Source organism: Alligator mississippiensis, chromosome 14 (assembly GCF_030867095.1).
Source record: "Alligator mississippiensis isolate rAllMis1 chromosome 14, rAllMis1, whole genome shotgun sequence".
Lineage (NCBI taxonomy): Eukaryota > Metazoa > Chordata > Crocodylia > Alligatoridae > Alligator > Alligator mississippiensis.
The window spans coordinates 34,264,765-34,404,012 of NC_081837.1; the positions used below are offsets into that span (position 1 = coordinate 34,264,765).

General features: G+C 50.4%; 5 protein-coding genes and 1 long non-coding RNA gene across 12 annotated transcripts; 5 read left to right on the forward strand and 1 right to left on the reverse strand.

Moving 5' to 3' along the window:
* The first annotated feature begins 20,913 nt into the window (after window positions 1-20,913).
* GPR61 (G protein-coupled receptor 61) lies at window positions 20,914-24,698 on the forward strand. The gene has a single exon (XM_019492466.2). The coding sequence runs from the start codon at window positions 21,323-21,325 to the stop codon at window positions 22,700-22,702; it is 1,380 nt and encodes a 459-aa protein (XP_019348011.1). The 5' UTR covers window positions 20,914-21,322; the 3' UTR covers window positions 22,703-24,698.
* Window positions 24,699-32,602: 7,904 nt separating this feature from the next.
* On the forward strand, window positions 32,603-66,525 carry GNAI3 (G protein subunit alpha i3). The gene is made up of 9 exons (XM_006260052.4): window positions 32,603-32,808; window positions 51,560-51,602; window positions 51,719-51,860; window positions 54,521-54,678; window positions 59,293-59,421; window positions 62,316-62,445; window positions 63,115-63,268; window positions 65,004-65,218; window positions 65,324-66,525. The coding sequence occupies exons 1-8, from the start codon at window positions 32,691-32,693 to the stop codon at window positions 65,192-65,194; spliced, it is 1,065 nt and encodes a 354-aa protein (XP_006260114.1). The 5' UTR covers window positions 32,603-32,690; the 3' UTR covers window positions 65,195-65,218; window positions 65,324-66,525.
* A 1,205-nt stretch (window positions 66,526-67,730) lies between these two features.
* GNAT2 (G protein subunit alpha transducin 2) lies at window positions 67,731-84,389 on the reverse strand. The gene is made up of 9 exons (XM_019492490.2): window positions 83,988-84,389; window positions 79,698-79,740; window positions 78,233-78,374; window positions 77,051-77,208; window positions 75,617-75,745; window positions 75,002-75,131; window positions 71,612-71,765; window positions 70,869-71,073; window positions 67,731-68,849 (listed from the first exon to the last, which is right to left on the reverse strand). The coding sequence occupies exons 1-8, from the start codon at window positions 84,103-84,105 to the stop codon at window positions 70,883-70,885; spliced, it is 1,065 nt and encodes a 354-aa protein (XP_019348035.1). The 5' UTR covers window positions 84,106-84,389; the 3' UTR covers window positions 67,731-68,849; window positions 70,869-70,882.
* Window positions 84,390-86,607: 2,218 nt separating this feature from the next.
* On the forward strand, window positions 86,608-91,833 carry LOC109284344 (uncharacterized). Its single transcript, XR_002091764.2, has 4 exons — window positions 86,608-86,726; window positions 88,663-88,741; window positions 88,944-89,057; window positions 91,542-91,833. It is a non-coding gene; the product is annotated as an uncharacterized LOC109284344 (long non-coding RNA).
* A 4,708-nt stretch (window positions 91,834-96,541) lies between these two features.
* AMPD2 (adenosine monophosphate deaminase 2) lies at window positions 96,542-125,140 on the forward strand. 7 transcript variants are annotated; one of them, XM_014605460.3, is made up of 18 exons: window positions 96,542-96,638; window positions 109,150-109,280; window positions 110,606-110,736; window positions 111,393-111,461; window positions 112,643-112,754; window positions 113,357-113,543; window positions 114,340-114,481; window positions 114,823-114,912; window positions 115,312-115,441; window positions 115,785-115,979; window positions 116,500-116,631; window positions 117,071-117,234; window positions 118,434-118,560; window positions 118,910-119,073; window positions 119,396-119,516; window positions 119,913-120,086; window positions 121,330-121,440; window positions 122,080-125,140. In XM_014605460.3, the coding sequence occupies exons 1-18, from the start codon at window positions 96,629-96,631 to the stop codon at window positions 122,293-122,295; spliced, it is 2,406 nt and encodes an 801-aa protein (XP_014460946.1). In that variant the 5' UTR covers window positions 96,542-96,628; the 3' UTR covers window positions 122,296-125,140. The 7 variants fall into 7 exon arrangements, with proteins under 7 accessions (XP_014460946.1, XP_059573617.1, XP_006260116.1 ...); XM_006260054.4 differs by lacking the exon at window positions 96,542-96,638 and adding an exon at window positions 97,001-97,193; XM_059717635.1 differs by lacking the exon at window positions 96,542-96,638 and adding an exon at window positions 97,589-97,771.
* A 4,686-nt stretch (window positions 125,141-129,826) lies between these two features.
* On the forward strand, window positions 129,827-138,571 carry LOC102558755 (glutathione S-transferase Mu 1). The gene is made up of 8 exons (XM_006260055.4): window positions 129,827-129,937; window positions 130,515-130,590; window positions 135,947-136,011; window positions 136,127-136,208; window positions 136,306-136,406; window positions 137,343-137,438; window positions 137,556-137,666; window positions 138,281-138,571. Exons 1-8 carry the CDS (start codon window positions 129,902-129,904, stop codon window positions 138,374-138,376), a joined length of 663 nt encoding a protein of 220 aa, XP_006260117.1. The 5' UTR covers window positions 129,827-129,901; the 3' UTR covers window positions 138,377-138,571.
* Window positions 138,572-139,248: the final 677 nt, after the last annotated feature.

Consider the following 139,248-nt stretch of genomic DNA (forward strand, 5'->3'; position numbering starts at 1 on the left):
GGGCTTGTTTTTGCTGCCCTCTGTGCCGCTTGTCACAGTCAAACCAGACGGGACCATGGGGGTCATCTTCTAAGGAGGGAGGCTGGGAAATGGCAACATAAATTGCATCTCTCCATACAGCTGTTTGCCCACAGGGTCTGCTTTTGACAATGTGCTCATGGATCCCCCCTTTCTTGACTGCTTTGACCAGCAGTGGATCAGTTAAGTCATCATCCTTAAGCTTCAGAGTTAATAAGTACGTGTGAAATTTTGTCTGTCCGTCATCTCTCTTGCAGCTTTTGATTCAAACTGTTTGCAGACATAAGGCTGTGGTGCTTGCTGAAGCTGACCATATGCTTGTCTTGCTTCAGGGTAGGATCCTGCGTGGCAGTTTTGCCTTGTTGGACTTCTTTTGCTTACCACAACTGGCTATCAATAACAATGCTCCACCCTTTAAAGCCAAGGGCAAAACCTGTGGATCTGTATTACTATCCCTGTTTTACAGCTGGGAAAGTGACTTGCTCCAGGTTGCCCAGCAGGAAATGACTTTAGCTAGAGCAGGTGGGGGGACACCAACCTGTGGCACAGGCAGCCTCTGTGTGTGGCACGCGGCAGACCAAGGAGGGAACACGCAACACACAGGAAGATAGGGCAGGGAGCAGAAAGCGGAGCAGCAGATCAGGTAGGGAGTGAAGCAACTCCCATGTACAGCAGAGGAGTCTAGCCCAGCAATCCCCAAACGATGGGCTGAGCCCCATGGAGCCAGAACCACCCCTCCTGGCCCTCATCTACTGTGAGTGCCAGGAGGGAACAGGGCCTTACCACACCCGTGCTGCTTCACAGCAATTGCCCCTGTGCCAGCCATGACCCATAGTGAGATATAAACCTAGGGCAATCTAGGTTGCTCCTATTTGGGGGCAAATTGCCCCATTCCAACCCTCACTGTGGGGGAAGGACAGGCAAAGTTATCACAGAAGTGCTGACGTGGGGTATGTCCATACTCCCTCTAACTGGAGGCACAAGAACGAAGGTCACTGAGCCCCCGGGGCTGCATGTCATGACCTGATGAGTTGGGGTTGGGCCTAGGAGAGAGTTGGGAGCTGCTGGGCAAGCCCTTTGTTCACTACTTTGCTGCTGTCCTTCCCCCATGCAAAAAGCCCCATCCTGCCTTTCCTGAATGGGGAGAGGGTGCCCGTGCTGCTCAGGGGTGTCATGGCTTCAAGGACTGCAGTGGGAGCGCTGGGGGGGCCGTTGTCCCTCCTGGCTGCTGTAGCTGCTACAAAACTTGGTGCAAAGCTGTGACAGTGGATGTCAGTGCAGCTTGTTTTAATTAATGACTGCATGCCTGGTGCCAGCGGGCTCTGCAGGGAAGAGGATGGGAGCTATGGAAACAGGAGAGGGATGGGCACAGAGGAGCAGAGAAGGGGGCTACATGTAGAACCAGGCTGAGGAGGGCAGGGTGAGGCGGCAGAGGCAGAGTGGATGCTAGGGCCAAACAGACGTGAGGAAATTGCATGGGTCTGGGACCTGGGGACGTGGGGAGGTGGACTGGGGCACAGAGAATTGAGGGTAAGCCCAGCCCAGCGGATGGGATGCCGGAGGGCCCGGTTCTGCCTATGCTGCTGCAGGCAGCCATGCAGCACAGTGCCCAGAGGGCTGGGGTTTCTGGACAGCCATCAGGGCACTGGCCCCTGCTCTTCAGGCCCAAGCCCATGCCCATTTAGGGGCTCTCCAGGTGGGCAGGCAGAGGGGCAGAGCTGGTTCAGGGGACAAACTGCAGAAGGTAGCTCAGGTGGGGCTACTCATGGATGGGGGGCGCTGAGTGTCAATGAGGTGGGACCTCTCTATAAGCAAACACTGGCATCTTCCATCTGGTAGCACCAGGCCCAGGCGCTTCCAGGTCACACTTCAATGATCATGGCATCACCTTCAATAGCCAGGGGGTGGGGCGGGGGATGAGTCCCAAAGTGTAGCTGTCACCTGCCAAGGGTCACATGCTGGGGCTGGGATCCTGACATGCTGAGTTACAGCAGCCCTCCCACTCTAACCACTAGGTCCCATATCCTCCATCAGCTGGATCTGTCTCCCAGCCTTGCTGCTCTAACCCATTAGATTGGCGCCTCCACAAGTGCAGGTCCTTCCCTTTGCCCCAAGCAGCCCATATGAATGAGTTAATATGCGGGCGCCGTGGTTCCCTGCTGCCTGCCAGAACTGCCTAAGTCCACGTTCACTAATGCTCCTCTCCCAAGGCTCTGATGGGAGAAGGCAGGCAGCTGGGCTCGGTAACAGGAATAGTAATTAGCACAGCATCTCTGCAGGGATACAAGGGATGGGCCTGGGAAATCATGGCCCAAAGCTCAAGTGGACATCTGTGGGCAGTGGCAAAGAACAGGCCCACTACCTATCACTGGTTGGGGGAGCCCAGCTCTTCTGGGAGATCGTGGAGTCTGCGAGGCAGGACTTGCAGCTCTCTTCCTACTTCAGGGAAAGGCTGACCAGCAAGGGCTTGCCCTGCCGAAGCGCCATCCCTGGGGTTAGCTATTATCTGCTTATGGGGCTTCCCTGTATCCCTGCCTGGCTCTGGCAGCTCCTGGGAGGGTCACTTGTTATGCCCACCCTATCCACAGAAGGGCTGGGATGAGACTTTCAGGTGTCTGCTCTCCTAGTGCTGAAGGGCTCAGGCTCTTTCTCCCACCTAGCTGCTCAGAGTGGGTCCCAGTTCTCAGTACCCACCTATGGGCTAAGCTGTCCCCTGGCATAGTCCATCCAGTGCTAGCCAACCACGGGAGCCTGCACACTGCTGGCACTCCAGAAAGCACATGGGCACAAGAGAAGGAGACAGGGAAGCACAGGGAGAAGGAGGGAGAGATGGTCCCAGGGTCAAGGACTGGGGTAATGGGGCTTCCTGGCTGACATTCAGCCAGTTCATGGTGTGCTTGGCCCAGGGGTCAGAGCTGCTGGAGCTAAGCCTGTTTGCAGATTGCTGTGCCATCTGCATGTGGCCTGTGCACCGAGCAATGCCGGGCAGTGGTTTAGTTAGCTGGAAGGGACCTGAGCTCTGGTACAAATCCTACCCCAAGCTGCGGCATGGGGCCTTTGACAACCTGCTCCTGGTCTTTTTGGGAAAACCTACCATATCGTTCCCCAGCAGGACCCACAGTCCAGCTGCAATGCTGGGGCTGGGGCTGGCTCATCTGTGTGGGAGACCTGCCATGTCATATGGCTGTGCTCTGCAGGTGTTGCTGCATAGCTGTAAACACTGACCTTAGCAGCCTATGCTGCAGCTACAGCCCCTGAGAAGAGGGGTGGTGTGGCCCAGTGAGCAAGCCCCAAACTGCAAGTCAGGAGGTCTGCAGTGCTTTTCCAGCTCTATCACAGGCTCAGTAGGTGGCCATGAGCATGTCACTTCATCTCCCTGCATCAGCTTCCCCAGTGGTAAAGCGTGGGTAAGGCTGCTGCCCTCCTCTGTAAAGAGCTGTGGGGTCTTCAGCTCTCACATCGTGTTCTCATGATTTGTTTAACTTCCCAGTTTTCTTGCTAATGAGAGTGACCAGGAGAAAGGCAGTGGGTGGCTGATGGCAGGAGAGATGGAGAGATGGATGGAAAAGAGTGATAGAGAGGGAGAGAATGAGTGAGAGAAGGACTGACAAGTAAAGGAGGGGTCGAGGATAGAACAGTTGCTGGCAGGAGAGGGAGAGAAAGGTATCAGGGGTAAGAGGCAGGGACAGAGCAAAGGGAGACTGCGAGGGACTGAAAGAGGAGGGCGAGATAAAGGAGTGAAGGAGGAGAAGGGAAAGACGGGGGGAGCGCGTGTGGTAGAGAGAGAAGAACCAGATGGTGGATGATGAGCTCCGGGAGCAGGGGCAGGGCCTGTGGGACTCTTCCCCAATTCCTGTAATTGAGGTCCCCCTGCTCCCCCCGCCCTACTCCCCTATTCCCTGAGTCACTGCCTCAGCAGACGCCAGGTTGGCTTGAAGCCCTTCAACACACAGAGCTCTTCCTGGGGCATATTTGACCAGGTATTAACCCGTTGGTGGCCTGCTGGCAACAGCTGCACTCAGTTCCTAGGGCAGTGCATATGACCTCTGTAAGCCAAGAGGCCGGGGAGCCCAGTGAGGCCAGCCATCCTGGTTGGACTGCAGGGACAGACGCTGAGCTCCCTGACTTAAAGCCTTTGCACAGCAAGATGCTTCAATCACGGAGAGGGCAGGGTGTGAGGCCAGGACCTTTGGGCTCTATTCTCAGCTCAGGGCATAAGCTGGGCCCTCTTGGATTCACGAGGGCTTGGAGGACAAGAGTCAGAACTGGGGTTTCTGCTTTGCCACTGACTCCCTCGGTGCCTAGGGCTATGCAGTAATGCTACTGTCCCGCCCCGAGGCTGAATCTGTTCATGTGCATGGCAGCTCCATAGCGCTGCAGGCAGTAGAGTGATCGCAGCGTGGCCTGGCACGTGGCAGTGTGGGTGAGGGGGAGGCTTTCATCTAGTACCAGCAGCAGCGAAGCCTTGGCAGCAGGTACCTTGGAGCAGCTGGGTGCCCATGCATCTGTCCAGAGATCCCTTGTGTGGCCCTTGTAGACCTGTCCCCCCGCTTTCTGGACCTCGCTGCAGCTGTTCCCTGAGTTGGCCACATCAGAGCTGGCTCTGGAGTGTCCCCTCATCCTGCCATTGCACCCTGTGGCCGGGTGGACAGAGCCCAAGAGATCTGAGTGCTGTTCACAGAGTGGGGAGCAAGGTAGGGAGCAGCTAGGGGCAGGAAGTTGAGCAGAGGGACATGAGGGTCTAGAGCTGTTTTCTCAGTATAGGATATAGCTGTCCTTGGTCTCACCCGCACTTCTCTCAACCACGGATCCTGGAGAAAGACTCGTCATTCCTTAACTCTTGGATGGTGCTGGGGATGGGAGACACAGGGAGCAAGTGTGGCTGAGGCTCCTGTTCTTGTCTACAAGCTGTATTTTTGACTGAGCTCATGCAGCAGGGTGGGGACTTGCTGGAAGGCAGCAGTGGTGCCTAGGGACAGACCACAAGGCTGGTGTGAGGTGGAGCAGACACTGCAGAGGGAATGGCTGTGCAAAGCTGGGGCAGAGTGGGTGCCCACCTACCCCACTGACCAGCTTCTCTAGCTGAGTGTTAATCAAACGCCAGCTGTTTGCTGCAAACCAGCTCCACTAGGCAAGTAGCAAGGGCAGCTGGAAGCATGAGCTGGTGCTGCTTCAGATTAGCCCCATAGATGGAGGCAGAAGAGGGCTTAGGGGCAGAAGCCTGCAGCAAGGTTGCAGGTTCTGGCCAAAGCAGTGCCCGTGGGCTGGCTCCCGCAGGAACACCAGGGCATGGTCTCCATCCTGGCCTCCATGGTGCTGCTTGGCCTGGGCTCAGGGTCTCTTAAGCCCTAGGGTGATGGTCGGGGTTAATATGGTACCTCTGCTTCTTGGGCCTGGCAGTGCTGTGCTAGCAAGGGGAATGCCTGTCCCTGGGGGAGAGCCTTCCCACAGCCGGGGGGTTCTCCCTGGTCAAAGGCCGTCCCAGACCTCAGCACCTTCCATGCCAAGAGCAGCACACGTTTCTCTGACCTTCCTGCTCGGAAGAAAGCAGAAGCTGATGAGGGTGGGTATGAAATGAGCAAAATCCCAACCAAACCATGCCCTACACCTTCCTCTCTGGAGGAAGCAGTTAACCCATCACACCATGCACGGTGGAGAGGTGATCAAGTCCATCTGGGCTGGAGGCAGGAGAGTGGTTACAGATGGGAGTCCCGTTGTAACCAGAGCATTGGGGGGCAGCACAGATCCTGACTGCTGCCTTTACCCCTGTGCTGGCCAGAGACTCTGGGAAGCCAAGTGGCCAGTGTGGAGCTGGGAGGGCAAGTGAGCAGCACTGGGAGCTGGGACAGCCATTCCAGTTTCCTGACTAGTGTCCTCCACAGGTGCAGTCTCTGCTTGTCTTTTCCCCAGGCCTATTTCTCCCCCTTTATTTCAGGCTGAGATCTGGCCACCATCATCCATGCTGTTGCAACCCGGGGGGGCAGATTCCTGCAAGGCGCTGTCTGTGGGGCTGCCCTTGAGGACTCTGGAAGCTGCAGCTGGTGCAGAACGTGGCAGCCTGCCTTGCGTTGGAGTTTGGTCACCAGGAGCAAAGAGCCCCAGTACTGGCTCCCAGGAGATTTATAGGCCCAATTCAGGTGCTGGTTTTGATTGATAAAGCCCTAGTACCTGAAGGACCACCTCCTCCCTTACGCTTTATCACAAACCCTTGGGTCAGCCAAGAACAATCTCCTACAAGTATCACCCATGAGCCAAGTGGCTTGGTCATAACACATGAGAGGTCATTCTTGGCTGTTGCCCTCAGCTCTGAAGCTCCCTCCCCTTCGAGGCCCGCCAGGGCCTGAGCCCAGACATCTTTGGGCAGTGATATAAGACCTTTTGGTCCAGGCAGGAGTTTAGCAGTAAGGTTCAGCTTGGGGAGTTTGGCGGGGAATTATGTGACTCATTGTTTTACTATTTTCTCCCTGTTTCTGCCTTTTCCTTGTCAGCCACCCTGAGCCTTTTCTGGAGAGGGCGGCATAAAATTCCAGTCAATGAATACAGAACAAATAAGTCCCCAGGTGCATGAGAGGCAGGACGCCCATATGTGCTGCCCTCCGGGCTGCTGGTGGACATCCCTGGTACAGCCCCATCTCCACCCATACAGCAGCCTGTATTGGTGACCCAGGCCACTGAGAAGAGCAAGGTGGCACCTGGCTGCCTTAGGGGGCTGGCTCCACCATCCAATAGCCATGGGGAAGTGCAGTCTAGTTCCTGAAAGCCAGGACCCTACAGAGCTAATGCTAGCCCCATGAGGAGCTTTATGGTCTACCTTGGGGCCTACGGGTCCTGAACACTATGCTCTCTTCTTGCTCCAAAAGGGAGCTCCCCTTGCAGGGCTGAGGCAGAGGGTGGGACATAGGGGTGCCTGTATTTGTGCCAACCCCCTCGGAGCTGTGAATCAGTCATTTTCTCACCCCGAGCACACGCAGCTCGTAGTCATTCTGCCTGATCAGATTTCTTAGCCTGGGTGGACACGTCATCACGACTGCTTGAGAGCTGTGCAGGCCAGCAGGTCACACCTGCAGTTGGGACTGATGAGGACACTCATAGGGGTGTCAGGGAGTGGAACGACTCTGTATTGGTGGTTCTGGGGTTTCCATGGCATGTCGGGGGTACAGAGCCCTGACCCACAACCTGTCCGGGGACAGTGAGTCTTCCCAGGGACTCTTCTCTTGTGGATTCTGCCACACGGGATATGCAGAGTTCATGGGCTGAGCCTGTTCCTCTTTACACTTCACCGGAGGAAACAGGCCAGGATCCTGTCCCTGGCTTTGCTGCCAGAGATGCTTGGACATAGCTCATGGTGTCCATCATGGCCACTCCTTCCCTTGCCTAGTGCTGGAGGGGCCAGAAGAGGGGGAGCCTGCCCAGGGCCCAGTGACCATCCAGATGTTGCTGTGTGTAGCAGCGGAGGCCCTGCCCCTACATATAGAGACGTAGGGCAAGTGGGAATGAAGCTCCCCATTGCCTCCCTCCCTAGGTCACCCCCCCAGCAAGCTCCCTGCAAGAAGGGACTTAAGCTGGTCTGCAGTGTGTCTCCCTCCCACCTGGTTCTGGATCTATATCCATCCAGCCCTTTGCATTACAAACGGACACTGCACATGGGAAGGGGAAGCAGGGAGCTGGATCCCTGAGGCTTCAAAAGACCCCTTTGGTTCGGAAATCCAGCCCTGCTCCCAGAGCCTCCTCCCCAGGCTCTGCTTATGGCAAGGGTCTGGTTGCAACACAGTGTGCACTCGGGGCACTGACGCTGCAGTAATGCTGCCCTCTCGTGTCTCAGAGCTGTGTGTGCCGCCAGCTGAAGTCTGGCCTCTATATTTTAGGGCAGTGGTTCTCAACCTTTTCTAGACTCCAGGTACCATCCCTTGGACAATGCCAGCTCTTAGTTTTCACTTGATTTTTGACCACAGAAAAAATATTAGAGCTGCAAAGAACTTAGGCCACAGCAGGGCAGAATGCGTCTAACACTGTGGATTCCTATTTGTCATCTCTGGGTTTATTTTGTGAATCATGTTTGCACACCTGACAGTGCCCACATTATCTGGCACCTTGCAGCACTGCTAAAAGGATCTCAAGGCACCCTAGAGTACCACGGCACTGTGGTTGAGAATCACTGGTTTATAGAGAGGTAGTTACCTGTGTTAGCCTGAAGTCAGCCAGAAAGCAGGGTAGATTTGCACCTTACAGACTAACTCACAGAGATACAGCATACACCTTTGCAAGCAGAAGGCCTCCTTTGTCAGCCAGCATCTAATGAAGTAAGCCCTCTGCTCGTGAAAGTTTATGCTATACATTTCTGAGTTAGTCGATGAGGTGCAGATCTACCCTGCTCTCTGCCTAAAGTTAAGAAACACCAGTCATGACTAGTCTCGTGTTCCTCTGAAAGCCCCATCCCTGGCGCGATCCTATCCTGAACTTGGGGGGTCACAGTATGGACTTTTTGAAGCAGGTTAATTTGGCTTTAGAGCATACGAACAAAGTTTACGCAAAACCAGTATAGTCGTTTCAAAGTAGGTAATAGGGTGAAGGGCAGGCAGGTGAGTGGTGTTGATGCCTCACTTGTATTTCCTTCAGCAAGACTGTACAAAGCATCTGCTTGTAAGAGAAGATTTCATTTTCAGGTTACTAGTGGAACAGAGGAAGAAGGGACAAGTGGTGGCAGCACAGACCCAAGGGTAGGGGCTGTCTCAGTGGATGGGATCCTGATCTCTGCTGTGGACTGTGAGTGCTACTTAATACAAGAAATAACACAGAAACAAGGCAGCAGGAGGCACAGGCCACTTCGTGCGAGCCCCCCAGCACCGGTGGCTCTTGGCTTTGTGCCTGGCAGAGTCGTTTCCCACATGTATGATGCTCCCAGGTCTGGATTCTCCCCACGCTTCTGCTGCTGGGTTTTACACTGACTTTGCAGACTGCAAGGTCATAGTTTATTTCTGAGCCAATGCTTGATTTGCAAAATTCATGCCATTCTTGGACCTGTCCAAGTGCGCTGCATTGAGCACCTCACACTGGTATAAATTACAGCAATGGAGAAGCATGGGCCAAATCCTCAGCTGGTGTAAATCAGTATAGCTGTATGATAGTCAGTGGAGCTACCCCAAATTACATCAGCTAAACACCAGTCACAGAGAAGGCCTCTTCCCTAGACTCAGACCAGGTCTGTGAACAAAGCAAAATCTACTCTATATACTAAATAGTAACAAAGTTGACTCTTCCTGATCAGCCTTTCCTCTAGTAGCATCCTTCTCTTCTGGAGAATGCAGAAGGGGTCGGAGAGCCCAGTCACTTGCCAAGGGAGATGGGGCCAGGAGATTAAATTCTGCCCTCGGTCATGCTCTGGCCACCTCCTGAAGTCCCTGAGGATCTTGATATGTTCATTAAACTGCCTGCATCATGGCTTCCATTTCTGCTTCCTTGGAGGGAACCTGTTCATATCTCTGGACTTGGGACAGTAAATTAATCAGCCTCAACCCAGCAACAAGAGACAAATTGGGAGTGTGACCTAACTAGTTAGCTCTCTGCTACAACCGTATGTAGATGGTGGTTTGAATGCACATATCATCCTAGGTCCAGCTTCACAGCAGGAAGAGTGAGGAGGCTTCCACTAATGTAAGTAGATCAGTGCTGATTTACAGCAGAGGACCTGGCCACTACAAGCTCAGCTCCAGTTAGTCCCGAGCGACTGTATCTCTCTATGAAAGTCTGAGAGGCTCACTCGAATGGCTGGTTTTTACTGCCTTTGTCACCTCTGAGCTGCGTTCTCACAAAGCCCCTGAGTGATGCCCTTGGCTCTTGCCTTTGGTTCAAGGGCTATTTCTGCGCCAGTTTGTGGCACTTATTTCAGACATGACCATTTAAAGACACAGCTTGTCCTTGAGAGCAGGAATCTGTGCCCTTAGATGTCTGCTTTTCTTCAGCTGTGGTGAAGGAGCTTCATGATGGTAAAGCCAGAAAATGGTGGCCTTGTTTCAGGGTCCATGCTGGACTCATGTGGTCCTCTCTGACTTTCCATTAGGTTTGGTATCCCTAGGGTTGGCGGTGATGTTTGGTGATCAGATCCATCAGCAGAAGATCTGGCTGCTGATGTTCTTTCCAGCCCTGGGCCTTTAGACGTCCATCTCTGCTCCTGCCAGTACTGGCTCATGTGGAATCACTGAAGAGTCTTCCTCTGCGTTTCTGCTAGCCTGCTCCACTCCAGCCTGCCAGGATGTCTCCTGGGAGGAGCTGCTCTGATGGTTGGCAGAGCTCTTTTGAAAGCCTGGGATTTGCTCAACCATCTGCAGCATTCCTGCATCCGTTGCATTTGGCAGGTGCCTAGATAGGGTATAAGCCACTCTCCAGGCTTTGCCAGGCTTACAATCTGCCTGGCCATCATCACTTGTCCTGCACCCACCGTCTTTGATACTGCACCGTGACCCTGTCCCAGGTCTTACTGTTTTCAGGGGACACTGGAGGCCTGTGGCCAGTCAGAAGTGTGAAAGTATCTCACTCCTCCACACAGTTTGCTAATGGTTTTCATGCCCAGGCTAAAGCAAGATGCTGCCCCTAGATGCAGATATAAGGCTCAGGATTACTGATTGCCTTGTTGCTTCTCCATAGCACAGGGGTCTTTGGAAGAAATCGTTTTTGGTCTCTGCTTCTGGTATCTGAGCCTGCAGGAGGTGACTTCCCAGCATCACAGAGGGCACATCTACACGATATGCTTATTGTGCGGTAGTCTGAGAACACTGCGCAGTAACGTGCTGGTCAAAAAACATGCAAATAAGCTACTGTGTAGTGTTATTAGGCTCCTGGGCAGTAGCTCTCAGAAAATAACCTTGCACTAGCACTACTGCGCAGTAACTATAGTTACTGCACATTTAGTTAGAACTTCATTAAGCAAGTACTAAACTAAATGTGCAGTAACTACTGCTCATTAATGAATGTGTAGATGTGCCCAGAGAGTAGGTACCAGAGCTGTCTTACTCTGACCAGCGTCTGGTTTCGCCTTGTCTTCCAGCTTGATGTACAGCTCCCCAGGAGAACATGCTGATGGTGCAAAGTCCCTAGCAGCCTGCCTGGCTGGACCACAGCCTAGGAGTCTTCTCGGCTTTGGACTGGATTTGGGTTCTGGTTCCTGGGAGGGAGCATCATCCGTGTCCCTCCCACTTGGGACAGCAAATTCTTCATCACATTTTGGTTCTGAGGTCTTATTTCTTACAGAGAAAGCTTGGTGTGTCTCAGCATTTCCCCCCTCCAGAATCAGCTCATGTGCTGCTTATTTCTTTGGTGCCCAAAGCTCCAAGATATGTTGATGCAATTTGTGCTTTCCATATTGATTGCTTCTGCATTCGCCTACACTGATTTTTCTCGGGGGGGGGCTAAGGCCCAAAAACCTTCTTCTGATTTACCCAAGGATGAATGAAAGAAGAATCAGCCCCATTGGGTTAGTCTGTATTTATACTGAGGTGAGAGAAGCTGTGGAGTGATTTACACCACAGTGCATGATGGAAAATCAATTCCCACTGAGTCACTCCTGATTTATAGCAGGCTGGGGAGGAAATGGCCCTATGTTATTTCAGTCATAGCCAGGTTCTGTAGCATTCCAGCTAACTTGGTGAAAGCCCAGTGTAGACAGGCTGTCCCGTCTCACCACTGATGGGCTGGGCAAGGGACCCAGGAATGAACAGGAGTTATCATGCCTGCATGTCTCTCATGCCACCAGATGGCAGCCAGTGGCCTGCATTTGAGGGCCTAAGTCCTTTGACACTCAGATATGAGGCCATATCCTCAGCTGGACACATTGGAATAGCAGCCTTGACAGCAATGGAGAGAAGAGGATTGCTCCTAGAGGATGACTGGCTCCAGCAGAGCTGTGCTGATTTACACCTGCCAGCAGCCTGGTCCCCCTGGAGCAATGCTGTTTCACACTGGCTGGGGGTCTGGTGCTGCATGCCATTGCCTATCCCTGACACCTCAAGTGCTTCCATTTGCTGAGTCCTCGCGGTATGCAGGATGGGCTCCCAGGCTGCAGGACATTGGTGCTTGAGGCAGCTTGGACCATAGGATCATATGAAAGTAGGGTGGAAGGGATCTCACAGGGTCAGCCCCCTGCTCAAGGCAGGGCCATCCCTAACTAAACCATCCCAGCCAAGTGTCTGTCCTACCTGCTCTTGAAAACTTCCAGGGATGGAGAGTCCACAACTTCTCCAGGTAGCCTGTTCCACTGCTTGACCACCCTCAAAATCAGAAAGTTCCTCCTAATCTCAAAGCTACATTTCCTCTGCTGCAGCTTGAGGCCATTGCTCCTAGTCCTGTCCTGTATGGTCACAGAGAGAAGTCCATCTCTACCCTGTCTATAATCGCCTGTCAGGTAACTGAAGGCTAGTATCAAATGCCCCCTCAGTCTGCTTTTCTCCAGACTAAATAACCCTACTTCTTTCAGCCTTTCCTCATAAGTTATGCCTCCCAAATCATTTTTGTCACTCTGTGCTGGCCTCTCTCCAATCTGTCCACATCCTTCTTAAAGCGCAAGTCCCAGAAGTAGACACTGTACTCCAGGTGAGGCTTTGCCAATGCTGAACACAGCGGAAGAATTGCTTCTCTTGCTTTGCAAGTCACACTCCTAGTGATGCAGAAGGCTCCTGATTCAGCAGGGCTGCTGTTCCTGCTGGGCTGACCCATTCTGGCAGGGCAGGGGATCATTCTTCAGATCAGGCCATGCCCAATTTTGAGAGCTGTGAAGTCAAGGAAGGGAGTGAGTGGTGCCCCTGGGTTGCAGATGCAGCCATAGCCAAGCCCAGTCTGAGAAGCACAGAGTGGCTGTGTGTGAGCAGCAGGGATGGCAAGGTGTGCAGGGGACCCCTCCTTCCCATCAGGGATCTTCCCTGTGTCTCCCCCTTAAAAACTCCTCATTAATATCCCTGCTATTATCAGCACTCTCTCCCCTACTACGGCTCTGCCAGCACAGTTCATCTAAGGTTCCTCTGTTTCTAATCTAGTTTGGAAGGATTTATTTTTGGGTCCTTGTAACCTAGCAATAGGTGCACGTGACCAGCAGAGGCTGGCAGCATGAATATGCATCACCTTCTCCCAGCTGATACTCAGCAAGCAGCCTGGGGAGCCAGAGCAGAGACCTGGCGACTACAAAGGAGCAGAGAAATTGGGTCTGGCTTCTTTTTCTTACCTTGGCTGATAAAGGCCAAGCTTGTTGCAAAGGGTGGACCTAGAAGGGAAAGTGCAGTTTGGGGGTCTTGGCCAGGCTGCTGACACTGCTTGGAGGAAGCTCACAGCCATGAGGTCCTGGCTGGCACTGCTGAATCCCTGCTCTGAGGTAGTTCGGACAGAAGGAGTCTCCCCAGGCTGAGCAAGGTGCAGGTGGAAAGCCACAGTGTGGGGGAAAAGCAACACTACCCCAAATGTGAGCGACTCAAATGCCCGGGTGAAATGCCAGGTGTGTTTGCACTAGGACACTGTGACTGGGGCACTAGCTGCTGACTGGGAGATGCTGCAAAGCAGCCCACAACTCACCAGAAGGATGCAGATGCTCAAAAATTCATCCTGGTGCCATTTAGGGGGAACATGGAGCCAGTTCTGTGCCTATCATGAAAAACCTCTAGCAGAGCCTTCCCATAGGGCCTCTGCCCCTCTGCACAGCAACCTCTGACCTGGGTGTCAGGGGACAGGTCTGAAGAACCTGGCAGTTTATTCTCTGAGGGCTTAATCTGTGCCATGTCTCAATTGCTATGTGCTGTCCCTAGAGATGATGCTATGCAGAGCCGTGCATTGGCTCCATTCTACAGATAGGGAAGCTGAGGCACAGCCAGCACCTTGTCCCAGGCACTCAGTGAAACAGTTGTTGAGCTGAAAGTAGAGGAAGGGTCTTGTGGCTAGGGACTGAGACAGCTCAATGTCTGGGTCTGCTGCAGACTGCCTGTGTGACTTGGGCAAGTGTCTCCTTCTTTCTGTGCCTATCTCTACAATGGAGAGGCTAATTCTACTTCCCTTCCCTTGACCTATTCACAATAGAAGATCTTCGAGCAAGCACTGGCTTTTAGTGCCCATACTATGCCCAGCATGGGGTTGGTTGTGGCATACTGCTATCAGCAGCTTGGGAGTCCTGGCTCCCAGCCCTGTGCTGCATCTACTAGGCAAAGCCCAAAGAAGCCAGGTGCTCTCTGGGTGGAGTTTTGGTTCTCTGGACCTTTATAAATAGAGCCACTTGTGTTCTCTTATCCTCAAACTTTATCCTGCCAAGACCCAGCACCCCCCTGCCCAGCCAGTCTCAGGGTCCTCTTTACTTTTTGTCCACCTCCAATAGAGCACTGGACCACAGCAAAGCTCCAGTCCTCACGCCCTCCTCCTCATGTCTCTCTTGCTCTCCCATGTCTCCCTTCCTTCTGTGGTCACCCCCTGGCCTCCCTTACTCATTCAGGAGGAAGCTGTCTATCGATTTACCCAACATCTTCTCCCTGCTTCTTTGGGTGGTTCACTTACCCTGGGCCCCACCATTGCTTTTGTGCTGCTCCTTGCACAGCAGACAGCCTCCTGGCTGATGTGCCTCCTTCTCCCTTTAAGACCTCTCTTATTCAAGCTGCTTCCTGTCTAAGCTCCATACCTTCTTGCTGGGCTCTTGGGACCCTGCCATCCCTTTGGGGCATCACCTGCTGTTCTGCATTACATGGAGGATAAGTAATAACAGCCTGTTTTCTCTAGCTGTCCTGGCATCTGCATCAAGAAGCCTTTTAAATAGCAGGAATCTTTGCTTCCTTGTTATACATGGGGAAACTGAGGCACCGAGAAAGGGAAGTGATTGCCCCAGGCCATGCAGGGAGCAGTGGCAGAGCCAAAGATGAAACCCAGGGGTCCTGACTTCCCAGCTCAATGTCACGTGTGCTGGACTGTGGGCTCCCATCTGGAGATCTGTGGGGTAATAAGCATCCTTTGAACACTGCTCTACAGCCCGGTCACCCCCATCTCATTCTCAGCCAAGAGTGATGGGAGGGGAAGGGACATTTGGTTTTGTTGCTTTTCTGGCTGTAATGACCAGATTGCTTCCTGCCACAGAGGCAGATTCCAGATGGACTGAGCCAGTGGTGCGCCCATTCAGCCTTTACCCTTCAAGGGAGACTAAGGCCTTGCTAAAGGTCTACAAACAGAGGGAAGCAGCTGGGAGGCTGCTTTGGGATGGTCTGAGATCTTGATTTTCAGAACCTGACCATGCTTCCCCTTCCCACACCCGAGGCTGGTTGCAGAGTAAACTGTGTGACTGCATCCCTCCCCTTTCCCAGGACATGCGCTGGAGGTGACTGTGCTACCAGGCTGAAGGCTCACCCAGGTAGACACTGCCCGCGGACACTTCATGCTGGTACCGTGACATAGTGATATGGGGCCTGAGCTTCCTGGTCTGGCTGTGCTCCAGCACCCAGCGTGATGCTAGGACACTGCTGTTGGAGCGCTGTTCTCCACAGCTTGGACATGTCATCTATGCCCACACCACAGGAGGAACAGACTGGTGGAGGGACAGCTTAGCCTGGGCATGCTCCCATCCCTGATACCCCAGTCCAGGGTGAGATGTGCTTTCGCTTTTGCAGGGATGGGGGTTACAAGCCGGCCCTGGATAGATCTATCAATGAAAGCTGTTCGGGCTTGTGGGGGTGTTGTCGGGTCTGTCATGACTTTAAATGGAGGCTGACTGCTTTCCAGGCACCGCATTAACCCACTCTCTTTATACCCAGCCCACTTGCTGTGATAGGCTGTGCATGGGGAAAGAGCCCAGTGTGCCAACCTGCAAAACAGAGGCTTTTAGGACCCAGAAGCTTTTATGGTCTCCAAGCTGCTGGCTGCCTCTCATCCTTCACTGCAGTGGCTCTGTGCATCAGCTACAGTGGAGGAGCATCAGCTGAGTGGTACCTGGTACTCTGGAAACCTGCACAGGAAAGGTATGAGCTGATGCCTGGACTGGGGAGAGGGCCAGGCTGGAGACCTCTAGGCTAGGTGGTTGCCAGCATTTCTCTCTGCACCCCCAGGCATTTGGCATGCCTCGCTTGCTGGGTGAAACGCACAGAACCAAGTCCGCTCTCCTGATGGAAACTGCAAGAAGCCAGGATGGACCTGGAGACAGGCAATGGGGGTCCAGATGCCTGGGACTCGAGAATCCATTTTAACGGAGAGGCAAGGACCAGAGCTGGGTGGGGGCAGCCCTTCTGGAAGTCAGCTCAGCAGCACCAGCGCGAAGGAATGAGCAGGGCCAGCCTGGATTTCTCTTGGCTTTCCTAATCCTGCTCTCTTCCCTTCCACCTCTGGGCAGGGCCTGCTGGGCAGATGCTGCAGCCCACTGCATGGGCGGGCAGCGCAGGGTAAGAGAGAGGGTGTGGGCACTGCCTGGACCTGGAGATGTACATTGATATTGCACGGGGAGGGGGGCATTCGTAGAATTGATGGGAGGCTGCAAAGTCCCAGGGTGAGGGGAGCAGGGTGGAGACCCGCCTTGAGCAAGTACTGGGGGAACAGATCTGATAAGGGCAGGCTTTCAACATGGCACTCTGTGGGTGCCCACTCCAATGGGAGGCAGTCCAGCGTTAGGGGCTTAAGAAAGCAGAGCATCTCGTGTTCACAGGCCAGCTGGGGCCTTGCCATCAAGGATCTGAGCAGCAGGAAGGACCTGGAGCTCAAGAGCTGCTCCTTCAGCCGCTGCTGTGGAGCTGTTCAAACTGTGGAGAGAGCAGGGAGTTGGGGTGGGGGCTGGTGCCAGCCAGGCAGGTATCCTGCATGCCTCAGTGCCCACGGCCAGATGTTTCACAGGAAGGGTTAAATGGCCCTGTTCAGTGCACCTGTCAGGCTGCACTGTCCCCTGGAAGCACAGAGGAGCTGATGCTCTGAAGCATGAAAATGGATAAGCATCTGATTCCAGTCGGTGCCTCTGTGGGGACTGGGCCCAGTTGGTCCCTGGTGCCAGTGGGTGTGACTCCAGTGAGTTGAACGTAGACGCAGTGGCCTGCTGGAAGGCTGGGTCTGAGCTGCTGCTCTTACACAGATGCCTTTGCCTTTCTCGAACCTCAGCCCTTTGCCTCAAGCAGTGTCGCAGTGTTGGGGAGGCAGGGCAGGGGTATCTGCTGAATACATACGGTTCCCCTGGTAGGGAAAGCACTTGGTGATACAGGCCCAGCAGTCATTCCTCAGGTTCCCCTGTGGGTTCCTGGACACCCCCTGATGTGGGCACTGAAACTCCCCATAGATGACAGACACATTCTTGGGGTGGACTGAGTACGGACAGAGCCACCTCCAAGCCCTCTTTGTGGATTGAATGCACCTCCCCTCGTTGCACGCTTTATGCCAGCCACAACCTGGCCAGTGCTTCTGTTGTGCCAGGCCCTGAAGTGCACAGCCCCAGCCAAAACCCACAGTGGCACCTTTGCACTGAGCTCCCATCAGCTCTCATGACCCAAGGGCTGTGTTAGCCACTTTGTGCAGGGAAGAGTGCAGGTATTTCAGGAGTGGGTGACCCCCAAGGTATGATGCAAAGGGCTGCTGTGCTGCAGGACATGTGCGGGTGACGTGGAGGCATCCTTTTTCTCTCTGAGTTGATGGCAGTGCAGTGTGTCGTGCTGCAAGGAGCAGTGTGACTGACTTAGTAGGGGCACACTTTCCTCAGAGGCAGTGCCAACCCTAATGCCCCACCTGACCAGGAACTTTGAAGGAGCCTGCCCTGACTCCCCTTAGTGCTCTGTCCCAGGATACATTACAGTGGAAGTTAATTACTGGCATCGCCAGGCCCCTCTACACTGCTTGAGTGCTGTATAGGAGGCTCAGTGCAGTGGAGACCTGGGCCCTAGGATTTTAACAACATCAGCATTTATGCTAATTGTACCACATCCAAGCATGCCATCTCCCTTTACTTCAGCCCCACTGTTGTGAGCCAGGTAGTCCATTAGTATTTGCCTATATAAGGATGCCTGACTGCTCAGCTGATGCCCAGTTTGGTAATAGCTCTAGAGCTGAATGCCATTAGGAGTCAATATCTGGATATTCAGACTGCTGCCACTTTCTGCATATGTTGGCCCTACTTATTGAAATGTTGCCCTGTCTTTTCTTGTCTCATAGGTGGTCTCTTCCATGGGTGCTGCCCTTCACAGATCCATTAGCCCAACTTTACCAGTGGGCTAGCTTTCCACCTGAACAATCTGTACATTTAGCAATCAGAATTCAGAACCCGAAATTCAGCTGGCATAAAATCCCCATAGCTCTGTTGAAGTCAATGGAGCTAGGCCCATGATCGCCAGCTAAGAGAGTCTGGAAGTGTTGAGCTCTCCCATTCCAATCGATTCAGTACACGTATTGTACTGATACAGCTGGTATTTCAATTCTCCTTACATCAGTGTCCAGCAGAGGATGGAAGTTTCAGTCCATGAAGGATTTCAAGATTTTGTCATGTTTTTCTTTTCATTCTGAATCAGAGCCAATCTTAAAAATGTCAAAATTCTCCCCAGAAGGAAAGTCCCAAAGCAATTTATTGCAGGTCATGTGTTGAAGTGCTTCATTTTGACCTTTAAAAAAAATTCATCCAGTTATAATATTTCAAATATTTCAAAGTTTCAGAAATAACTTCTGGAAGCCAAAAATTGCTTAAAAGTGAGATGCTTAAAATTGAATCATTTCATGCTAAAAATGTCAAAGCAGGAGGTCTCACTATTGCCAAGATGTTTTTCCCTGTAAAGAAAACTTTCGTGCCAGAAAGTTTTCAAGAAAACTCATTGAGTTTTGTCAAGTGTTTTGTTTTTCTTTCTGCCAGAACCGTACTTTCCAATGGACTCTTGTTCCATAGGCGCTTTTTCTACCAGATCTAGCCAGAACTTATGGAGGCACATACGTTTCCATCTCCAGTGGCAGAAAGTTTCCTCCTTTATATAGCACACGATCCAGGGAAGTGGTTTTTCCATCCCCCTACTTAGCTAATTGAACCAGATTTGTTAGTTTAGATAAGTATTGTGGCATTTCTCTTTATGGTTTTCCTTTTTCCACTTGATTTGGAAGTTGAAACTCATGGGCGACACCAAGGCAGTGTCTGAGTAGAGGGAGCCTCCTGAACGCTGGAGTGCCTGGAAAGGGGACTCTCCTTAAGTATGCATGATCTGGTAAAATAGGCCAAGCTTTTGATAATGGAGAGTTCCCTGAGATTTACTGTACCTTGAAAATGGGAAATGGAGTAGGGAATACTGGATAATACCTTTAAATCTTTGGGTGCCTAAAAAATGTGAAATCCCATAAGATTCACTGAATGTCTCCAAGCTTACAGATGCCCTAGAAATAATTGGGATACTCATGAGCTGCAGGATCTCTTGAGCCCGCTGAAACTTCCAGGCTATGGGATCTGATGAGCTTGGTCACAACCCCTGGTGACACTGTGGAAGGTGAAGCTAAGTCCTCACCTTCCACCTAAGACGATGCAAGTCATCACAGCTTCATTAACTGACCAGGACGTAGGCCCATTCAGAGCAGCCATGCTGATTTATACCAGCTGAGGACCTGGCCTGAGAAGTATTGCAATGATGCTTTCCAGGCTAGTTAAGGGGAGAGTCTTTAGTTTCATGGTGGGGATGGCAGTAAAAGGTTGGAGGAGCATCAGCCAGGAAGATCTGGAAATGCTCCTGGCTCTCTGGGCATGGCTGTTTCTAAGGTCTTATCTCCCCTCTGTTGCCTCTTGGATATGGCATATGGAGAAGCTGTTTGCAATTCTCAAGCAATCCTCAAGGTTCCCAGGGTGGTGAAGAAAGGAGGAGAGTTCAGACAGGGTTCATGCCAAGACTCCCATAACATTGCTGTTGAGCTGGAAGGTTTCACTGATGAGGTGAAAAGAGCATCTGGGCATAGATATCAGTAGGCTTGGCCAAAGATAGAGGCTTCAGAGGTGAGTGCATGAAGCCCATAGATGCTGGGCATTTCAGACCTGAGATAATCTCACTTCAGTCCCTAATACCATAATTAGATGGGTCTCTGCTCCCCTCCCATCCTGGATCTTGGGGATGTGAAAGAGAAGCCAGGACTCAAGGCTGGGGGAAGCCCCGGGGGCAGCAACAGGGCGGCTAAAGTTCTACCTGAAGCAGGGGTGTATCTAGGGGAGAGGGGGTGCACTAGTGCACTTGCACCACTTTGATTCCTGGTCCACCCAAAGTGTAAAACCAACTGCCTGGCAGTGGCAGCAGCATTTCTAGTCAGGCAGTTCTGAGGGATTCAATTGACTTCATGGCTCATTATAATTTATCTGATCCCTTCTAAACTCTTCATTCCACCGGTAAGGACCCTCTCTTCTTTGTAATGGTCGTCATGTTCCACCAATCAAGCTAGCCTTTGTTTTGCTGTTCTGCTGTCGGTTCACTGCTCCTGGTAATGAGGCTCCTATTTCACAGCCCTGCAGTGTTTTTAACTCATTCCAATGAAGTTATATTTATTTTTGCTTTTATTTTAAACTGTGTTATGTAGCCCTAGGCTCTTTGCAAGCTTTTAGTTTGGTTTTTAATTAGAGAAAAAATATGTGTTGTTTTTGCATATGATGATGCACCTCACCATCTGCAACTTTTCAAACTTCTAGATCCACCCCATGACCAGAAGCCAAGGGGCTCCAGATTTAGTAGCAGTCTGGAAGCTGGGGATGGAATCTGAGCCCTGCCCTTGGTGTTTAGCTTTGGGGTCTCAGTTCAGCAAAGCCCATGAAGGTAGGCTTGAATTTAAGCATGCACTTTGGTTTTCATGTTCTTGGAGGAATCAGGGCCTTCTTCAGCAGAATTCCCATTGTCAGCAGGAGCCCCAGATTCATCCTGTGACACTTGGCTTGTTTGACATGGTGATTAATGCATAGTTGCATTCCTTTCTAGGTGCCAAGTTCTGCTTGGAGAACAGTGAACAGACAAATAAGATATAACAAGGGCTGTGAACTAGAGAGGGCCCCTTAGCCAGCGCAGCGCTCCATCTGCAACTACATGGCTTTTCTGGACTGCTGCACCTCACCCACTTCAAGACAGTCGAGCAGGATGCAAACAAAGATGCCAAATTAGAAGCAGCTGAGGAAGATGACGGCCAGTCTGATCCAAAAGTGCTGGAAGGCATAGAAAGCCTCACCATATGGACTTGCCCTTTTGGTCCTTGCTGCTGGTACAGGAGGCAGTGAGGATGTGACTCCACGGGCTGGGGCTGCTTATTTGTTGATGGCTGATTCTCTCTGATTACTCTCTGGGGACCCAGAATAGGATGGGTGATGGACCTGTGAGGGGAGGTTCTGCGGGCATCAATGCCAGTCTCCATGGAGCCGTCGCTCCCCACTCAGTGGGCGTGGAACTCCTCCAGACCAGGACGACTGCTCCAGATGTCCCAGAACTCCGCACATCCCAATTCCAGCCTGGACACCAAGACCAAGGACGTGGCCTCAGAGTCTGTGGGGCTCTTCTTCATGCTCTTGATTGACCTGACGGCCATCATGGGCAATGCTGCTGTGATGACTGTCATCATCAAGACGCCCGCGCTGAGGAAGTTCGTCTTTGTTTTCCACCTCTGCTTGGTGGACCTCTTGGCAGCCCTCACCCTCATGCCCTTGGCCATGCTGTCCAGCTCTGCCCTTTTTGACAGCACCATCTTTGGTGAGGTCATGTGCCGCGTCTACCTTTTCCTGAGTGTCTGCTTCATCAGCATGTGCATCCTCTCCATTTCAGCCATCAACGTGGAGCGCTACTACTATGTAGTGCACCCCATGCGCTATGAGGTCAAGATGACTGTCAGCCTGGTGGTCTGTGTCCTGGTGGGGGTGTGGATCAAGGCGGTGGTCATGTCTGTCATCCCTGTGGTTGGGTGGCTGTCCCCCGATCGCTTTGCCAGCTCCCCAGCCCCCCATGGTCGAGGCTGTTCGCTGCAGTGGAGCCATAGTTCTTACTGCAAGTTCTTTGTGGTTTTCTATGCTGTCTTTTATTTCCTCCTGCCAGTCCTGATCATCCTTGTGGTCTACTGCAGCATGTTCAAGGTGGCCAGAGTGGCTGCCATGCATCACGGCCCACTTCCCACTTGGATGGATACCCCACGGCAGCGGTCAGAATCGCTCAGTAGCCGGTCCACCATGGTGACTAGCTCCGGAGCCCCTCGGACTACTCCACAGAGGACGTTTGGGGGAGGGAAAGCTGCTGTCATTCTCCTGGCAGTGGGAGGGCAGTTTCTTTTCTGCTGGTTGCCCTATTTCTCTTTTCACCTCTACACAGCCCTGAGCTCCCAGCCTTTGCCTGGCCAGCAGGTGGAGAGTGTTGTCACCTGGATCGGCTATTTTTGCTTCACTTCCAACCCTTTCTTTTATGGGTGCCTCAACCGGCAGATCCGCGGAGAGCTCAGCAGGCACCTCACCTGCTTCTTCAAGCAGCCGCCGGAGGATGACCTCAGGCTGCCCAGCCAAGAGGGCTCCATCGAGGAGAATTTCTTGCAGTTCCTTCAGGGGACAGGCTGTAACGCAGAGACCAGGAACATTCATGCTCACGCCAGTCCCAAGAGGGACCAGCCCACCATTGACTTCCGAATCCCTGGACAGATTGCCGAGGAGACCTCGGAGTTCCTCGACCAGCACCTAAACAGTGATATCACCGTCCCTGACAGCTACATCAGGACAGCGCCTTCGCCCAAGCCTGAGCTGTAGCACTACTTTGCACTTGACAATCTCGTTCTATGAATGTGTGGAACAATGCAGAAGCCAGCTGCCAGCGGCAGTGGTGGTGGTGGTGGTGAATACCAAACCCATCCATGGTGACTGAATCTGCATCCTTCTGCCTCAGTGCCCAACCTGGAAAGCAGCAGGGCCTGGTGTTTGAGTCCTTCTGGTTAGTTTAGATTGGTGTTGTGGCATTTCTGATTAATCCCTTTTTCACTTGGTTTGGAAGCAGAAAGAGTCCCAGGCTCCCCAGACTTCCTCTGTGTCCCTTGCAAGTTTCCAAAAGAGCTTTGACATGGTTTGGTCTCCATTTCCATTTCCTCTTGACCCTTTTTACTCTGATTTCTGCCCTTTTCCCATCCCAGTAGGAAAATAAGGAAGACAGTGGGCTTCCCAGCACTCAACCCTGCAGCTCCAATGGTTTTCCCAACCTGGGACCCCATTGAGGAGAAGGGGCATGTTGAAGGAAGGGAGAGATGCCCTTTGCTGGTGTTTGACTAAGGCATGACCAACCCTCCCCCATCTCTGGGAGCATCAGGGGGAGAGGGCATTGAGAGGAACCAGTGCAAGCCAGGATTGCAGTAGAACAAGTGGCCTTTTACCTCCAGTTCCCCACAGGTTTCCTTTGAACCAGCACAGTCTCCTCCCTTGCTCTCCATCTTGCACGCCCTGAGCTGGGCATGGGCTCCAGAACAATTTCCTTCCTTCTCCTTTGGTCTTCCAGCAATCCCCACCCAGCTTAGCCTGTCCTGGCCTGGCCTTTCTCCATCTCCTCCAAAGTGCTGCTTGTGTTCATGGCCCCTGCCCCAAGGGGGAGGCAAGGCCCAGGAGCAAGTCTCTTCCCACTCCGGCTCCTGCCTGAGGGGATGCTTTTCCCCAGGTGAGAGTGACTTGGGTGCTGAGCCCAGGCCACACTTTTCTCCATCAGTGCTGCTTTGTGGGCCTGGAGGGTCTCACCCCTTTGACCCCAGCAGCACATGGCCCAGCACAGACACAGCCTGTTCCACAGCCCCAGGGACCACGGGGTCACAGCTGTCTGGCCGGCGGTGCCCATGCCTCTCTGAGCCCAGGCAGAAGCTCTCTCCAGGCTCCAGGTGGGGGGCAGAAAACAATGATGGTGGTTTTTGTATTGACCTGGATCATCTTTTCCTTCTCAGCACCTGCCTCTCCTGTCTCCCCTCCCATGGCAGTGGGGTCTCTAACTCCAGAAGCACAGGCAGCATGAGGGGCCCAGGCAGAGCCTGGGCTGTGGGATAAAGCATCCCTGCTGGCTGGCCCATGGTGGACTCTGCTGGCTGGGGGAGACTCTGGAAGTGCCGATGCCTCCTCATAGCGAGGTCGGATTAGAGCTGGGCTGAACCTACGCTTTTGCCCATTGCACAGCTGCCACTACAGGCACGAGGGGTCCAGCTGCATCTTTCCAACCAGGCCCCATGCTGGAATAAATGGTTGTGGTCCTGGCCTGCTGGACAGACCCTAGTGAGACAGCAGTAGTTGGGGTCTAGCAGGACCTGAGTAGTTGGGATATTGGGTGGTGGGGAGGGGGACCACGCTGGTTTGGATTCTCCTCTGCTTTCCCTTCTGGCATTCATCTCAGCCAGCGGGCAAAGAGCTCTGCAACAGGGATCAGCCGGCAGTCCTCAGCCTGCTGGAATCAATGGCCTTACAAACCACCACTGATTGCAGCAGAGCTAGGGAGCGGCCTCTTGTGGCCAGTGCCCCCTTCTCTGCTGGGCAGGAGGGCAGGGAATCACAGGGAGAAGAGACCAGCCCTCCTTTGGGATTTGATGATGCACTAATCTTAATCCTGGGGGTCCTGCCTTCAGAGCCTGTCAGGGCTGAGTCTGGCTGTGAGCCTCAGGCTGCACAGCCCCCTCTGCACTCCGACCCTGGGTCCTGAGTTGGCTGGCTGGGACATGCCCCAGCAGCCCTGTCTGACCTCCATCACTGCTTCCTGAGGGGTAGGATGTGAGGACATTTTTATGTCGGACGGTTTCATCCTGGAGCAACAAATAAAACTATTTATTATGAAATGTGCCTCCCTGTCTGTGAGGGACCGGACAGGGGTTGGGCATCTGATCATAAACCCCTGAATAGGCTGGACAAGAATCCTGGCCAGCCTTGATGGGGCTGCTGGTCAGGCTGGTTTGAAGATGGGGCTAGGAGTCACCTGGTAGATCTGGCATTAGGAGAATCCAGTGTATCTGCTCCCCATGTTACCTTGCAGCATTTTTCTCTGCAGATCTTTGGAAGGAGCACTGTCCAGCAGGTGCAGCATGGGCTTCAGGGTCCAGGTCTGGAGAGTTGGGCTCCACTCCAGCCCTGCCACAGAGCCTCTCAATGGGCACGTCACTTTGGCTTAGGTTCCCAGAACTAGTGGCCTAAACTTTGAGGGATGAAGCATGCTACATTGTGGTGGCAGATAGTCGGGGCATCGTGCTTGGACTCCAGAAGCAGGTCTTTGAGTTGCACGCTGGATTCATTCCAAAGGTAAATGAACACTCGGTCATTCAGACTGGCAGGTTTAAGGTAGCTGGGGGTGCTGCTGGCCACGGTGCTCCCCTGTGTACCATTGTCTATGGAGATGGTTATGCCTCAGCCACACTAGCCCAAAGGGCTGATTGGGTTTGGCGGATCTTTGATTTTTATCCATAGATCTCAAAGGGCATCATAAAAGCAAGGAAATGCTAGAAACACCCCCCTTCCCTACCTCATGACAGCAGGAAGACTAAAGGCACAGAAAGAGGAGTGACTTGGCTAAGGTCATACAACAAGTCAGTGGCAAAGCTTTGGAGTATAGCACTCACTCAAGTGTCCTGACTCAACCAGCAGCGCCTGCAAGGCAAAGGGCTAGCATAAGGCACTGTGCTCTGACTTGTACCCTCTCTGGAGTGGGAGACAGTAACAGCACATTTTATTCCAGGCTCTCAGGTTTCTCCCATATAGACAAGCTGAAATGATCGAGGGCAGAAGAAAGTGCAGAGAAGTTTGGTGTCAGAAGGCCAGTGGAAGAAGCCAGTGACAAGAATAGAAGTGAACCATGAAGGAAGGCATTGTGGTCTAGTGCAGCGATTCTCAACCTGGGTGCCTTGAGAGCTTTTCAAGGGAGCCATGGGGTGTCATTCAATGTTAGCCCTAGTAGGTGTGTAAACGTGACGCACAAGATAAACCCACTGATTTCAAATGAGAATCCACAGCGTTAAAAACCTTCCGACCTGCTGTGCCCTTTCTCAGTTCTTTGCAATAGAAAAATTGCCACATTATTTTTCCATAGTCAAAAACTGAGTGAAGACTAAGAACCGGCATTTTCCCCGGGCTGCTCTGAGCCTAACAAGGAGTGCCTTGAGTCTAAAAAGCTGAGAAACACTGGTCCAGTGGTTACAGCAGGGGTGTGTGAAGGGGTCAGAACTCCTTGATTCTACTCCCAAACTCTGCTACCAATTCACTTTGTGCCCCAGGCATGGCCTGTCCCCTCTTCGCCTCCATAAAATGGGGACAGTTGTATTTAAGTATGTTGCCCAAGCAATGTGTAATTCAACCCCCACACCACAGCAGTGTGTAATTCAACAATGCAGGTGCTAACAAACACAAAGTGCTTTGAGGTCCCATAAGAAACAGGCCTTGGATCTGTGCAGATAGTGCATATTATTTTGCAGCTATCTAGTTGGTCTAATAAAAGATAGTGCCTCTTCCTCAGGAGTTTTGGATGCCGTGTGACAACTCATACACCCTTGGGGACAGCCCACAAGCAGCTCAGCAGGCAGGGAGCAAGCACAAGGGGGGATCCATCCACTGCTGCCACTATCCTCAGATGATCTGGGAATGGAGGGAGCCCAAGGGCTGGTCCTGCAGGGAGCATATGCACAGGGTGCTAGGGACAGCAGTGGTGGGTGGGTTCCCCCTTCCTGCACTCTCCGTGCCCCCCGCAGTGGTCCCTCACACACAGGTGGGTGTGGGGGTCTACACAGCCCCACTGGATCTACCCCTGTCCCCACACAGCACGAGGTCTGGCCTTGGACTGCGTGTGCACCAGCCCATGACTGCACGCATCTGTGCTTGTGATCACAGACCGGCTCCCAGTCCCTGCTGCATGGCCTTTTCTCCCCCTCTGCTTCCCCCTCACATCCCTGGCAGATCCATCTGCGCTGACCTTTCACGCTCACAGACACTGGAACCGTTTAAGCCCCCTGGGTGTGTGCTTGCTTGATGATCACTCATCCCTTTGTGAGGAGGGACTCCAAAAATAGCCTTCTCTGAAGACCACTTCCTTCATCCCCTGGGTGTGGGCTGCCGTCGATCACGAGAGCTGGGGAAAGAGCGTGTGTTGTGCCATCTGAGTGGTGAGTCATCCTCACCTGGGTAACAGGGACCCATCTCAAGGGAGATGCTGTGAAGGACAGTGGCCTGGAACCAGGAAGGAGCCACTCCTTTCAGGACCGCAGGGTTTCTTTGGTCCTTCTTCCTCCTTCCCCGTGGCTGTGGGAGGGTCTTGTCAACATCATGCTGGATTGGGGAACCACTGCTAGGGCTCTGGAAGTCCCTTTTCATTCCACTCCACTTCTCTGGTAAGGGCCTCCTCCTTGTGTGAGAGGGGAGTTCAGCTGGTGATGACCTCTCTGAGCTGAGATTGCCAGCAGATGGCAACTGGAGCAAACTGGCTGCATCTACATGAGATGGTTACTGCGCAGTCATTTAGTACTTGCATACCTGAGTACTGAATGACTGTGCAGTAACCAGCATTACTGTGCAGTAGCATCCCCACATGGCTTCACGGCGATCCTGACTGCACAGTAGCATCGTGTCACAGTAGCATCGCATCACAGTTCATGCCCTGCGACGCTCCTGTACAGTACTAATGAGCTACTGCGCAGTAAGCGTCTCGTGTAGGCGCAGCCACGGTGTCCAACCTGTGCATTTCAAATAGCCTACTATTGTCAGATTGTCATTGCCAGCCCAGTCTGGATATGAGCCAGCTGCACAGCTCACTGGTCATCCCCTGAGCCACCCAGAACTCCCCTCCCATCCAAACTGTGCCAGTCTGTCCTAGCTTGTCCTGGCTCTGGTCCTCTTTTCCCAAGGGGCTGTTCCCCTGCTCTGTCTATGCAGGCTGACATCTTCCCCTAGCACCTACCTGAAAATGCACTCCTAGCCAACAGGCCCTTCTCTAGTTAGAGACTACTGTTCACTCTTTCCTGTTTGTGTCCTAGTGATATCCTTGTCCCATGAGCAAGAGAGCAGGGGCTGATTTCCAAGGGGGGAGACCTCTGCTTTTAAACTCAATATCAGTGGTTCTCAACCATGTTGGCACCTCTCACTGGACTCGAGGCTCTCCCCATAACTTTGGTGAGTTGAATAGCACCTCATTTCAAAACTAACTTTTGAACTAACTAAAAAACTTTTGAACTAACTAAAAAAAACTACCATGCTGACCTCCTTGCAGATGGGCTGGGCAGTGATGATGAGAGAGAAGCCAGGCAGGGACAAGCTTGAGCCCACGGATGTCTGCTTATCTCTCCACACCCTGTGGCACCCTTCAAAGGATCTGGTGGCACCCCAGGGTGCCCTGGCACCCTGATTGAGCATCTTTTCTACCTGCAGTTCCAGGGCACAGTCGGCAGGTGGCACTACGAGCACAGCAGTGCCAGGAACGTTGCAGGAGCAAGGGCTTTTTTTGGTGATTTCTTTCTTGGGGCCAGGCATAGAGCTGGGAGAGATGTTAGATAAGGGGGCATGAAGTGCCCTTCATTTCACTTCAGGCATGAAGTGTTCCTACATTTGCCGTTTCAGCTTCTAAGCAATGTTGCTGTTCCTTTTCCCTCTCCCATGTCCTGGCCTTTCTGTTGTCCTGCACTCTCCCCACCATGCCCAGTGTGTGGGGACTGCCTTCCTAGAAGGGTGTAGCAAGCACAGCTCATGTCTTGAGCTCTGGTGGCATCAGCTAACAGGTGCTGTGGACTCAGTAGCAGCATGGGAGACTGCTAGGATAAGTCAGACCTGGAGGTGATCCTGTTTCTCTGACTCAGAACTGAACCAATGTCCCTGGGGTCCTGCTTACATTTCACCTGGTCAAGTACCAGCAGTTTACTTACCCCTCCCTGTTCCCCTACCTTGCAGTTTCAGTTGGATACAGATGCAGCTGTCCTTAATCATTGGGCAGCTCACCAGTTCTTCTCTGCAGAAGTGACTGCATCATACTGGTGGCTGAATTGATGTGGAAGTGTTTGTAAAGGGTTTGGGGATGAGGGTTTTCATGCCTGGCATCATTCCTAGGAAAGACTCTGCTTCTGATGAGCTCCATCCTGATTAAAACAATCAGGGCTGGAGGAAAGCATCTGGAAATGCTGTAAATGCACCCGGATGCACACATCCCTCCCCTGCCTCCTAAATAAGCTGACCAAAGCAGTGGTGGGGGTGTCAGCATACAGCTCTTCCCTCTTTACAAGTGTTGCATGGCCCTTTTGGGCTTCAAGATCTTTTCAGTGCCCCACCAGGATTGCTGGTGTGCAAGTCTTCTCCTCTGTAGCTCTTATCCATTTAGCACAACCTCCTTGCCTGGTCTCTTCTCTGTGAGTTTCCATCTCATTGTAAATCTTCCTTGCTGCTCGAAGCCTCTGTATTGATCCCAGCAATGGGAGAACTTACTCACCCTGGCCAAGCTTGGGTGTCTCTAGCCAGTAGTCTCCTTTTCAGGCACCTTCTAGTCCAGCCATTGCTGGGATAGCTCCAGATTTCTTTCTCTTTTGTCTTGTTTAGCAGGAATCTATGGAATCCAAGGAGCCCATCATGGAATTTCCTTCTGGCTCCAGGTGTCATGGAGAATATTTAGCAGCAGAGGGAGGTAGAAGGCTCTTTATGGCAATACATTTCTTGTTTGATGAACAGATTGGGGAAGGATGGTGACAGCCACAATATTTCCTGTGTGGGGGCTGTTCTGGGAATAGCCACCAGAACCAGCCACCTCTTTCTGAATAAAAGAAAGGGGCTGTATTCCAGTTGCTAATGTGGAATTGAGCATAGTTATCTACCAGGACGTGGGGAGGGATGGCTTGAAAGCATTGTAGGCTACAAGATCCTAGATCTCTAGGGAAAGGCATACAACACTAGCAGTTAGTCAGGGCATCAAGGTTCATACTTGAGGAAAGCATGGCTTGGGCATTTTGCAATGGGCAAGGAAGACCTTTTGCTTGCAGAATTCCTAACTGCATTTCCACCTGTAGCTGTGGCTTAGTTGCTGTAGCTTAGTGCATTGTCCCATGTAAAGTGTATTTGGTGTATTGCAGGTTGGTTCCCCCTGGTTTGGACTCTTCCCCAGATGCGCAGTCAGGACAGGAGACACTGAGTGGCCCCAGGGCAGGTAACCTCAGCACTGAACACTTTGTGGCCCCAGCCCAGGGCTCAGGGGTGACAGATCTGCTTTCCACAGGCCCATTTTTCTTCCAGTTACCAAAGACAACAGAGTGTGATGTTGCCACTGCATGTTACTTGCTCAGTACTGTTGCGTGTGAGCCAGCAGAAACTGAGCAACACCAGTGTTCATCCAGTTGGGGCTGCAGTGGACTTGGGGAGAAGGGCCCGCCGTGTTGCAACATGGCAACAAGGCTTGCCATGTTACAACCCTAGCAGTACCTGATCTCACACAGGATTCAGGCTCTTAGCACTGGCAATGTCAGCCTGGGGCTTTTACTAGCACCAGACTCAGGACAAAAATCTCTTGCAGATGGAAGGGTTCCTGTCTGGTACTGGACCCCTCTGCAGTCTTCTAGGAAAGAGAAGATGAGTCTTCTGACGCAGTCGCACATTGTACCCTCTGTGCTGCACAGCAGGTGTCTGCCAGCGCTAGAATCATAGAAAATGAGGGCTGGAAGGGACCTCAGGAGGTCACATCTAGTCCAACCCCCTGCTAAAGGCAGGATCAGCCCCATCTAGATCATCCCAGACAAAGTTTTGTCTAGCCAGGTCTTAAAAACCTCCAAGGATGGAGCTTCCATCACCTCTCTGGGTACCTGTACCAGTGTTTTACTACCCTCCTAGTAATAAAATTCTTCCTGATATCTAATTTAAACCTCTCTTGCTGCAACTTGAGGCCATTACTCCTTGTTCTGTCATCTGCTGCCATTGAGAACAGTCCAGCTCCATCCTCTTTTGAATCCTCCTTCGAATCAGGTAGTTAAATCCCCTCTCATCTTCTCTTCCCTAGACTAAATAAGCCCAGTTCCCTCAGCCACTCCTTATAAGTCATGTGCCCCAGCTCCCGAGCCATTTTTGTTGCCCTTCGCTGCACTCTCTCCAACTTGTCCACAGGTGTGGCCTCACCAGTGCTGAATACAGGTGAATAATCACTTCCCTTTACCTGCTGGCAACACACCTACCAATGCAGCCCAGGATGCTGTTGGCCTTCTTGGCAACAAGGACACATTGCTTGCTCATATTCAGCTAATTGTCCACTGTAACCCCCGGGTCCTTTTTTGCAGAGTTGCTGCCCAGCCAGTCAGCCCCAGCCTGTGCTGTACATGGGATTTTTCTGTCCTAAATGCAGGATTTTGCACTTGTCCTTGTTGAACCTCATGAGATTTCTTTTGGCCCAAGCCTCCAATTGGTCTAGGTCACTCCGAATCCTATCCCTATCCCCCAGCATATCTACTATTCCCGCCAGCTTGGTGTCATCTGCAAACTTGCGGAGGGTGCACTCTATGCCATCTTCCAGGTCCTTGATGAAGACACTGAACAAAAACAGCCCCAGGACCGACCCCTGGGACACTCTACTTGGGCAAGCTGGATTAGTTTGACAGGCTGACAAACATGAGGCCTGGGCCCCAGCTAATGCACCATCAAGCTCTGTGCTGCTGAGAGGCTGGGTCTAGCGCACCAGTGCTAAAGCATGAAGAGCAAGGACTAGGCAAGCAGGGCGGCCGGGGTCAGCAGTGCTGGTGTGACGTGCTACGGCAGGGGAGGTGGGGAGGCAAACTTTTTGGCAGGTGTGCCAGAAATTAGCCCCACACCCTCCCAAGTGTCATCCCTTGTCCTTCCCCTGCTTGGTGTGCTGCTCCACTTTCTGCTTCCATCCCTGCACTCCCTGATCTGCTGCTCTGCTCCCTGCTCTACCACTGAGCTTCCCAGTCTGCCACATGCCCCACACACAGGTTGCCTGTGCTACAGGCTGACCCCTATGCTGTGGGATCACTTAAGGCTCCAAGCCTTACTCTGCGGTGAAGGTATGGCCCATGCTGGCCTTAGCGTCAGCAAAGCAGCTATCACCCTTCCCTTGCACGATGAAGCTAAGGATTTGCAGGCAGGCTGCCTGGCGTTCGACTGCGTCGGTGCCATGGCTGTTGTGAACGAATGAGGTGTGCCTGTGCACGCCAGAGACCTGCCTCTTGCCCTGCACTCTTGCAGGTGTACGCGGGACAGGCCCACTGGTCCCCGGGGGTCCCTCATGGCTGCGGCGGAGGGTGGTTTTCTGCTGGCTCAAGCTGCAGGGCTCTAACCCTGTCCAGTCTCCCCAGGCCACCCCACCCCGCAGGACGGAGGTGCCTGAATGGGCCAGAAATTGTTTCCTGCACCCACTTGCAGGGAAGGTGTGACTGTGCCCATGGGCCAGCAGGGGGGTGGGAGAAGCACGTGGGCCCCCTGCTCAGGGGGGAGGCAGAAGGGAGCCAGTCCCCACCTGCGCATACGTTGAATGGCAAAGCTTGGCACAAGACTCCATTTCCCGACATGCAGGGCGCACGCCTCCATTTCCCAGCATGCAGCGTGTGGGCGGCCACGGCTCGGGACTCTATTTCCCGATAGGTCGCGGTGGGGGCGAGTGTTTTTCCCAGCATGCGGTGCGCGGGCAGAGGCCGCGGCAGCAGCGCCGGTTGACGTCAGGCGGCGGCGGAGCGGATATCCGGCCGCCCCGCCCCGCCCCGCCCCGCCCGCAGCAGCTCGGGCCGCCGGGCTGAGGAGAGGCAGAGCCGCCGCCGCCGCCGCCGCCGCCATGGGCTGCACGCTGAGCGCCGAGGACAAGGCGGCGGTGGAGCGCAGCAAGATGATCGACCGCAACCTGCGCGAGGACGGCGAGAAGGCGGCCAAGGAGGTGAAGCTGCTGCTGCTCGGTGAGGCACCCGCGAAATGGCGGCGGGCCCGTCCTGTCCCGTCCCGTCCCGTCCCGTCCTGTCCCGTCCTCAGGCTGGTCCACGACCCCCCCCCGCCCCGAGCTCCTCACAGGTCCAGACATCTGGCAGCAGGGGAGCTCCCCCCTCCCTCCCTCCCTCTCTGCCAGATTTGGGGTGACTTGGTGCCAGGGCCGGGGGGGATGTGGCAGGAATTGAGTCATGAGCAGAAGTGGCTGACACGGGGGGGGGCAGGACGCGGGCGAGCCCGGCTGGCAACTGCCCCGGTGGAGACGTGTTCTGTGCGCGGAGCTGGGGGATGGCGATGGAGGGGGCGGTTTAGCTGTGGGGGGAAGCCTGGTGACGCCTGTCATGTCACGGCCCCCCCCCGGAGATGTATCGGAGGCACTACTTTTGGGGGGATGATTTAAAAGCGGTGTGGGAGGTGGTTTTCCAGCAGTGACCCGCGTGGAAAGCAGGGGGTTAGCGCGAGTCCCTTCTGTCATCAGCTGCTTTTTTTTCAAGTTTGTCATTTTTTGTTGGGGACGGGCAGGAGCCTGCCTTGCATCCATCCCTTTGCTGAACTCTTGGTTTCCTCAAGAGACGGCGGTAAGAGTCCTCCTACGAAGGACCTGCACTATTGATCTTGTTTTTGGCCAGCCGGTGCTGTGAGCGAGCGGTGCCCTGAGAGCTGTGGTCCTTCGTGTTTGTGCAGATAACACTGCTTGCTAATTGGTTGCGAGTCTCACAGCCCCTGAGGGGTTTTGTTCCCTCGGGACTTGCAAATCCCGCAGAGGAGGGTGGCTTGATGGGGTTACGGTGTTTGTAGCAAGTTTGTCTAAATTGACTTGTAGTTCTCAGCCTCGCTGAACTCGAGGGCTCTTTCATAACTCCTGTAAATTGAGTAGTGCCTCATTTTAAAAACTATTGTGTGTTTACAGTGCTTACCCCCTTGCAGAGAGCCTGGGCCATGGGGGTGGGGGGTCAGCCAGCCTGGGTCTGCTTCTCTGCTGCTCTCCTCACCCCTTGCATTACCCTTCAGAGGATCACACGGCACCCTGACTTTGAGAATCCCTGATGTCAGGTTTTCCTGTGTGCCATGGATGTAGAATACAGTCAGCCATAAATGCCTCTCTCAAAGGAGTTTACCGTTGATAGCACCAGATGTGACTTGCCCAGGACGGTTGCCCTGTTTTGCCAACCCCCCAGGACAGCTTTGGATAGCACTATATATTTCACTGGTCATCCTAGTCCATGGCAGGGCCTGTGTAATTATAGAGAAAATGCTGCGCAACCAATTAAGTCGGTAGCAGGGTGGATCCACAAATGGCACCGAATTTCCATGGGTTTGGATGGCAGTTAAATAGCTGCTTTCCAGAGACACTTCTAAAGGAAAAATGAATAGCTGCTCTGGAATATCTCCAAATATAGTTACTCTCATTCTGGGTTAAGTGTTCACATGTGGATTTACTCAGGAATAGTTGTGCTTTAATTCTGTAGCACCTTAATGTGGATGAGGTTTCTCCTTTCTATCTGGGGTAAGCTACCAGTCTCTGCAATGTCTCCTGGCAGTGAATTCCACAGGCTGATTGCTCACGGTGTGAAAAAGAGCCTCCTCTTGTTAATTTTGAGCCTGCAACCCAGTAACTTCATTTTCTGTCCCCTGGTTCTAGTATTGTCAGGAATATTAAATACGAAATCCCTATTTACTATGTCTGCACCACTTAATGTTTTGTAGACTTGTCATGTCTTCCTTGAAATAAATGTCTCTGTTCTAAGCTGAAAAGTTTTAGCCTATTTAGTTTCTCTTCTTATGGAAGCCCTTCCATACCCCTGATAATCTTTGTTTTTCTTCTCTATACCTCTTCTAGTTCTTCTATATCCCCCCCCTTGAGGTTTCAGAAGCAAGCTTAGTGGTGCCTTGAGCATTACCAGTTACGAAAGGGAATCCTATAAACACATGTTCTTTGTATATAAAATCTGGGCTAGTTTATGTATGGGTAAAGCAAAGCAATCGGTTGCTAAGATTAAATGTACGTACTCAGGCCTCAGTCATTTGGTTAACATTTCAGAAAGCTGAAGGAAAATGTAAATTTTAAATAGTTTGAAACCTAGTGTTTTCATTTAAAAAAATAGTACAATGTCTAGATTGGGGAGAGGGGGAGTATTTTATTTAATTTACCTGTAAGAGATCTTTGAGGCTATTTATATAAACTGTTGCAGTGAAGTCTGGGAGGGGGGGAAGTATTTTGCTTGGGGTGGGGGGGAATAAAAAAAAAAGCTTGAGAAGCTGTAGTCTATTTTCAGAACACAGTTTCCATGTATTGTGAAGTGATGGCTGAGACACAGAACACAGGGAGCCATCTCACCTTCTGACTCTGGTAAAACACTGGCCTCCTTTAGTATTTCTCTGCAGAATTTTTGTGGTTTGGGAGAGCATGCTTGCATTTGCACAAAGTCTACTTGTTCTTCCCAAGCACAGTATTAACAGTGATTCTCAACCAGGGTGTTACAGCAGGTAGGGTGCCTTAATATCCTTTCCAGGGTGCTGCAGGGTGCCAAACAGTGTTAATTCAGTTAGGCATGCAAACATGATTTGCAAGGTGAAACCTAGAGATTTCAAATAGGAATCTGTGGTGTTAAAAGCATTTGGACTTGTTGAGGTCTTTCTGAGTTCTTTGCAACAGAATGGCTCTATTAGTTTTCACTCAATTTGACTACAGAAAACCAAGAGCTGACATTTTCCAAGGAGGTGTCTTGAGCCTAAAAAAGCTGAGAACCAATTCCTTAACAGAATCTTCCAGCATGATGACAAAGCTAAATTGCTACAAGATACAGCTGTGTAAGCTGCATTCACTTTCCCTGCCTCCTTTCAAAAAAAAAAAAAAAAAAAAGACTCCAGTATTGAAAAAAACCCCCAATCTTCTCCCCCCCCCCCCCCCCCACTGTACAGCCAGTTTCTGGTACAGTATTTACTGCTTCTTTGGGTTTCTACTTTTCTTTCTGTTTCTTTATCTTTGCCCTTATTCAGAACACCCCAGAAGCAGCAGAGGAGTATGGGTGCTTGGTCAATTTATCATGTTCTCCAAGCCATTTCATGACTATTTTGTGATCACTGGTGTAAAACAATATAATGTTTATTTCTGTGGTTCCTTTTATGTGAGGCTCTCGCATTACCAGTTATATTTAAGTTTCACAACATTGTCTGTTGGGAAATGGTTACACCCATTGTCAAGCTACATAAGCTGAAGTCTGGGGTTTGCCCAAGGTCATACAAGCCCTTGTAAGATGGAAGGCAATTATGTAATATAGTAGACTCTTGTTAACAGGTCCTTTTGAACCAGTTTTGTAGATAATTTAACTGATCGGGTAGACCAGTCTTCATCACCAGGATAGAAATTGTTGACCTGTTTCCAACAACAAATGTGACTCGGGTAGGGGGGTGGGGAGGAAGCCATGGTAAATCTACGCACAAGAGAGGAACTCCAGAGCTCTTGATTTGCACAACACTCCTCCTTTTGTTATAGTTTGTTTCCATTGCCTCCAGGAAAACTCTGCTTGGCAGGAACAGACGTGCGATTTAGCTGACTCTGGGTTTTTCCTGTTATGATGAGCTGCATGATATGGGAGAGCATAGAAATTGGGGCATTTCTTCCTGGGCAGTTTGTGCTGCCCTATAGTCCATTGCACAATAATTTTCAAAGTGTTTAGTGTGCAATACCTTGCTGCCTTAAGGAAAAAAAAAAAAAAAGCTCATGTTGAATCATTGGTGGCAAAAATACATCCTTTAGTGTAGAAGGCAGTTCCATTGTTGAATCCAGTCAATGTTATTCCTCTGTATGCAACATAAGTGATGAATAGGGGAGTCGTTCCCCCCCCCCGACCACGAGAGCGCTGGTGCCCGCTCTGACAGTGAGCACTCTGGTTGGTAGAGGGGCATGGGGAGTGCTTGTGCCTGTGCCCGTTCCCCCCCCCCCCCCCCCAAATAAAAATTAAAAATTGGCTCCTCTGGTTGCCGGCTGGCTGCTGGGGGACTGTTCCCTGCCTCCCTCATGCCACTCTAGGCTGCCCCCCCCAACTGGGGGTGGGGTGTGCACCAGTTGCCCATGGAACTTAGTGTTGAAAAACGGCATCTTTAGGACTTGAGTCATGCAGGCGCATCCAATATTTGTGCTTAAAATGCATATTAACCTGTTGAAATTACAGGTTTTGACTTAAAACCCCCTAGTACTTGGATGGGCACTTGAACATAATAGAAAAATGTAGTTTGTAGAAAATAATTATAATGGTAAGTCTATCCTAAGACACGTCACATAGCCAATCAACCAAACAAGCATATTGGAAGGAATGGTGCCACGCTCTCTAAAGATTCCTCTTGCCATTTTTTGCTTCTTGGCAAAGCCTGAGAAGTGTCAGTTAGTGCTCTGAAATTTAAACAAGGTTTTGGTGTTTCTGACCAAATTCCAAAGTTGAAGACCACGTGTGGGGGAAATACCCTGCCACTAGTCTTGTCTTTTTTGTGTACACAAAGCAGATGTTTTGGTGTGACAACTGATCTGGGGTCAGCATCTCTATGTAGATTTTCCTGGGACAGAATCCATATTTCCGACAAATGAGCAGTCAGCGTAGATTACAGTGCACCAAAGTAGGTTCATAGAAGTGTGTTTTTTGAACTGTATCTAAATCTCAACCCAGTTTGTGGAAGGGGTCCTTAAAGGTAGGTAGCAATTCTGATATTGCAAGAGTTATCTTGTGTCAGCCATATCTGATGAACACTTCCTCAAAAGCAGATTTGAAATAGTTGATAATGGATTGCCTTGTCAATGTCAAGAGGTGGTGGTTTCTTGAGAGAGACTTGAAGTGGTTCCTTAAGGGCACCTGGTCTTCAAATGAGATGCAAACAGGCTTCATCATGTGACTAATTTTTGCCCAGGTTTTCACCAGCCAGGAAGGTGATGGGTCTGAATTGCCTCCAAAACTTCATTGAGTGACTTGGGTGAATCTCTAGCAAATAGTCTCCATGTAACCTCCTCTGCTTTTTTATTTGCCTTCCCCCCCCCCCCCCCACCCCCCCCCCCAAAAAAAAAAAAAAGACTCGGCCAACCAAGGTGGGGGTTTTTTCCCTTCAAAACAATCTTTTGTTATATTCGGGATTTTGGATCTACAGTGATTTAGCCAGTCCTGAAGAATACTACCAAGCTGTATGCCACCCTGAGCAGAACTATTGTTTCAGACTGAAGGCTGTGGACAGATACATTTTTTTTTCCTTCTCATAGAGTGATCTGTCTGAGAATCTGTATTCTATCTCCACCCTTCCAGAGTCCTCTTGTGCCCAAATCCTCATTCTCTTTGAGGAAGAGCATCAAAACAGGCTCTCTGTTCCAGTGAGAGAAATGTGTACCGAAGTCAGTCCCTTTCATTTGGTGGTTGCTTATTTTAATTTTTTGGGTAATCACCTGCCAAACCCTGTTAATGTAGAAACATTTTTAGATCAAAAGTACATATAGAACATAAAAGTAAATGATTGTGAAAATCCATGTGTTGGGTACTTGTTTATTCATGTATGCAGCAACTTGTTATGCTGCAGTTCATAAGGATGGTGGGGACATTTCTGCGCTGTCCTGCTTCATTAATAAGCATGACTGCTTTTGCTATTTCAGAACTGAAATTAGCAGCAGTTAGAAACCAGATGTGCATATCCTTATTTCACTTTCTCAACTGTTGTATCTCAACCCTTATGTAACCCTCAAAAAGGTAACGGGGTTAAAAGGCATTGGAAATATTGTTACAAAAATTACTTCCTTTCTCTCACATCTGGGGTAAAAGATTCTGTCACCTTTTGTAATATGTGCAAAATGTAGGGTGGCTGTAGTTTTTATAGCCAATGCAGGGAGGTTAACATCTTCAAGTAAGTACTATCAGTCTGGAAAGTTCATGAGATACTACTTTACTAGACCTGGCTGTCTGAGGTCCATGTTTGTGATTAGACATATGCAGGGGTTCAGATGTTCATGTCTAAAGTAATTTCCAGCTTGGATCTTTATATGTAATTAAAAAGCAAAATAGCTCTTATGAAAGGATAGCCCTAAGAAGACCTCCATCATATGAGGAGGTAAACATTTGAGTCAAGAATAGGCAATGTCATTGTCCCACTTCACATAGGACTTGATATCCATGTGTAGAGGTGAGAGAGGAACACTAAAGCAGTTGAACAGAGAGATGTGTTAGTTTGATCTTTTACCAAAAGATCTGTGTGTGTGTGTGTGTGTGTGTGTGTGTGTGTGTGTGTGTGTGTGTGTGTGTTGTGTAACTTGTACCAAAAATGGCTGGTGCTGGTTGTTGAGTAACACTGGTTTTAATTGGTTTGAAATACTCCTAAGACTGCTGTACAAAATGCTGCACAAACAGCTACATAACAAATGTGCTGAGCTGGCTGTAATATGCATATTTTGTGATGCAGAGAAGTGATCTCTATCCTGATATTGTAATGCTTTTGCTGTAGTTAAAATCTAATGTTTCTCTTCAGAGAGGAATTGAAGCTATCTGGCTGAGTATCTTGGCTCATGAGCATGGGTGACAGGGTAGACTGCTGTGGGGGGTAGCTGTGATGGTCTGAATCCCTGGTGGAGATGAACACCTCTGATACTTGCATTGGGGGGCCTTCTGTCTAGTGGCCACTGATGGCTGGAAAGAGGGCAAATAGTAGGGGTAGCCAGAATCTTGAATCCCACACATTTTAAATAATAAGGCTCTCAACAGTCTGAAATACTTGGAAAGGCCATTCTTTGCATTTGAGGTTTTTGTGTGCCATGAATAGGTGCATTTGTGTCCAGCTTGTCAATTCATGTGCCCTGTAGTAACTCTCAATTGTTCTGAGATGCATCAAGCTTTATCTTCTAATTGATTTCATTGTTTTGCTGTAGGTTAAAATTCTTTAAGCACTTGTGACTAAAGTGATGTCACTTGTTCCTAAACCTGCACAAACTGCTGCTGCCATTGAATAGTATTGCATATATTTTAGCATTTTCTAATGCAGCCACCTTTCCAGGTAAGCTAAGTATCTTGTTTTCACAGACACTATCAGGTGACGCAGAATAAAAGTGATTCTTAAAGCAATTTTGTTGTAATGGAGATCTTAGAATAGAATAAGATCCTCTAATCTCTGGCAAGATAACAATGGAGAAACATTAGCTTGTGCACGCTGTCTATTCTGCAGCTGTAACATTTGAATTAGTTGCAACACAGTTGTCCCTTACTCCCATTTGAGTATGGCTGGAAATTTGTGGTGTAGCTGGGACCTAGATTTGTCCCTCTGTTATAACCTCTGTCAGCTGCTGAAGGGAGCTCCTGGGTCACTGATCCTACACCCCTGCAAGTCCTTCATTCTTCTATACTTCAAATTTTAACTGTTAGAGTAAGAGTCTTGGGATAACTGCTCTAACCTGGTTTCCAGACTTGATTATAGCACTTCCATGGAAGTCTTTTACATATGGATTAAGAACAACTCTTACCTTGCTAATTACTAAGCCTTTCTGACCCCCTCCCTCCCCCTTTAATTAGCACCCTCTTCTTAAATTCTCTAAGCAGTCTCTTTGTACCCTTGATTAGATTTTACAGTTATTCAAAGAAATATTGTTACATGTGACTTTTTGTTAGGGAACAGTTTGTTCTGAAAACACTAGTATTTCCTGACTGCTCAAGTAAAATTTCTAACTCTGTAACATCCTGACCTATCTAGATCTTTTTGTGGAAGGCAGTTAAGCATTTTCTGTAGGTCCAACTTTTTAAGCATTTTTTATCCTTTGTGCATTTGAATTGTATCTTCCTTTTGAATTTACCTCTTCTTGGCCTTCTGTTGGCAATGGCTGTGCTACCTGAAAGCCACATCACTTGCGAAACAAATATTAAAGGAGCTCTTAAGAACTGGCTAGAAACTGATTGATCCTGGTGGAGACCCATTGGCTTTTATTTTCTTCAAATTTGTTGGTAGATGAAAAACATAGCCTCTGCACTCGCAAACACAGTACATCATAACTGTGCCAAGTACTTCAAGTCTTCCTGCATAGCACACTGTCAAATATAATCATAACAACCTCTTATGCATTCAGATCCCTTATGCAAAATTGGGTTAATGCAACATTACAATGAAAAGCCTTAATTGCACAAGTCAGCTTTAACAGTAATTTGCCCCATATGCAGTATTTTGAGTGCTTTCTGGTTAAACTTCAATGCTTTATGTACTTATTCAGTCTTACAGTTCCTTAACGCCTAATTTTCCATTCTTGGGCAGTCAGAATTGTTTGATGGATTGGGTATGTTTTAATTTCTGTACCTAATGCTAGCTGTAACTTGTACATTTTCAGTTGCAAGGATAATGTTATTTGATATACTAGGTTTGGAAAAATATTCCCAGCCTCTGTGCTGAATTAACTGCATGCAGTAAGTTGCTCTGAAGAGTTAAAGCAAACTGTGAGAAGGACCAGATGAAACAAACTTCTGTAAGGATTTGATGCTTTATGGAAGAAGAGGTAATTTCTTGGGAAGCTGCATTGCTTGGGTGGATGTAATACTTGCGAGAGTCTACCCAAGGCGTGTTGTTACTCGGATATCATTTACCTTTCTTCATAGCCGCAGTTTTGAATGAGGATGTGTGGGCAGTATTTGTCAAACTGGCTTATCTAACTAGTATCTGACTGGTTCCAGTAGGTCTAGCTGACAGGCCTGTTTTTTCCATCCTCCTAGCTCAGAAGATTAGCTTTATCAGCTACACTGTGAAATTTGTCTTCTCTAGTAGCAATTTTTAAGTAACATGACTTTTAGGTCTGTCATTGGAAGGTCTATTTTAAGCCACACTTATTCTAAGTCTCCTGTCATCTTTTTAAAAAATGCTGCTACTTACTCTAAGTATCTTCAGTCATTCACCCTTTGGATCTGACAGTCTTTTCAAAACATTTTGCATCTTCTAATCTTCTTTCCAATTATCTCTTTAATATGTTTTGATCAGTCTCATGAATGGCAAATTGCCTTTGTCCTTAGATTTGTTTCCCAGTGTTATAGCTATACTTGTATTTGCAATACATATTCTCCAAGTGAACCTAGTATTTGGGACCCTGATTTCATGATGATTAATGGGCCTCCTCTCCCCTGCCCCCAGTCTACTTGCATATTATGCTGCTGCTCCTTGCTTCTGTACAGCATTTTTTTTCCCTCTTCTTGACAACGAGTTTTATTTCTTTTTCAGCCCTCTCCCATTACTGAACTAGTGATCTGTTCCATATAGGGTCTCATAAAACCCTCATTACTGAAATACTAGCTTCTATTAATGCATGAAATAGTGTCAATAGTGTGCATCTTTTGTAGTCTTCCTGGTGCAGCAGGGGTTTGTCTTATTTGAAAAGAAGGAGCCTCAGGGGCTGGACTGGATAAAATATAATATATTAGATAAAATATAATATAGCCTTGCATTTATTACAGTGAAGCTTGAAACGTGAAATCCCTCACAAGGAGCAAACTGATTGTTGGGGATTGCTTGGGCTTTTGAGAGTAGAGAAGATAATATAATGGCTCCACTAGACTTTTAGGCGGGGGGGGGGGGGGGGGGGAGGGGAGAGGAGGTGTGGGTGGGTAGGAAAAAGGGCACTTGGCAGATGCATTAATCAAGACAGCTGAACTACAAAATAAGTTTGTTTGTAGCCTGTGTAAAGAAATACTCAAATTACTTGCTTACGTGTACCAAAGGGAAGCATCTGTGTTTACTGTAGGAAGGCGTGTGGGTGGTGAAGGTCAACATCCCTTGAGGTCCTGATGACTTAAATTACTCCTCTACATACTGTAAGAGGTGGGTTCATCTCTCCACAGTTATTGGAAATATTATTGCAATGTTTTAGACTCATGGTGTCTCCTCAGAGGGTACCAGAAGACATGTGCATTTTCAATTCTGTGGCTTATGATTTAAAAGAGGGCATATGGCATCATTTCGAGTTAAGTCGCTACCAGGGCTGCTGCAACCGTTGGGCACCTTAGGTGCTGTAACAACCATCCTCCACGCTGCATGTGCTTGGATGAGTTGCTTTGCATCATTGGGTGCTACTAGGCCACTTTCCAGGTATGGATGGCCATTGGCTCACAGGGAGTTCACTCACCCTCTGACAGGCCTTGTTTTTAGTCCTGCTGGGTATCCACATCCCCTTCTCACCCAGGCTAGCCCAGGTGGGGGCTCCAGTTTAATTGCTGAAAACCCACCCATGGAACAGGCTGTACTACCTTACATGGTACCAGATAGCAGACCAAGAGAGGCCTGGCCTGATAATTTAGTTACATTTGAGGTGAATCAAAAAGTTTTATTTCAACCATAGGTCTTTGGGTGGATGAAGGATGTCTTATATAAACTTTTTGAGAAGCTCTCTCATCCCTTTAGCCCTACTAATATAACTTGAAATGAAATGTCAACATTCATTAACTGCTCTTGACACTGAAAACTAGGCCTGTGAAAAACTTTGGGTGCTGATTTGATTCGGTGGTCGGATCTCTGAATCTGTATTGAATCGGGACCAATTCAAAGGTCCGCATTGATTCAAAGCTCTCCAAATCTTTGGAAAAGATTCCGAGAGCTTTGATTTGGACAGTCCCTGCCTGCCGCAGCAGGGAGCTGGAGCCAGACTCCATGCTGGTAGGTAGGGACTAGGGGAGGGGACTATGGGAAGACTCCTCCAGCCCCCATCCTCTGCCTGCTGTTCTACCTGCCCCAGCTCATGGTGCTTAAAAAAAAAAAAAAAAAAAAAAAGCCCCACTCACTAGGTGCTGCTGGGGGGGGGGGGGGGGGGCAGCTATGCCCACCCCAGCTCTGGCCCTTTTAAGAGGAAAAACCTGGGACTCGCTGCTCCTGCAGTGGCCTTGGGGCTTCAGGGGGCTCATGAAGAGTCCCCCACATGGTGCCAGGCAGTGGGGATTGTGGGCCTGGGTTGTCGTCGTCGCCCCCCCCCCCGAATGGTGAGTGCAGGGGTTTTTTTCTTAAAGGTCTGGACCTTGGGTGGGCGGGGCAGCTATGGGGGGAGACTGGGGGAGCAGGGAGGGGGCAGGGGCTCTTGCAGACCCTGGCCATGCAGTGGGGGGCAGTGGGGATCACCCCCAGCCCGGCAGCACCCAGTGATTCTGAGCTTTTTTTCCCCCCCAAGTGCTGGGAGCTGGGGCAGGCAGGGCAGCCATTGCTGGGTTGGAAGAGTGGGCGGGGCTTGGGCCTGGCTTGGGTGATTCAGAGATTTGGCAGAATCGATTCCGGACAGTGACTTGAATTGCTGTCCCCCAAATCGGCCAAATCTGAAGTGAATCCTAGCTGCTTTGCACAGGCATATTGAAAACCTTATTAATGTTGGAAATGGGAATCCATGTGCACTATTTCTAGTGGACTTCACAAGTGCATCCAAGGCTGGAACATCACTCCCTCTCTGGAATGGCCTGATGCAGGTTCCAAAGCTTGTTCTCAGCACTTCTGCAGAGATTACAGTGTGTGAGCTGTTCTAGTTAAAAGCTGTGCCTGTAGAGTTTACAGAGCATTGTTTGCAAGTCTCCTCCCTTTGCTACCCAAACTTACACCTGGAGTACCTAGGAGTATCTTTTCATCTCCTGTTGCTAAGTTTTCTCAGAAAAGACTAGGCTTGTCTGTATAGCAGAAGACTGATGTGGCAGTTCTACATAGTCCATTTATAAAATTTGCTCATGTGAAGTCACGTTTAATGCAGTCTTGATCCAGCTGAGGAAGAAAGACTTTTAACTAAAATACGAGTTCAGTCGTAACTTCCAAGTCAGCAATATCTGTTCAGTTCAGCACTTATATTTAATGGACAAATCTAGGATCTGGCTATGGATATCATGTGGCTTTACATTTTTAATACAGTTTATTGGGGGGGGGTATACAAATCTGTATATAGAAATTTTAAATAGGCATCTAGTATCCAGTCTAAAGCTGTGCTTTTACTAAGAAGGAGAAAACCAGCAACTTGCAAAATGATAAATATGGGTTTCTTGTTAAGCTGTTTTTATCTTCTCTCATTACAGGAAAATTTCTGCCTTCCTTTAAGGAAATGGCTGGTTGATCATTTCCCTCTTTCTATACGTGCTCCCACTGATGCTGTTATTAATTTGAAGCCAATTAGGAAGCTGTTGTATTGGGGTACTCCCCACTGGGGCCAGTGGGACTTCTGTTCAAGAAGGAGCCTTAAGTGCCTGTTATAGAAGCTTATAGCCAGAAGTAGTTTTGTTACGATGTATCTTTTTATAACTGAAAAGAACAACAGGTTCTCTTAACTGAGCCGATGTGTGTAAAAACACTTCGAACAGTTTATTTTATGCTTTTGGCTCTTCTGTGGGGTGGGTTCTAATGCAATCCAAGTTCAGCAAGCAAACCTCACCTCTTGGCTTATTTCTGTTGTAGGCAAAAACCATATCATTTCAGGCATGGCTAATGTCTGATTATCTAGGAATTATTATTCTTTTAAAACAATTTAAACAAACAAACCCCAAACAAACTTGAAAACAAACTTGTCTTTATAGCTCGGGTACCTTTGTTCTCATTTCTTTGAAAATGAGAACACTGTTCTCTTTGAAATGTTTTGCATATGCAAATGCAGCCAAATAAGGCTAATGAGCTCATTGCTAATTTTGAAGATGGGAAGTGAGACTTCTGAGTTTTGTTTTGTTTTTTTTTTTAAACATAATTTCAGAACAGAGATAATGTAATTTGTTAACCAGAGTTCAGGCTTGGTTTCTAAAGTGATCTCTAGGTAGCTGTTCTAATCAAACAAAAGGAAACATTTGTTATATATCTTTTCTATTACAAAGTGTCCAAATAATGCTGTGAATTCCACTTTTTTCCCCCCCAGTTCAGTAAAGTACACAGAGTTCCTGGGCCTTTGAAAGTTTTTAATTTTATGGAATTTATAATTTTAGCAATGATTTGTATACAGAGTCCTCAGGAATTTCAGATGTCCTGTTATCCAGTCACTATAGCCACCCTGGAAAACTATGCTTAGCATTAGAAATTATTTAATGGAAAAGGCTTATGTTAGTCATCTAGAGGGACTTGTCTTGTACAGTAAAAGTGGCTTACATTTAATTGTAAGCATAAGTTATAATGATTGAAGATGGCTTCCGGCAATACATAAAGGGTAGTGATTGAATGTTATTTATGGAATTGAATGGAAAAGTCAGCGCTATGGGGGGGGCGGGTCTGTGTTGGGACCATCATTACCTAATCTGAAGAAAGAAAAATATAAATGTACAGGTCCTAATGAGCTGGGGATGAGCTGTGAATGCCAAAGGAAATGGAAATAACACAGGCCCCTAGAGAAATTGGGAATGTAGGTAGGAATGAGATTAAGCTGGAAAAGTTCAAGAGAAATTGTCTTGTTTGGAGAGTAGGAGAGAGAGAAAAATAAGCTGAAATCTAGGAATTTAGAACAAGGTGGGAATCTGGAAATGGTTTTATATGTGCAATCTCCAAATCTCAGAGCAGACCAGTAATGAACCCTTTCTTGGCCATTCAGATATGACTGCGCCTGAAATTTGTCCTCTAGTGCTGAACTTCTTCTTCGCAAGGAGACTGCCAGACTGCAGAGCAAAAGTTTGTGGGGCTGATGAGAGGCAGGTGTTTTACAATAGTTACTTAATATGATGCTTTGTGTCAGGTGGCCATCAGAGGAGTAAGGGGTGACGTTGAGAAGGAGAAATTGGAAGTTTTAGATTAGGGATTAGTATCCCAGTGGATGTGGCAAAAGCTCGGTTGCTTATGGAAGTCGGTGCTAGCATCGGTTTCACAAGTGTGTATTTAGGGATGAATCTGCATTGGCATGGAAGAAAGATCTGGTGGCCTAAACAGTTTTCTATAACAACTCACTAGTGTGAAGATATTTTTTTCTTTGAAGTGGGATAGTTTCAGGGGATGAATTAGATTTCTTTAAAAAATGTATATTCCATTTTTTTAAAATTAAAGTATTCTTACAACTTCTCTTGGCTCTCAAGTGAAGTCATTAATGGTATAATCTTGATATTTTCTTTGTCAATGTAAGGATTGATAAGGCAAGTTAAGCATTGACTTCAGCAGAAAGATGGGTTTAAGATAAAGATGAAACAGCAGCGCACAGGCAATGGCACGCAGTCTAAAATGACTTGGAAGTTATCTCATGAATTCTTCTGTCAGGCCTTGTGGTTTGGATAAGGTTGGTTTGTTTGTTTTTTTGGGTTTTTTAACAAACTGCATATACCATTCACAGTACATTGAATCCCTGTTTTAAGAGGGATGTACAGGATTGTTGTCAAAATAAAATGACGCTTTGGTTAGAAATACCACTACGTAGAATAGTGGACCCACCGCATTTCTAGGCTGTTCAAAATAAATTAAAAAAGCCCAAGAAAAAACGGTTCCTTATACATGCAATACAGTAACATCTGTGCACTCTGTTGTTCCTAGCGCACAGCTGAGTTTCTGGAGCAGTAGACATTCCTGATGTCTGTCATCTCTTTAAAAAAAAACAACAAAAAACTGACTAGAAATGAGAGAAGCAGCTGTTTTGGCAATTGAAGTGCAAGGAGGAAAACAAAAGTATTAGCCTGCTAAATGGAAGAGTTTTGTAAGGAAAAATCATATTGATTCCTAATGGAGTGTTATGGAAATCTATAAAAGTTGGAGCCTGTCCCTGCTCTTCTAGTTTAGTCTTTTTCAAACCTGCAGCACTTACTTGCATGGGAGGTGTTTGCTCTCACTTTAAGAGAGTGGACTTCCTTTGAGACTTCCTTGTTCTTATTTTTCATGCTACCTTCCCTCAATTGCATTAGCAGCAGACTCTAGTACATATCCTTTATAGCTTGAGACAGGCCTGAGTGAAACCGAGCTTTCTGGTGTTTTAAATGGTCTTTCATTTCCTCACACCTAAGAACTTTGACTTGGCAGCATATTGTTGCTTATGATAAAATGCATCAGAGTCATCATTTTAATTGCCCACCAAGTAATGAATGATTGATTCCAGTTGCACTACACAGTCTGCTTGGGAAGAAATCTTGTCCTGCTATCGTTATTCTTGCTAACTGAGGTTCTGAGACAGGTAACGAAGTACCACTATCTAGTCAACAAAAGCTGTGTTTTTTTTACTGTGGCCTCAGACTGGTAAGTCTAAATCAACAGGCATACTCCATAGTAAAACTTTGGGAGGATGGACTACCACATAGATTAACACTTCCCCCTTCAGTGTCAGTATTTTTGTATTGTTGCAGCCCAAAGCAGCTCCATTGTGCAAGGCACTGTATAACGAGAGAGGACTCCAAAGAGTTTATAATCTTGCAGCCAAGTGGCTTAGAGTTAGACATGCTGTCCTCACTTGCAGACTCATAGCAGTGTGACTTGAAGTGGCTTGCCTGTGTTTCCAGAGGAGCTGCCAGTTGAATCCAAATATCTTTAATTGTCAGGCTTTTCTTCCTCTTGATAGGTTTTAAACACTGCTTTGAGTGTTTAACCTGCTGCAAAATATACTGTACCTGAGACATTCAGTCCTCCAGGGGTTTTCAACTGTTCTATTTCAGACAGAATAAACGTACCATCTACACTACAGATGACAAACCTGAACATAAGTTTCCTATCAGAATGTGAAATTTCTGTTTAAAAAAAAAAAAAAAATTAAAAAAAAATCTCATTACTGACCTATGGGCAGATCTTTAATAAGGTAGCTGAACAGGAAAGTAGACTTGTCAGTGAGTCCTGAAGCTGTGACACCAACTGTATAGCAGAAAAGATGAAACATTTTATTGTCTGGAAGAAGGCAGTTACAGTCTTGGTACCTTGTTCCCAGAGTAACAACAATTTTCAATGCAAGTTGGCACTTTATGTCCATAACTAGTGAGTGACTGGTTGTATTTGGCTATTGTGCAAGTGTTCAGACAATCTGGTGCTTGTATGTTTGCTCCTTGTGTTGTCATAACCTCCATCTGTATAGTGAATATTTAATTTTTAATGTTTTCAAGCAGATAGGTTGAGGCCATATGGAAGTGGCTGAAGTCCTGTGTTTAACTGTTTTTTAAAGGCTTAATTAAAAAAGAAAAACTGAAAAGGTTTCAGCAAAGGTTAAACTTGTCTGTAAAATTCCAAAGTTATTTTTACTCGGAGGAGGAAGTTACTTCCCCACAATGAAGAAACACAATAACAAAAGCATCTCTCATCCTCGGAAATGCAGCTTGGATTTCCTGGTTTCTATTGCCAGTGCAACACCAAATGGAACAAACAGGGTGAAATGGAGTTTCTCTTTCAAACCTTGTTTGTAATGTTGTCTTTCGGACTTACATTTTCCAGGGTCTTAATGCATAACTACAGTAGAAATGTGGTGAAAAATGCTGGGGTTTTTTTTTTGCTTTTGGTGGGTTTGTTTACTCTTGTAAGAGCTTTTATTTTTGCCTTATTCTGGAGGACCCACCTTACAAAGGTGGTATTAAAAGATTGTTTTACTCATAGCGATAGGGACATACCAACTTGATGTCATATAGTGTCTTTATGTTTGAGCCATCTGATCTCCCCATTCTAGGAGAGAACAGGGGGTTGCGTCATTTAATTGTTGGTCTTAAAATAATATGAATTCTACAATTGTAAAGCCAGATTGAGGTAAACTTAATTTAAGCCTTTGGAGTTGGCTTACTGAGCTCAGTAATTTAGTGCATGCCTTTTAGATAGGGCTTTACACTGTTTGCTTTAAGTAAACATTGGATCCTGTGGCTCTCTTTAAGACTATGCTTTTGTTTCAGTATGCTTGTGCAAAAAAATGCCTATTCCTAAACTCCACTTTTGAGGCAGACTCTCACTTATAATTAAATCTGTGGATCTTTGTCCTCCCAAGTTTCTCAGATGATGATCTGTGGTGTAGGAAATTATTTAGAATACACATTTATCAGTCAGTTCAAACATTACTATTTATATCTGCTGTGGTGAAAAATCTTGGCCTTCCTGATAGTAGCATTTGCATGTGGGAATCAGTTGCTGACTAGAGACTATTAGCAGGAAAGCAGGCATTAAAACTTCTCTGCTATCTTGCCAAGGGACTTCAGTATTCATTTCTCTTCCCCACCCCTCCTTGCTTCTGAAATATGAAATTCCTATACAGTGGTTAGGATTTGTAGCTTGTATAAAGAGCTTTGAGACCTGTGGCTGAATTATATTCACATAATTCAGTGTTAACGCATTTACTTAGGCTGCTCTCTATCTAGTGTATCCGCTATCAATGTTCATGTGTGTAATGACAGGACTACCTTGGGAAATCATTAGTATACTGCTCCAGGAAGAGAAGAGTAATGGATAGTCCAGTATACAAAGTTGAATACACCCCAGTTTTACAATCCTATGTTCCAAGTTGATAGTGTAATGATTAGTAAAAAAAAAACCAAAAAAAAACCCCCTGGAAATTCAGAGCTCAGTCTGTCTTGTTCTGTCCCAGGAAATCGGCATAAAGTAAAATTATCTAAAACCACAGGAAAAGCCACAGTGTATTTTATTCAATAAAAATCTGGTTCCTAATCCCCTCAGATGATCAAGAGAATACTAACACCAGTGCTATACAGGGCCTTAGCCACCTATAACCTGTGCATGGGCTTGGCAATTCAATTAAAAAAAATAATTTTGTTGGATAATATCAGCGTTTAACTATTTTGTTTCTATTTTTATCAATCTTAAAATTTCAGGACTGTGCAAAATTAGGGGTGTTTAACCACCTACTATGCAAAATTGGGCGTGTTTAACCACCCACAGCGAGACACATAACTACTGTAGGACTGCTGCCAGCTGAGTGGCAGAGCTACCATCAGCTTTGGGTTTACCCACCTGTAGCTCTATGGCCTGTTTTGTCCTTTCCTCTTCCTTTGTTCCCAATCCCCTGGGGCTTCTGGGAGCTTCAGTCCAAACTATAGCCAGCATGGTTCTATAGGACTTCTCCCCCTGTCGTCACCCACTCCGTCAGCCATCATCTTTCTTACGTACCCTTTCTGCAAATTTTGGTGTGTAACAATGGAAATACTTTTTTGTTGGTGTGTGCCAGGTGAAATTCAGTTTTTAAATCGGTAAATGCTAATCCTGCCAAGCCTACCTGTGGAGTAAGCACTGTATTTTAGTGCCCTGTATTTCCCCTTGCAGGGAACTAGAAGCCAACTGCACATTTAGATCTTGCTGTATTATTTTGGTTATTCTTGAAATACTCCTGAGCCTACAGTTGGCAGATTTTGAAAATCCTGGAGATAAGGACCTGTTTGCATTCAGTTTGAAATTATCTCTGATCTTGCCAACCTGCATCCTATCTGATCTCCCACCAAGCCAGGCAGCAGTGAGATGCCCCTACCTACCACAGCCCCTTTTGGGTCCGGCTCCACACAGCATCTTCCAGAAGCAGAGGGGCATGGGGCATATCTACCTGGCAGTGGTGTTAGCACAACATCCTTGAAAGGTACCCATGCTATGGCACCCTGGTTGAGGATCATAGAAATTGGCACATAATTGTTGTTGGCATCTGTCAACAAAAGGGACCCCGAGGTGTCTAAGAGCTGGGTCTCCTTAGGGAGCCTTTCTCAGAAAAGTGGATCACTGCAGGGAATTGCTGTTATGGTGATCTTTAACCAACAAGCTGTCACAGTGAAGTTCTTTCGTTTTGATCTGAATCAATAGTTAGATGTGAGGCTGTTTCAATAGGTGTAGACTTCAGTTAAATGCTAATTTTCTTTTTTTTATCCTTTTCAGGTGCTGGAGAATCTGGTAAAAGCACAATTGTGAAGCAGATGAAGTAAGTAAGGAGTCACTGGCTGAAGTTTGTGCATAAATTGTGATTCTACATTGCACAAAGAAATATGAAATGTCTGCCTGGTTTGGCTTAATGGTGATGGCTTTTTTTTGTTCCAGGATTATTCATGAGGATGGCTATTCTGAGGAAGAATGCAAACAGTACAAAGTGGTTGTCTACAGCAATACTATCCAGTCTATCATTGCAATAATAAGAGCCATGGGAAGGCTAAAGATAGACTTTGGGGAAGTTGCCAGAGCAGTAAGTATTTCATTCATTTCCCCTGGTTTGATTTTTTTTTTTTTTTTTTTTTTGTACAGTAGAACACGTTAATGAACCCCAGAAGTTCAGTCTACAGAACGTGCATTGGAAGTATGTTTAAACGACAAGACAGAGTAGTGGAATATATTTGATAATCTGTAAAGCATTAGTAACCTCCTATATAGAGTATGTTATTGCAATCTTGTAATCTTTCTAGCTTTTTGTTAAGAAAGATTTGTTCCATTTTTAACAAAAATCTGATGTAGGGTTTCATTTAAAGTACTTGCCCTCTTGCATTAATGTTCAGTAAATTTTCAAGAAGCTATACTATTTTACAGTTTAATCAAGATCAATGTCCTAGGTCTAAGCAGCCAGGGGCAGCCTGCTCACCCATGCTGAATGAGTGCCCTGTCTTTACCCTTGGCTCCCTGGCACTGTGGGCTGCACTGTGTTGCCCTGCTCCTTGGGATGGGCGCAGGATGTGGAGGCTAGAAGAGGGAGGGGGGAGCCCAGGGGCCCTGGTTGCTGCTGCAGCTGGAGCAATGGTGGGGGGGAGGTGGCAGCTGGGGAAAGCCTGGCAACTGCAAATTGACCCCTCAGAGGCCACATGCAGCCCGTGGGCTGCCAGTTGAACAGCCGTGCTCTAGATCAGTAATCTTTGTAACCCTCAAGTTTTTGAAATAAGGAAAACAGTTTAAAATCTTTGACTTTCCTTTTTTTTCCTTCCCAAATCCCAGTTCCTTCCTCTATGACATCACTAAAATCCAGTCTCCTGCCTCTAATCCTTACTGTCTAGTAAACTTCCTGGCATTTTTCTTTGCTCAGATGGGAGGGAAAGGGAGATCCCAGCATGCTTTAGAAAAGGTCAGAGGCAGTAAATGTGTGACATATCTACAGAAATAAAGGAGCTGTGGAGAGGACATGAGGGGCTTGTCTACCGAGGGAAGTTGCTGGTTTATAACAGGTTACAGTACCCTTGTTGCTCCCCAGCTCTCTGCATGGTCTTAATCTTAGCCTGCAGTAACTGAGAAGTGGCTGACTTCCAACATGCAAGTTTGGACACGAGCCGTAAAATTCTGTTTGCTCAATGAGGGGTATGTTTTCACGAGGGCTGACCTGGGTGATTCCTCTCCTTTCATCTGTACCCACAGGTTCAATGGTGCCTTCAGCCCAAGTTAACTGATGATCTGGGGCAAGGGGTGAGGCAGCTAGAGGCTGAATCCTTCTCAGTTTGACTGGTGATCACCACCTTGCCATAAGAATGTAGGCTTAAATCACTCAAGTGCTGCCAGTCCTGTTTAATGCATTTTCCCAAATTCCCCATGTGCACGGAAAGGCAAACAAGTACTCTCAAAATTCATTACGAAAGAATCAAGATTTCTCATCTTACTACGGCCCAAAAAACCATGGGATATGCCCCCAGAAGTCCTACTAGTGAACACAAGGGAGTGTGTTACCAGTGAAGACGTAAAAACTCGGGTATATCTGCAGTGTACGTGCTCAACCCAAAGCTATGCTAACCCAGGTATTTGTTCCTTGGACTGACTGCAATGAAGACCTACTTTAGGCATGAAAACAAATGGACCCCCACATTACAGGATGGCTGGAACTTGATGGTGAACTGTATGTTTTGCAGCTGTTTTTTAAAGGCCTGATTTCAGGAGTGTGAACACCAGTAGGAGGAAGTCACTGAAATTTGACAAACTTCCTGAAGTAGTTGAGGAGCTCTTAAGCAGAGCTGGCAGAAATTGCATCATGTGGAAGGCAGCATAGATTTGCACCTTGTAGACTAAATAAAGTACATATAATAAAGTATTCTTTTGTGGGCTAGAGCTCACTTCATCAGCTGCTGTTTGAAGTTGCATCATGGCAGAAGCAGAAGTCTGTAAGATGTAGGTCAGCCTTTTTTTTTTTTTTTTTTTAGTTGCAAATCTGGCTGTTAATTTCCCTATAGAAAAGTGAGAGGCTGAGTCTTCTAATAAGTGTTTCACATAATCTGGTGCAAGCATACACTCGAGTCCTGATCTGAGTCCATTCTGTCTGCCTAAATGCTTTAGTTTAGAAGTCAGTATCACATTTATTTTTGACAGTCAGTGTATGAGATGACAGTCCGTCAAAACTTTAAGCTTGTAATCATCCTAGGCTTTCTTTTCCTCCTTGAATTTTCTTTACTCCAATATAATGCAGTGCTGTCTTCCTGATTACACTTTAAATGCAGTTTTAGACACAAAAAGTTATTTGTTCATTAGTCTGTTGTACAGTATTGGCATTCTGTTGTAGCACCGCTGGAGAAATGGACTATATAAGGGGGAATGTTGAAGGTTCATGTTGCCTTTATGTAAATGTTACTGAAATGATAAGAATCACAGTATGTGTTGCATGCTACAGGCTGCCACCCTCCTCTGGTTGGCACACCTAAAATTCCCTGACGCTGTATGGGCTTTGGGAAGCTTGCTGTTTGCTCAGTCCGTGCATTTCTTGCTGAAAAGTGAGTGTTGACTTGGTGGACTAGTGGATGAGGTGGGGGAAGGGAACCTGGCCTTACTAGTGTATGACTGTTTCTGGTATCTGTCACAGCTGCTAGTGCAGGTATTTATGGGTAAAACTGTTGTTGTTTAAAGTGTCACACTTACTGACTTGGGTCGCTCTTTTTTTTGCAGGATGATGCCCGCCAGTTGTTTGTGTTAGCCGGCAGTGCGGAGGAAGGAGTAATGACTCCTGAACTTGCTGGGGTGATTAAACGGTTATGGAGGGATGCTGGGGTTCAGGCCTGCTTCAGCAGATCTAGAGAATATCAACTTAATGACTCTGCATCATAGTAAGAAGCACTTACTGTTTGCTCTGTTTTGCACCACAAATGTAGTATTGGTACTGATCTAGTGGGTACTTTCAGCAACAAATGTCCTCCTTCTAAAGGACAGACAAAGCTTTTAATGTAAATAAAATCATAATTCAGGACTTTCTTTAAGCCAGCAGCATGCTTATATGGCTGGGGTGGCCAACCTGTGGTATGAGTGCCACAGGCAGCCTCTGTGCCTGGCACATGGCAGACCAGGGAGAGAACAGGAAGGACAGTGGCAGATAGGGTAGAAAGCAGTGGCAGGGAGCACAGTGAAGGACAGCAGAAAAGGGAAGGGGACTGGAGTGGCACTTGAAGAGTGTGGAGCTAATTTTGTGGCTCACCTGCAAAAAAGGTTGCTCCCTCTCTTCCCACTATATGCTATTATAGGAGGCCTGGCCCTGAAGGATAACCCCGTGCTTTTGTACCTCAATGCTGTTATGCATATCTCTTGCTGCAGTTGTCCTTCTTACTGCTTAAAATATAGCTAGCTAAGATACCACTCTGAAATTAGACTAGCTTGGCTTGTTCAGATCTAATGGGTTGTTTTTGGAAGTTCATCTAGGCTCTGATCTATAGCGGCAAACTGCACTGCTCCATAAGCAATTAACACACTTTTTGTAAACCAATCTCTGTTTCTAGCATGTATTGATTTAATTCTCATCTAGAAGCTTTGGCCTGAATTCAGCAAAACCTTGATATACCTATGAAGAGTTTTTTGGGGGACGTTACTTCCTTGTTCCTTCATGGTACATTTTACTGCCTGTTGCATAATGACCATTAGGACTCTCGCATTAAATTATACTTATCTGGGGAGGGAGGGAATCTGAAGACTTATGCTTGTACTTGGTTTGGCATCTTGCTTCCTTGGAGGCACACTTAACTAAATCTGCCCTTCCCTTTTGTTGAGGATTCTGGAGGTCACTTTTTGCAAGGGCAATGGATGTGACAAATGGCTTCAAGTAAGCATAGCCAGACAGGGAAAGCCAATGAGGTGGGTTTCACCCTATCTCAGGGGTGGGCAAAATGTGGCCCGCAGGCCAGATGTGGCCTGCTAAGCCATTCTATCTGGCCCGCAGGGACCCCTAAAAACTTTAGAAAAATTAATATTTATCTGCCCCTGGCTGCCTGTCATGCAGCCCTCAATGGCTTGCCAAAACTCAGTAAGCAGCCCTCCACCTGAAATAATTGCCTGTCTCTGCCCTATCTGGACACCTCTGAACTTGGGTCATCTTTCCTGAACACGACTTTGTTTTCAGATCCAAAAAGACTGGCTGCAGAGGATAGTAAGAATGGGTGAATTGTGTCCTTTGCTCACAAGTAAGCAAAAAAGAGCATCCAGCCAGTCTCAGGAAGACCTTTCTGGTTCTCTTTTTTTCATGCTGGTGTGGGCCTTTTGGCAAGGCCTCTCCAGAAAGCATGAAGCTCAGTGGTTTTACATCTTGAACCACCTGAATACTTCCCTGCAGGTTTTATGGCTCTTGTGACCTCTCCTTACTGTGAGTCTGAAGGCAGCCTTTTGTGTTCTCTGTTTCCCTAGAGGCATGTTAGTGACAGTCCCTCTCTTGCTCAGTAGCCTACAGTGTCTTTCATAATAAATGCTTTGTATGAATCTCTTGGAGCTTTCAGCCATTTGTTTGGCTTTGAAAGCATTCTTCCTAGCATTTAAAGGAAACATGACTGCATTGTTAGGAAAATGCCATCACGGTGCTCATGTGAACTTGGGAAGGAGGGGGAGTTTGTTCTAGCTGCCAGCTGAATCCTGTCCAGCTCATTGATTTCCCAAAATCTGGTTTCTCCTTTTAGCAGAGCTGTGAGAGAAACCAGCCTTCCACATTGCTGCATTGTTCTCTAACTTTGGGGTTTAGACTATTCTGAAGATGTCTAGTTTCGTGGTTTCAGATGGGACATAAGAAATCCTGACACAGGCCAGATTGACACTGGTTTGCCTAGAAAAGTTTGGGAGCCTTTGGGCAAACTTTGGGCTTCTGTTGAAAGATTTTGCTCCCTCTCTAGTCGCAGCCTTAGTTGTATTCAGCTACAAGGATGGTAGCAATCCCTGTGTGCTTGAGTCGGGAAGGGACCTCGTTAAACTGAGTAGGCATATAGGAAGACATGTGTCTTGGGCTAAATCCTGTCTCACTTTGTGTGTGCCATTGTGTAACTGTGATGTTTGGCATTTCCACCCCTTGGGGTCCTATTTCCCTTTTTGGCAAGAAATGCCCTTTGTGTACCTGCTGGAAGAATTTTTTTTTTTTAAGAAAGAGCCCCCTCCTATTATACTCAGTAACCTGGTGGTTAGGGCACCTGCCCATGGGACAGAAGCCTTTTGTGTTTTGAGACCCATCCAGAGTGGGTCTGAATCTTCATAACCTGTTACCTAGGAAAGTGCTCTAACCACCAGGCCGTGGACCAGGCCTTACCCAGACTCCTCTCCAGCCTTGCTGTTGAGGCTGACTCCCAGCACCTTACATCTGCTCTTCATTAGATAAACAGCCCTTGGAAAGCTTTCTGTCTTTTGAGAGTAATACCTTCCCAGGGCAGTAGCCATCTAATGAGCTACACATCCTCTGCCCTCTCTTCCTTTCTGTCCCTACTTATCTCGTCTTGTCTGCCTTTCCCTTTTGCCCCCACAGTGTCTAACATCTGTAAGTTGTGGTTTTTGCCTGACTGCTTTTCAGACTTGCCCAGCCTTACACACACCTGGGCAATCTTATTTTACTGCATAGCTGCCCAGCTGGAGCTTAGCTTTACTGAGCCATACTCAGTAGGCTAGTGCCAGCAGTGCCAAATCACCAATTGCACAAGTGCCAAAATCTGCAGTTATAGCCAGATGCCCATCATGTGGGCATGTGCAGTGAAGTAGGATTTAGCCCAGTGGTTCTTAGAACAAAGCATTTGAGTAAAGTTTAAATTTTGCAGTAGTGAGAAAATGGTGGGTGATAAATAGAGGCTATTAGTTTGGCCTGTGCACTACCCCCATTCCTCCTTTCTGTCCTGGCATGTCTGCCATTTTTGAGCAGTGATACGCAAATCCATTAAGAGTCAGAACCCGACTAGGATTTTGAAACTGTATTGTGTGAAGCTTCCCACCACCCCCCACACCCCTTGATTAGCGCTGCCGTCGGGTGGTACTGTTTCTTCTTCCTCAAGAAGGTCACGAGCAACTGATGACAAAGAAGGGTGCTGAGAGAGCTCACTTGGCTGATTCACAACATGCGTGTGCTTTTGGGGGAAACTGAATGAAGTGCAAAGACTTTCTAGTGTCAAGAGACATTTGTGATTCCTGTTATTGTTCCAGTCATTCTAAAATACATTTCTGCAGTTCATATGGGTTCACAGCAGCATGTACCTTGAATGAGTACGTTTTCCCATTTGCCTAATAGCCTGGATAAACTCTGTCATTGAGTCTTAACATTTACTTGCCCTTGAAATTCTCTCTGGATTTAACAGTCAAACAATTTTTGTCTAGTTGGAAAATTCAGATATCAGCCATTAGTGGAATGAGGTTCGCTAGACCCAGGGGAGTGTCGTTTTGAGCATTAGTGTGGGATTTTGCAATTTACTTGGTAGTAAAAACTGTCTAATTCTATGTAATTTCTCACCTGCTGCAAAAAGCTGATCAAGTTAGTTTAGTTCCCTCCAAAAGGACTGAGGCTGAAACCTGACAGTGTTGGGAGCAGGTTATGAAAGTGCAAATGGAGGTTGCAGAGCATCTGCTTAAATAATTCACTGGCTAGTCACATGCTTGTTATCAATGTCAGGCTGTTGGTTGCCAGCCCTTCAGGTAGCTCTTGCATTCTTCTGCCTATGGGATGCAACGTGTTCAGAATGTAATACTTACTGTCAGTGCTGTTTAATGTACTGTACTCATTTTCTTGGCTTTCCTGTTTGTGTAGTTGCTTTTCCACCAGTGTCTTACACCTAGGTTTGAGCAGCTGTCTGGAACATAGTTCAGCTTTTCCTGCTATGCTAGAAATAGTCAGGATCTTCGTGCTTCCCAGCAGAAGTGTTCCTTCACAAGAAATGTAATGAAGCTACTTTTGTCAGATGCAGTTGTACTAATACCTAATAAGAAATATGCCTGTTAAATGGCTGCGAAGTTTATTCTCTGAACTAGCAGGAAACTTGACTGTTGCCCTATTTTTTGTGGGGGCTAACCTCTTTGGCAGACATGCCACAAATTAGCCCTGCATCTTCCCTAAGTGTCATTATGATTCCCTTCCTCCATCCATTTTGCTGCTCTGCTTTTCTGCTCCCAGCCCTCTGTTCCCTGCCTGATCTGCTGCTCTACTTTCTGCTTTGCTATCCGTGCCAGTTGTGGCACCCATGCCTGCAGGATGGTCACTCCTGTCCTAGTGAGCATAAAGAATAGGGACAGGCAATCCTAGGCAAATTATCCAAGAAGACATCCAGGGGCCAGGCCTGCACACAGACAGATCTGTATGTCACGTATGTTTAAGATTCATGCTGTGCTTAAAAAAAACCCAACAAACTAATGCATTTTACTGAGGCTTTCTTCTGCATTTTATAAAAGATTCATAGCCTAAGGAGACTAAAAAAAGCCTGTCTTGTGTTGTGTGTTTCATTCAGTTACCTAAATGACTTGGATAGAATATCTCAGTTGACCTATATTCCAACTCAACAAGACGTTTTGCGGACCAGAGTTAAAACTACAGGCATTGTGGAAACTCACTTCACCTTCAAAGACCTGTACTTCAAGTGAGTATGGTGCACGGTGGGGCCTCATTCATCTCTGCAGACTGCACTTTTTCTTTGTCTAGGTGAGAGTTACCTGGTGCTCAGCTGATGGTGGGTATCTAGTTTCCCTCTTGTGTGTACTGTGGAGCCTTCTGTTTATTCGTGTTTCAAGTAATTGCATACAGTTCCTTGTAGTTTGTATTAAACTCTGTTCTTACTGGAGTTGCTCACTTGAGTTGCCAGTTTGACTTTTATTTGCATTCTTTTGTTCTTTCCAGCTGCTTTTATGTTGGAAGCACAGACGCAGGTACTGGATGCTTATTTATAGGTTCTGGAATACTAAAAGGACACTGTTGGCTCCTGGTTATAATCTGAATGCTTTAACCCCTTCATTTGACATGTAAGGATAAGAGCCGTTCCCTGCAGGCTCAGCCCTGTGGGGCTTTTGTCTGGACTGCATGGCATCCGTAGCAAAGCTGTGGATGAAATTGTGCTGACTAACTACTGCTGCAGAGCAGCAAAAGGCATGCGTAAGGGGGGTGGGGTGTGGAATGGCTGCCTTTGTATGACAGTGTAGTGGAGAGGATGTGTCCTCTAGTCTAAAAAAATAAAACGGTTTGAAGTGGTTGAGATATTCAGCTAATCTTGACAGTGTCCCTTTAAGTATGAGTAATGAGTTCCCTGTATCCTTCATACCAGCCCTGAGATATGGGGGGGGCGGCGCACTTTTCCCTAGCTGTTTTACCTAGTCTTGTAGACCAATCTTTGCTTTGGATCCCAAGCATGTCCTTCACAAAGCTAGGCCCTTACTTGGTGGATATCAGTTCGGTACAACAGTGTCAGAAAAAAATGCAGTATTTGTGTTCTGGGCCGAGCGCTCTTCCTTTTCTGGAACGTTGTCATTGAGCCTTTGTTATATAAGGCTTTTAAACAATCATTCATTTGCCAGCCATGATTTAAATTTTTCATTACAAAACCAGGTTTTAAAGAGGCATAGCAAAAATCTATGCACTTGGGCTCCCAGCACAATTCGGCTGCATGCTTCTTGGGGAACAAAGCTGTCTTGGCTTCTAATTTGTTAATTGGTTAATAGAAAATGGCTGAATACTTTGCATCACAGAGCTATTTTTATGGCTGCTGGTTAGCTCCAGGGAAGATTATCTTCTTTCATGATATATTAGGATTAACATTTACCAGTAGTAGTGTACAGTGCTCTTTCTTTCTTTTTTTTTTTTTTTTAAGTCGTTTGTTTCTGCCTAATGGGATATTGGGCTGGAGGTAGCAGGCATGATAGTTTAACCATTTCTGTGCAGTGATGGTGATTAGAACTTAACTGGCATGCTATCTAATGTACACTATGGAGATCCTTTCTAAGGTATTACAGCCTTTTCCAGTACCCAAAAGGACATAGAGCCACTATTGTTTTCTTCATCTAAGATGGTTTCATGGCCACCAATACTAAGAAGGTACATGACTTTAAGATGGAAGAGTGTAGGCAGTATTCTGCCAAGAGGCATTTTTGGAACACATGGATTTGTATGGAGTTTCTTACCATGTTGCTAAATAATTTTTAGTAAGTTAGATCAGTGGTGGAATAGTAGCACTATGGAAGCATACGTCACCTTTAGAAACTGGCTTACGCAGGGCTCACAAGGCTTTCTCAGACTGATTGGGCATCCATCAGAATTGGGACATTATGCTTCCCATCTTAGGGGACTTGCCTACTAAGGAGAGTGTTTAGGTAGGTATTAAGCACAAAGCTGCAGTCATTTTCCTCAAAGCTTACTTTATCTACCCATCATCCTATGCTAAAAATATGGTGCTAAATTTGGGACTTTACTCCAATAACAGACTGAGATGTCTGACTGACATCAGACTTGAATACAGGATCACCTTGGAGAAGCTGGGCTCTGAGGTCACTGCTGCTTTGCGATAACAGCAGAGGTAACAGAGAACACTGCCAGCTAAATAAAAAGGCTGTAACTTCATACAAAATTCCATCTTTCCTATTATGTTCCACTGGGACAGCTTATCTTAAATGAAAGTCTGGAGTCACTGAACCACAACTCTGGCTCCTTTTGTTGGAATCATTAAATAGTATTACTTTTGGCAGACTCTGAATAGTTTCTCTCTTCTCTGCCTGCTTGCTCTGATAATCATAAACATTGATTTTTGTTTCCGTAGCTCTTGGATATTGACTTGTCTGACGTGATTTAAATTAATAATCTCAGCCAGTCAGAAAACAGTAGGGAATATAGCCTCTCTTTCCGCAACAGTTTGGAGAAGGGACTGTTGTAATTTTCCAGGAAACTAGCATCTTTGTTTATAGCTAGAAATCTTCTTGCAATATTTAGATTCCCTTTCTCTGAACCTTTCCAGTCTAGTATCTCATTAATTATATATTTAACTGCTACAGCACCCAACCTCTTACATTTTGCCCATGTGTTTCAGTAGTAAGGTGCCGGTCATGTTACCCATAGTATTTCCTGCCAAGCACATTAGTTAGTTGGAATAATTGAACTGTGTAGAGTGGGTGCTCCAAGTCCAGCCCAAGCAACTGGGTTGCTTTTACAGGGGATAAAAGAACCAAGGCAGAGTGCCAAGATGAAGTAGCAAGCTCCTTTCTACCCTAGTTAGTGTTACAACAAAGGCATTCTTTTAAGATTTAGCTCTTCCTGCTGGAAACAAAGCTTCATATTTTAAATTAAAATACAATTTATCTGGGGGGACACATCTCTGAATAGGAAGATTTGAGTTTCTGCTGGCCTTATTAATGATAAGGCTTTGTATCTCTAAATTTCTCCTACATTCTGCTCGTCTGAAAGAACTTAAATTCTTTAAGCTTCACCACATCATGCAGTTAAGAAAGTGAGCATTGCATAATATCCGAGCCATTTTTCTCTTCCCTCTTTCAGGATGTTTGATGTTGGTGGCCAGCGATCAGAAAGAAAGAAATGGATTCACTGCTTTGAAGGTGTGACAGCTATTATATTCTGCGTAGCCCTCAGTGATTATGACCTTGTTCTTGCCGAGGATGAAGAAATGGTACGTTCCTTTGGAATTATTAACACGTGGCTGCATCCTGCAGTGAGATAATTGAGGTGGAAGTTAGTTTCAAGCTGCTGTAGACTGTATTCAGTTTAAGGACCTATCAACATAATATTTTTTGTTTTGTGCTCTCTTTGGGATGTTGTGAGAGAGCAGCATGTCTCCTAAGAGGTCTGGCCGTAGCACCACAAGTTTAATAATAAACTAGAAGGAATTGATGTTTTTCTCCTCGGCTTTCTAAAAAACCCCAAAACGTTCTGATTGTGAGGTTGCTGTTATTGCTGCCTGTTTTTGTTAAGCACTAATGCATCTCTTGGACTGGAAGAAAAGCCAACCCTAGTAAAAAGTTACGGGATGGTAAACTGACAAAAACTAAAGTGAATGGGGATTAGACCTTCTCTGATCTGACCTCTAGTTATGACCAGACACAACATAAATTTCCTGACCTTCCCTTGTATGACACTTGTTATCAGTTCCTGCGTAGTGCACAGTTTTAATATTTCCATAGATATTAGAGGCTGGAAGGGACCTCGAGATCATTGGATAGTTTAGCTATCATGTTTTGTATTTTAATGCCAGTGGCTTTCCTCTAAAGATAATCAAACAACCCACCTTTCCCAAGTGACTGTTGGAATGATGCCCTTTTTCTCTCCAATTGCTTTTTAGAACCGGATGCATGAGAGCATGAAGCTGTTTGATAGCATTTGTAACAACAAGTGGTTTACAGACACCTCCATCATCCTCTTCCTCAACAAGAAAGACCTGTTTGAGGAAAAGATTAAGAAGAGCCCACTAACAATCTGCTACCCAGAGTACACAGGTAATGCTGGGGTCAGGGGTGAGCTCAGTCTTGTGCTGATCCGTTGAAATGAACATTTCAGATCACTCTGATTTTAGGAGGAGTATGGGCTTGTCCACCTGTAGCAAAGTTAGAACTAGGTCTTCTCCCCCTGGTTCTGTTGAGCTATTGTCCACGTGTTTCATTGGCTGGAAGCATGTTTAGAAAATGTGAGGTTTTTCTGCATCTTGGGTCCTTATAAGGAAAGTCTTTTACCTCAATGTCAGTACTGAAGGGATTATAAAAGATGTCTAGATAACTCATATGCATTAGTAACCACAGCCTTCCTTGCATTAGAGTACATATTACATCTGTACTCCAAAAGCATGGGTGGCTGGTAGGTCTTCTCTTTTTAAAAAGAAAAAAATAAAATAATAATAATAATAATAATAATAACAAGGTCATTTAAAGGGAATTTCCCCCTTCCACTTTGTTACTTGTGTTTTAGGTGTTTTTGCTTTCCTCAAACATTTGGGGTTACCCACCGTTAAGGCTGGAGGTTGACTGGGATGTGCCAGTGTTCTTGCTGGGAGTTAAACCAACAGTAGGGGTTTACTGGTAGGGGTGCACCAATAGAGATTTCTTTTGGGCCAGTATCAGTGGCTGATTGATTTTATTTATTTTTTGGAGCCATATTGGCTGATACTGATCTGATTGCTAACTTATGCAGCCGGGCAGAGCGTGGAGAGCACTGTCTGGCTGGTAAGTCTGTTGTGGAGGAAGGGGTGTAGGGGGGTGCAAGTTGAGGCCCCTGCAGTGAGGGAGGGAGAGGGGCAAGTGCTGCACAGCTGGGGTCGAGTGTGGGACAGCTGCGAGCAACTTGGGGGTGCAGGGAGGGGGTAGTGACTCTGCCACTGCATGCACCCTGGAAGGGCATGGGGGAAGTGTCCTCAGATGTGTGCATGAGGCAAGGGTGGGCTGGGGCCAGGGCAGTGCCAGGCTCTTCCTGCCAGGGGGCTGGACTGGGCTGCACCTGGAGATTTAGCAGGGAACCTAGTTCTCTTCTGTGGATCTCTTGAGGGTATTTTAACAAATGACTTCCTGGCTTTTTGTAAAGGCAGAACACTGATGTTGGCCTTGTCCCTCCTGCTTTACCTGCAGCAAGTTAAAGGGTGTTTTTGATGTTGCCAGGATTGTGCCTGGTGGCTGTGTGAGGGTTGTTCACAAACTGTTTAACAGATTAGATGAGAGCCTGTCTGCTACCGTCAGGAGAGGGCTGATCCTGCCTTGAGTAAGAGGTTGAACCTTGCAGCCCTTTTGCATAGTTCTTTTATCTGCTATCTGATCAAATTGTGTATTCATAGCCCAAATAATTTAGACCCGTTTAAATTCATTCACTCCTGTCAGGTGTTTCTACTCCCAATTTAGCAATGTAAGCAATTGTGTATTTCTAGTGTGATGCTTTATTAATAATTTTATACAGTGTTTTATCAGTAGATTTCAAACCTGTTTGTGAAGATGGTAAGTGTCATGATCCCCAGCTTACAGATGAGGAAACCAAGACAGAGGTTTTAAAATGACTTGCCCAGGGTCACACAGGAAACCAGTGACGGAGATGGGAAGATCATTTGGCCATTTAAAAAGAAGGGCTAATGTTGAATTTGCAGCTTCTTACAGCCATGCCTTATCCTTCAAGCAGAAATGAAGCTGAACATTTTTTAGATATAAACTTTCTACTGCAAGCATGTAGCTAAAGTAAGGTATCTTTATGTTCCAGGCTCTAATACGTACGAAGAGGCAGCTGCATACATTCAGTGTCAGTTTGAGGATCTGAACAGAAGAAAAGACACCAAGGAAATTTATACCCACTTCACATGTGCCACTGATACCAAGAATGTGCAGTTTGTGTTTGATGCTGTTACTGATGTTATCATTAAGAACAACCTGAAAGAATGTGGACTCTATTAAGAGAGGACATGGTGGGGGGAAAAGGTAAAATGCTGAACTGTCTGGCTGCTCTGAGAGCAATAGACTCACACTTGCAGCTCACTCTTTTTTGACACGTGCTTTCATTAATGCTCAGTGTTCTTCTTTCAGTTTTTATGATGTGGCGTTTTGAAAACCAGACTGTTCCCCTGCTGCCTCATGGGACAGCTGCAAGCATGAACAGGACCAAGGGAATGAAAACAGCATGCAGAATCCTTGCATTCTTTAGCACAATCTTCTGTATTAGGGACCTTTTTATCGATTATGGGATGTTGAAGATATCAAAACGGAACAACTGTTAAGTGTGATTTGATCATTCAGGCATCAGTCGGATTGCATAATCTTAAATGTGCACAGCTGTTGTGAAGCTGAGGTGCTGGATTCCAGAACTTCAGTATGTAGCTTTCTCTTTCTTTGATTAACAAGCCACCACTAGTCTGTTTTTAAGGTTTTTCCATCAGATATATATAATATATATATATATAAACTTTACTAAATTTTATTTCTTTATTTGCAAATGAATTTTGTTTTAAGAAAACATAAGAAAAAAAACAAACACTTAACTATGCACATGATGTGACCAGATCATGCAGAAAGTATTCCTCTTAGTAGGAACTCTTTGTTTTTAACACTTGGTATGGTCAGAATTTAATATTTCTGCAACTACTTAAAAGATCTGTAGAGCTCTTCTGGCTATAGCTTTGGCTTCTGATGTGTAATTTGTTTTCACCCTGCTGCAAATATGTTCTGGCTTTGAAAAGAAGTGACAGAACTTTCTGTAGCAGGATAAGTCCTTTTTAGCTTATGTTTGGGGATTAACTTGGTTTACGCTGATTTACCAAATCAAGATTTGAGCCCTTGTAGTAAGATTCAAGCCAGCTTATTGGGTGAAGACGTACCTGGGACAACTTCAGTTGGAGAAACAAATTGCTATATTCCAAACTGGATGGAGAGTGCGTGCTGCTACCAAGCTACTAAATCAGCCACTTGGATTCTTGTGCATTTTTTTGGTCTAAACCAGTGGGGAATTCTGTAAAAGATGCACCTTTGTTCTGCATTTACCATGGCCTTTTATGTTCAGAGACTTTTAAACTGTATTGATAGCATGCCTTTACTTTGTAAATGTTGTGCCAAAATTCCTGTTTGCCATTGTTTTTATTGTAGTAATGTTCTTAACCAGTCGGCACATTCCTTTGCTGAAACCATTGCATTATGAGACTCATTTTCCCAATTTGTCACGTGTACAGTTTCAACCTGTTATAGTTGTTGGCAGTATTAAAATGGTGAGTAAACAGTAAATTTTTCCTAATTTATTCTTGACATTCTGGATGTGTTCTTCCATACTGCTCACTTCAATTGTTTTTTGCAAGCTGACCGAAGGCAAGAGGGGCAGCCAGCTGCAAATGCATTTAGTTAGTAGGCTAAGCAGAGGGTAGCCTGACCTTTTTTAAATACAAAAGTATTAGAGCCACTACCGTCTTGCACAGTGCAGCCTTCTTTTACCATGGGGATTTGGTTTTATGGGCACAGCTATCATTCATCAGATTTGCTGATTGTAATTTAGTCTCTTACTCATTCACAGCCAGAGACATATAGTCTGAAATTGGGCAGAGGCCAAGGCAGGGTGCCATCTTTTAAAAACCAACTGAATGAGTGAGTCCAGTTCATAGCCAGTGTCATTTCATCAATTGAAAGCAATAAGAAAAGAAAGAACACACTACACGTCCATTAAAGTAAGTGGAGACAAGCCAACTTGCAGAATGCCTATCATGGTAGTGGTACTATACTTTCAGACAACATTTTAAACTCCTTGAGAGAGATCCTTGGTAGGCAAACACCATATTCTTTGCTAGGGATAACACACTCGTAATGTGCAACACCATTTGTTAGCTCTGGACAGCTCCTTCACAAGTAACTGTCAGCTATTGAAGTGTGAAACGCTCGCCTTTTAACCAGATCGTCTAGGCTCTACTGCAGATTCACAGTGATACTTGGAGTTGCTTAGTTAGTTTCTGAAACATAAATGTGCACTCATACCTTCAGTGACACTGCATGCCCAAATTTAAGCTACTTGATGCTACAAGGGTCTCAATGCTTATTTTTTCTCATTAGTTTGGGTGGGACTGAAGGGTGTTTGGCACCTACCAGCATCAGGCTATTAAAAGTTAACTGCTTCATAGAATCAAGAGGGCAAGGTGACTGTGGCACGCATACTATCATCCAGGTCTGCAGCAATTAGGTCTGCAGTTTGAGCACACTGTATGCGTTGGGTGTGTTCTATAGCCACCCTGCCCATGAACCAGCCTGACTTCAGTGAAGATCTGTATGTGCAGCTGCAATGGAAATAAGTGCAAAATGTAGAACATAAATAAAAATAGCGCAGAAAAGGAAGCTTGCCCTTAGTTAGGTTTTGGGAGTCAAGAATGACACAGGAAGTAAACGCTTTAAGAAATGAAATGTTAAAGCAGAACAAATAAGCCATTCATTTCATGCACATTTCTTTTTATTTTGGCTTTGCTACAGTTTCTAAGGGAAGCTCCATACATGACTTCTGCAATGTGTACAGTGAGACGATACAAGACTTTGTCTACAGTGATAGCATAGGCTTATTTACATATGATAAAGAGCAGACCACTTTAAATAGCAGAATGAGAATCATTTCAAGTACTGTAACTATTTTTTGTCTCCGGCCTCCAGCCTGTTCCTTCTGATTTCTCGCTGTGAAATGTTTCCTTAAATCCTAATAAATCCAATACTATTTCTTAAAAGTTCTTCTGATCTTCTAGGCTAGAGATCAGTGAGGCATCATGAGCAACCATCTCTGGAGCAAAGAGCAGATATAGCAGTGAGAGGATAAGTATTGCTAGGCTATATGGGCAAGCCTGTTTGAGTTTGGCAGGGTTGGGAGTGAAATGGGTCAAGGTTCCAGGCTATTTGTACATAGAGAAAGTTGGATAGTAGAAGCAGTCAATCAGCTCCTTAAGGCTGTGGGGATAAATTCCACCAGGTTCAGGGATTTGCACCTTAACTTTCTCCAGTGGAAGGTTTGAACATTTCAAATGACTATTGGGACTTATTTACAACTGGTAAACTTGTTGCTCTTTAACGCATAAGGAAAGATGTTAATTATCTTGAATGTAAATGGATTGGGATCTCCACGTTCAGGAATTACTTTTAGGTCAGATCACTCACAAATTTGTTTTAATGGCTTCCCCCATCTTATAGGTGAGGGTTTTCTCTGGGATTCCACCAAAGGATCGGTTTCACTTTTTTCTCATGTTAGGTCTGCAGTGCCTTTTTAGATGCAGCTGTGTAGACATGTGATGTTCTGGTATCTCTTCCCCATTTGGTGTGCCAAAAACTGCTGTCAAGTATCAGAGCACACTGGATTGCTGCGGGCTATCTTTAAAGTGTGCAAACTGATTTAAAAATAATAATAAAGGAGGAAATTACCATGGCAGACAGCTGGGTGGTAGGAAGTTTAGCTGTGCCTTTCCTCGCAGGACTTGTTCTTTGAAGTGCATGCTTCGCTTGCTGGGTAGGTCTTAGAAAGATTTTGCCCTAAGTAGCTTTTGCTCACTCCTCTGGCTCTGCTCAGCAGAACAATGATGCTATATAGAAGTCATTTTCTTTGCTGCTGCAAGGTGAAGCGGAAAGGGAAAATGGCGTTAAATCCTTCAACATTACAAGGGCTTGAATGTTTTTAGATGGGTCACGTACAAATGCAGAGGATCAGTACTGGAGAATCCCACCAGGCAGCAGCAAACTATGTGATGCAGCGGCGGTGGGAAACATTCGAACTAGCCTTCTCCATCTAATCCAGGGCTGGGCAAAGTCTGTCCCGTGGGCTGGATCGGGCCCATGGTGGACTCCATTTCCCAGCAGCTCCTGCCCCCATCGCTGTGGCCGGTTTCCATGGAGACCCCAGGAGCGGCACATCAATGAGAGCGAGGGGCCAGGGTTTCCATGGAGACTGGCCATAGCAGTGCTGGCAGCGTGCGTGGCAGGGCAGGGAGCTGCTCCTGGGCGGGGATTCTGCAGTGGTGACAGTGGTATGGAGCTGGGGCAGAGCTGCCATCTGCTGCCCACATACCCTAGGCAGAAGCATGCAAGGATCACAGCTCTGCCCTGGCTGCAGACCACGCTGGCACTGCTGCAAGATCCCCAGAGCAGCTCCATGCCCCGCCAGGGCCTGGTCTCCATGGAAACCCTGGCCCCATGCTGTCAGGGTCCCACAGCTCCTGGAGGTCTCCATGGAAACTGGCCGCAATGACATGGACAGGGACTGCTGGGAAATGGAGTCTGGCCACTGGCCGGATCTGCTGTTTTGCCGCACCCCCCCCCCCGGTCTAATCAGACTTGCATAGAATTACCTTTTTCTAGTGTTTGCAACCTTAATATGGTGATAGACCTGATCTCGAGTTGCTGCCTTAATGCAATATCTTTCTTCATGCTCAGAGCAGGTTTTCCCCTTGCTCAGAAATGGCTGTTTGTAATGGGAAAACTTTTGCTGGCAGCAGACAATGCAGAGGTTAAAACAGTGGCTTTGCCCCTCAGCTGCATTTGACTGCAAGCTGCTTCTTGCTGGCAGAGAAGCTGGCTGCCTGCCTCTTTTTCCCTGCTTTCCTGTTCCCATTCGTGGAGAATGAAATCTCCAGCGTTGCTCACTTCGGGAGCTGTGCTATTGGAAGATGCTGGCTGCAAGTGATTTTTGAAGGTGGGGGTGGGAAGAGACTAATGGTGCTGCGTTTTGCACAGGGAGCTGGCAGATGCACGTATATCATAGCATTTATTTTGTCATTAGCTCATTACTGTGGTTCATCAACCAACTCGTATTGGCTAGTAGAAAGGCCAGCTAAAGCAGAACACTGCAGAGACCACTTGTTCCCTATCCACACTGGCAACCTATCTGTGTTAGCTGCTGTTCAAATGCTATCACTAGCCAGGATTGTGGATCGCTTTTCCTGGCCAGTGATATTTATGGAGCACGTTCTAAGATTGTTGCCAATTCTAAAAGCAGCGAATTGCTTTTACAGTGAATTGTTCATGCAGCAAAATTTATTGTGTTATGGCAGCATGACACCATATTATAATTCAGTTTAATCTTGTTTGCAGTGCACAGAGCAGGGTGTCTGTTGTAATTGGGTATGCCAGCATAGGCTTCGTAATACAGCGACCAGCTTTGTAATGCAGTGCCTCAAAGTACTGAACTTTTCTGCTTTCTAAATGGATCCTATGGTTCCTGATAGTATAAAGGTTTTAGCCGCCCCCCCCCCCCCCCCCCCCAAATCTCTAAGGGGTCTGAATGGGAAATTTTTAAATAGTGCCAGCAAAGTTTTAAACAGTTTGTGCCATGTTTCCTGAATCAGGTATCTGGGACTCAGAACCCTTCCCATATAGTTGAGTAGAGCAAGGTACTGACAAGATGGGAGGGCTGCTTTGGTAAGAAAAAGGGATAGCCAGTGGTGTAATGGCGATATTGCTCTTATTGCCCAAGGAAATGGCAGAGCTTTTCAAAGAGCCAAGTGTTGGGGAGAGATCTGAAGAGTTGTCACCCTCGCAGCACAAATCCCTTTTGGTGATAAGGTGTCTAATCTTGTAACTTGCCAATGGCTTTTTTTTTTTTTTTTTAAAGGTCTGTTTAAAATAATAGTACCTGCCAAAGCTGATTTAGAAGAGACCGCAATCTTTGAGGTTTTCCTTGATAATGACATCCGTGACTGCGTCAAACACAAATTTGACGTTCTGCGTGTCTGTGGCACAGGTCATATGGCTGTAGACTTCTTTCACATCTCTCCGCATGTTCAAATCAAGAAACTGAATCTTGATGTAATTTCCTGCATCATCATATGTGTTGGGACCTGTTTTTGGAGAGGAAGTATCTACTGGTATGTGCCACTGATTAGGAAAGTCGCACTGTTTAGAAACTAGCCCTGTGTAGTTATGCAAGTGCTCTTACCCATCTGAGGAAATGTAATCGTTTGCCATTTGTTGCTTAGCTCCTGTTTTAAGAAAACTAAACACTCTTTGAAGAGGGCTGGAATGAAAGCTGTGGCTACCGAAATGCATTCTCGACACAGAGGTAGGTAAGAGCCAGCAGAAGCTGCATTTCGGTAGTGTTTCATCTTTGGCACCAGTCTTCCCAAACAGCCTCCAAGTCATCACGTTTAACAGGAATTTTATGCTTTTCCCATTTGCAAGCCCAGTGAAATTTTGAGCCACAAGGCCAGTTGAACCCAAGAAAATACTGGGTGTTGTGGTTCCCTTGAGTCTTCCTACCAGTTATCAATGATTCTTTCTACCACTAGCTTAGAGTTTTAGATGACACTTAGGCACAGACCTTTTTCTCTGCAAATTACCATGGCTATGAAGAGGGAACACAGACTTATTAGAACTCACCATCATAGTCTGGAAAGCAGATGCTGAGATGTACTTTCTTGATCTTTTCCTCAAAGAGGTCCTTCTTGTTAAGGAACAAAATAATAGAAGTAGTAGCAAAGAACTTGTGGTTGCAAATACTGTTGAACAGATGTAGGGATTCATGCATGCGGTTCTGAAGACAGACAAAAAGATCATTTTACTCTTTGGTGACACATCTGCTCTTAAAGCTCCTGTTCGTTCTGGCTTTAAAAAGTAGGAAAGGTTATTCATCTAGTTAAAGCACATCATGAAAGTATTTCCTCTCTGTAAAGCATCAAGCATGTTGATCTCTGTAGGTTCAAACGACCACATCTCTGGCTCCATCCTAAAACAGATGGATGCTAGATAAAAGCAGTTTCCTGAGCTACCAACTATACTTGTAGTCTCCACACTGTTTTGCAGTTGTAGATGAGAAGATGGTGCTTTAACACATCTGTTTATAAAGCTGAAGCCTTTGCTAGTCCTAAAAGCAGTTGTCTATCTGCTGTTTCTTAGTAGCCCAGTTAGTAAGTCTAAGTAACCTGCTAGTGGGGGGCTTCCACTGACTGAATGTAAAAAAAATCCCTAATAGCCTAGCTTCTGTAAGCTTTGTGGCACAAATGCAACTGGTCTCTAATATTATATGATGCTGGAGCATGAAGCAGAGCCAGGACATTAAACTAATGAGACTGTATCTTAAGCAGGGACTCTGTGTTCTGGGGTCTGGCTTATGATGCTTCAAATGAAGCTCCTTGGGGAATGGCTCCCAAGCTGTATTTCCTGAGGCTGTGGTGGGTAGTGTATGGATTGCACCCCTCCCTTTTCATTTAAGAAAAGAGAGTACATGATGGTCTGTGAAAATGACCTTCACATTCCTCCTAAGCTGTTTTTTTTTTTTTTTTCCTGAGGTGATTAGTACTGCTGGGAAACCTCCCAAGTTAATTCTTCTGAGAGGCAGAGAAGCAAGTGCCCTTTTGGAGGATGGTAATATCTGCAATACAGGAGGGTTGCTGTATTAGCTGTCCTAATACAGCCTGTATTAGCTGCTAATTAGCTGTCCTGGAAAGCAGTGCTGACTGCGGGGAGGGGAGAAACAGAGACAGCCTTTTACCAGTTTCTGCCTGGTCACTGTCAGCTTTCTCTGCTCTTCACCCTCCTTTCTGCTGTTTTCAGAGAGAGGCTGAGAGCATCTGTGGAGGCTGAGTCCTGCCTGATTACCAGCATCAAAAATATTCCCTGCCGGCTGCGCTCGTGTAGCTTTGCTCTGATGTTATTTGTACACAAAAAGGATGTTCTAGGGAGATTCTTATTCAACGAACCTGGGGGCTGAGCTGGGGATAAGTCTCTCTCCCTCCTGCCGTCAGATTGGAACTGAATAATGACATATTTACTCACATGCCACACACCTTCCCCCCCCCCCCCGAAATTCATCATCTCAAATTGAGGGGTGTGTTTTAAGTGCAGAAATTGATTTCTGCACCAGTGTGGATGCATGGGGATACTGGAATGGCTGTTGAGGGCTGGCTCTGTGCTGGGTTCCACCTACATGTATAGAGGGGGCAGAGTCATCTCTTCTCCATTGCTCACTCTCACCTTGCAGGCTCTGCAGCTCAAGCTTTAACTCCATCAAGGCCACTGTTAAATTGGCAGCAGCTTTCCTACATTTTCAAAACAAGGTCTGCATCTAATTGGGGGGCACATGGTATATGAAGAAATAAGGTAGACACTGCAAGAATGAGTCTATACACAGAGGTTAGTGGTCAGTCTTAGTTTGACTTCGCCTTCACAAAGGCTAGAGTTAGCTGACAATATTGGGATGTAATCTCTGGGATTCTGGTAGTTGGATGGATAAAACCAATTAGATTATCTAGCCTACTCCATGCCAGAGCAGAGGGAATGGCAAGTATCTGGTGGAGGTGAGTGCATGAGACTTTACAGGGCACCTGTGACCAGCCCACAATGACTAGACCATTGAGGCACTGGTGAAAGACAGAGTAATGGCTCTAATTTATGATTTGCACCCTTTACTTTCAATGATCTTAGAAACCAGAAACCTAGAATATGCTCCTCTCCCATGCCCCAGACACTATAAGGTCCATGCTGGCTCACAAAAGACCCCCTACTCTGTCCTTTTTATGGGGAAATTCCTATTACATCTTCACAGTGTAATGGAGCTGATGAGCCTTTCCCTGGGCCTTCTACCATTGAAAGCATTGCATAAGGATGCCTTCAGCTGGGATCCAAGGTAAATGAAAGGATTTGGACTGGTCCCTGCTCTGTGCACCCCCACATTGCTGCAAAGCGTGGATACACAGTGGATGGATTTGCAATGACTTTGTCCATCAATTAGCTTCAGGTACAATCTGCAAAATGGTGACAAGTTCTTCATTTGAAGTTGTAAACTGCAAGTGATTCTTGCAGCTAATGAAAGCATGTGTTCACCTGCTGTTTCCTGCCTGGCTAATTCCAGGTGCTTTCTTTCCCTATGACTCACCTGTTCCCTTCATCACCTGCAGGTGCATAGCCACATGCGTGTTTTAATTGCTATTTGTAAGCTTCAGCCCCTTTCAGCTGTGTGACTGACATTTAACTAGCAGCCATGATCTTGGGTGATGTCCTTGTCCTATGCAAGTCCATGGGAACAGGATTTCACCCTAGGGATTGTGGTAATTCTTGGCTGTACTGTAAACTGACTGCTGTGGTCCTTTTTCTAGCTCCTGCACAGGTTCATAGATTAATAGTGATCTGGTCTGACCTTCCTAGGAGGCCAAAGATAGGATAAGAATTGAGCTCTTGTAACTCTCAGTTGCAAGGTTTAACCACAAGCCTATCTCCCTTGTCCTGTTTCTTTTTGCCGTCACCTTTGAGGGCAGGCAAGCAGCCTTCAAATTCTTTTTAAGGGCTACACATGTAAGATTAGCCTTGACTAGCCGCTGGATGTCACCCTGCTACATGAATTAGTTTCAGCTGCCAGCTCTGCTGGGTGGAAGGCAGGCATTTATTTACAGACTGATGTCAGACGAGAGCTACATTGCTTCCCAGACTTGCGTCAGCACAGAACAATGAGCCATGAGCTTTGCATAAACCACAAGCTGGCATTCAAGTTTCTTAAACTTCCTTTTCATTGTGCTGGTGCCTCCCTGCATCCTCAGGGATCCAGCTACCCAGGACAAGATTTGGCACCCAGCCCTTTCCACACTGCTTCCTCTTTTGGAGTGATGCTGCTGTTCTCATTAAGCCAGTCATGTTCAGACTGAGCTCAGCTGTAACAGGACTTTGTTCCATTTTTCAGAGGCATCCAGGAAGGGAAGCAGCCTCAGAGACGCACTCTGGTGGAGAGGAGCTGTTGGTATTACGCTGTAGGCAGATAGCAACTAAGAGCGAACATACCACTTCATCATCCTCCACCAGCACCATGTCATAGGCGCTGAGAGCTCCGCAGAAGATGATGCAGGTCACACCTTCAAAGCAGTGGATCCACTTTTTGCGCTCTGACCTCTGTCCTCCCACATCAAACATCCTGTAGAGGGAATAGTACCACTGCTTTTACATGGCATCTATCCTAGCACACCTAATGCACGTGGTGGTTGTAAGGGGGGGGTTGGCCCTTAAAGGCTGAGAGGACAGCTGCAGGTGCTCAGCAACTAATAGTCTGCCTGGCTGGGAGACTGGGACCAATAGCTGCTAATGAGGTAGCAGCCTGAAGGGGGTTTAAAAAGTCCCGGAGACAAAGACAGGCTGTGGCAAAGCATGGAGCTAGAATGATTTCCCTTGCTTTGCCTGAAGGAAGACAGCAGGTTCTGGCTGGTTTGGTTCATTTGGTTTTCCCTGGTTTGGGCTGACTTGTTCATTATGGCTGTGAAGTCTCTCTCAGAAGAAAGAAAATTGAGTGGAAGGCCTGCACACGGAGCTGAATGGCTGAGCTAAGAAAGCTGGGCGAATGAGCCCCTAGGGCTGCGGCTGCTGATCAGGAGAAAAATGAGAGGGCTTTGTACTTATCCTCACCGGAAGTTTAGATCTTTGACGGAGAACTTGGTCTCTATGATGCCGGTGGTCTTCACTCGGGACCGTAACACGTCCTGTTCTGTGGGGAGGTAGCCAGGAGCTGTAATCCTTTCCATCTGGCTCAGGTAGCTAAAGGAGAAAGCAGGAGCATTTTAGCTATTGTAAAGGATGCAGAATATTACCACAGGATGCAGGAGGAGGATGGAGAAGGTGTTATCAGGCCGATAGCAATCTTATGAGAGAGCAACTGGAAATGTTATCTCTATACACTGCGACTCTGCCAGCCTGTGGCAAAGGACATGTTCTTCTAGCATAGCAGGAGAGCAGGGAGGTCCCCTTCATCATCTCCTGGCTTAAGCAGGGACAAAGCATGCATATGGGCTTGCTGTGCATTGCTATATGGCCAGGGCTCTGTGCTATGTAGATACAAAACAAAAGGTCAGTCCCTGCTCCAAAAAGCTTACAGTTTCCAAAAAGGGCAGGTGGGAAGAGCCCAATGTGCTGATGGATGCTGCCAGCAGAATAGGATAGAGCAGTTTAATTCGTGTCATCGCCTAGAGAGCCTGAAGTGCCAGCACCCCCAGTTGCTCCTCCACTGTAGTTTTTTTTGGAGCAGGGACTATATCTGCTGTGGCCTGCTAGAGAGCTGGCTGACAGGATGTGGTTTGTTAAACCAGAGGGTGCCTTTTGCAGTGTCATCTAAAGTAACTTGGCTGTCTTCAGCAGGTTCACACTGGTGTGGGTGGAAGCAAGGCTTGGCCCCATGTGAGTTACACAACTCGGAGGCTATTCAGTAGAGAACCTAAAATACCATGTAGGACTTGCACACTGTACGATAGTACACGAGACAACTTCTCCTCAGCCCCCAAACTACCTTTGCATGTAGTATCAGTCTCCTGTCCCTATTCTGGGCCGCGTGAACTCTGCATCGCCCAATCAGTAGGACTGAAATTGGGTGTTGCTTCAGCAGCCTTTGCAATGATAGGTGGTGAAGTTTTGAGGCTACTAATACAGCAAAGGTAGTGATGGGGGATATCAGCACTGCAGAAGCAGCCCATGAGAGCTCTGTGTGTTGGCATGCATCCTAATGCTTCAAACCATTTTGGTCCTTCCTGTTGGATGCCCCAAGTCCCTTGACAGGCTATGCCAGTGTTAAAATTAAAACTTGCACTGGCTTCAAAGGGAACCAGCTCTGAAATGTCCTTTCTGCAGGGTTGCTCCTCACCCTGGCTTTCCCCTTGGTGGCTGGAGCAAAGCTGAGACTCCTCCGTCTGGTGGTGGAGTCTACCTCATTGAGGCATCAGTCATTTCGGTGCTGGTGACTGGACAGATTCAAGTAATTAAGCACCAAACCTGTAGAGATCCCCCTGCCCAAAGGCTCTTGCCATCTGGAAGTTGCATTGCTTAATTACAGGGTTATAGGGACTGACTTACTACGAAGCAGAATCATTGAGCTGGTACTCGGAGGCTCTGTCGACACAGGCCTGCACTCCCGCATCGTTCCACAGCCTCTTTATACAGTCCACCAGCTCCTGGGGCATGGTCCCCTCCTCAATGGAGTCTGCCAAGTTGAACAGCAGGCGCCCATCGTCCTGCAAGACACAAAGCCTGTGAGAAGACTGGGTTGGAGACTCTCATGGTCTGGTGTGGGCCTGCCTGAGCTCAGCCTGGGCACATGTGTGTCCTCACATCCACACAGGACTTAATTCTTGTTTGAGAACTAAATCCCCCATCCCCTTGTTGGATTTTTATTCTTTTAACGATCAGCTTTCCCAAAGGCCAAAGGGGGATGTTCCTTGCATCCATCCTGGCAATGTCTTGGGAGTGGAGAACAAAAGCTGCCCCTAGAAATGCTTCCCTTAACCAGTAGATGGCATCGCTGGATAGGAGTTTGATGTGGGAGGCAGCAGAAACCTAATGCCTTGTTCCCTGGGGCCACTGCAGACATTGAAAGGAGCCCAGCCTTTGTGTCTGGGGTATCCTTCCTCATAGCTCCTGTCCTTGTGTGCTGGAAAGGAGCTGCCCTGCAGGTCTTCATCTTGCCACCATTCCTGGAAGGGGAAACAGAAGCCTGTCGCTTGTCCATAAAGGGACAGTGACCTCTATTAAAATATATATCTGCCTTTGTAAGAAGCAGCTGGGAACACTTGGCTCCTAGCATGAACACAGATTAGTTGGAGTGATTGAGAGCCGGGCAGTGGGCCGGAGGGGAGGAGAAGTCCAAAGCAGGAACAGCGTCTAATGTGGCAGATCAATCCTGCAGCATTGCTCATCGCTTCTGCCTGCCTGTTAGGGTGGCCATCATAGAGGACATTCTGGTTTTCTGCTACTCCGTGCTCTATGGATATGAAACCCGATGCCTTTATGGTCCTTTGTTTTTCTCTCCTCCTCTGTTCTCTATTGATGTGAAACTGGATGCCTTTATGGCCTTTATAAAGGCATCCAGTTTCATATCAATAGAGGACAGAGGACAACCAGACTGTCCTCTATGATGGCCACCCTACTGCCTGTGGAAATGCATTTGCATGTGCACATGAGGACCACTACACCCTCCCTCTCCCCCTGCCCTGCTGGGGTAGACAAGAGCCCTGGTGACTGTGAGGGCAGGGTACTGACCGCTCGCCCACTTTCACTGTAATCTATCCCCAGGGTGGTCATAGCCCGGATGATGGCCAGGATGGACTGCAGTATGTTGCCGTAGATGACTGCCTTGAACTCCATGCACTCCTCTGGCGAGTAACCGTCCTGATGGATAATCCTGTAGGGGATGCACAAAGAGACCCTTACTGAGAAACACAGCCTGGGTGTCCCTGGCAATTCTCTTTCTGCAGCACTGAATGGCATCTTCTGCTCCGGCCTGGGTGCCTCCATTCAGGGACCAAACTCTGACAAAGGCTTGATTTGGTCCCTGCCTTGCCCATCCTTGAGGAAGAAAAATAATCAGTGCTAGCATGAATGACTCCCCAGCAGGACTGGTGCAGGCACCCTGGCTAGGGACAGGGAATGGGGTGGTGGCAGAGCTATGGGCCCATGCAGCTGCACAGTGCTCAGCCTAGCAGGCTGGTGTAGCAATGTACATCACCCACACAGGGGAGTGAGGAGCCTCTTTATCCCCTAGTGCCGGCACATGGCCAAGCCCACATCTACATCCACTGTGACATGGGCAAATTGGTGCCCCCCAGCCAGGGCAGAAACTTCTGTTTCTGGTCATTATTTAACCAGCCAGCGGTGGCAGCTTCCGCTGGGGGAAAGCATGGCCCAGGCTAACTCTCTGGCTCCTAGCCTGACCAGCTGCGACTCTTATTCAGTCAAGAGTCTCGTGGTTGGCTCTTACTCAGTCTGCAGCCGCTACAGCCCCCAGGCCTCTCAGGACTGCACTGCAGCCCAGCTGGTTCCACCCTGCTCGGTACTGGTGTATCGGATTTCTCCTGTCTAAACGCAGCGTGCTGTGCACTCTGTACTGAATTTTGCCTTGGTTTCCAGCTGCTTCTCCAGATTGCCAAGACTGTTTGTTCTGATCCTCTTCTCTAAAATACTTGCCACCCCATGCAGCGGGTATCACCCACAAGCTGGAGAAGTGCTCTCCCCGCTCCATCCTCCTCAGGATTTGACACTTGCTGGTTGGTGCCTGGCTAAGGATCAGCCTGCCGCTGCAAACACCTACTGTTCCCAGCGCCTGGTGTGCTGTGCATTAGCCAAGGGAAGTTGTTGAGACACTAGATCACCACTCCTTTTAACCCAACGTCCGTGCCCTCAGTGGCATCTATAGCTGATGCCTGGGATCTCCCACATACATCCGTTGTTTGTTCTTAGCCTACAGCATGAAGAGACATCCCATAGCTGCTGACCCAGGAAGCAGGAGAAGTGCTCTCCTTTTGATCCAAGACCACGTAGCTACAGATGTTACATATATTTACATCTTTAGTCCATTTTATTCTGCTCATCTCAGTGCTGTCCTGCACCCAGCCTGGCCTACCCGCTGTTAGCAAGTTAAATAAGCAGTCCTTATGCCCAGATCAGACTTCTTGAAGGAAATAGACCTGATATTTGTTCTGAGATCCAGGCCAGAGATCGCACTTACTTCATCTGCTTGACAATTGTGCTCTTGCCTGACTCCCCAGCACCTAGAAAAAATGGGAGGAAATACTTTAGTGCCAACAAACAGTGACAGACTCCAGCCCCAAAGAGGGAGACTGAAGCTCTTCCCCACAATGATACTGTGGTCTGAGGGCCAGCCAAAAGGAGCCAGCATTCAGGACTTACACTGCTCTCCTTGTCCCCGAAGTGCTTTCCTTGGGAATTGGCTCCCAGGTAGTGCAGCACTGCTGGATTTCTCTGAAACCCGGTGGGTCTGTTTAGTGGCATATTATTCCTGGATTGAGATCTAGTTACTGGGCTCCAGGAGGCCACTAAACAGATCAAAGTCTCAAACCCATGGAAAGACCAGCCATTTCTCCTGTTTTACCTAGTGGTCCGGAGTTCATCTCCTCCACCTTCGTGTTGGGGATGGTATGCTGCATCCCTGAGCAGTGTCTTTGCGGGGGAGGCATGCTGTTCTGCCTGAGCTGGAGCTGAGTGGGAAGGCTAGCCCTGACTCTTGGTGGGTGCACCTACAAGAGATGCTAAATGTGCAATAGACTAATTCTGCGTATTAACGCGGCAGGCAAAAACCATGCTAATGTGCTAATCGGCAGTAGAATTAGTCTACTGCGCACTAGTGTCACCAAAAGAGCATGTGCCAGCGCTACTGCAAAGGATTGCTAATTACAGTGCATTAAGGTAGTACCTGTTATTACAGGTATAAAACTAAATGCACCCTAATTATGGCAGACAAGGTTCCTTGGGTGAATTTGATATCTTTTATTAGACCAACCCAAATAGTTGGAGAATAGTTATTAAGCAAGCTTTCGGGTTAAAAAACCCAAGCTTGCTTAATAACTATTCTCCAACTATTTGGGTTGGTCTAATAAAAGATATCAAATTCACCCAAGGAACCTTGTCTGCCTATGTCCTTAGACCAACACGGCTACAACCTACACCCCTAATTAGGGTGCATTAACAAACATGTAGACGTGCCCTATTTCTTTCACTCTCACCTCTTTATTCCTCACAGGATTGCCATTGGGCCTGCCCACATCACTGCTCCAAGAAGTGTGGAGCTGCCTGCCTCCAAAACCATCCATGCCACCTAGAGGCTAAATCACTGATGGGGGAATGGGAATAATTAAGAGATGACTGAACTGCAGGGATTAAGGACCACTCTGCTGTTTGTACTGCTTTCAGCTTAACACATGAGTGCCTGGCTCTGGAAGCTGCACTGCAAGACCTGTCTGTGCTTTGGGGAATCCCCTCTGCACCCCAGCATGGCAGAGGGCCTGTGGGAGACAGAGCCACAGAGCACTGTGTTCCCGAGAGCTGGAGGGGCTGAACTCCCTCTGGAGCTGGGATTCCCTGCATGGCTGTGTGTCCTCTCCCCATGGACATGACTAGCCTGTGCCAGGGCTTAACATTTCTTAGCCTTCCCCAATTCCTGTTTTCTCTCCTCCTGCCCTTCAGGTCTCTGTGACAAGCCTTGGAGATTGCCTCGTCTCATTGCTTTAAGCTGCTTATTCCCAAGCAGGAAGCTGCTTAGAATTAAGGGCCTAATCGTGCTGAGCCCCACATCCCTGCCATCAGCTGGATAAACTTTGCAGTGTTGCTTAGCCAGGCATGCGCTGCCTGCCCCTACAGTGGGGCTGGCAGGCAGCGCCGCCATGATCTGTTGCTGCCAGAGAAGCCTTTATCTCTTTTAGGAGTGATGCTGGGTGAGTGAGGCAGTGACATGCACTCCCTATGGCAGAGCCATTGCCTGACCTGAATTGAAGTCCAAGCCTTGAGTGCACTTGGGTTTGTCTGCTTGAGCCAGAGGCACCCTTTTCTGTACTGGCTGTGGGATGAGAAGAGCATGGGTGGCTTGTTGCTCCCAGGCCTGGGAGGGGTGGGCAGCTGGCAAAAACCTATGGCCTCCCATTTCCTGCTCATGTGGGCTTTCTCCCGTGACCAACCCAGAGGCATAACTAATCATTTCAGCGCCCTAAGCAGAGATGCACCCACCACACCTTGCAGTGCCCAGGCCAAAAGGGCTTGAATGCGTCTCTGTGAAATGCCACTAGAACGGTGGTCCAAGAGCGGGCACCAAAGACACCAGCTACCATCACTGCTCCAGCCTGGAGCCACCTTTCTGGAGCCCTCTCTAAAACTGCACCTGGGGCTGATGCCCTGCTCACCTCCCTCTAGTTATGTTATTGAACCAGCCAGTTGGTGGTTGGAGCAGGGCCACCTTCTTGGAGATCTCTGTTTCTTTGGGACTAGCGTTGGCCTGGCAGAGGCTTGGAAACCTCTCGTAGCACAAGGGAGAAGGCAGGGGACAGTGAAGGAGATGCAGAAGCCCCCTAAGCTACAGAGCAGGAGTGAACAAGCGTTAGCTACAGTGCTCAGGTAGCACAGAACGTGCCAGCTCGAAGAAGGGGAAGACCTGACAGGAGGGGGACATCGATTTTAAAACCAGGAGGAGTCATTGTGGCCACCTTGTCTGACCAGCGGCACAGCTCAGGGCAGAGAGCCCCACTCAGCCACTTCTGAACGAAGCCTGAATTTGTGTTTGAGCTAGAGCCTATCAAAGGCATCCGATCTTAGCACACAGCCTGCTCTGCCATTGGGCATTAGGCTAACCTAGGAAGACAAAATCAATATGGTCAGAGATAAAGTGCAGCCCTTCCTGTGTTAACGAAGCATTTAATCATGTTGCTAGATTACCCATAATGCCACAAGAAGCTGGAGACAAACATGCTCATCAGTGTACTGTGCCTTCCTCCACTCCAGCGCTCTCAAAGCCTCTCTCATGAACGCTAATGAGGGCAGGATGGATCCTGGGAACACGCCAGAACAGTCGCCTTGCAGGGACGACCCAAAACACTGCAGAGCCTTTCCTCTGAGTGGAGCAGACAGCGCTGCTGTGCTCCTGTTACCCAAGACGATCTCAGGCATATCCAAGAGCTGTGCAAGGTCAGCCTGAGAGGCTGGGGCTAGTACCCAGCTGTCCCAGCTCCCTGTCCAGAGTTGGGGGGCTCCATCCTAACATGTCATGTCACAACCACCATGTATTTGCTTTCTCAGCCTCTTGAAGGTTCAGATCAAGCGTAGCCTATGCTTACCTAGGAGAAATACCGTGATCACCGCAGTGGCTTCCTATTTGCACCCAGGGAAGACCGCTCTGCTGGCATGGGCTAGTACCTGCATCGGTGATGCATAGTTAATCTTGGCTTTATGCCCGCTTTATAGAAATGGGCGACTCCTCCCTAGCTTGCTCCTGGGGTCTTATGGCTAAGGGCAAGCAAAACTTAGGGGCATCTGAACCCCAAGCCTCTGGGCTTGGGCCTGCAAATAGGATGCCCACCAAAGGTTTTGGGAACATCTGAAGCCCCAGATGGGGGTGGTAGATGTTTGCCAGTAGTAGGGCCACGTATGGTTCTGGACTAACTTATGGATTTGGAATGGATTTGGCTAATTGGGCTGGGAATACACAAAATTTAAAAATAAATAAATTGGTTTTTTGACCAGAAAGATGCCCTTGTCACGTAAGGGCCCTCAAGCAGGGGTGAACAAATCCAGCAAAGTGGTCTTAGTCCCGGCAGGAATGGGCTGCTGTTATCAGACCTGCAGGCATCCCTTCTTCAGCCCTTTTAATCCTCACTAATGGGCTGATTTCCCCACCCCCACCCCCTCTCCAGAAGATGCTTGTGACCTCCTGTTACATGCCGTAGGCTGAGAAATCTGTGAGCCCTGATAAGCACCTCGCTTAAGAAACCGTCAATCTAATGAGAGCCCATCTGGTGCCATTCGGGACCAGAGCTTCATCTTGGCTTAAAAACACCAAACCACAGTCAAGTTGGGCACGTCTCTGAGCCCAGGAGGAACGAAGCAGCCGGGTTGGACTCCAGCTTCACCCCACTCTCCCTTTCAGCCCCTCTTTTCTTTTTTCCATCTCCCCTCCATTCATAAATCCCTTCTCACAAAGCAAACATCCACTTTTCCTACAACGAGCATCTCTGCTTTGTTCTTACATCCCATCTCCCCTGGCCAAGGCTCCCTTCGCTTAAGGGGTTGTGCTCTTCCCATGCACTGCTTGGCCAATCCAGAACCGCAGGCCACATCATCCCGTCCCATTCCTGACCCGGAGGCCCCCTCGCACAGCTCTTCTCTGGTTGCACAGTCACTTGTTATTAAATCCAGGGAGGGCCGTTCCCGTGGGTACAGTCACTCACCTGCTCACTCAATCCTGGCCTCCCCCAAGGCAGGCTCCACTGTCCCGCCAGGAAAGCTCCCACCTTACCTAGCAGGAGCAGCTTGACCGTCTTTGCCTCCCTGTCTGCATCTTCCTGTAGCTTCTTCTCCAGCTCCTTGGACCTCTTGGCCATCTCCTTATCTTCAGCACTCGCTCCACTCCCCATCGTAGTGTCTTCCTCCCCTGGCTCCTCTAGCTGGTCTAACTCCCGCGGTCCTTTTGTCTCTTCCAGGTCTCCGCACAAGGTCACTCAGCCTTTGATGGGGTGTGGGAGGGGAAGTGAGAAACAGAAAGAAGAAGGGGAAAAAAGCGGGTATCTGCTCAAACTGCTACAGGGCTGCAGAGCTGCTGAGGGCAGCCTGGTTCTGGATGTCCGCAGGGGAAGGCTACTAGCCACAGACTGCTTAGAAATGAGCACGGGAGCCCTTCACCTTGTCCTCCCCCTTCCCCTCTCTTTCGCCTTTCTACATTAATTCCCCCTGGATAACCCAATATCTTTACTATGGATTGGGGACTTTTTATCTCATCATGTGACCCAGGAAATCCAATTACATGAGCCCAAGATGGCAAAGATTAATGCCTAGAAGAGGGTGCAGATGTGCGTGGGGCAGAGCAGGCTGCCCTGTGACGCAGGTTTGGGTTGTTCCCCTTGTCTGGTGCCCAGGGGCACCCATGGCCCCAGGGGAGGGGATTCCTGCTCGGATCCCCAGGCTGGAAACACTGAGCTGCTGGGAAGAGGACAGCTTGAGGACAATGGCAGCCCCGAGCCTCCTGGGCAAACCCAGCCTGCTGCTCCTCCTGACAGAGGGGACTCAGTAACCCACAGCAGAGGGGAGAAAGCCTGAGGAACGCAGAGCCCCCTGGATAACTTGGGGTCCCACACGCAGGTGTCTCAGGAGGTCAAGCTCATTGTGTCCCCCGGGGGCTCCTTGTAGCCCTACCTTACTCCCACCCACCCCCAAGCCGCTTAGGCACCTTCCTCTTCCCCTTCAAGTCAGGCCCCCCAGTAAATCCTCCAGCCCCTTCTTTCAAGCCAGGGACTCTGTGTGCCCCCATCCTCTCCCCTGCCAAAGGCTCTGGCTGCCCTCCAGCCCCATCAGCCCGGTCCAAAGTTCTCCTCTGCTGGGGACGTGAACCACGCCGGTCTCTACCTGCTGATCTCTGCAGGGCAGAAAGGCTGAGCTGGGTTGGGAGCTGCTGACAACCAGTCAGTCCTCTGTTCCCTGGGCTGGTCCGGGGGTGGCAGAAGGGGTGGGCTCTGCTGACCTGCAGCGAGGAGCTCCGTGCTTCCCACATGTGCCCCTTTGGTTCTGAGATTCAGCAAATCTTGTGCTACTGAGGATGCTCCCAGAAAACCTGGGATTGATCCCACCCCGCGTTTGAAGGACCCCATGTTCCACACAGATGCCGAGCACAGGATCTCACTTCCCCTTGCTTGTGAGGCGCTGAGCGAGGGGAGCAGCCCAGAGCTCCCCTACCAGCTAACCCCAGCCAGTGCTAACCCCTAGCAGTTGCACTCAGATGGATTAAGACCTTGCACAGGCAACAGTCACAGGGAAGGAGACACTTGGTGTAGGCCAGGGGTTTGGCTGACAGAGACAGCCCTGGGCACCTGGAGAGCTATTGCTCAGCCCAAGGGGAAGGGGGGCCTTTTCCTGGAGCACCACGCAGGAGTAGGGCTTGCAGGAGAGGCAGACTCCCTTGTTCTGTGGTGGCAGAAGAATCTGTTTTTTTTTTTCCAAAAATATTTATTTCTATAAATATAAATAAATCAATATTTATATATGTCTCTGTGTGTGTGTATACACACACACACACACACATAAATATTTATTTATTTATATAACTTTATATAACTTTATTTATATAACTATATATATATACAGATATATATAGATATATAACTCCACCTCCAACACTCTGCCAAGCAGCCTCTGTGGTTCACTTGGCATCTCAAAGCATGCTAAAAACCCATTACACAGTTCACACTGCGTAACTGTGCACCCGCGCACCCATTTCCATACCCGTACCCCCACCCACTGCCCTCCTCAAAGGGGCTACTGAAAAAGTCTATGCCAGATCCCTCTCCACCAAATGAGGTCTGCCGTTTCTTTCCCGTCGTCCTCTTCATTTTTCTTGTGGCACCAGTCCATTTTACTTAGTCCCATTTTAATACTTTTCACTTGGTCCCATTTTAATACCTCTTGACTGGGGGGGTCTAAGTGGCAGAAGAATCTGTGATGCAGAAGGAAGCCGGAGGCATGTGCCCATTAACTCTGGCAGGCCTGCAATGGGATGCGGGCAGGGAGGGAGGCAGCTGAGCGAGTCCAGGTCAGGCTGCAATGCAGTGAGTGCAGGAAGAGGGAGGAGGCAGGCCCAGGTGTGTGGCCTGTCGCACCAAGGGACAACAGAGCGGGTTTCTCATGTGTTCTGCTGCCCCACGGCTCCTTGGACAGGTGTGGGCAGGGAACTTGGATCTCCCTCATTTCCTACTTTACAGACTGGCTTCACTTTCAGGGGAGCAGGTAACCCGAGCGCTTAATCTCTTACACCAGCGCTGCCTAATCAAGCTGGTTTCTGTCCAGCCACTTAAGCTCTTTAGAGCATTAGTTTTGTTAATCAACCGCCCCACTGTGCACAAACTCTGTCCCTCCCTCCTCTCCTAGGCCTGCCTGCCTCCAAGACAGATTAAGAGCTTGTGCTCCAGCTCACAGAAGATGTCTGTTGGGTGGGTCCCCATGCAACCGCCCCCTTTCTCTCCACCCAAGATTTTAACTTCTGCCTTACGTAAGTAACTCTTGCACCAGGCACGGGGCTGTGGTAACAAGGGCGGGTTCAAATTTAGGGGTTTTACGCAAATACTCTATCTTGGCCCGATCCTCTGCCTAGAAACCTTGGGAGATAAACACTGCCCGGTGTTCTGGTGCAAACAGCCTGTCCCGCTCACAAGCAGCAGTCAGGGTTTGTTACAGGGGGAAAATGGGACAAGAAAATGATCTTGGGGGAAACCTTAACAGTCAGCAGCCCACCCCAATTGCTTCTTAACAGACTGTCGCAGTCCAGATGATCAGAGCTCGCTGCTAGCTCCACACAGGGTGAAGTTGGTGGCTAGCTGGGCTAGTGCAGCTGTAGCCCCAGCATTTCCCTTCGCGGCTAGGGGTTTCTGCTCCTTATCACACTGCTGCTTGCCCCTCTCTGCCATGCAGGTCACCACTTCTCTGCTTCCTCATGAGTACTGGGGTCACTGCGCCACTACTGCCACCAGCACTGGAGACCTTCCTTCTTCACTGTCACAGCTCCCACTGCCATGGGGGGTTATTGGTCCTTATCACCATACCTCGCTGCTACCAAGGGTAGCCTCTCCTATCCCAGTGACCCATGTAACACAACTCAAGTTGATCTTGAGCAGGCTGAAGAACTGTAGCTCTTCTCCACCATGTACCTTGAAATCCTTTCAAGGGTGCTACAGGGTGTCATGCAGTGTTAACACTGTTAGGCGTGCAAGCATGATCCACGGGTTAAATCCAGAGATGTCAAATAGGAATCCATAGTGTTAAAACAGTGTTTTTCAACCTGTGGTCCCTGGACCCCTGGGAGTCCACAGACTATGTCTGAGGGTTTCGCGAAAGATGACTATGATCAATCAAAAGTATGTGAATACCCACCCTTTGAATTCAAAGGGGTCCACACTCCCGTTTAAAATGTTCAAAGGGCTCTGCACCTCAGTTTGAAATTTTTTAGGGCTCTGCAAATGGTCTGAGAAAGGGTTGAAAACCACTGTTATAAGCTTTCTGACCTTCTGAGGGCTTTTTGAGTTCTTTGCAACAGAAGCATTTGCTTTAGTATTTTTCTGTAGACAAAAAAAGGAGTGAAAAGTAAGAGTGGCACTTTCCAGGAGGTGCCCTGAGTTAAAAAAGGTTGAGAACCAGTGGGTTAGTGGGCACAGGCTTCAATCTGACCCCCCATATGGAATTGTACCCAGAGGTGAATCCAAGAATATCAGCTTTGTAGAAACAAGTGAGTAACAAGTCTCAACCACTACAGGAATTTGTACTCTTTTTTCCCTGTTTTTTTCTTTTTTTGTTGTTGTTGAACTTTTGTGTCTCGGGCCAAATCAGCCGCATCAGTTCCAAATTCTGCCGGCCGAGCGGAGCTCAATCGTTAGAGGGAAATCCCAAGAGTGATTCCCCATCGCCATAAATTGTGCAGCCTCAAAATTGTGCAGTTGTGTTTAGTGCAGGGGTCAGCCTAGGAGAGCTTCAGTCTGGAGCCTCCTGGGTGGAGTCTCTCTGAAGCCTCTTCTGTCTCTTCTGATATGAAGGTCCCTCCAGCTCAGCAGGCATGGAGAGTACTGACTCCTCGGTGACCTTTGCCCAATTTTCTCTTACAACATTAGTACGCATATAAATGTGACAGTTTGGGAAGGGAGGGCCTGTGCACACAGACAATCACCTGGCCCCGTCCATTCAAACATTTTTGCCCTGATACAGTTAAGACACAAATTGTTCCCAACTCTCTGACTGCGTATAGGGCCCAGATAGACACGTAAGCATTACACAAGGGCTGTCACACAGAGACACAGATAACAAGCAGGGCTGCATTTAGAATCATAGAAAAAATTAGGGTTGGAAGGGAGCTCAGGAGGTCACATCTAGTCCAAGCCCCTGCTCCAAGCAGGACCAGCCCCAACTAGTTCGTCTCAGCCGAGGCTTTGTCTACCCAGGTTTTGAAAACTTCCAAGGATGGAGATTCCACCACCTCTCTGGACAACCTGTTCCAGTGTTTTACTACCCTCCTACTAAGTAAGTTTTTCCTAATATTCAACCTAAACTTCCCTTGCTGCAACTTGAGACCATTGCTCCATGTTCTCTCATCTGCCACCACTCCCCAGAGCCACCTGCCTTTATTCTGTGCAGTGCTGGGGCTGCTGAGGCTTCAGGCTCAGGTGACAGATCCCCTGACACCCGCCCTGGCAATTCCCAATCTATTACTCTGCCTCCACAGATGTCCACGACATGCCCCAAGCAATATCTTGGCATTGCAGGCAGGCCACTGGACAAGACTGGAAGCAACAGGGCTTTCTCTGAAAGATCAGGCCACACCTTCCTCTCCAGCCAGGTGAGCCCGAAGGTGAATCCATGATGGAAATGCTGGGGTAAGGGGATGACTAGGACAGGGGTCAACACTGGCCAAGAACCTTAGGATTTAGCTTGTGGGACCTGGTGTAAATGAAACTGTTGGGCTCCATGGACTAGGTCCTCAGCCGGTCCCAATCTCTGCAACAGGCATTCACAAGCAGAATATTTTGAGGTTGTAAATCCTTGTAGCTCCACTGAAATCAGCTCATCCAACTCCAGTTTCTTGTCAAGAAAGCTGTACTGCTCCCTCCAATCCTGCACTCTCTGCTAGCACACCTTTGGCCCCAAACGTACTGTTATCTGCTGTTTAGTCTGGCCTGGTTCTCAGTGTCCGTAAGAAGGAAATCACCTTGGGAGTTCATTTCTCAGTCAAATATACTTCCATATCAGGATGGATTCTTAATAGCCAGCCTTTGGCTTCCTGATCTTAAAGAGCAATTGTTACACGTCCACCTGACTCACAGTTTAAGCAAATAACTAGTGTTCTCCGTTTCCCAGAGTTTCTTCAGTGCATTCGCTTTGGGCATTTGGCAGTACTTTGCACGCTATCAACTGACTACACCTCTGGCAGTGAGGCTTGGTTTGCACAGTTTTTCTACTGGTTAAATTTATTTTGGTGAGGGTTGCGACTTCTATTACTGTGTTGAAAGAGTTATACCATGAGAGCCCCTCGTATCAGCGCAGCTACATCAGTATAAAGGTGCCTTATGTTTGGTTATGTTGTTCAGGTAACCATAGGATTACCTGAATAAGCATGAGTCCCAGTGTACAAATATAACTGTATTCCCATTCAGGGCTACATCACTTTGATTATACTAGCATAGGCAAAGCAGCATGATTTTTCTTTGTAGGAAAAGCCATAACCAAGTTCCTTGTTGTTTCCATCAACTTTTCAGGCAGCACCAAGAGAGGAAAAAGCCAAGTCCAGGGCTCCAGCTAGGGCCAATATCCTAAAGTGGCAAAGCCCACCTAGACTTTGTTTGCGCTTGAAAGTGTGCTGTGAGTTTGCGTGTGGCACTTGCAATGTGGCCATGCTAATTGGTACCATTGCAACTAGTATATGGGTCACTGAAGCAGGTAGAAGAGCACCAGCATCTAAAGCACTCCTGCTAGAGATGCTGCTATCCTAGCCCAGCTACCCTTTGTACCCATAGGGTTCGAATTATGGGGGGAGTTCAGAGGAGCTGAACCCCCCCCATAAGAGATGAGAGCCCCCCCCGTAAGATTTGAAAATCATAACCTGGTGTGGGTCTCTGATTTTATTAGGGCATCGTGATGGGCAGCCCAATTTTTTTTGCAGACCCCGCTCAAAAGTCAAAGTATAATTTGAACCCAGTGTACCTGGAAAGTCAAACCTCTCCTAAACCCTCCCCAAAATCTCCCAGAAAAAAAGTGCTGTGGGGTTTATGTGTTTGCAATACCATGAGGGCTCTTGCTAGTGCAGGTATGGAGCCACATCACAGCCATCCTCTGAAAAACAGAGTAGACCCAGACAAAGCTGGGAGCATGTTCTGGCATAGTATTTTATCTCAGTTAGGAAAGCATGATCCTAGACCCTGTAGAGTAGCTAGGGGGGCACGTGTGGGGCCTGACAAAATGTATAGATTCTAGGTTGTCTCTTCATTTGGTCTTTTTCCTCCTAATGTCCCACAACAATGCCACCTGAAAGCCAAATAGTGGCAGGCTCTTATCCCATCTCCTTCAGCTGTCTCTTAGGTAAGACCTAAGCCTTTGGCTTTCTCAAGCTTTCTTCATCAATTAACTCCTCCTGCTGCCAATCGGTTTGTATTGCCCTTTCATTTTGTTGTCCTTCTGGTGTGAAGCCATCACAAAATTAGACCCATCATCTGGGGCAGCCCTACTAGAGCTGAACATTACTCTCTGTGTATCATAGGGACTTGCTTGGCCTCAGCTCTCCGGTGTCCAAGTGGCTCAGAATCTCTAATGCACATATCCTCCCAGCCTCAGCGTGAGGCAGGGAAGTGCCAGTAATACCGACTTACAGGTGATGAATTCCCCCACTGAGAAGCTAAGGAAAAGGCCACATCAGGAACCTGTGGCAGAGCAGCCCCTCAGCCACTGCCCTCAGCACTGGACCAACCCTTTTTGTCTTTCCCTGTGGCTCTGCATATGCAGGGGACTGTCAAGCAGGGTTGCAGACTGATTACATGTCTAGTCAGGGCTTTATTTTAATGACTACGTGTATACATTTCCCTTGTGTAGTTTGTGTGCTTGATTGTCTTAGTGGCACAAGGGGCGAATAAGTGCCTTAAAAATCAGTTTAGGCAAGATTCCCTCCAGTGACTAATGCCCCTTAGAGACTTGATTTTTCTGTCTCCCAAGTCCTAGGCAAGCACTCTCACTACTGGGACATCCTTCCTCTCTGCTTTGCATAAGCTTTGCATATTTCTTGCATATGCACTCTGAATTTGCATTACTTTAAGTCAATGTTTCTCAACCCCAGGTACTGATACCGTGGCAATATGCAGTGAGCCTTTATGTGTAAGAATGGAAGAATGGGAAAGAGGAAACAGATCTCCAGGAAAAGAAGGAAAAGGGAAAAAAGAAAAACAAGTGTACATGATCTCCCATGCTGCTGGATAGGTGCTTGTAGTGACATAACATGTCCCTTATTTTTATTATCTGTAACAGAGTGTCCTTGGGGTACCAGCAGGGTAGCAAACAGGGCACGTGACCCAAGACAGCATGAGGGGCTAAAGAAAGATTTAAAAAAAAATAAATACTTTGGTATTTCAGCCACCTGGGGGTCATTATTCACTTGATCCTCCTCCTCGTCCTTGTCCTCCTCCTCCATGACCTATTGTATTTCTTTCCTCCCTGCTATACTTATATTCCAATTAACTCCTTATGAAGCTTTTGCATTTTTCTGTTGTTTTGTCATCTGCTAATGTTGTCCAGTTGTCTGTAACTTTCCCCTGAGTGCCTCACATGACTCGGTATTCCTCTCTGATGTTCTCCCAGCATAGGGTTTTCTAACTGCCTGTCTCTGCCCCGGCCTTCCTGATGGGCGGCTGGCTTCATGTTCCTTGCATTCCTTTTCAGAGGGAACATAATCTGTTGGGCCTTAATCACAGCAGGATAAATCCCCCTAAGGTTCAGAGCTCCCTCAGTGCCCACTCTGGCCTCACTTTGGCTCTCTCTTCCCTAGTATAAAACTGGTGGAAACCTCTGGTTCATCAGGGTTTTGACCCTTGAGGGCAGCAGAACAAAGATGTAGCATGAGCCTGTCCCCTCTTGGTAGCCAGACCCTTTCTGCTGCATGTTAATCTCATGTTCAGCTGCAGTTGATCCAGGAAACTGGGACAGGAGAGACCCTTCCACCTCTGGTTCCTGAGCCGCACTGCGGACAGCTTGGTGGTGAATGTGTGGTAGCCTCCTCACACACCTGTGCCTTTTTCACAGGTCCTCAAGAGAAAGTGCCTCCTCCCTCCAAAGCTGCAGCCCCATCTGGTATAGCAGATCTCTTCCAAACTTTGCCATTTGCAACATCTGAGGAAGTGGGCTGTGGCCTACGAAAGCTCATGCCTCTCTGAATGAGTTAGTCTATAAGGTGCCACCCTGCCAGGCCTCCTCCTGAGCTTCAGACTAACACAGAGAACTACTTCTCTATGGGGACTGGGCATGCTCTAAGGATTACAGTTAGGATGCGCAGGGGCTGGTTCTGAACTGGATGAATGAAGCCTGGGATGAGTCCCAGAGATGCCTTTGACAAAGGTGGGCTCGGGTTTAGGGTTAGGTGCGGTGTCATGGGCTGGCAGTTGGACTGTGGACTTCTCCTAACTTGTCTTTGTGGAGGTCTGCCTGGGGAAGTGGTTGTACATCTAGTGATGGACACGTAGATCCTGCCTGGGAAGAGAGTCATTAACTCCTCTTTCCCCTTGGCCCAGTAGCTGGAGACCAGATTTACTTCCACATCAAGGAACCCCTTGACCTCTACCCACCATTCCCGACCTGCAAAGCCACCAGTGTCCGAGCCCCTGCCCACGGAGGGGCAGAATGCATAGCCCATGATTTGACGTGTGACTGCCAGCCTCCTCTGAAACAGCAGGGTTCCTGCCTCTCAATCAGGACAACATCCGACCGACCGTGACCTTCCCCTCCATGAGGGAGGGGGCATGGAGCAGCATTCTCCTCCTCCTCCCTACCCGGAGATCTGTTCCCAACTGGAGATCCTAACACCCTGCCTCTTTCTGATGTGAGTGCCATGTGCACGCAGGCCAGAGCCAGTAGCTGCACACGGTTTTGTTATAGCCCCAGGATAGTACAGGCACCCCCCAAAAACTGTCTTTAATATACCTTTCCCTTGGGGCTCCCCTTGAGGTGCTCTGGTGCATGTTAAGAAGGAGCTCCAGGCTGAGTGGGCATGGAATTTCCTGTGCTCAGAGGCTTTCTAAAAATATGCCCTTCTTTAGCCCTGGATTAGGGTGACTTTGCAGAGCAATCACTGGGAAAGAGTCCTAATCCTTGCACTGAAATCTACCCTGGCATTGCAGGCCCTTTGCCTCTCTTGGGCACATCATGAAGCCACAGTTAAGTACCAGAGGGACAGGAGACAGGTGGAGGGAGCTGAGTGGGACGTGTTTGGAGGTGGAATGACCAGGAGGGGCTGTGGCAGGAAGGGAGAGAAAGGAGGAGCTGCTGGGGAGGACGAACATCTCCAGGGATGGAATATCTCTGTGGGATGTGGATGCCCTGTGCGGACGCCAGTTGTAATCCAGCCTGGGGCAGTTGTGACTGCAAGGCATTCACTCCGATGATGGATGTCATTTCTCAGTGGGCAAGAGTCTGCCTCATCATAGCAGCCGCTGCCACCAGTGCTCCCTGCTGGCAGTCAGAGCCAGGCCTCAAGCTGTATGCCCCATCCTGCTAGTGAGCATCCCTGCTGAAAGGGGCCAGCATTTGTACAGACCATGCAGCCCCGTGTTGTCATTCAGGCCCTTTTCCCAGAATGAGGGGTCATAAAAGCTGTACTTCAGTGAGATATTTCCTATCCCTGTTACAAAACCCTGAGAAGGGAGGCTGGATGGGCCAAGTGGGGACTGAGAAGCATGAAAGATATATGGGTGTGAGGACAGAAGGGGTTGGGAGTGGACATGGAGGCACCAAGTGAGAGCATGGGACATGGGCAACAGCCATGATGCATCTTCTTCTGATTCTTCATGGGTGCATGTAGCTTGAGTTACTCAGCTCCAGGCTGGAGCTCAGCTCTTGAACAAGACCCGTTACCCCTGTGGCAAGGTGAGCAAGCAGCAGGCTGCCTCTCAGTCCTCCGTGGAGAAGTGGGTGGCAGGTCCAAACAGAGCAACCATAGTAGATATCCTTGAGTGGGGTCTTTCAGTGTGGTGGGTGCTGTTTCTGGTGCAGGAGGCTGGTATTGTTCCTAGCTGCATGGGTGCAAAGCAGTTGCATGGGGTTTCCAGCAACAGAACTGAGATCAGGATCTGGCCCGTTTGCTGTGACACCTGAGACAGCTCTGATATGAGCTGTCATATGATTAAGAACTGCGCACCGAGCTGAAGCGTGTGTGGGGCAGGGGGAAGCCTGAATGACAACGCAGAGACCAGCGTGTACTGACACTGCCGGGTAAGACCCTTTCCCTTTTGCAAACAGCTCCCTCACTGTGGGCCTCTGCCTGGGGAGCTCTTTTTTCTGTCTCCATAACAGACTCTTGTTAATGCCCTACATTTTAATTGCCCTCAAACCTTTTCCAAGCACTGTCTCTCCCTCTTCTGGGTGCTGGGGACTGTTGTTTTACATTCAGTATTAGCGATCTTCATTCATATGCATTAACAAAGCAAATGCATTTTGTACAGCTTTTTCTTTGTTAATACATAGTAATGAAGATCGCTACTACTGCTTGCCCTCCTCTACTGCTTTCCAGGGGAGGGTTTCAGACATGGCAGTTAGTAGCTATTTACTAACTATACTAGTTAGTGGGTAGCTATTTACTAACTAGTAGCTATATGAAGAGCATCTGTATGAGTTCTAGGGACTCAGGCACCAGTGTTGGATTTGGTACAGCCAGCCTTAGCTAACTAGCTAGCCATTTTCATCCATGCAGCCACCTCTTAGGTGGTACATCTGCTGTTTAACAGTAACAGAATAACACTGCTCAGCTCTCTGGGAGGAGAAGAGGGGAAATCCTGTAGGCAAGTGAAAATATTTGTAGTGAAGGCCCTCACATCAGACTGAGATTCGGCCAGGTGGGCAGCGCTGGCTACAGGGGAAGAACAATTAGGACCTTGTTTCATGCCTGGGTATTCTGGCCCAGACGGGCTGATATTCTTAATGGGTCACAGATGGCTTTTCCATTTGTCACCTGTCATAAATGAAACATCTCCTGGGCTGGAGAATGCCTGTGGGTGGCAGTGGGCCAGGTTTTTGTTTTCAGCTGTGCTTGACTTGGGCAAGACAGTCCATTTTTCTGTGCCTCGGTTTATCCATCCTCAGTAAGGACTACTTATCCCTCATTGTTGCTGTGTGGCGAGCAGATGAAACGCGCTGTATACCTGCTTGATTTGTTGCTCACATAGTTTGGCAGGGTTCATCTTAAACGCAGCTGGAGTGGCAAAGGGGTTTAGGAGGGCCTTGCTCTGTTCTCAGCATTGCCGAGCCTGGGATCTCCACCCACCCTTAGCTTTGTGCAAGCCCTCGTTTAACAGGCCTGTTCCAGGAGGGAGAAGTCAGCCATCGCCACCTGAGTGCGTGTAAACAGCTCTTGAATGGTTAGTGCCATTGCTCACTCAGGACGGAGCCTCACCGGACCCCCATTTCCACTCCCGAATGAATTATGCTGCTCAAACCCCGTCATAAAGGGCCCAGCAGCAAGAAGCCTCCCAGCCTCCTCCTCCGTGGTGCTAGCGAATCACAGCGGCTTGTGCCGCGGGCCGCTCTGTGCTCCTTGAACCAGCACCCCGGCATCTCCCACGAACTCCTCCGTACATGGTGCTGCGATGCTGGGACCCGCGGCCAGGCTAGCAGCTGTCCTAGCCTTGGGACTGGCTTTGCTTGGAGACGCTGCCAGCCTGGACCAGCCATCGGGGGCTCCTGGAAGTTGTTTTCATGCCCCAGGCCAACGGGGCAGAGTTAAGGCGACTGCTTGGCCTAGTCAGGCAGAGCAGGCTCTTTGCATCTCCCCCGATCCTCTCCCTCTTCTCTGAGCTTCCTCACGGTTGTCGGCAATATCTGGAGTCCTCAAGCGTATTTTAATAACCCGCGCAGCGGTGGGACGCTGCCAGCGCCCTCGTCCCCTTGACACCCTAGTGTCCAACCCACGGTTTGGCGATGAACCAAGCGAAGGATGGAGGAGGCTGGCCCCAGGCTGGCAGGACCACGCAGGCCCACCCAGGAGGGGCAGCGCGCACCCCTCCCGTGCGCTCCCGCGGCCCCTGCCGGCCGCCCCCGGCCCTGCAGCCCCGGCGCGCGGGGGGCGGGAGGGAAGAGCGGCGCAGGCGGGAAGAGCCGGGCGCGGCACCGCCCCTCGGCTCCGGGTTCGAGCCCAGCCCGCGACAGCCCCGCGCCCCGACGGCCATGGCTGCAGGTAGGCAGCGCATCGCGTCCACACACACACCCCACCCACCCCCCCAACAACATGCCAGGGCTTCTTGCCCCCCTTGGCAGCCAGGGCGCTGGCCGGATCCGACAGGGGAAATAGCTGCGGTCGGCCGGGACGTGGCAGCCTAGTGGAAACGAGCCCGGGGTTTCTGGCCAGCCCTGCGGCTCCTGTGTGTGCGGGTCCCCCCAGCGGGGCCGGCTTGTCACCCGGGGATGCTCGGGGTTTGGGGGCGGTCGCCTAGGAAACACCCGGGGGGCAGCTCTGCGCCCCGCCGGCTGGGACTTTGGTCCAGCCCCGGGCTTCCTGCATCAATCATCGCCCAGGGGCGGGGCCCGGCCCGGCTATTGGACGAGCGCGGCCTGCCTCCCGCGTCCCCGCCGCAGTAAGAGTCCCCAGCCCGGCGCGCCCGCCGGCTCCGCAGCTCTGAGTCACAGCTCTCAGCCCGGGCAGACGGAAGCAAGATGTCATCCGCCGCCGGGGTTCCCCGAAACAAGTACCCCTTCAAGAAGAGGGCCAGCCTGCAGGCCCCCGCCATGGCAGGTGAGCGAGCGCAGGCCAGGCCCCCCGGCTCCTGCGTGCCCGCCTGCCGCTGGACGGCGGGGGGACATCACAGCCTTTGTTCCGTGCGAAGGGCCGGACCCCTCCATTGCCCATCCTCTGGGGACGGTAGTGGACTTATACGGCTCTAGTGGCATCCTGAGCATCATCCCCCTACGATATCTGCCCGCCTGGAGCGGGGTGGGATGCTGGTGGCCGCGGTGCGCCTCTTTCTAGGGGCGTGCTGAGCGGAGGGTAAGGAAGCAGCAGGCTGGGACTAGGTTTTTCTGTGGCACAGGCCGGGGTGGACTCGGGGAGGAAGGGGATTTGTGCCTCGCCTTTCTTGCAGAAGGACGTGGGTGTGAGGACTCCGGACAGGTGTGCAGCTGTGTGTGCGAGTGATACGCACGTGGCGTTTCGTGCAGGGTCAGGTAGCGATTGATTAGAGCAGGACCGCGGATGCTGGATAGCTGGATTCTCTGCCTGGCTCTGGGAAAGAGCGCGATTCAGTGGGGAGGACGGGGACCCGGGAGTCAGGATACCTGGGCTCTATTCCTGACTTTGCTGCCTATTTTCTTCAGGTGAGTTGCTTTGTTATTTGGTGCCTCAGTTTCCCCTTTTGTAAAGCAGAGAGGAATGTACTTACCTGCCTCTGTCACGTGTGTTGAGATTATTGCTGCACTTCTGTGACCATTGCTGGTTGGTGGTGGGCAGAGATGGATCTTGGAGTGTGTGAACTGCATCAAAATTTAGGGCTGTCCCCCTGGCCACCTCCTTTGAAAGTCGCCTGGCGTCCTCTCCCCACTGTACTGCAGACCCACAGCCTGTGTGCTGCAGAGGAGCTCAGCCAGGGGGATGCTAGCCTCAAATGCACTTCCCACACACATCCAAGAGACACCAAGGGACCTGAGCAACATCTTGTTGGTGACCCTAGGGTCCTATTCTCAGGCCATAGCATACCAGTGACATCCACTGGGCTGCCTGTATCTCATGGCAGGAGATGAAATATAAGGTATCAAAGCATGAGCCCTGGGGAAATGTAAGTGTCGAGGAGGGCCTGTGACCCTTCTGGAGATGCACTGCCTACATATCGGTGCATGTGGGTGCCTGGGTGGGTGTTTTTTTGCAAGCCTGTATCTCTGTGTGGGTGCTGTGTGTAAGAGAGCATGGGGAACTGCTGTTCTAGGTTTGACAGTATCCCACTGTGTAATGCATCAGACCAGCGCTCCAGTCCGCTGCCCTCTTTCAGCCTCGGTTCCTCCAGACCCATCGCTATGGTATCTGAGTGCCTCAGCAGCTGGTACCTGATGCTTCAGAGCCAGGCACAGGAGGAAGAAATTCCCACCATGCACTTGGCTAATTGACATGTGTGGGTGGTGGTGGAGGGGTGTGTTGTGCACTCTGGATGACGGTGTTCCAGACATATTGTTATTTTTGGAGTAACTCATTTATTACTATTCCCACTGGGCCCTGGGAGCCCCACTGGGGCTCATGTGTGAGTGTGTAGATGGGAGCTGTGCAAGGCAGATGCTAACAGAAGCGTGGTGTAGCGCGTGGGGATGCAGGATGAACACAGATGCTACTGTATGTACATGGTGGAGTTATGTGGCTACGCAGGATGGACACCTAGATGCTAACAAGTGTGTATCATGCTGTTGCGTGCGTGTCCAGCTGCTAATTCTTGGGTGCTGCATAGTCATGTGGGTGCTTTGCATGCCCCATCCCTATGTGGATAGGAGTGTGTGTAAGTCTGTACGTGGATCGATACCTGTCTTTTCTTGCCTGCCATTATAATTCCTGAAATACCTGGCAGCTTAACCCGCCCAGCCAGTCCCGGGTCTGTCAGGGCGCAGGTTATAGAATCCATGTGGCTGCATGTGACGGGGACATTTCCTCACCTAGTGGTGGAGCAGGTGAGGAGGAGGAAAGAGGAAGGGACAGACCAGATTCCAGTAGAGAAAGGTTTCCAGGATTGCCTGGGTGTGAGGGGAGGGGAGAGGAGATGAGGAAATCTTCCCATGTGGAATCTGGTTCAAGGATGTCATGGTCCAGTTGGCACGGCCTGTGAGGAAGCTCCTGCTGCCAGGGACACACTTGCCTCAAGGACTCCCGGGGCTGGGAACAGGCCTCCTGCAGGGAGAGAGCTGAGGGTTTTTGGGGTGATTGCACTATAGTGAAGAGGAGCCCCTTTGCCTTTGGGTGATCATCGACCAGGAACCATGAGGGTGGGAAGAAGCATACTTAAGTCTGGCCTGCAGGATCTTGGGGTGTGCACTTGAGATTCACCTGGGCACGTGCCTGCAGGGATGACTTGTGTGACTCATCCCCATGCACTCCAGCCTGATGCTGTCACCAGCCTTGGATGCGTGTCTTTCTCAGGCTGCTCTTCGGACACCCAGGTTTGTTGTTGCTAAGCTAAGCAGGTGACGTGGCCTAGAATCATATTTATGGTTTTTCTTAACTATGGGCGTCTCTGGGCCCTTTAGGACCTAGGAGCTGCCCACTTCTCCACCCTGCTCCTGGGGTCTTCTTCCAAGTTCCATTTCCTGCCCCTGCCTGCCTCGCAGCAACCGTTCATTGCCCCTTGGCCCAGCAGCCTGGGACTTTGATCAAGTCCCGGCCTTTCTGCTCAATCATCAACCAGGGGAGGGGCCCACCCAGATCCCCTACAAGCTGTTGGAAGAGCCTCTGAAATCTCTCCTGTCCCTCTCCTCCTACCACCTGCCTGCTGGTGCTTCCTGGTGGGTGGGTATGAGCCAGGTAAGGTACACACACCCAGGGGGACTTGGGACTTGTGCCATTGCCCACCAGTCAGAGATCCATACGGGACACTAGCCACTTTGCAAGGCTTTAGCTGCCTGTGGCAAAGCTGGCTTCCCAAGGGTTAAAGCCATCAGTTAGGAACATGCCTTGGATTAGTACAGGATTCTTTGCTGCATTCCCAGCGAGTGAACCCCGCTGGGTGGTAATTATTCCAGGAACCGTTAATCAGACTCTGCCAGAGCTCTAGAGAGCGTGGGATCGTGAGAGCAGGAGCACACTAATATCACAGCTTCTCCTTCACCAGCTTGGATTAAAAGGTACTGATGGGAAAGCCCAGTGTGAGACGGGGTCCCATCGTATCAGGGATTTGGATCCTGGAGCCGTGAGAACCCTCAGCACTTTCTTAGCTGCTTCTTGCTTACGGTTGTCAAAGCACTTTGAAAGGGGCAACTGCATCTTATACTGCTACTGCAGGTGGGGAAACTGAGGCACAGGGCAAAGTCATGCAGGTGGTTGGTGGTAGGGCCAGGATCTGACCCCAGGGTTGGATTCTCCCATCTTGCACAGAGGTTGACACCAGTGCAGAGTAAGCGTGCAGCTTAGGCTCAGCAATGCACTAGAAGGGGCAGGGTAGTAGCAAAAATTAAGCTGATGGGTCTTGATCAGCTAGGGGCATCGTGTGATACACAGGTGCTGCAGAGATGGTTTCAGGTGCCTCATAGATCTCTGTCACAAGGACTTCCAGTACCCCTGGCTCTGCCAGTGGGTAGATCCCGTCTTACAGTGCCAATAGGCTCAGTGTGCCCTGCTTTAATGCCCTTTATTTTGTCTGTTGTGAACTTGCTCTAGTGTAACAAAGCTTTTGATTTGGTCTATTTGGGGGGTTAGCAAGGTTGATCCCTTCCAGAGAGGCATGTTGGTGGCTATATACCAGTACACCATACTGTCTAATGGCTAGTAGAAGGGAGCTAGACTCCAGGACTCATGGGTGCTGGCTCTGTCACTGGCTTGTGGTGTGATTGGTAAGTCATTGCTGCCTCTCAGTTTCTGTGTATATTTAAATGGCTCACCTGCCTCCCAGGGGGAAGGGGGATGAAATATTGATAAAGCACTGTGAATTCTTGGATAAGAGAGGGTTATTTTTAAATCAGCAGTGGTTACGGGAAAAATCAGGGTGTTATTTTATGCAGTCTTTTTATTTCCTTTCATATAAAAAGGATGACCTGGGGAAAAAAACAATTAACAAAAGAAAAAACTCTCTCAGGATATAATTGGCAGCACCATTTAACATACTTTCCTCTGTGACAGGAGATGCACAGTATTTAAGAACTGGGGTCAGGTCCTTAATTGCTCTTGAAGTGGGTTGTGAATCTCTCATAAGCCAACATGTATTTCTCCTCCAGACTCTTCTCTCGAAGGATCTCATCTTGTGGTCTCTATTTAAAGCTTTGCCAGCAGAGCTGTACATGGCGGGGCGGGGGGACACCCTGCGGCTAGTGAGCATGTGTTGGATTGTCATGTGGGCATGCAAGAGTGTGGGGAAAAAAAATCAGTCAATCCCCTTGATATAGCTATGTGAGCAAAAATAATGCTATAATGCATAATGTGGCTGTAGTGATCCCTGCAAGAGTCCTTTACCTTCCTGGTATAGCTTACCGCAGTGGGACAGCTAGGCTAAACTTTGGCATGGACAAAGAAATGAGTAATAATGAGTTGGTTAGCGGTTTGCAAGTTTTTAACTGGCCATGTGCATGCTCTTACCTTTCGGTAAATAAAAACTAGGCTGGGGCAGTTTAGCCCTGGGTCACTGAGGCGTAAGCTATAAGGGTCACTTGCCACAGGATAAGAGTGCACACATGGGAAGTTCCTGCAGACCTCCTGCATACCCCGTTTCTAACTAGCTCACATTTGTTCGCTTGTCCATGTCCCTGTACGGTCCCCAGACCTCTTTTACTTTTGTCACAGGTGTCTCTCTGGGGTGGTTTGCTAGTACAGCTCTCTGCTGTGTGTTTGTATCTGATTGTTCCAGCAAAGCTTGTAAGTATAGACGAGCCTTCAGGACACTGTACAGACTTTAATGAATTCAGACTCCCCTGAGGTGCAGTGCAAGTCATGATCAGCCCACTTTTGCAGGTGGGGACATAGCAGGCACAAGACGCAGTAGCGTAGTCATTATTAGCAGTTATACACACTGCTGTTTGCTTGGCTGGTACTTTTCCATCAATGCTAGAGGGAAAAAAGACCGATCAGGCCTCATTTGTCTCTTCTCTGCTCAGGATCATCCCCTGGGTTATGCTTTGAAGTGGGATGAAATGGTGCGTGTGAGGTGGTTGGGAGATGTCTGTATAAAGGCAGTCACAGTTGTAGCCACCAGCAGAGGTGCAAGAAAAGGGCTGAGCACATCTGGAAGGAGCACTGGATTTGAGTTCTTTGTCTGGGTAGGACTGGGGGCAGTATCTTCCCCCTCTGACTCTCATGGTTAAGATGGTTCACAACTGGTGCCCATTTCTCCCCAGCTCTGAGCTGAGGCAAAGGAGTGCCTTGTCGCTGGGCTCAGTTTACTAACATAGATGTTTCCATTCCACATTACAGTTGTTAGGTAGCAACAAACCCATTTGGCATGTCAGAAATCATAGGCTTTTGCCTCCCTCCTCTTCTGCATGCAGAGCTATTCTTCCATTGCCTCCACCTTTCCATAGAGAGAGCTCCATGCAGGTCCCTTCCACAATGACATTGCATCCAAACCTTCAGCTTCAGTATCTGGCAGCTCCCAGCTGGGGCATGGTCTCTGCCAGGCTAGGATCTGCAGGTTCTCTGAAGCATTCTTCTAGAACAAAGCTGCACATTTTCATAAAGCCAACCCTCATCCCTTTGAATGGTCATACCAGATGGGCTGATCTGAGCACAGGACTGGGAGCCAGGAATGCTTCTATTCTAGCATTTGTGGTTCTGCCACAGGCTCAGTAAGCGGCCTCAAGCAAGTCACTTCCCTGCCCTATGTCTCCATTTCCTGTTTACGTCCCCCTGACAGTGGCTACTTTGGCTTTTCTTTGTAAAGGGCTCAGACCTTTGGCTAAAAATCCCTATAGAAGAGTGTTGGTGGGGCCTTTGCGGTTGGTGGTGCCAGCTGTGGTCTGCAGAACAGGCATTGCTGTGTCATGCTGGTCCCTCCTGAGTGTGGGGAAGCACAGCCCTGACTGCCCCAGGATGGAGGTAGGCTGTTGAGTTAGGACAGGGCAGCAGCATTTGAGGAACCTGGCCTTGTGCAATGGTGTTGACTGTGTGGTTACTTAACAGGGCCCTTTTCCCAGTCTGCGTGCGTGGGAGCGTGTCCTGCTAGAAGCTGCTGCTGCTGCTCTTGGGGAACCGAGTTTGCTTCGTGTCTTGCTAACAGCACAGTGTTTTATAATGCTGGGCCTAGGGAAAGGATCCATGGAGAGAGGACTAAAGGAACAGTGGGGGGCTCCAGGTGCACCCCAGAGGGACCACAGTGAGGACTTGGGAGCATCTTCCTGTCCAGAGGAACTTGGGATTGGTGGGCATCTCACCCCAGGGGGGAGTTGGGAATGGGGTTTCTGGGGGGGGAACAGTCAGGAGCAGGTTGGGAGCATGGTCTAGTGCATACAGACTGGAGCAAGGGGAGGAGGCTGGCTTCTGGTTTGGCAGGTGGGTGGAGGGTTTGCAGCTCGCCCTGGCGGCCGTGTCATGCTACCACGTCTGGGCTGGGAACAGGCAGTGCCTCTCCAACCTAAGGCTGGCCCGGTCAGCTCCAAAAGGCAGAAGCTGTTATTTTCAATCACTGTATCCGTGAGAAAATCAAGCAGCCCTCAAGGAGCAGACTCAAGGCTGCAAAGCCCTCTTTGCCAGGGCTTCAAGTACAGGCCCTGGCTTCAGGGAGCCAAAAAGAGATGTCTTAGAGATCCAGCTCCCACAAAGGCTGAATACCTCCAGCTGCAGATGAGGTTGGTGGGAAGAGCAGGTATTTAGTTGCTGTGATTAATGAATGGGCTTCTCCAGTCCCTTGGAGGAGCATCTTCCTTACACCCAGCTCCAGCTAGGCCTCAGCTACCAGGATCCAGTGGGTTCTGCTCTGTGAAGCTGATGCTTAGAGCTGGGGCTGGGATCCCGTGATCTGGAGTGAGGAGGGGCAGCTCCCATTGGTGAAGAGCCTCATTCCTTATGTGAACTGCTTATTCCAGAGGCTTGTTTACCAGGGACATGGCTGGTACTGCCCGCTCCCTACAGCATGTACCCTGGGGACCAGAATTCACTTCCTCTGGAGAAGCTGCTGTATCTTACTGCCCAGCCTGCGTGCCAGCCCCCTTTATCCAAGGGCAGTACTGTGGGATGGCTGTCACAGCCCTCGTTAAACTGCTGATCCAGGCCTGCTTTGTTAGCAGTTGAGCACCCCTGGGTGCCATGCTCAGCATGTAGGTGGGAGCCAGATCCAGGGAGCAGAGGTCTGACAAGCGGAGTAGGCAGTGAAGGGACAAATTGAGAAGGATGCTTGCTGGATCAACCCCTACCCAACTGGGGTATACCTCACCCCCTACCCACTCTGGTCACCCAGGAGCCCCCACAGCCCATCCCCTTCCTCTCTGGCCCAGTGATTGCTAAGTTAAAGCCTTGTCTGAGCTTCTGCAGCGCTGAATGGCCAAAGCATCACCCTGGCTGAGGAGTGGGGGGCTTCATGGCACCTTGCAATGGGAATGGAAGAGGCAGCCTGGGGCAGCCCTGGCGGCGGTGGAGCCTGTCTCCGCTGCCACGCTCGGCGCTAGCACTGTCCAAGTGGGGAGTAGTGGTGGCAGCCCCTTGCAGGTGGCTCCGTTGATCAGTGGCTGCTGCCAGGCCCCACCAGCCCTGCAGGGAGGAGGTGTGATCGACTGGCCCCTCCATGCCCAGCCCTGTCCTACCACCCCCCATAGCCCAGAGCAGGGGGAGGTGGTGCCTGGGAGCAGAGTGGGGCAGTCTGGGGGGAGATGGGGGCGCAGGGTCAGAGTAGAGTCAGACCTGGGTCCCATCCCTGCCAGAAGGCAGTGGTGTCCAGTGGTTGGAGCAGGTGGGGGGTGGGGGGGAAGGAGGACCAGACACCCGGGTTCCATAACCTGCCCCCTGGGAGCAGTTTGGCCCAGTGGTTAGAACGGGGGCAGGGCATTTGGGTCCCATCTCCCCCTCCCCCCGGAAGGCAGTGTGGCCCAGTGGGTGGGGGGGTGGGGGGGCAGGACTCCTGGGATCTGCCCCAGCTGAAGATGGCAGTGTGACCCAGTGGTCAGAGGGGGTGGGGGGCAGGACACCTGGGCTCCATGCCTCCCTGCCCAGGAGGGACAGTGATGTTTAGCTGTTAGAGCAAAGGTGGGGGGGGGGCAGGATTCCTGGGTTCTGCCCCAGCCCAGGAAGGCAGTAGGATCCAGTGGTTACAGCAAGGGGCGGGGCAGGACACCTGGGTTGCACCCCAGCCCAGAAGGGCAGTGCGGCCCAGTGGTTAGAGCAGCGGGGCTGGGATACTGGGCACACCTGGGCTCCATCCCCCGCCTGGGAAGGCAGTAGGGCCCAGAGACAGGACAAGACTCCTGGGTTGCAGCCCAGCCCGAGAGGGCAGAGCATCCCAGTGGTTAGAGCAGGGGGGTTGGGATCCTTGCAGCCCAATACTGATGCCCAGTGGTCAGAGCAGGGCGCTGGGACGCGGCTGGGCTGCACCCACGGGCGGGAGGGCAGTGACGCCCAGTGGTCAGAGCAGGCAGGCGCTCCCGGTGCAGGCGGGCCCCTCCCGCGGGCGCACCACGTGCCGGGGCCGCGTGGCCCGGCCGGGCTGCAGGACCGGCGCCCCCCCCCGCGGCGCGCGGCGCTTGGTACGGCCCGAGCGGTCCGGGAGCGGCGGCGGCGGGCGCAGGTAGGCGGGCGCGCGCGCGCGGGGGATGCTGCAGCCGCGGGGTGCACGAGTGCCGGCGCACGGTCTGGCAGGGGTCGCACGCAGAGCTGGGGCTGCGGGGCCAGGACAGCGCAGGAGGTGCTGAGCCTTGTCCTCGGATCCCGGCTGCTCTGCCTAATGAATGGCGTGCACTGTGCATGGGAGCCCATTAGGGAGACATGTGAGAGTCATTAGCAGCTTAGCACGGAGCTTTTTCTTTCAGGCGGGGCCAGGGGTTGTCTGGGGCTGCAGGGGCTGAAAGGGGAGCTCCGGCCGCAGCTTGGGCACCAGGTGCCGTTGGATGCGTCGCTGCTGCACGCAGGTGGCAGCCGGACGGAGGGAGGCAGGTACAGAAGGGTTAACCGATTTAAGGGCTGAGCGGAGCCGCAGCCTTCCCCAGAGATGTGGCCTATATCCAGACCAGCACCTGGTGACATCAGGATGTGAGTAACTGGGCAGAGATTTAAGCCAGTCCCTTTCCACCCAGGCTTGCTACATCAGCTCCAAATTTGGCGGTTTCCGAGGCTGAGAGGTGTCCCACCCTGGGGAGCAGACGGGCTAAATCAGTCCCAAAGGGGCTGCTGCCTGCCCTACAGCGTGCTAATAACAGCAGCTTCCCCTTCCCCGAGTCCTCTTCGTTTCAGGCGAGTTGCTTTACCCACCACTGCAATGCAGCCACCTCTGGGGCAGCGCCTCGCTGCTGCTCAGCAGCATGTTCAGCACTTCCCAGTGGAAAGGGCTCTCCTTGCACATCCCCCTGGGTTGAGTAGTGATGGTTTTTTTTAACCCCTTGCCAGCCATCCCCTCTGTTTGGCACCTTTGATGCCCTTGCAGCTGCTCCCGGGGGGGGGGCGGGGGCATGTCTGAGACCAAATTCACCTACACCTTGGTGGCCAAGTCTAACTTTCTGGGAGAAATCTGAGGAATTTAAAATTGCCTGTGGCAGTCGTGGGCTGTAGAACAAACCTGGCCGACGGGAATTTGGGTGTGGAGTCCCCACCAGCACCATTGCCCTGGCTTCAAGCTTAGTCTCAGGGCAGCCCAAGGGTGAAACGCCCGAGATGGCATCAGTTTCAGAGCTGCTGTTCAGAGCTCAAGGGGCAGTAGGAGAATTGGGACCAGTGTCACACTGCATTTCAGGAAAGTTGTGAGCAGGGGCAGGTAGGAGAGAGGCTGAGGAGTGGGTAGGAACTGGCCTCTTCTCTTAAAAACACAGCTGCAGCTTGTAGTTGTCAGCAGGGAGGATGGTATGTCTGCCTCAGCAGTCAGAAGATTGAAATGCCACAGTAGGGAGAGGTAATAAACTCTTCCTCCCAGCAGGTTTGTCCATGTCCTGAGCACTGGGGCTCTTCCTCCTTCCTGTGGTGAAACTGGCCATGTCATGATGGGAGCCTCCTTTCTGCCCTCTGTTTTTGGGTGTCTTGTTCCTCTTGGCACTAGTCTTACAAGTATGCCAGCAATCACCTGCCCCTGTAACCACGCCTTCCCCCTGCACTGAGCATCCAGGACACCATGGATCAGGGCCTGATCCAGCCCATCAGACTGCTAGCCCATCAACTACAGCATCCTGCAGCCTGGCAGCAGTGCTGCTAAATGCAGCATTGGAGGTTTAAGCATGGGGGAAGAATAGGAAAGCTTTTCTGCATAAGAGATGTTTTAGCCCTCCCGTGTGCCCTGTGTAGGAGCTGGGGGTGGCCAGGAAGCAGGGAGGGAACTTCTGCCCGCATCAGAGGACCAAGGCCACAGTATCAAAAGCCAGTTCACCCATTAAAACAGATGCTCTAGTTTCTCTGTGATTCTGGGTCTGCTTTCTTCTGGCTGCTGCTTCTAGGGCTGAGTAAAACTTGGCCTCCAGCGCCATTCAGGTCTTGGCCTCTGGGAGAAGTCGGGTGCTGCTGTGGGTAATGCGCTTGGCTGAGAATTGGCTCATCCTGCATCTTCTACAGGTTCCCTGTGTCCCTGTGGGGAAATCGCTTCCTTTCTCAAGCCAGGTTTTCGAAAGGGGTTTTTCCTTCTGCTGCTGCATAGTAGCTCTGTCTGCTGGGTGTTTGACAGGTGCTGAGCTCTTTGGAAAAGCTAGGCTTTATCTAGGTACCTTAGTGTAAGCTGGACCCTTGGAAATGGGGACTTTTGTGCCTCAGTTTCCCCACCTAATAACAGCAGATGATGCTTCACTGTCTTACAGGAGGCTAAATGAATGAGTCTGTAGATGTGTGGCGCTTGCAGTGCACAGCACCAGAGTGGCCTATAAATAACTCCTGTCAAAGAAGAAGCCAATTGGTGCTTATTTATTGGCTCCCAGGGTCTGTTTTCCCCAGGATCTGGGCTAAGACCTGCTTCTTAGTTCTATTCTGGCTGCAACCCCAGGTCTGACATGGTGACATCTTCCTATTACCGCCCATCCAGACTGGATTTGCCGCAGCTGCCTAGCAGCGAGCGAGTCACCTTCTCCTGTTACCCCCATGTCTCAGATTTGTACGTAGCATCTATTGCTGTGGTATCTGGGTATTGCTGAGCCTCTGAGGTATCCAGTGCCACTGGAAACCTTTCTGCTGTTTACTGCTTAGAGAAAAGAATGACTCCAAGGAAAGGCACTAGATCTTCTGGTGATAAAGCAGGGACCAGTGTCTGCTTTCGTGGGGTGGGAGGGACGCTTTGTGCCTTCTTTGGAGCTCGCTTCAATTTTGGCTTGGGAGCTCTAGATGTCTGAGCTGCTGCCTGCCAACAGAAGCTGGAGCAGGGGCCGAGAGTCGAGGCTGCTGGGCCTAGCTGTAGCTGTCACTGACTTGCTGTGCGACCTTGAGTGAATCACTTCCTCCTCTCATGCCTCAGTTTCCCCAGCTGTAAGATCAGGGCGGATACTTCCTTATCGCTCACCTGCCCACCAAGGTGTAATAGCTGTGACGCACTTTGGAGATCCAAGGGTGAAACTTGCAGAGGAGCAGCCTATTACATCGTTACAGACACTCCTCTCTCTGTGCTTCCTCCCGCAACAGAAGTAGAAGCAAACTCACCTGCCGGAGAGGGAGAAAAGCTGAAGTATGTCCACTAGGGGCTTTGCCATTGCTATTGGCTGTATGCTGGAGATGCCTGGAGGCTGTGGGGATGAGCATGGAGCACCAGCCTAGATCTATTAGCCGTCACCTTCCCACTGTAGCTGGCAGAGGGATCGCAAGGAGTCTAGGCCATGTTTTGCTGACCGTGGCTCTCTGGGAGGGGCCCGTGGCAGCCTGGGCACACCTACTCAGTTTGTCTGCTGGCTGAGCCTTTCTGCCTGTGTTTCCACAGAGGTCCGTAGCGGGACAGGCTCCCGCACCCTGCAGTCTGCACGCTCCCTGCCAGGGACTCCTCACTGCCTGAAGCACTACCCTGTTGATCTGCGCACCTCCATGGATGGCAAGTACAAGGAGATTGCTGAGGTAGGTATTGACCTGTTCCCAGCATGTCCTGCTGTCCAGTCTGCTCCTCTTTCTGCTTCTCCCAGGCCTTTCCTCCCTCCTCCTGCCAGCCATGCACTGCTACGGTCACTGATGCCTGGCCAAGACCAGCCCAATTCTGATTCTGCACATGGATGGCCTCTGCTCTGCTGCCCATGTGACAAAGAGCCTTGGGCCCACGGTCTCTGCTGGGATCTATGCGGGAACATGTGCATCTTGCCAGGCTCAGAGCTGCAGAATCTACTTACTCGTGTGCTCTCCCTTCCCTGCCCTGCAGCATACGTGGGTGCCCTCGGTTTCCACTTTCCCTTGGCCTCTTTCTCCCCTATGGTGCGAGTTTGCCAGGTCTCAGCTGCTGGAAGGCAGGTTCCTCTTGTTGGGATGGTCCCAGTAAACCCAGTGCTGCCAGCCTTGTGGCAGTGTTGGGCCAAACCCTCAGCTGGGATAAATGGCTCAGCCCTGTTGAAGTCCAAGGAGTGACAGCAGTTTACACCAGCTGGAGATCCTGCCACCATCCCTGACAGGCGCCCTGCGTATAGATAGCTGTGTGTCTCCTCCAGCAGCTGCTGGCTCCAATAATCGAACTGCATTTCCGCTCAGCAGGGGTAATCCTGGCAGAGCAGAGCTGGCCTGGCGTTTCCCCACCCTCCCTTCAGCCAGCTGACCCTGCTCCCCCGCTCCCCCTCTGCCACGACTGTGCTTGGCAGGGCATCTACTGACTGGCCTGTTGTGTGGCCACGAGCCCGGCAGCCAGGACGCAAACAGCCATTGACCGATGAAATCCTCAGCCCCCTGAAGGCAAATTTATCATCATCTGCTCGGGCAGGGATCAGTGCTTTTGTCAGGAGCCCTTGAAGCAGGGAGGCAGGCGGAGCAGCATGGCTCAGCTCAGCACGAGCCCAGCAGAGGAGCATTTGCACTGAGAGCTACCCAGGCAGCCCCAGAGCCTCTGCTTTGGCATTTTAATGAATGCAGGTCTCTGGGCAGAAGCACTCTGTCTCCTCTCTGCTTTTAACAAGCCTCCCATGTGGCTGCCAGCAAGGGGCGGATGCTCCATTGTGGGGATCCAGGTTGAGGACTGCCCATCAGCAGTCCCAGGTTGCTGGTGCCATTGAATAGGTCTGCATTGCTGCCCTTGGGTGCAGCCTTCCGGAGCCTGATGCTCTTCTCTGTCGCAGAACCCAGGTGATCTTGGAGAGCTTCTCTGAGGCCAGGGCAGCTCATCCCAGGCAGTGCCAAGGGCACAACAGGAGGGCTGAGCTGGGGGCTGACCTTCACGGGCTTGCCCTGTGCTGATTTGTCCCCAGGAGCTGTTCTGCCGCTCTCTGGCAGAGAGCGAGATGCGCAGTGCCCCCTATGAATTCCCCGAGGACAGCCCCATCGAGCAGCTGGAGGAGAGGCGCCAGCGCCTGGAACGGCAGATCAGCCAGGATGTGAAGTAAGACCGTGGTCCTTCGTGGTCTTGCCCTGCTTGAGGTGGAGAGGGGGGAGGAACATTGATTAGGTCCCATGGACACAAGCAAACTTCCTCAGCCAGTGCGCCTGGGACCTGGAAGCAGACCGGCTGGGGGCTCACCTTTTGAGCTTTGAACTGTGCTGCTCAGAGCTATGAGAAGCTCGTTGCACCCTTGGCCAGGAGCAATTGCCTGGTGGGCACCATGACCCAGCAGGACTGTGTGTATATGTGTGTGTGTCTCTCCCTTGGCTGGACTGTGTGCAGTGTCCCGTCCGCCAGGAAAAGTAAACCCTCGACGTCCTTCACCTGCCCAAAGCCCCATCACCCCAAAGGAGCACACTGGGTGAAGATGGGGAAAGGTGGGCAGGGGTCTCGGGTCCCCCTCAGCACCAGCCCCTCGTGGGTCCCACCAGCCCCCATCTGTCTTGGGTCTTCTCTCTCTGTCTGTCTCTCTCAGGTCCTGCCTCCCAGTGGGTTTCATGTGGTTGCGTCTGTTGTGCCTGGTGTTTGGTTTTTGCATTAACATTCATGTTTTCTCTTTTTCCCCCTCTCCTTCTCCCTCCCTCCCTCCCTGTCTGTCTGTCTGTCTGTCCATCTGTCCATCCCTGCCTCCACCTCCGCTACCCGTTTGTCCTCAGACTAGAGCCGGACATTTTACTCAGAGCCAAACAGGACTTCCTGAAAATTGACAGTGCTGCTGACTTACAGTGAGTGTCCGGCTTTACCTCTCTTTGCGGCTGCCCCGGGGTAGGCAACACCCCAGGAGCTGGGTCCTCATCCATCCCCCAAACCCAGCCCTGGCTGGCCAGGGAGAGACGTTACTTTCCTCCCTCTTTCTGGTGGGATCTGCCTGGGTGGAAAGGGAGGTGTCTAAGTTTATGAAGAGAAGCCAGAGAGCACCACAATACCTCTTCAGCTGGTGCCCAAGGGGTTAATCCAGGTCTTTTTTGACCTCTGCCTCTCCCCTTCCTAAGTGTGTGTACTGAGGACAGGTAGTTGGAGTAGGGGAAAGGGATAGAGCTGAGCAGGTTAGCATGACCCCCCACCCCATGAGGGAAGGGTCCTGAGCTCGTCTCCCTGGCCAAGCCAGCGGCCCCTGTGAAGCCGTGCAGGTAGGGATCTCGCTTCAGGAGTGGGGAGGGTGTCATGGAAGGAGAAACCAGCTTCTTCTACTGCTGCAAGCCAGTGTGTATGGGCACATGGTTGGGTCTTGGGCACTCTGAGCATGGCCACCTCAAGAATGCAAGAGCCCGGGCACCAGCCCTACCGGGTGCTGTCCATAGCCACCTTGCTCTCAGCTTCCTCTCCCTCCTGTCTTTTGCTTCTGGCCACTGCGGCTGGTGCTGGCTCTGCCATTTGTTCTGTTGGAGTTTTTCTGTCTCCTTCATTGCTTGCGTGTTGCTTTGCTGAGCCACCTGGGGCAGGGGGTCTTTCTAGCAGGACAGTTCCCAGGGACCAGCTGCCCAGGAGTGCAGCTGGGTTTGTCTGTTTGGTCCCTGTAGTGAGTCATCTTCTGACGGTAGGAAGTGCCAGGTATGTGGGGATAGACTTCTTTCTGTCAGCTTCCCCAGGGCAGGGCTAAGCTGTTAATCCAGGGACTAAATAGTTGTGGGAATACCAGTATGGCCAGTGAGACCCCAGCAGCTGTTAGCATCCCCTACCCTGCAGACACCTGCAGCCCTCCCTGGTCCAGCATGGGGCTGTGGTAGCAGAAGGAGGCCGAGTCCCTGCAGAGCATGTCCCCATGTGCAGTGTGTCGTGTCGTGGGTGTCTCTGTGCTTGTGTGGACCAGTTGGACAGGACGGCTGGACCGTGGAGTGTCTGTGAGCAGCCGGGTCTGGCCTCCCGCCTCTGCTGTCTGACCCGGGTCTTCCTCCTCCCTCTGCAGGCTGTTCAAGGAGCAGAGCGAGGACCTGGTGGATCATGTCCCAAAGGAGCGGGAAGTGCTGCTGGAGAGGGAATTCCAGAGGGTCTCCATCTCTGGGGAAGAGAAGTGCGGGGTAAGTTTGCCTGGCCTGGGGGCCCTCATGGGAAGGGGCTAAGGCTTTCTGAGGTTATCCTTCCCCGTCTTCCCAGAAGCCCCATTGCAGGAGCCAGTCAGTTCCCACTGCTGGGAGCTGACACCTTCTGCTTGGGGAAAGCCCAAGATACTGTGTTTCCTATGTTTCACTTCCCCCCGACCCAAGCCAGCCAGTATCCTGACCTGGGGCAGGATTGGGATGAGGAGTTGGGCCTGCACTCCATGCTGTGTTCTGCCTGCCTGCCTGGCCCGTTCTCCTGGCTGAGCATCCTTTCCCTCTGTGGGGTGCCTCTGCTGTGTTCACACGGCATCTCCCTGCGCTTCAGGTTCAAGCCCAGGCCTCTGCTCCAGGTCCTGTTGTCTTTAATTTAACCCTTTACCCATCAGCCAGAGCTCAAGCTCTCTTTCCATAGTTAAAAGTCCAGCCCTATTTCTTTACCTTCGTATCTCTGGTGTCCACATGTTCCTGGCATTTGCAGTCAGATAGACCCTCCCAGACCTATTTCTGGGTCTTGTTGTCCCTGACGTCCTGTCTCCTCTGTAGCCAACTGGGACTGGAATCCTCCACTCTCCTTCCTTCAGGTGCCCTTCACGGACCTGCTTGATGCAGCCAAGAGCGTGGTGAAGGCGCTGTTCATCCGGGAGAAGTACATGGGGTTTTCCCTTCAGAGCTTCTGCAAGACCACCTCCCGCTACCTGCAGGACCTCTCTGAGAAGCCCCTTGAGACCCGGGTCTGTGATGAGATCCCAGAGACCCCTGTGGCTGCAGGTGAGGCTGGGGTATATAGGCAAGCCAGGGGAGAAGGTGTGCAGCAGTAAAATCCTGAGATGCCCTCATGTCTGGGGCATGATGGCAGGGGCGAAAGGGATGATTCCAGCTGGGCCAGTGGGTGAGAATGGGGTTGAGCCAAGCTGGAAGTCGTGGGTGACTGGTGCCACCTTAGTCAGGGGGGCATATATCCCCCCCGCGGGCAGTCTGGGTGGGGCCCCCGCAGGTGATCCTGTGGTCCGGGGTGGGTCCTATGATGGATCCCATGATGGCTGATCACTGTGCTCACTGCAGCCGCTTCCAGAATTGGCTGCAGCCACTCCTGAAAGCGGCTATAGCGAGTACAGCGATCGGCTGGCACTTGCGGGGGGGCACCAGCGTTCCGGCTGCCCCCCCGCCCCCCATCACCTAAGCAGTGAACGTGGCCATCAGGTGGTGCACCAGTGCTCTCAGGGGGTGCACGTGCACCCCCTATGTGCCGCCACTGCTGGAAGCCATATTCTCAGTTCCCATTGGGCTCCTGTCCCAGTTGCTGAGTTAGCACTTCCTGCTGCCCTTATTCCAGGCAGAGCTCGAAGTAAGGGCAGTCAGACCCAGGAGTCCTTGGCTGGGGAGCATGAGGGAGAGGAGTCTTTGTGGTGGAGGAGGGGTCACAGCCAGGAATGTGGGTAGAGGAAAGAGAGTGTGGGGGAGGAGGAGGGTACAATGCACCGTGGTTTGCAATGGAGTATGGGAACACTAGTGGCCAGGACTGCCAGGCATTGCCTAAAGTTGGGGGTTGTGCTCCTGTCTGCAGATGCTCCGGTGCACCCACCATTCACGGACCGGCACCCTTACGAGACCTGCGAACCCCAGTCCATGCCCAGCGACCTGGGCTTTGGCCTCAAGATGGTCAATGGCGTGGTCCATGTCTACACCAAGCAGGATGTCACTGACAAGTAAGCGAAGGGGGCTGGTGGGGTAGGAACCCCTGGTGCCTGGTCTAGCGAGAAGGGGGAAACTGGGAGAAGCCAAGTGCATGCTAGGAAAATGATCTCCCCCTGGGGGTGTCAGGGTTGTGTGCCATCTCCCTGTGAGTCTGTTCAGCCTGTTATAGGGCAGTGAGCTTACAAGATCTCCTGCACGGTACTGCATTTTATCCCTTCTGCATCTGCACCTCCTGCCCCCAGCTCCCTTTGCCCTCTGCTGCCATGGGGAGCCTTGGCTTTGAGGTGTCTCCTGACTTTAGTGCGTGCTCTGTTTCTGTGTGATGAGCCTACTGCCCTGTTCCCTCCTGCAGGAGCACAGAGCTGGACCTGCCGTACCCTGATTTGCAGGAGTTCGTCGCTGACATGAACTTCCTGATGGCTCTGATCATCCATGGGCCCATGTAAGGACAACACCTTCTCTTACCTGCATTGTGGGAGCTGTGTGTGCGTTGGGCTGGGATGCGTGGCTTATGCAGCAGCTGCTGCCTGTGGGTCTCCCACTCTGCTCTATCAGAATGGCTGCTGGACTCTCAAAGCAGCAGAACCAGGCCCTTCCCTGAGTTGGCCTGGTACGGGAATGGAGCCAGTCCAGCCTCAGGGACTGAGGACATGGGGATACTCCATCCTCAGCCCCTGGATGATGCAAAGAATAATGCTATCTTATCAGTGGGTCTGGCAGAGCCTGCAGTGGAAGCCAGGGTCCAGAGTGTCAAAGCAGAAGCTGCCCCTGGACATTGTAGGGCTGGTTTAGGGATGGTAACTAGTCCTGAATCCTAATCCATTGCCCTGCCCTTGGCCAGAAAATCCTTCTGCTACCGGCGGCTGCAGTACTTGAGCTCCAAGTTCCAGATGCACGTCCTGCTCAATGAGATGAAGGAACTGGCGGCTCAGAAAAAGGTCCCGCATCGTGACTTCTACAACATCCGCAAGGTACTGTCCCTGTCCACTGCCCCATGGCCTTGTCACATCACTGGCCTGGCAGCTGAGCCCAGCTTCCCACCCCCAGCTGTATGGCCTGTGGTGCCACAGGCTTTGATCCCTTTCTAGAGTCATTGCCCGCATAAGCCATTTAGTGCTGAAAAGGGAGACACTTGTGCTGGTGATGTGGGCACCTGTCTCTTGGGGCTGAGGCTCCCCCAGGCAGTGGGGACAGTAATGGCTTCCAGGCTCTACTCCTTGGGCTCTCGCCTAGTGGTGAAGGTCCTGTCTGTGGAGGGTGGGCTGAGGCCTCGTGCCTTGGGGTCCAGTCACATGTGTCCTCTCCGTTGAACAGGTGGACACCCACATCCACGCCTCCTCCTGCATGAACCAGAAACACCTTTTGCGCTTCATCAAGCGGGCCATGAAGAAGCACCTGAGTGAGATTGTTCATGTGGAGAAGGGCAAGGAGCAGACCCTGAAGGAGGTCTTTGAGACCATGAACCTCACAGCCTACGACCTCAGCGTAGACACGCTGGACGTCCATGCGGTAGGCTGTCCTGCTATGCTGCTCATCCAGCACCCGCCTGCTTGCTGCAGGAGGGTGATGGTTTGCATCTGGGGCATGGTTGGAGGGAAGAGACTATTTCTGTACCAGCTATCTTGCTCTTGTCCTTTATTGGTTCACTTCTTGAGATGAGCAGAGGCATCCAGCCTTCCCCCAGCATTGGCCTATAGAGATGTGCCATGGGTGCGAGAGGCAGCTTGGTCTCCCGTGGCCTGAGCTGAACTGAGCTCAGTGGATTTTCTTTTGCTGTTGGGACTAGGAGATGGTAGAGCTGGGTGAGGAGGAGCATCTTGTAAGGAGTGGGGGTTGAAGGCCGTGGAACTTGAATGCCTTAGGCCAGGGACTGAAGAGTTACAAGTGTCTGGCAGCCTGTCCTTGTGGGAGGTACTAGTAGTTGTATCTTGAGGAAGGGGATCCTGGAAAGCACTAATCAGTGGGGAGTGGGGAGGTGCCAGGTCCTCTCCTTGTTGCCTTTCCCTGAGGTGTCTCTGTCCCATGGCAGGATCGTAACACCTTTCACCGCTTTGACAAGTTCAATGCCAAGTACAACCCCATTGGGGAGTCGATCCTGCGTGAGATCTTCATCAAGACGGACAACCGGGTCTCGGGGAAGTACTTTGCCCACATCATCAAGGTGAGGGATGGCATTGCTGCCTGGGCCACATACCTCTTCAGGAGGCTGACACCCCTGCAATGACCTGGAGACCTGTCTCCATGAAAACCAACCAGCCTGTGTGCATGAGCCTGGGGGATGGTACTGAGAAGGAGACTGCACAGGAAGTAGTGGACCTGTGGCTGGCTATTGGCTGAGACCTGAGCATGGTGTGGGTGCCTCATTTTCCATGAGGTGGCACCCTGGTCCTTCCTGGCTCGGGTGGACATGCATGTGCCTGTCTGATCTGTGAAGTAGTGTGCGTGCCAAAGCCAAGCCTACACGCATTGTGCTGCTGCACTGAAGTGTGTAAGCAGGATCTTGCCTTGCTGGGGCATATGCAAGACCTGTCCCCAGGTTTTGCCAACCTGGCCAGTTGGTTGGGATGGCATTTCCCACTGAGTGACCTCCCTCCCTGCAGGAGGTGATGTTTGACTTGGAGGAGAGCAAGTACCAGAACGCGGAGCTGCGCCTCTCCATCTATGGCCGCTCACGGGACGAGTGGGACAAGCTGGCCAGGTGGGCTGTGTACCATAAGGTGCACTCCAACAACGTGCGCTGGCTGGTGCAGGTGCCCCGTCTCTTGTGAGTACCGTGCTGCCAGGTGGGACTGCGCAGGAGGGGTCACAGTGCTGTGTGCACAGGTGGCAGGGCTTGATGGGGTTTCCAGCCCAGGCATATCCAGTCAGGCTCTGCCCTTTCACAAACTGCCTTCCAGCCAAGGCTCTTGCTAACCTCGAGCCCTCAGTCCCCCAGGGGAGAGAGGAATTCATGGGGGAATCACTTATTACAGCCTTTCTTCTGACAGGGACTGGCAAGACCCAGGCAGTGGAAGCCAGGCATTGTGCTCCCTGTTGCTCTGGTCATTCCTGCCAGGCCTGCTCTGCCCAAGGCTGCTGGAGGGCCCCGGTGGGGGCGATGCAGTTAACTGTGTGCAAGTGTGAGGTCAGGCAGAAGGCAGAGCAGGGTGGCACCTTACAGGAGAACTCGTTGGGGGATGGGAAGGCCGGAGGAGGAGCCAGTGCTCTCTCTGCTGGGACCAGACCTTGTAGGGATGAGCAAAACCTGCTGAGAGACGATTCTCTGGCTGGAATGTCAACGTGGCTGGGCTGGCAGAGAAAGTGGAGGGAACGTGGAGGGGACAACTCATGGTAGCCCGTGTTCCCACGGCCACTGAGAGCACAGGAGGGGAGCGGGTGGCAGTGCTGGGTGCCTGCTCCAGGTCCTGGGGAGTGGGGGTGAGGCAGGACCACAGCATAACCCTTCTGGCCAGCCCTGCAACCCCTAGCTGTGCTGCACAGCAGCTTCCTGACCCCAGGGAGTGAGGGGTGGCTGGAGGGGAATGACAGCGTGGGGGCATTGGGAAGCCAGCTTCTAGGGACCACAAGCTGCTTGACATCATTGCAGGAAGGAGCAGACTCGGCAGAGGCAGCTGGGTGCAAGAACCAGTGATGACTGGAGGGGCCAGAGTGGGAGAGCAGGACCAGGCAGGGGTCTTGGGCCTCAGCAGCCTGGTTTAATCCAGATGGGCCAGAATAAGTGCCAGTTGCCTGGTCATGTGGGTAGCCTGATTTCCCCCTCATGCCCTGGTGTAAATCAAGAGTAACCTGCCACCAGCTGGGTGCAAATCGGGGTCAGCTGTAGTGACCAGAGTGGAAGGAGCTTATGTGAGAGCAGGGTCTGGCCTTGGTCAGGGCCCTGAGGGGCTGAGCTGACCACTGTGCCCAAGTGCCCTGCTCTGAACCAGCTCTTGAGCCCTCCCTCCCTCCCTCCCTCTCCAACAGCGATGTGTACCGAACCAAGAGGCAGCTGGCCAACTTCCAGGAGATGCTGGAGAATATCTTCCTGCCCCTCTTTGAAGCCACCATCCACCCTGCCAGCCACCCAGAGCTGCACCTCTTCCTGGAGCATGTGAGAGCCACCTGTGCCAGGGCTGCATCAGGGACCCCTGGGCTGGGGCTGGCTGGGCAGCTGCTAAGCACAGGCTGCCTGGTGCATTACAGTCACTAAGGGGACTGCAGGAGGCCCCAGGGGAGGGGCAGATGTCAGACACCCCCCTGGGAACTGCCACTGCCCTGGGCACCACAGTGGGTCACTGGGGCTTCGTGCCTGCAGAGACATCTGTGGTGGAGGAACATTGCTCCATTGGGCTTGCTTGGGAGGTGTCCCCAGGCAGGGTGGGCTGACTGTCTCTCTTTCCTGAGCAATGGATGCTGGCTGGCATCTCACGCTCTCCCCTCTTTACATCTCGGGTGGCCAGGTGGACGGCTTTGACAGTGTGGATGATGAATCCAAGCCTGAGCATCACATCTTCAACCTGGACAGCCCCTTGCCTGGGGCTTGGCTGGAAGAAGACAACCCGCCCTACGCATACTACTTGTACTACATGTATGCCAACATGACTGTGCTGAACCACCTGCGCAGGTAAGGGAGCCCTTGTCTCTCCTGTCCCCTCACTTCTTGGTGCAGGGCAAATCATGTCACCCAGACGCGCATCCCCCATGGGTGAGCCCTGCTGGAGAGCACTGCCCTCCTCAGCAGCTCATGAGTGCCCTCCTGTAGAACCAGCCACAGGGTGTTGGGCTCATCCTGGAGCCTGGGACTTGCATGTGCCCTCCTGTCTAGTCACCCACGTGACACTCCCCTAGTGCGTGGGGTGGCACAGTGGCCCCTCATTGCCCATGCTACACATGTAGTGGCTCAGCCCTGAGCCCATCCCTAACTTTGCTCTGGTGCCGTCCTCCAGGAAGAGGGGCTTCCACACCTTTGTGCTGCGCCCGCACTGTGGGGAAGCAGGGCCCGTCCACCACCTGGTGTCTGGCTTCATGCTGTCAGAGAACATTTCACATGGCCTCCTGCTCCGCAAGGTAAGGGGAACTTGGCACTGGACTGGCTGATTGGCCACCGGAGCCTGGGAGAGGGCAGTGGGCAGGCTGGATGCTGTTGGTGCACAGGCAATGGCAGTGTCTTTATCATGCTTGGTGCAGACCATGGTTCAGACACTGGGGTGATGGGTGATGCTAGGAGAACCAGGTGAGTTCTGAAATAAAGGGCAGCCCTGGCAATCTGGCATCTCAGGAGCCCATGTGCGGGAGGGGGATCTGGTTCCTGTTGCCAAGTGATGGGATGGGGGTGCCCCAGGACTAAGGAAGTCTGGCGGTGAGTGCATGCCCTTGGCTTGGCTGCAGTCCCTCGTGGAGGCACTCTGCACAGCCCGGCCGAGTGAGTCCCTGTGCTCCAATAACCCAGCTTTCCCCGGGCAGGCCCCCGTGCTGCAGTACCTCTACTACCTGGCCCAGATTGGCATTGCCATGTCCCCGCTCAGCAACAACAGCCTATTTCTGAGCTACCACCGCAACCCGCTTCCCGAGTACCTGTCCCGTGGCCTCATGGTCTCGCTCTCCACTGACGACCCGCTGCAGTTCCACTTCACCAAGGTGAGCCTTGCCAGCGTCATGCCCCACGGCTTGGCCAGACAGCCCCAGGGGGCGTGACACAGCTTTGGCAGCAGGACCTCGTAGAGATGCTGGGACCCTGGGTGGGACTAGAGGGGAGCTGTGGCTGCAGTGGTTGCATGTCACCAGATGATGTAGAGGCAGGCAGAGCAGCCCTGGGTACCCACAGACCGGGAGAGCCAGGAGAGCTTTCTAGTGGCACGAGGGGGTGTCACAAGGAGGCCAGGGCAAGGAAACCCACCCCACCCTGGCTATGTACTGGAACAGCCACTGGCTTGGCTGCCTCGGCCTGTGCTGGAGTAGTAGGGGGATTCTGTGGCTGGCCCCTGGGGAGAGTGCGACACCGTCCCCACAGGTTCAGGCCTGGGGGCAGGTTTAGGTGCTGGGAGCAGTGGCACAGGTTCTGTTGCAGTCGCTGGAGGGGAAGCTGCAAGTCCCTGCCCCTGTTGCATTAAGTGAGTTTGGATGGTGAAATGGTTGTGGCAGGGAGGAGGCTGCTTCTGACAGGTGCAGCAGTGAGAGCTGACTCTGCCAAGCCCCTGATCCTTGCCAGGGAGGTTGATCCAGGGTCTGGGCAGAGCCCCGGCTGGGAGCAGTCCTGGGTGTGGCAAGCAGAGATGCTGCCCCCTGGTGGCTGCTTCAAACTTGCTGCCCCAATGTCTGCAGACCTGGCTCCGCTTCTGCACATCCCTGCCCTACCTTGTCTCTTCCATCCAGCTGCACAGGAGTTGCTGGGAAGTCACCGGGACTGAAAGCCAGGGCACTCGGGACTTTTCCCCTCTACTGTGGGGCTCACTCACAGCTGGAGCATCAACCTGACCGCTGGCTCGGCAAGCTTGGCTTCAATGGCTGCTGTGTGTGTGCAACCAGGGGATGCGTCTGTGGGTGCAGGGCTCAGCCTGCCTGTGCCAAACTGCAGTGCCCAGCCCTGAGCCCCTTAAGCCTTGCCAGCATTCTGCATTGCTGCTTGCAGTCACAGCTGGCATCAGCAGCACTCCCACCTTGGCAAGAGGCCAAGGGCCAAGCTACACCCTAGGTCTAAGAGAGGGGTCTCCACAGGGCTGGGTAGACAGCATCCAGGAAGCCTCTGCTGCATCTGATGCCTGCACCTCTTCGCAGTCGTGGCATCAGCTCATTTCCCTGGGGTCAGGCCAGAGCTGGCAGGTGGCTGGGCAGGAGGGCTGGTGCAGTGGGTGGCCTGGTCTGATCGGCTGTGCTATTGCAGGAGCCCCTGATGGAGGAGTACAGCATCGCCACGCAGGTCTGGAAGCTCAGCTCCTGTGAAATGTGTGAGCTTGCGCGCAACAGCGTGCTCATGAGCGGCTTTTCCCACAAGGTAAGACTGGTCCCTCCCTCCCCACCCCACCAAGCAGAGTCCATTACCAGCCTGAACCCCATGGTGGGGTCCAGGCTGGCTGAGATGCTTGGGGCACTGCTCTGTAACCTCTGCGTGTACCCCATCTGCCTGGCAGTCAGGGGTGCTGTGCCTCGTGGCCCCCATGGCACCCCATCTCCCAGCAGCAACAGGCTGTGTGCTCTCAGAGGTACGTCTGTGTCCGAATCAGCCCTTTACCATGCTGTTGGGCTCTGCATGCTGGGGGCTGCTCTGTTGTCTCTTGGATAAGGACCAGAACAGGTTGCAATGTCCCTTCATGTCTGTTAAGCCTCTCATGGCCCCTCCAGCAGGGAGCAGGGTCTACCAGGTTCTACGTGGCCAGTAGCTCCAGCCTGCCTGTGGATGCACAGTCAGTGTTTGCTGGACTCTTGTGGCTGCATTGCCTCTGGGAGAGCAGAGCTGTCCCCGCCACAGTGAGCTTCAGCCTAGGAAAGCTTGTGTTGTGTGTGTAGCTGTCTAGAACTACTTTGGTTAGATTCTGAGGTGCAAATCTATCCTGCCTTTTATCCAGCATGGGATCATCAGGGTAAAAGCCCCTTCGGGAACACATCACCCTGACTATAGCTTTCTCCCTCCCAGGTGAAGAGCTACTGGCTGGGCCCCAATTACCTGAAGGAAGGGCCTGAGGGGAATGACATCCGACGCACCAATGTGCCGGATATTCGGGTGGGCTACCGCTTTGAGACGCTGTGCCAGGAGCTGACCCTCATCACGCAGGCCGTGCAGACAGAAGAGCTGGAGACCATCCAAGAGGAGGACTCCTTAACCATGAGCTTCAGCCCGGGGCCTCAGTGAAGGACCCTGGCCCCTGCTCTTGCCCACAGGGGCTAGGCAGGCTGGAGGCTGTGCCAGAGCATGAGCAAACCCCCCTGCCATCTCTGTAGGGTCTGGGCTCCTGTCCCCCATGGCCCCTGTTTCTTTCTTGACGTTGGTTTCAGTGCATTCTTTCCCTCTGCATTTCCCCCTCGAAAGGGGTTAATTTGGTTCCTTAGCAGTCTCCCTTGGTAACGTGCTGGTGCCTTTTTTTAGTGGTTGGTTTGGTTTTTGTTCTCTTAAACTCTTTGGATTTATTTTTACTTTCTGCAAGGCCATGAGGGTGGTAGTGCCCAGGCCCTCCGTAGTGCTTGCCGTTGAAGGCTGGGCGTGTGGGGGGCTCACACATCTGGGACTGCACGAGTCCTGGTGCGAGTGTGCAGGGGGATGTGCCCTAGGGCTGGACGCTGGGGAGCTGGATGGTGTCAGAGCCCTGAGCACTGGATGTGCTTCGGCACTGGTGGTTTGTCCCCTCGCGCTGAGCAGGGTGCTGCTCTCTGTGTGGCAGGAGCCTGTGTTGTGTCTGACAGAGTCATTGCCTTGAGTTGATGCCAGTTGGGTGCCTCCTAGGACCACAGTCCCCTGTGGCCGGATCTGCCATGGGGCAAGAGGCTGAGAACCAAGCTTTGCCCTTGTTCAGTACCCAACTTGCCGCAGTGCTACCCCAGCTAGCCGGCTTGTTTGTGCCATGGCTCCAGCTGGGCCATTTGCTAGTGTTATTTTTTTAAATAAGGGAGGATCTACCCTCCCGACTTATCAAACTGTGATGCCCAAATCCTCCGGGCCAGGACAGTGGATGGTGTCCTCCCTGGCCCTCACTCCTGGCCTGGGGTAGCATGGAGGAAAAGCCTTTCAACCCAGCCAGAGAGCTGGGGAAAAGGCTGGGCCTTGCCATTTTTAACTCTGTATGCATCTAGTGTCAGTCAGGCCGAGCATTTCTTGTTATCTCTCTGTCCATCTGAATGTCTGTCTGCCTCAGCAATCATGTCTTGGTAGGTGAGGACGGGGACAGGACAATGTGTGTCTTTTTTTTTATTAGCCCTTTAACTTAGATCCTCTTGATCAGGGCAGATCCAGCTAGCTCTGTTTCTTGGGCAATCTCATCTGCTTCCCTTAGGAGACACGGGCAGCTCCTACTCTTTGCTGGTGTCCAAGGAGCAAGCAGCCTCTGTCTGTGCATGGTGCCAGTTCTGTGCTTGCATGTGCCGTGTTGTAGGGGCTGGAGACCTGTTCACCCTAGCAGCCCTCCCTGCGAGGCCATGCCCATCCTCAGCTAGCAGCACTGCTGCTTGTTGACTCTTTTCCTGTGATCTGTGGCATGAAGGGCCCCCTTGCTTCACTGCACATCAGTGAGCTTTCACTGTGCCCCATGGCCAGCTGTCCCTGTGCTTGGCCCCTTTGTCGTTACCAGAGTATTATACCCAACCGTTCTCTCGCCCTCAGCTGTTGGAGGGGAGGGGGGGAAGTTGGCAGCATCATATGGGGAAATGGGGGTTTAGGGCACCATTAAGAGGGTCTAGGAAATCATGGGTGACTGGTGCTGCCTTAGTCAGGGGGGGCACATACCCCTGACTGGAGGGATCCCCCCGCAGTCAATCTTGCTGACTGGGGGGTGGGTCCCGGGGTCCCACCCACGGCCAGTCTTGCCGTCTGGGGGGACCCCCACGGCCAATCACTGCAGTCGCTTCTGGGAGCGGCTGCACTGATCGGCCAGCACTTGCACAGGGGGCATGAGCACTCCTGCCTGCCCCCCCTGCCCATCACCTAAGTGGTGGGTGTGGCTGGTCAGGGGATGCACTGGTGCTCTCACATGCACTCCCTACACTTTGCCACTGTAGGAAATGACCTTCCTGTTGTGGGCAAGGACTTCAGCCTTGGAAAGCCATCTAAGGCAGTTCAGGGGTGGCTGTGAGGGGTTAGAGCAAGGGGGTGAGAGCCCTTTATTGCTGTGCATGGCTGGAGGCAGAGCTCTCGTGGCTCCCTGCTTCCCACGATGCCTTGGGAGTAGTCTCCCTCCTCCAGCACCCAGTGCTTGCTCTGCAGGATTTGGCCCAACTAGAGTCATCAGTTGAATGCCAGCCCCCACCACTGCCTTTGGGCACGTAGTTATGAGCAGTGTGCACACCCACACTGGGTTAGCACACTGCTGGGGCGCAGGGGGCTTCTTGCCAGGGCAGGCAGCAGGTTGGGTGCTTCTCATGGCTGAGAAGGCCTGAAGGTCCCAGCTACCCCACGTGAGCCACTGTCCTAGCTGTGCCCCCCTTAGCAGGCCCACCCAATAACAGATCCCAGGAGCCAAGCACTTAGTAGGGGTCAGGGCTTTTTTCAACTGTCCTTGTGGGTGACAGAAGAGCTCTCCGTTCCTGTGTCTGTTATGGGTTGCAGAACCACACTTCTTGTCCAGTCCTCATACCGGATAAACTTCGGAGATGCTGCCAGGCCCTGCTTGGTCTCTGGCCAGTGCTGTCACAGGGCAATGCAGGTGAGCCCATGAGCAGGCTTCAAAGCCAGAGGGACCCTACAGACCTCAGTTGTGGGCTTGGGCAGGTAGACTCATTTGGTTGTGAGGGTTGTTTCCAGCTGTCCCAGTTGTCCTGTGCTCCCACCACACCCCACCTTGCTGGTTCCGATCTTGCTTCTCTGCGCTACGTATCAACAAACGAGTTAGTTGGATATTTCTTTGTACCTTGGAGATGGGGTTCATCTCCTGCCATCGCCTTGGAATCTGTGTGTTGTCTGAGTGAACTGTCCTGCACTGGGTCGTTGCTCTGAAATGTCGTGTTTGAAAAAAGAGCATGAGAAATAAATAGAAGCTATTTAAGTAAAACTCCTCATGTGTGTGAATTGGGGGGTAGGGGTAAGGGGGAGGTTGGCACTAGGGCACCCGCCACTAGGCCATCAGAGCTATATCCAGACTGACCTCACAACACCTTGATTTCTGTGGCCCAAATATGTGAAGATGTCTTAAAATAAGAATTGTTCTCAGTACTTGCTGCGGCTCAGTCCTGGACTGGGTTCACCCTCCAGCGTCCCTGGAGATGGGCGATTTATTCCCTTCCCTCATTGGACAGAACAGGACACCGAGGCATGGCAATAAGCCCCAGGAATGCAGGCAGCGGGTGCTCCACTCTGCTCATCGTAACAAGGAGTTGAAGGTCTATGGTCTCTTGAGAGCTCAAGGTTTCTCCATAAAGAGCAGCCAGTGGGTCTGTAAATACTACACTGAAGTGCTAAAGGTGAAAGTACCACCCTGCTGCTGTCCCTTCTGATCTGGACGATGCAGTGGGTTAGTGGATTTGGGGTAGGGAGCAATCCCTCTTGGAGGAGGGAAGAGGAAGGATTCATTTTACAATTGGGTGATAAAGTCACTGACAGCAATGGTTTCTCAATCAGTTAAAGGGAACCTGCAAAGGGAGCTTTCCCCTTTTGTGGCTTCTGTATGGTGGCAAAAGGCATCCTGAGAAGATTGTCAAGCATGGACTTTTGTTAACCTTGGAACTTGTATGTGGCCTCAGGACTACTGAAAAGACAGTAGGTGAGGATTCAAAGAGGGAAGGTCTCTTGGTTACTGTTTAACTTCTGTTATAATAATTCTTCAAAAGAAATAATTAATGACCATAAGAGAGGAAGCCTTTGTTCATTGGCGAAGCATAGGGGGTGCATGCAGCTACACGTACATCCCCTTTGTAAAAGTGCCATCGACACTGTCAGTCACCACTTGCTACTCCCCCTCTCACTGCCGACACCGCTGGCAGCATCTGCAGGTGGTCACTGACCGCCAGTTGGCACTTGCCACCCCTGCCCCCCCCAACTGGTGACAACGCCGTGGCCACCTGCAGAGCTCCTTGCTTGCTGCCGCCTGCGGGAGCTCACTGTGCCTCTTGAACAAAGGCATTCATGCCTTGTTCAAGGCAAGTCTCTCTTCCCTCGGTCACTGGCAGGGAGTGCTCATAAGCCTCTTGAGGCTATTCTGCTAAGTGGGGCCAGTCCTCACCTAATAGCTCAAAGGAAAAAAAAACAAAACCAGAAAATATAAACTTCACCTTTCATCAAAAGCACCAAAAAAGGGATTCCTTTTTTTTTTTTTTTAAAGGTCCTTTACAAGCTGCCTTTTTAAAATGGTTCTGTCATTAGTGTAGATGGACTCAAACCATACCAGCATTGCCACAGGGAATGGGATGGCAACTGATATCAAGTGTGTCGTTCTCTGCTGTGGAGGGCATCTGCGAGTCCATGAAGCTGAAGGAAGCCAATGGGTAACACAAGTGTAAGAGCGCAGGCTCAAGCCAAAATGGACCAGCAACCAGTGAACAAACATCAGTCCTACCGTGAAAGCTTGACAAAATTGGGGTGAGTCAACCTGATGTCTAGTGAGTCCCAGGGGTCTGGTGGTACCCTGGCTGGAAAAGGTGGGTGAATCTAGGTGATGAAGCAACATAGTTGCTGCAGGAAGACAAAGAAAAGTTCAAAGCTATGAAACAAGTGATGAGGGAAGTGGAGTGGCCAGCTCATCCCACTGCTGGGCAGCACACAAGGCCTGGCACCAGGCTGGATCCCCTGCTTTGAAAACAGCTGTTGGTTAAGGAGGTTCAGCTCTTCAAGGTAGACAAGGCCTGGGATGACTCCTATGGTGTCAGGATGAGGCCCCAGTCTTGTCAGCTTTAATGGTGCTCATGGGGGAAGTCTCCTGTAAGCGGAGAATCTCAGCAGAGAAGAGATTTAGCTGCTTGTTCAAAACTTCATGCCACGCTCCGACCCTGGGCCTCTACTTGGGCACAAAACAAGCTGCCCAAGTATTAACCGGCAATGCGAAAGGCATCCGCGTGTTTTCCAGGACAGCGAACTAGTTGGAAGCCAGCAAGAAGTACTCTGACCATCTCAGCTGACCTCTAGCAGGATGGAGAGTTTCACCCTCCGGTTCCTCAGCCGAGCCTGCATCTCGGGTATTGCAGAGCTCCTGGCCTAGCAGAGCGCTGCAGTGCTCCCAGCCCCGTGCCCTTCTAAGCAAGGCTTCTCACTGGGTCAATTGAATGTAATATTTGAAGCTGCCTGAAGGTGGCACCCCTGGGCTCTCCAGTGGCTTGTGTTGTTGAAGGTTGGGCAGATTTGCACCTTTATAAACTAACTGGATCGGAGATGGTAAAGCATGAGCTTTGGGAGTCCAAGATCGTGTCATCGGCTCTTCACCTATGTAGAAACCAGAGGACAAGCTGAGCCTCAGGTGTCCCTTTCCATGGTGTTGCTGCCCATGGCTTCTCTCTGGGCTGCCTTTTGCTGGGGATTCAGTCTGCACCCAAGCCAGGAAGGGCTTTGTGGGATCAGTGGCCACTATCTCAGGCATCCCAAGAGGAGACAGGAGAAGGTGCTGCTCATTCATAAGGACAGGGGTTTCCCCCTTGGTACTGAGGCCATCGTTACGGGCCTACAAAGGACCCAGCTGAGAACAGGACCCCATGGTACTGGGCACAGCGTGGTTGAGTGACCCCCCCACAATCAAGTAGAGCAGTGGTTCCCCAACTCTGACAGATTGTGCACCACCTATTTAAAATGGTACAACCTTAAGTACCACTGGCAAAGTTTCCAGTTCAACTTTAAGTACCACCAGCACATTTTTACCATATAAAGTAATTATAATAAATCTGTTAATGTGTACCAGGTTGTCTACGTACCACTGGTGGTACCTGTACCACAGATTGGAAATTGCTGGAGTAGAGGATGCCATGGTGCACAGACTGAGCCGTGTCCTGCCCAGTTGTCAAGTACTGATTTTGATGGAAAAGCCAGAAAAACCTGACAGTCATGAAAATCTGCCTGCTCTGTTTATCTGATCCTGATTTCAGTAACAGCTGGGCTTTTCTGGATTTTCCAGTTTTCACCCAAATCAAGGGGCAGTCATGGGGGTCAGGGGATGGCTGGAGTTGGCTTCCCTGCTCCGGTGGGTGCACTGGGGAACGTATTGCTACCACAGGTGCACACAGGGTGAATGGAGCAGAAGGCGACACCGGCCCTGGTTATCAGACACCCTCCTCCTTAACCTTCAAGGAGCTTCGTTCAGGAGTGGGGTGGGGTGCACATCTGCTTTAGCAGACCCCTTCCCAGGGGCAGCAGTGTCTTCTCACCAGTGTCTTTGAAAGGCAACTACAAGGTGCTTCAATGCTGGCCTCCAGCTACAGCTGTCTGGGCATCTAAGTGGCCTCTACCCTCCTGGCAGGTAAGTGCAGTTGGTTATGGAGTTGGCCTTGCAACACCCCCTGCAGTGCAAGGATGTGTTATTGCTACTTGGGCCGGATGGAAAGTAAGGCTCAGTATCCCACGGGGAGGTCTTTGGCAGAGACGGAAACAGAACTTTGATCCCTGGGACCAGAGCTACTGCATCTGCTCTCCTCCCTGCACAGCCTTGACTCCCGGTCTTCTGGGACCCCTTCCCTGTCCACACATCCCCCTGAGATTGTGCACTGGATGGAAAGACTTCAGCGCTGAGGAAGAAATCACCAGCCAGCATCTTGGTGTCACCCAAACCAGGAGGCAGCAGTGGCCAGACTTGGAGCCCGCATTCTGGGCGCTGCCACACACTCCCAGCTCAAGTCACCAAGTGGAAACCCACTGGCATGAGGAAGCAAGGTTGCCTGCAGGATGTCCTAAGAAGTGCCTTAGCAGGGAGGATGGGACACCAGCTCAAGTCCGTCAACAGCTGGAAGCAGCAGCAAAGGACAGAGGGTAGCAGAGATTAGCAGCATCTGTCACCGGTGCCAGTGCAGGGTGGATGTACAGTGCATTTGTGTGTGCAGCCTTGGGACTGAAACAGTGCTGCAAACTTGCCAGGGGCACACACTTACCTGCACTCGTTAGGAACAATACTCATTAAATACGCAGCCTGGCCAGGGCTGGGCTAGTAGTAGCCCAGAGGGGGAGGAACTGGTCAGCTTCGGGCCTGAGAGCAGGGCACCAACAGTGCTGCAAACCTGGCCAAGTCCTGTTAGTGCCGTGGGGTCAGTGGCCCCAGAACTGAGCAGCTCCCCTCTTTCCCACGGCTTCTAATTGCAGCCCTTGGAGAGCTGCGTCCCCTGCACTGCCCCTGGCATTGTTGCAGGCAATACTGTCACTGTGTCGGCGCATGTAGGTAACTGATATGCAGATGACCAGGTTGTTGTAAGGAGGGGAGGGCTGTGACACTGCTGCCACGAGTGGCACTGCAGCCTCTGTGGGGCATGTGGTAGATCAGGGAGGGGACAGGCAGCAGAGCATTTGATGGGACAGGGAAGACCAAGTCCCTCAGCTCAGTGCTGCTCTTCACCTGCAAGCAGCAGCTGGCACAGGGGTGAGTTGCGCCCGGGCCAGTGCCCAGGAAGCACGGTTCCCTTCCCGCCTGGTTGTTCAGGACGGAGAGAACAAGGGCAAGATTCAAATGCCTGTAGGGCTGCACAGTCAGGAATGCAGCTGCTTTCCCACAGGCCAATGCAGGAAGAGGGAGGGTCCAGATCCACCCCCTCGCCTGGCCTGCCTCTTGGAAAGGGGTTTGGCGAGGCTGAAAAGCAAAACTACCTGCTGCAGGACCTGCAGTCCTGGGGAAAGCAGGCTAGAGCACAGCATGGGGGTCATCCTAGGCTACTGGGACATCCGTGGGGTGAGTGCTGGGAGGACAGCGGGGGGGTGACAGCCCTCTTTCTCCTGGAGACCCCTTGCCCGGCCTCCCTTTCCCGCTCCCACCAGATCCTGGAGGTGCCCCTGCCCACAGGCTCATGGGGGGAGGGTTGGGTGGGGGGGGCAGGGTCTCAATCCACAGGGGCTGTCCCACCCCAGAGCAGAGTCCTCCCTGTGCCCCCTTTGCCTCAGCAATAGGAGCCCCTTCAACCCCCTCCCAGCCAGGCTTTCCACTGACTCTTGTCTTTAAATTCCCCTGCTGCTATGGCATTTGGGGGGGATCCCACTGCTTTCTTGCCTTATCTGCCCAGTAGTCTCAGCAATGGCAGCCCTGTGTCAGGGCTCCCCACGAGGCAGCTTCTAACCCTACTGATGCCGCAAAGCCACCCTGGCCCGCGGCAGAGCATTGGCATGTGCGCTATGTACCTGGGAGCATGGGCCCAAGGGCTTGGGTTCTCTGCCTCTTTGGAGTGGGGCAGGCTGTGTGGTCTTCCTCAAAGGGCAGACATGCCACTGCAAGGCACCTGCGGTGTCCAACGCTCTCCCATTCCCCTCTGCAGCTGGCCCACTCCATCCGAATGTTGCTGGAGTACACGGGCACCCCATACGAGGACAAGCAGTACACCTGCGGGGAAGGTAAGGGGTGGAGGAGCTGCACCCTCCTGCCCGGTGTGAGATGGGTACCGGGCACCAGCAAGCCAGAAGGAGACTGGGATCAGTGCAGGGGAGGGGAGGGCTTGTACCAATGTGCTGGAGTAGCGAGCCTGCAAAGCTGGCATTGGAGCAAGGGACTGGTGCTCCAGAGCTGCTTAATGCTGGGGATGGGGACCCACCATTTGGCGCTTCAAGCTCAATAAGAAATCGAAACAAGTGCCTGGGCCTTGCGCTGTGTGGAGCTGGGAGCGGAGTGACAGTCTCTTTAGGTCAGGCCCTAGTGAAGTCAGCAGAGGCACCGAGCTTGAATCAGCCCTGATTGCTGCTGGAAACTGCAGGCAACTTGGCCCTGCGGGCCCGGCTCTTCCCTGTAGGAACCGGGAGCAGAATGGCAGCCATCCCAGGGACAAACTAGGTCAGGTTTCCTGCGCAAAGGGAGGAAGCACTGGAGCGAAGTGGTTAAACAGGCTGAAACATTAGCTGTGTTCACTCTTCCCAGGCGAAAGGGGAGGACTTATGTTTCAGCATGTTTGCCTGGGCTAGAAGCTGCCTTGTGCTGCCTCGCTGGGGGACGGGAGTAAGAACTGGCCTGCGAGTGCCACGAGGTAGAGGGGGTGTGCCTGACCGCCCTCTCCTCTGGGGCTCCCCCAGCACTGCCCATTGTTGTTAGATACGCCCTGGGGAATTATGCAATTATGTGCTTGTGCAATTTTGTGCTTAATAGGCATGACAGCGCAGAATTGTATAAACTTTGCATAATTTAACTATGGCAGGCTCTGTGCCTCTGCTGCTTTGATGTGGAGGTACAGAGCAGGGTGACTGGACAGCTGGGTAGGTGGGGAGGGGAGCTGTCTGGGGGTGGGGGTGGGGGTGGGGGTAGGTGTGGGGTTTGTGGGTGGGCATGGGCCGCACAACATCAGGCTGGACTGGCCGGCTCAGTGCCTCCACATGGGGCTTCCAGCACTCCAGCGGGAAGCCGCATGTGGAGGCAAGCAGGAGCCCGCCCATCCTGATGGCAACATGACTGTGCATCCATGTGCAATGTCCTGCTGGAGTGCTGGAAGCCCCACATGCAGGCCCGGCCTGGCCCCATGACACACGGACTGGAGATGTGCGTCATTGGGCTGGGCAGGAAGCTGCACACAGAGGCATGCACCATCAGGCTGGGTGGGCTCCTGCTTGCCTCCACATGTGGCTTCCTGCTGGAGTGCTGGAAGCCTCATGTGGCAACACTGAGCGTGCCTGGCCTGATTGGTGCATGGCTCCCGGTCCACACACCATCAGGCTGGTCCAGCCGGCTCTGTGCCTCCATGTGGGGCTTCCAGCAGTCCAGTGGGAAACTGCACATGGAGGCATGGGACTCAACCAGAGGTGTGCGCTGCCAGGGGCTCTGCCTGCCATGGCCATGAGCACCCCAAGGGCCTGCTGCTATTGAGCCGCTGGCAGCTGGGCTGTGCACTATGGGAGCGGAGATGTGTAATGGGGCCGGGGGGGGGGGGGGGCACAGCCACCTATAAACCCCATACTCGCACACCCCGTCTCACTGCCCTACCCATAACCCCACAAACCCCACACCCATCCACACCCCCCCACATATACCCACACCCCTCAACACCTTCACAAATCCCTACCCACATACCCCCCGCAACCATACAAAGTACCTGCATATATTTCTAAAGAAGGTTCAAATAGTAATTAATTGTGCATAATTTTGAGTTTTTCTGTGCATAATTCCCTGGGGTGTAGTTAGACCTCAAGATGGTGGACGCGTGGTGTGTGCGTGTGTGTGTGTGTGCGCACATACCAGGGGCTGGAGGAGATGTGGTGTCAGGGCCCAGGGAATTGTTGCATCTTCTCCTTCCAGCCCCAATTTGCTCCTCCTTCAAGGTCATGTTGTGCATGTCCTTGAGGCCAGGGCCACTTGCTTTCTAGATGCTGTTAACAAGAGCCCCCGACCCCTTTTGCAGTGCATTGCAGAGGCCCCCTTGGCCTTCAGCAAAGCAATGTCTGCACCAGCAACATGTCTGCACCATGAGCTGGTCTTAGCTGCAGTTAGGGCCTGACTATGAGGGCAAGGCCCTGAGTGGGTCCAGTGAGAGTGATGGGTAGGGCAGCTCCTGGGTGGCTGCAGAGACCCCCCAACTCTCCTTGCCATGGCTTCTCTGGCTGGCTGGGATCTGTCCCCACCACATGTCAGGCATTTCTAAAGTCGACTGCTGGTTTCTGAAGGTCAGGATGTGTTTGTTGCTCTTTGTTTCAGTGGGAGACCAGGAAAACCAGCCATCAAAGAAAGGCTTTGTCTCCGAGAAGTTCAGCCAGATTAGTGTGCGCTGGGGAGGGAGGATCAGGTTGCAGTTGGGCACTGAATCCTTCACTGCAATGTCTTCATGTTGCTCTCCGCAGGATCCTGATTAAATTACGCTCACACTTTCCCAGGGTATTTTGGAGGCACAATCCCTCTTGCCCCAGTGGACGAGGTGAAGAGCATCCAGGGTTGACTTTGCGTTCAGGGACACACAAGTTGTGTTTGCTCAACCAGGTTGTGTTTGCTCAACCAGGTCCTTTTTTTAATGTCATGAAACCTTTGGGAGGGGAAGAAACCCCTGAGGCAGAGGGGCCTTGATAGGTGAGACGGATGTGCTGGAGAGCACTTGAGTAGATGTGTTTTTCCCCCCCCACTCCCCCCAAAAAATCCTAGCAGTGACAAGGCTAGGTCTTGATTGGCCACAATTGGGGAAAACAGCCCAGTGCCTCATTTCACCAGGCTTATACCTAGCTAAATGGCAAGCTAAATGCTTGCTGCTTTTTCAGCCACGATAAAGCCCCATCAAGTCAGTGATAGAGTTGGAGAGTGGTACCCAGGAGTCCTAGGTCCCAGAACTTTGCTTTAACCGACCACATGCCCCCTGGAAAAGGACGAGTCTGTATTGGAGAGAGCAATCCAGCGAGGGGGCTTGGGAGCATGGCCCTGCCTGTCCCCAGGCCTCCAGGGGGTGGCATTAGAATAATCTAATCTGTGCTGATTGCTGAGACAAAGCTACAATCGCAGGGGAGTGGCCTTTTGTTCCTAGTGGGGCAGAAACTTTCCCAGTGCTTTAACCACAGACTATTAAAATGCAAAGTGCAGTGACTCAGCTCCTAGGAGAGGACTGGAGGGGGCTCTGGTTAATAATCAGCAGCTTTAACCAGGACTGGCAGCTTTGCTGGGGAGCAGAAGATAAAAGTTCAACCCCCCCTTTGGTTGGGTGGGGGCTGAAATCAGGGTCCCCTACTCCCTGGCTAGGGCTCTGACCACCAGGTGATTTGGGCTAGAAGAGGGCGGACTGTCATCGTCCTCCTCTTGTCCCACACGAACAAGTCCCAGCTGAATAAAATCGTGGCTTTTGCCTTCTGCTGTGCTGGGGCAATCCTGTTCCCTGTGCAGTTGCCCGGCTGGAGTGCAGCCCTACAGAGCACGTGCAGCCCGCTCGCACTGGATCTCAAGCCACACGCAAGTGCCAAACGCAGCAGGTACAAACTGTGTCGTTGGCATATAAGCACATGAAGGCAAATAGGATCTGCCCCAAGTACCCAGTACTGCCCCTTGAACCTTCCACGCTGCGTTTACTTCCCATGTCATCAAGGTCCCAGGTGGGCAGCACAGGGTGCTTTACCAACAGGCTGTCCCGCAGTGTATGAGCAGCCCAGAGCCTGAGCTGCTCTACTCTCTCACAGTCTTCCTGAGCACAGTTGTTTTGCCTCCATGTCGCAGGCTATGCTGGGGTCCCATGATATCTCTTCTCAAGTAGTAGATATGCTGGAAGGTAGGGCTAGGAGATCTACAGAAATTGGAGGACTAGACCAAAAGAAATCTCGTGAGGCTCAACAAGGAGAAGTGCAAAGTCCTGCACTTCGGACGGAGCAATCCCTTGCACCAGTGCAGGCTTGGGGCTGACTGGCTAAGCAGCAGCTCTGCAGAAAAGGACCTGGGGGTTTCTGTAAGCTGGATATGAGTCAATAGTGTGCCCTTGTTGCCAAGAAGGCTAACGGCATACTGGGCTGCATTAATAGGAGCATTGCCAGCAGATCGAGGGATGTGACTCTTCCGCTCTATTCAGCAATGATGAGGCCACATCTGGAGTGCTGTGTCCAGTTTTGGGCCCCCCACTACAGAAAGAATGCGGGCAAGTTGGAGAGAGTCCAGTGGAGGGCAATGAAAATGATTAGGTGACTGGGGCACATGACTTCTGAGAAGAGGTTGGGGGAACTGGGCTTATTTAGTTTGCAGCAGAGAAGACTGAGGGGGGTTTTGATGGCAGCCTTTAACTCCCTGCAGGGCGGTTCCAAAGAGGATGGAACTGGACTGTTCTCAGTGGTGGCAGATGAGAGAACAAGTTGCAGCAAGGGAAGTTGAGGTTAAAGACTAGGAAAAACTTTCTCACTAGGAGTGTAGTAAAGCACTGGGACAGGTTACCCAGAGAGGTGGTGAACTCTCCATCCTTGGAGGTTTTGAAGACCTGGCTAGACAAAGCCTTGGCTGAAATGCTGTAGCTGGGGCTGGTCCTGCTTTGAGCAGGGGGTTGGGCTAGATGACCTCCTGATGTCCCTTTCAACCCTCATTTTCTATGATGCGTTCTAGCTCTCTGATGCCACCTCCACCTTGTGCTCACCAGGGCCATGGAGCCCTGCTGGATAGAGCTGAGATGGGCCTGGGCATTGCCCCTTCAGTTTGTGGTGAGGGGAGAGGCAAGCAGACAAGTTTTGCACTAAAGAAAAACTCAAGGTCCCATTCTGCTTCCAGCAGCTATGGGGGTGAGGGAAAGCAACAAGCAGAGGCAACTGGGGTGCAGAAAGTGTGATGGTGGGCATGGAGGGAGATGCAGTGGGCAGACTGGCATGGGAAGAGGGTTGTAGTGGGTGGGTAGTGTAAGGATATCCATCCTTTAAGAGGCTCATACTCACGTGGTCAAGCTGGTTGGATGGAGCTGGCTGTGGGCATTGGTGAGATGGAAGGCTTCCAAGCAGTTGTAGATAGAATGGGCTCCTGGTTACATCCCTCTCTTTCAGTTTAGTGTATCAGTAAAGTTTAGTTTCTTCTGGAAAGCTGGACAGTGTCTCCCTGTGGAATCCATGGGTAACACAAGGGTGGGGGCTGGTGAAGGGCTGCAGTGGGCATGGGAGAGCATGAGGTGGGGCACAGGGTAGCATGTGGTGAGAGGGGTGGTGGCACAGAGGTACGGTAGCTGGCTGGAGCAGGGGTTGGTGGCTAGGGGTGCATTGATGAAGGTTGGGGGCTCTGCAGTGGGGGAGAGGTGGATACCTCTTCATGCTGTTGCATTTGTCTGCTTTATACCTCCAGCTCCTGATTATGACACAAGCCAGTGGACTAATGAGAAGCAGAACCTGGGGCTGGATTTCCCAAATGTAGGTAGTAGGTAGCAGGGTGTGTGCCTGGGGGAGGGAAAGGGTGCTTCGGCTAGGGGTGTTGCTTTTGCCCTGATAACTCGTTGCCTGACCTTCCCTCTCCCTGCCCTCCCAGCTGCCCTATCTCATTGATGGCAAGACCAAGCTCACACAGAGCAATGCTATCCTCCGCTACATCGCCCGCAAGCACAACATGTGTGAGTATTGCCGGGGTGCCAGACTGCTGGGCAGGATTTTGTGCCCAGTGCCAGGAGGGGAGGCTCTCTCTATCTCTGTGTGTCTTCTGGTTTCCAGGTGGTAAGACAGAGGAGGAGATGATCAGAGTGGACATGGTGGAGAACCAGGTGATGGATATCCGCATGGGCTTTGCAAAGATCTGCTACAGCCCTGACTTTGTGAGTTCAGCTCTGCTTCACCTTGGGGTGTGGGTCAAAGCTGGGGTATAGGAGATTTCTCCAAGGCATCCCCTAGGGAAGCCCATTCAAGCCCTCCTGCTGTTCTGATGTAGATTATGTATAATGATCATTGGCTTGTAGTTATTCAACCAATTACATATCCACCTAATAGGAATTCCATCTAGCCCACATTTCTCCAGCTTATTTCTGAGCATGCCTTGTGGGACCATATTAAAAACCTGCTAAAGTCCAGGTATATTATGCCCACTGCATTCCCTTCAGTCACCTAACTAGTTACTTTATCAAGGAACGTAGGACCTCCACATCTGTGCCATTGTCTATCCCAGCAATGGGGTATAGAATGGATGGTCTCAGACAGTGGTTAGACTAATTTTTTTAAATCCAGGAACCCGCTGCTGGATACGCACGCGCACACACACACACATGCACATCTGTTACTGCACAAAAAGAGGAGTGGTGTCTATCATGAACAAGACAGGTTACCCGGTGCTGTGCAGAGGGAAATGGCTGCAGGAAGAGTTTCCTTTCCAGCTCCTGTAGATCAGGGGTGGCCAATATGCGTCTTGCATGCCACAAGTGGCACAGGTGGCCTGTGTGTGTCACACAGCAGACTGGGGAGGAAACAGGCAGTACAGTGGCAGATTGGGCAGGGAACAGAAAGCAGAGCAGGGGGTGGTAGTGGCATGCAGGGACGGGTGCAGGGTTAACTTGTAGCACGCCTGCCAAAAAGGTTGGCTCCCACTGCTCTAAACAATCTGGTTATGGTCTGAAGGTTGAGACTAATTATTGTTATCATTGCCTGGAGCCTCACGGGAAAGTTAGAGCTCCCCGCTGCTCTATTGAGGGAAAGGGTAGAAGATTGCATGTGTGCGATGCACAGTTCTCTGGCCTATTTTTTCCTTTGTCTCTTTGCAGGAGAAACTGAAGCCGGAGTACTTGGAGCAACTGCCTGGGAAGCTGAAGCTGTTCTCCCAGTTTCTGGGGGACAGGAAGTGGTTTGCTGGGGAGAAGGTGCGTTTGCCATATTGCCTAGGGGGGGCTAGTGGTGCTGCCATGCCTTTGGAGAGGCAGGTTCCAGTCCGGTGGTTTTGATCCGAGTCTCTGCTTATTTTCCTTCTAATTTCCCAGCTCACCTATGTTGATTTCCTCATGTACGATGTGCTGGATCAGCACCGCATGTTTGAGCCCAAGTGCCTGGACCAGTTGAAGAACCTGAAGAGCTTTCTTGATCGCTTTGAGGTGAGCTTGGCCCAGCCTCTCCCATGACGTGCTCAAGACCTGTAGGGTGGGTCAAGCTGCTTCCAGCTGGGCAGCATGGCCAGCAGATGTTCTTTTTTGCCAAATTCTCCTTTCCCTAAGAAGAATTTCTATTCTAAACCCCTGTCACCTCTTTGTCTTGTCAAAACCACTTATATCATGATGAATGGCATCCAAATCATCTTGCACGATGGCCATACACTGGAGACCTGCACATGGGAGTCCACACAGCTCCAGTTTTGAGGACTTCCTGCTTTTTTGGAAGTGCCTTCTTCACTCTTCACTGGATCAGCCTGGTTTTCAGAGCACTCTGAAAACCAGATGCTGAGGGCCTGACAAAGTTTATTGAAGTCACTGGCCAACAGAGTTTGGATCGGGCTCTTAGTCCTCCTGGAGAACCAGGCTGTGGGACATGCCTGAGAAAACTTGGCTGCATGTCTCTTAGCCTTCTGGTTCCCAATAGGAAATTATTTCTGGGCTGGTGTTTGGCCAAGGCATGTGCCAAATACCTAGCTAAGGTATTGTGTATGGGAGGCATGTAAGGAGCTGATGTTGCCCTCTTCACGTGCATGTATCTTCCCCTGCTTTCCCCACAGGCCCTGGAGAAGATTGCTGCCTACATGCATTCTGGCCGCTACATGAAGACCCCCATTTTCTGGAGAATCGCCCAGTGGTGTAGCAAAAAGGAGTAGGATCACCTGAAGTCCAGCAGGCTCTAAAGAGCCCCCTTGATACTAGAGGGCATCAGAGAAGAGCACTGTGATCTCAGGAATCCCTCTGCCCTGCAAAACGTTGCTGAGCAGTGAATCAGTCATAGCCAAAAGCTGTAAGCCCCATCCGTGTGCGATTTCCCATGCTGTCGGCTAATGAAAGTAGTTTGATGATTATCCAGTTGTTATTGGTTTTCTGTGTGTGATTTTCCTCATTTGTTTAAAAATAGATGCTGGACCACTGCATTGGGTCTCCAGGGAGGTCTGATGAGCTGAGTTGCTAGGTGTTTGCTGAACCCTCATTCCACTGCCAAACCTCTCCTGAGTGTCAGCCTCTGTCCCAACACTTCTAGACAAAAGGGTCTGACTTGTAGAGCTGCTGAGATCCTACCAATTCCTTGATCCAGGCACTCTGAAAAGCCAAGGCTTTTTGCCATTCCTGTCTAAGCTAGACCCTGGAAAATAGACAGTGCGCTCCACTTCTGCGCATATTGAATAAGTGCATCGTTCTCTCTTAGCTGCGTAAGGAAGCCGGGGCCAGCTATATTTTATAACTGGTTCTGGTTAGTTGTGTAGTGATTCATTGCTTAAGTACATAACATCTTTCAGTCCCGCTATCTGCTTTGGAGCCTAACTGCGCTTGATTTAACTGCATGAGTCCTGAAGTCGACCAGGAGTGAACAGTTTTAAGGAAAGCAGCCCTGAATCGACTAGGTTCTGCCACTTTCAAAGGCAGAGAAAGCCTTCTGCAAAGTAAGGAGCCCCTAGTGAGGTGCGAAAGGCCTTGCTGGGCTATTCCTGAACACTGTTTACATGACCGTCTTGTTCCAACTATAAATTGACCCAACCTATAA

Excerpts from the sequence above, each read along its gene's own strand:
- GNAT2 (XM_019492490.2), bottom strand. The coding sequence starts at position 84,105 with ATGGGGAGTGGAGCGAGTGCTGAAGATAAGGAGATGGCCAAGAGGTCC. Across the intron at positions 75,132-75,616 it reads GTCAAAGATCTAAACTTCCG|GATGTTTGATGTGGGAGGAC; the intron begins GTGAGGATAAGT and ends TTCCCTCTACAG. Across the intron at positions 71,766-75,001 it reads TGGTGGAGGATGATGAAGTG|AACCGCATGCATGAATCCCT; the intron begins GTATGTTCGCTC and ends GTCTGTCTTCAG.
- GPR61 (XM_019492466.2), top strand. The coding sequence starts at position 21,323 with ATGCCAGTCTCCATGGAGCCGTCGCTCCCCACTCAGTGGGCGTGGAAC.
- LOC102558755 (XM_006260055.4), top strand. The coding sequence starts at position 129,902 with ATGGGGGTCATCCTAGGCTACTGGGACATCCGTGGG. Across the intron at positions 129,938-130,514 it reads GCTACTGGGACATCCGTGGG|CTGGCCCACTCCATCCGAAT; the intron begins GTGAGTGCTGGG and ends TCCCCTCTGCAG. Across the intron at positions 137,667-138,280 it reads GCTTTCTTGATCGCTTTGAG|GCCCTGGAGAAGATTGCTGC; the intron begins GTGAGCTTGGCC and ends CTTTCCCCACAG.
- AMPD2 (XM_006260054.4), top strand. The coding sequence starts at position 97,115 with ATGTCATCCGCCGCCGGGGTTCCCCGAAACAAGTACCCCTTCAAGAAG. Across the intron at positions 113,544-114,339 it reads AGAGACCCCTGTGGCTGCAG|ATGCTCCGGTGCACCCACCA; the intron begins GTGAGGCTGGGG and ends TCCTGTCTGCAG. Across the intron at positions 114,913-115,311 it reads CTGATCATCCATGGGCCCAT|AAAATCCTTCTGCTACCGGC; the intron begins GTAAGGACAACA and ends GCCCTTGGCCAG.
- GNAI3 (XM_006260052.4), top strand. The coding sequence starts at position 32,691 with ATGGGCTGCACGCTGAGCGCCGAGGACAAGGCGGCGGTGGAGCGCAGC. Across the intron at positions 51,861-54,520 it reads TTGGGGAAGTTGCCAGAGCA|GATGATGCCCGCCAGTTGTT; the intron begins GTAAGTATTTCA and ends TTTTTTTTGCAG. Across the intron at positions 62,446-63,114 it reads TTGCCGAGGATGAAGAAATG|AACCGGATGCATGAGAGCAT; the intron begins GTACGTTCCTTT and ends ATTGCTTTTTAG.